The sequence below is a fragment of the Dendrobates tinctorius genome, unplaced genomic scaffold, assembly GCF_039654945.1.
Source record: "Dendrobates tinctorius isolate UK_male_01 unplaced genomic scaffold, ASM3965494v1 ptg000230l, whole genome shotgun sequence".
In the NCBI taxonomy this organism is placed as follows: domain Eukaryota; kingdom Metazoa; phylum Chordata; class Amphibia; order Anura; family Dendrobatidae; genus Dendrobates; species Dendrobates tinctorius.
The window spans coordinates 4,915,469-5,059,647 of NW_027361897.1; the positions used below are offsets into that span (position 1 = coordinate 4,915,469).

General features: G+C 42.4%; 1 protein-coding gene across 1 annotated transcript; it reads right to left on the reverse strand.

The window, feature by feature from the left end:
* Nucleotides 1-62,691: 62,691 nt before the first annotated feature.
* LBX1 (ladybird homeobox 1) lies at nucleotides 62,692-64,138 on the reverse strand. Its single transcript, XM_073555740.1, has 2 exons — nucleotides 63,637-64,138; nucleotides 62,692-63,307 (listed from the first exon to the last, which is right to left on the reverse strand). The coding sequence occupies exons 1-2, from the start codon at nucleotides 63,959-63,961 to the stop codon at nucleotides 62,844-62,846; spliced, it is 789 nt and encodes a 262-aa protein (XP_073411841.1). The 5' UTR covers nucleotides 63,962-64,138; the 3' UTR covers nucleotides 62,692-62,843.
* Between the last annotated feature and the right edge of the window lie 80,041 nt (nucleotides 64,139-144,179).

A 144,179-nucleotide genomic window follows, 5' to 3' on the forward strand; every position in this document is an offset into this window, starting at 1 on the left:
ACGTTTCACCCCTTTTGCATGGACGCCCAGGGCCACGAACCGAGTCACCGCCACCGTGACACGTCCCTCTGAGACACCGGCCCGCTACCGAGTAACCCCACTGCCCTGGCGGGCGATCCAATAGCACACAACAAATCCAAGGCCCAGCAGCAAGATCAGGAAATCAAACACAGAGCAAAGAACGCACATCACAAAGCAAAGCTCCAGATGACAATGGTCTGATCATAGGTAGCCAGCTAAATAGCTAGCAATTAATCAAAAATGGAAGGCACCTGGAGGAACGTGTACAGGCTAGAGCAGAGTTGTCAATCAAAATATTGACAACCCAGCCCACCCCAGCATCAGATTGGACGATTGGGCTGCCACTTACAACATCCCCAAGCCACAGTAAATGATGGAACTGTGACAATTTATTAATAATGCCTTAGACAGTTTACAATACCCTAGTCAAAACTTGTACTACATTCTGAGCTGTTTTCTAACTTAAGTATTAGAAGATTTGTTGGTTCCCTTGTAATTACCCCCTATTCTGCTTAATATTGAAGTATGGTAGAAGAGGAGTAAAGTCACAAATAGAGTAAAGTCAGAAATTATTGAACAAAATGAGAGGCATCAAATCTATTGGCCTTGTACTTCCAAAAAAGTGCTTTAGAACATTTTGTGAATTCTCGCATGGTATGAAACCCATCTGAAAAAAAAGTGTTCTATTTATGGTCCGACAAGGCAATTTATAGAGGTCTACAAATTTGACATCCGTATAGCAGAATTGGCAGAAAGTACAGTTTGGCAACATTCCTGGCTATATTCGTTCTAGAACCATTTCAGAACTATTCTGTTATATTTGTTTTTCCGTATGGACATGTGGCGTGATACCTAACATCAATACCATGCCCCACATTTCTTTGGCATTACAGCAAAAAAGAAAATTGTAGTATGGGTTTAATACAACCTGACATGACAGCTAGAGCACAACTATTAGTGCAAAGTTAAAGAGTAAAGCTGGCTCAGCTTTTGGCTGCCCTGACACAACCTTCCCCTTCCTGGCTGGTGGAAGACCCAGTGATATCAGCATATTCCTATTACAACTCTATATGCATAAATACAGTTGACACACTGGGAGCAAACTCTTATTATTAAATAATATGTATATTGTAGCCCAGTACCTAAATCTCCTAAGGACATTTTAACCTGTCTCTGATGGTCTTGAGCAAAGTACAAAAGTACCAATAGATTATAAGTATTGTGCTGTAAAATTGAAAGTCCTTTTCCCTGAAAAAATTTTTTTATCAGAAATAAAAGTCATATTAGCAAAATCTTTTAAATGTTTTTTCTATATTTATTGTGCTAATCTATTTATCTGTTCATTGTATATTTGCAGAGTGATAAATTGTTAATACTGTAATATGATTATGTTGTTCAATGTTGAGATAAGCAAATCGATTTGATGTGAATTGGATTCATGTCGAATCTATGAAATTAAAAAATCTGCAACACAATTTGCTCCGCCACCATTTTACACATTACAGAGCAAACATCAACCACCGAAGGTCGAAGGCTCACGAGGCTTTAGATGTGGCCACCCAGGCATCCCCGTAATGCCTACAAATCTAGAGGCTGTCTCAGATCATTTCCCACATTAATGCAACTGTCATCCAAGTCAAGGATGATGATGATGGTGGTGTGAAGGAAAGACCTAGGATCTTTATTGGGAATGACGAGGAGGTGATGTCCTCAGAGGAGGAGGATGTTGCCTTCAGCCATAAAGAGCAGACGTTCAGTCAAAAGATCTGCTTCTTTCACAGTCAGTTTTGGAGCAGATGATCCACAAGTACTAATAGTGGAGAAGAGGTTCAACAGTGCCTGAAATCTCTTGGTGTCATTACGGTGGTGGCGAGTTCTACGTACAGGCATCTTGGGTGTGAGAACTTTTTTCTGCTGCAGACCAAAAAAATTTTTGTAGTGTTTTGGCTCTGCAAGAGGGAAAAAAACAGTATATGAGCAGGCTCTAATAGACCTGGAACTATGCCTCTCTATCAGCACAGCAAGCAACATCACCTAATCAATTGGAAAAGCTAAGCTGGCCAGTAATGTAAGCATGGCTCAAGCTGTCCTCTTAGCCAATATTTCTGGTGAAAAAAGATCACATCCTAAAATAGTAACTCGTTGGTAACATCATCGTCATCCATGACTACTGTTTGTTTTACTCCTAATCTTCCTCGTCCTCCATTGTACCGCTAGATATCCATCCCTGATTGTGTATCGAGGAAACAGGCATGCACTCCCCAGTCATCCGCTTGTGAGTCAACTCAATTCCCACCTTGGAAAGTTGCATTCATGGGCGTTACACTAAGTGGACTCTGTTACATTTTGTGAAACCATGGCATGCACTTAGCCTCACTGGAAGATACCCATCTGCCATTATTTCATGCAAAAAGGGGTGCCTGCTCTGTGCTTGACTTGACTTGAAAGTGCCCTGTACTGTAGAAACATGGAGCAGCAACTTTGTCCATGAACAGTGCATGTCTTTCACAGCTCATTGGTTCAATGTTTTGAACATCAGTGATACATCACAGCACTCAAAACAGGTGGTCAAACCTCCACCACTAGATGATAGGACTGGTTCTGCTGCTAAACTGTAGTTATCCTCCAACTCATGCACATCCTTTGCCTCCATTCTCAACAGACATGATCCCATTCCCAACAGCAACATAACAAACCATTGCATCCACTCCCCTACCTCAGTGTTTTCATTCCTGTAAATTAAAGCTCTGTGAAGCAGTTTTATAGCTTGTAAGAATGGGCGACAAAAGACTTACAGTGGATTAGTTGCTCATCTGTATAAAGCAGCAAATGTCACACATGGATGTATCTCCATGCACTGCAATTACCTATCATGTAGCAGACAAGTGGAAACTTGAGTTATTTTGAAATTCGCCATTGGCAGCTGATGAGAGATATGTGTAGTACTGAAGCCTTTGAATAATAAATTTGTCGGTATACAGAGCTGCGGCAAGAATGATTTATAATGGAAAAAACACACACAAGTATGCATCAAAGGGATGAAGGAATAATTTCTACATGTTAATCGCCACATGAGGCTGTTGGAGGCCCTCAAGGTCAATATTATATGCAGCAGAAGAGAGAGGCAGGATAAGTAGCAGCAGTAGGTGGATGTGAAGGGAGACATTGAGTTATCCTGGCACAAATTGATTATGATGACACTTGCCAGGGCAATCAAACATCACAGTGGGGTACAGAAGGGAATCAATAGGGTCTTCAATTAATTAATTGATGGTGGGATAGCAGCTATATTGCTAACATCAACCAAAGGGATGCCTTTTAGACCCATATTATAAAAACAATTTATTTTTTAATCGTTTCCAGCTTCCAAAAGAGAGTCAAAATTGGTGAATTACCAGAATAACCATTGTTCCCTTCTCAGCAAAGCCTTTGCTGAGCAGATGCCTCATGGCTGGACATTTGATCAGTAGAGCCCTCTCTGTTCCTTTCAGAGCCAATGCTTCTCTGTTTGTGCAATACACTTGGTCAGGAACAAGCCAGAGAATCAGCAACGGTCGGAAGCGGATAAGCCAAAAGACAGAAGCATTTCAAGAAACAAGCCAAGTCAGAACCAGGAGGTCAATAAACTAAAGGGGAACACCAAGTCAAAATGGGAATGGGGGAATACAGAGACAAGGGTTCAGACAGCAAATGCAGGAGGACAAATCAGAGCAATCAGAGTCAGCTACAGCAGCCCTAGGCAAAACTATAACCGACATAGTCTGCAGGAAGCAGTGACGATAAATAGCAAACTTTAACTCAGACTGAGGCTGAGAAAGGTTAACCCCTTCATAACTAGACCGGGAAAAAGGGAAAACAGAACTCCAACCCCGGTCTGGATCATGACAGTACCCTCCTCTCAATGGGGGCCACTGGACACCCAGGTTTTCCAGGATATCGCGCATGAACCAATTGATCGGCATGAACTGATCACGCCGGGACCCAGGATCGGTCCTCAGGAACGTAGCCCCTCCAATGGACCAAATACTGCAGGGAACTGCGGACCATGCACGAATCCACAAGCTGTTCCACCTCATACTCCATCTGCCCATCTACCAAAACTGAGAAACCCATCAGAGGAAGGTACAAATTACTTCAGAAGAGACTTATGGAACACATTGGGGATCCGCAGTGACGGAGGCAGACGTAGGCGAAAGGCAACCGGATTAATAACCTCGATAACCTCATAAAGGACCTATAAACCTGCGACCCAGCTTAGCGGAAGGAACTTTCAGCCGAATCTTCTTGGTAGACAACCATACCTTATCTCCCACCAGGAACATGGGTGCTGTAGATCGTCGCTTATCCATAAACTGTTTATGTTTGCCCTGAGCTTCCCCAATATTCCTCTGGACCTCCCTCCATACCTCCCTCAGCCGCAGAATGGCTGAATCAGCCCCAGGACACCCTGATTCCATCCTGGCAAACTCATCAAAATGGGGATGAAAGCCATAATTACAAAAGAACGGAGAGGTACCCATGGACTGATTAATACTATTATTAAAGGCAAAGTCAGCCACTGGTAACAAAGAACACCAATCATTCTGCTGGGACATGGCAAGACACTGCAAAATTTGTTCATAATACTGATTGGTCCTCTCCATCTGACCATTGGTTTGGGATGATAGGCCGAGGAGAAAGCCAAAGTACTACCTATCCTTTTGCAAAAAGCCCTCCAGAATTTGGACACAAATTGTACCCCACTTATCAATGTCCCGAGATTCCCAATCTTTCACAGGATAATATAACTGTAACCAGGGGAACCCCAACACCAGTCCCGCAGGCAAACTGTCCAGAACAAAACATGAAATACATTCCTGGTGCAAGGAACCCACTTTAAGGAGAAACTCCTCTGAGTCAAATTTGATGACATTCTTAGCCAGTGGTGTTTTGTCAATGGCAACAACATGAATAGGAGTCTCCAGCCTAACTGTCCCTAACTTACACTTGGTCACTAAGTTAGAGTCAATGAAGTTAATGAACAATCCCCAGTCCACAAAAGCAGAAGTGGGCGTGCAGCAGCTCCCACAACTTAGGCCTCTTTCACACATCCGGTGTCAGGGGTCCGGCGGCGTGCGGTGAAAAGCCGGGCCGCCGGATCCGGTCTGCAGCGGTGACACCGGATGTATATGCGGCGCCTGATGCGGCTTGGAGGACATTTAAAGGAGCCGCAGCACCGGGGGTCGAGAGAGTCAGCCGGAGAGAGATCGGGAGGCGAGAGAGCAGCCAGAGAGACAGCGGGGGACGAGAGAGCAGCCAAAGAGAGAGCGGGGGACGAGAGAGCAGCCAGAGAGACAGCGGGGGACGAGAGAGCAGCCAGAGAGACAGCGGGGGACGAGAGAGCAGCCAAAGAGAGAGCGGGGGACGAGAGAGCAGCAGCCAGAGAGACAGCGGGGGATGAGAGAGCCAGCCAAAGAAAGGTATGAAGCGAATGGAGAGAGAGAGGGAGAGAGAGAAGGGGAGGGGGAGAGAGAGATGCGCGCCGGGCACTTGTGGGGTTAAAACCCACAGTGCCCGGGCATGCGCTGTTGAAAAAGCCGGTACGGCGCTGCAAAAAAACGTTGCAGCCAACGTTTTTTGCAGACGCCGGACGGCGAATGTTTGCCATATCCGGCAAAACCTGGAGGCGCCGCATGTCCATCCGGCACGATGCGGCGATCATTACATTCTATGTGAAAAACCGGATCCAATTCCGGATCCGGTTTTCACAATTTTCGCCGCATCGTGCCGGATTTTAAAAAACGGATGTGTGAAAGTAGCTTAAGTTCCACTTCCAACAATACTTTTGAAAATGAGGAAAAAGGTACCTGAGAGTCTGGGTGACCTCCACGACAAACACCCAGACAGCCACTTGTTAGTCGGTGGGCAGGAGGGGCAGTCCTTTTTCCAATGTCCGGGATCTCCGCAGTTAAAACACAGCTTTCCTTCACGTCGCCGTCTCCTCTCCTTCTCCTTGAGGTTGGTGGCCCCCACCTCTATAGGTTCAGATGGTGGCAAAACAACAGGATTAGCAGGGAGTAACAGAACCTCTCACTGTGTAACACCTCTCTCCCTTAGTCTCCGATCCATACGGATAGCCTCAGTCATAGTCTCCTCCAGTGAGCTGTGTGGTGGATGAATAGCCAGAGCGTCCTTCAGGTAATCCGACAGTCCTCTCTTGAACTGATATCTCAGCGCCGAGTTATCCCAGGACACCTCAGTGGACCATCGACGGAACTCAGAGCAATATCATTCAGCTGAGAGCTTCCCTTGAAAGAGACTAATGATTGCGTCCTCTGCAACTCTGATGTGGTCAGGCTCGTCAAAAATAAGTCCTAAGGCCTCAAAGAACCTATCCACAGACACATGTTCAGGGGCAGAAGCAGGTAAAGAGAAAGCCCACGATTGAGGTCCCTCCCACAGTAAGGAAATGTGTTGTGAGTTCTGTTGTGAGTTCATTTTCCCCTTCATTACTGAGGCCCGAGGATCTCCCTCTTCTGTTAAAGAAAGGTAGTGAGCCTGATTGTCAAACACCCCCCACGGCTACTGGTGTTGATAGGTTCAGGGGTCTGCAATCTGATAGTTGCCAACTTCTCTGGTTTTCTGGACTTAGCTTGTATTTCTGCTTTTGCCTTCTACGGTTACTCATTCATAACAGAATCACCTGCCATACCGCAGATTCTAGGGTACTCAATAGCAGGAAGGAATTGTAAAAAAAAAAAAAAAAAAGTGTGTATATTTTTTCCTCTATATCTCTGAGGCCGTAGGGGGAATTTTTTTTTTTTCTCTCAATGGAGATAAAGCAATTGTTTGATCGTGTGAAGCAGCTCGCTGCGGAAGTGCGGGGAATTTCCGCCTACCTTGCTCATTCACATGCTGCTGAACCAAAGATTCCTACACCTGATGTATTTTTTTGGGATCGGTCTAAATTTTTGAATTTCAAAAATAATTGTAAATTATTTTTTGCCTTGAAGCCTAACTCGTCAGGGAGCTCCGCGCAGCAGGTTAAAATTGTCATCTCTTTGCTGCGTGGCGATCCCCAGGATTGGGCGTTTTCTTTTAAACCAGATGATCCTATTCTGACTAATGTGAACGCATTCTTTCAAGCTTTGGGGTTGTTGTATGACGAACCTAATGCCATTGATCAGGCTGAAAAGACCCTGCTGGCATTGAGCCAGGGTCGTGATTCTGCAGAATTGTACTGTCAAAAATTCCGAAAGTGGGCAGTACTTACTACCTGGAAAGATAATGCCTTGGCTGCTCTCTTTCGGAAGGGGTTGTCAGAAGCCGTAAAAGATACTATGGTGGGATTTCCTGTTCCCTCTGGTCTTGATGATTCTATGTCATTAGCCATTCAGGTTGATCGGCGTTTGCGCGAACACAAAGCTGCACGAGAGGTGTTGCCACCTGTTGAACAAATGTCTGAACCTATGCAATGTGATAGAGTTTTTTCCAGAGAGCAGCGTCAGGAGTTCAGAAGGCGTAATAAGTTGTGTTTTTTCTGTGGAGATGCCTCGCATATTATTTCTGTCTGTCCCAAACGAGAGAAACGCTTTGCACACACGTTTTCTGTTGGGGGTGTTCAACCTAAGTTTCTTCTGGCTATTACTCTAATCTGCTCCCTGTCTACATTTTCCGCCAAGGCGTTTGTGGATTCGGGAGCAGCCCTGAACCTAATGGACTTGGATTTTGCTAAACGTTGTGGATTTCCGATGACACCTCTGCAGACGCCTATCCCTTTGAGGGGAATTGATGCTACTCCTTTGGCTAAAAATAAACCGCAGTTTTGGACCCAGGTGGTAATGCAGGTCGCCCCAGACCATCAAGAAAATTGCAGATTTCTGGTGTTGCATAATCTGCATGATACTGTTGTTCTGGGGTTTCCCTGGTTACAGATTCATAATCCAGTTTTGGATTGGAAATCTGTGTCTGTTGTGAGTTGGGGTTGTCGGTGTGCCTTTAGTGAGGCTCCGGTGTTTTCCACCTCTCCTCAGTCGCATGATGTTCCTGATTATTTGGCGGACTTTTATGATGTATTTAGTGAGAATGAGTCTGCGTCTCTGCCTCCTCATAGGAGTTATGAGTGCAATTGAACTGAGCCCAGGGTGTAAATTTCCCAAGGGTCGGCTCTTCAATTTATCTGTACCCGAGCACGAGGCTATGCGATCCTATATTAAGGAGGCGTTGGAGAAGGCTCATATTAGACCATCCTCGTCACCCTTGGGTGCCGGTTTTTTTTTGTAGCCAAAAAGGATGGATCATTAAGACCTTGTATTGATTATCGTGCCCTCAACAAAATTACTGTTAAATATCAGTATCCGTTACCCCTGATTTCTGATCTATTCTCCATAGTTAAAGGTGCTTGCTGGTTTACCAAGCTTGACCTCAGGGGGGCGTATAATCTTATTCGCATTTAGCATGGGGATGAATGGAAGACGGCGTTTAATACTCCGGAGGGACATTTTGAGTACCTGGTGATGCCTTTTGGGCTCACTAATGCCCCTTCTGTCTTCCAGTGCTTCATGAATGATATTTTCCGAGATTTTGTCGATACATTTTTGATTATCTATCTGGATGATATTTTGATCTTCTCCAAGGATTGGGATTCTCATGTGGAACATATTCGGACTGTGTTCCGGATCTTGAGGCAGAATTCCCTGTATGTCAAGGGATCTAAATGCCTTTTTGGAGTACAGAGGATTTCTTTTTTGGGATGTATTTTGTCTCCGTCAACTATTGAAATGGACCCGGCCAAGGTACAGGCCATTCACGATTGGGTTCAGCCCACTTCTTTGAAGGCCCTCCAGAAGTTTTTGGGTTTTGCTAATTTTTATCGGAAATTTATAGCAAAATTTTCTAGTATTGCCAAGCCATTGACTGATTTGACTAAAAAGGGTGCTGATGTGTTAAATTGGTCTCCGGAGGCTGTTTCTTCCTTTCAGGAGCTGAAGCGAAGATTCACTTCTGCCCCAGTTTTGCCGCAACCTGATATCTCACTCCCGTTCCAGGTAGAGGTGGACGCTTCTGAGATTGGTGCAGGAACTGTTTTGTCCCAAAAGGATCCTGTAACATCTAAAATGAATCCCTGTGCTTTCTTTTCCCGAAAGTTCTCTCCATCTGAACGTAACTATGATGTGGGGAATAGGGAACTGTTGGCCATGAAATGGGCATTTGAGGAGTGGAGACATTGGTTGGAAGGAGCTAAGCTTCAAGTCGTGGTCCTCACTGACCACAAGAATTTGATTTACCTAGAGTCGGCTAAGCGCTTGAACCCTAGACAGGCTAGGTGGGCCTTGTTTTTTACACGTTTTGATTTTGTGGTTTCTTTTCTTCCTGGAACAAAGAATGTCAAGGCAGACGCCCTCTCTAGGAGCTTCCTTGCTGATTCTCCTGTGGTGACCAAGCCTGCTACCATCTTAGGCGAAGGGGTAGTTCTTTCTGCCATCTCGCCCGATTTGAGACGTGCTCTGGAAGAGTTCCAGGAGGACAAACCTGAGCGTTGTCCCAGTGGAAAGTTGTATGTTCCTGACCAGTGGAAGAAGAGAGTGATGTCTGAAGTTCATTGCTCTGCATTGGCTAGTCATCCAGGTATCTTTGGTACTAGAGATCTGGTGAGTCGTTTTTTTTGGTGGTCCTCCTTGTCTCGTGATGTCAGGAATTTTGTGCAGTCCTGTGGGACGTGCTCCCGGTCTAAATCGTGTTCTCGCTTAAGTGGGTTGTTGATGCCTTTGCCTGTCCCCAAGAGGCCATGGACCCATATTTCAATGGATTTCATCTCTGATATGCCTGTCTCTCAGAGGATGACTGTTATTTGGGTGATTTGTGATAGGTTCTCTAAGATGGTTCATCTTGTACCACTCCCTAAGTTGCCATCTTCCTCTGAGTTGGTGCCCCTGTTTTTGCAACAGGTGGTTCGTTTGCACGGGATTCCTGAGAACATTGTATCTGACAGAGGAGTTCAGTTTGTGTCTAGATTTTGGAGGACTTTCTGTTCCAGGCTGGGAATTCAGTTGTCCTTCTCCTCTGCTTTTCACCCTCAGACCAATGGGCAGACAGAGAGAACAAACCAGACCTTGGAGTCATATTTGAGATGTTTTATTTCTGCTGATCAGGATGATTGGGTTTCATTTTTGCCCTTGGCCGAATTTGCTTTGAATAATAGAGCTAGTTCTGCCACTTTGATGTCACCTTTTTTTTGTAACTTTGGGTTTCATCCTCGATTTTCTTCAGGGCAGGTGGAGCCCTCTGCCTGCCCAGGTGTTGACACTGTGGTGGAGAGAATGCACCAGATCTGGGACCAAGTGGTGGATAAGTTATCTCTCTCCTAGGAGAAGGCCCAGCGGTTTTCCAACCGACATAGGACCATTGGTCCCCAGTTTAAGGTTGGTGATATGGTGTGGTTATCATCAAAAAATATTGCTATGAAGGTGGCTTCTCCTAAGTTTAAGCCTAGATTTATTGGACCTTACGAGATTTTGGAGATTTTTAATCCGGTCTCTTTTCATTTGGCTCTTCCTGTCACATTTAAAATCCATAATGTGTTCCATAAATCTTTGTTGAAGAGGTTTGTTGAACCTGTTGTTCCGGGGGTGGCACCTCCAGACCCTGTATTGGTTGAAGGTAACATGGAGTATGAGGTAGAGAAAGTACTGGATTCCCGTCTGGCTAGACGGAGACTCCAGTATTTGGTTAAGTGGAAGGGTTATGGTCAGGAGGATAATTCCTGGGTCTCTGCCTCTGATATTCATGCCAAAAGATTGGTGCGTGCCTTTCATCGGGCTCACCCTGATTGCCCTGGTGGCGTGGATGAGGGTTCGGTGACCCCTCCTCAAGGGGGAGGTACTGTTGTGAGTTCATTTTCCCCTTCACCATTGAGGTCTGATGAACTCCCTCTTCTGGTGAAGGAAGGTAGTGAGGCTGATTACCAAGCACCTGGGTATGATGATGATGACTGGGTGACGAGAATTGCTGACTGGATGTAAGGCAGCCGACGCCCTTCTGCCTTGCTGGTGATCTCTCTGAGGGATTCTAGGAGACCAGTCTGATTCCTGCTCCTCAAAAGCTAAGTTTTCTGCACTGCCTTTTGCATTTGTGTTTTGTTTTGTTTTTGCCTCCTACGGTGACTCATTCATAACAGAAGGCAAAAACAAAACAAAACACAAATGCAAAAGGCAGTGCAGAAAACTTAGCTTTTGAGGAGCAGGAATCAGACTGGTCTCCTAGAATCCCTCAGAGAGATCACCAGCAAGGCAGAAGGATGTCGGCTGCCTTATATCCAGTCAGCAATTCCCGTCACCCAGTCATCATCATCATACCCAGGTGCTTGGTAATCAGCCTCACTACCTTCCTTCACCAGAAGAGGGAGTTCATCAGACCTCAATGGTGAAGGGGAAAATGAACTCACAAAAGAAATGATTATCCCCACCCACTTACTCTCATCTCCAGAGGATCGGGGTCTAAGAGAAAAAAATAGCTTGCAACTCTCCTTAAATGTACGGAACCTCTCCTTTTACCCGGAGAAGGAATCTGGGAGCCTGACTGTAGGTTCAGGAAAATGCAATGAGACATCAACAGTGTGAGAGTTCTTACAGACAGACTGGGAAGAAAATCCCTGCAAAGATTTTACAGAGTCAGAAAGTTCCCTTTGCAGGTGGTTATGAGATGAGGCCAAGGCCCTATGTTCCACAGACAGATCCTGCATCATTTGTGTCAAACTATCCAAGGTATGTAGTGGAGCCATAGAAAGCAGAGCAGAGAAAAAAACTAGCTGTTTCTGGTCAGTTATAATGTCATGCCTGCTGTAGCGCAGTAGCACACAACCTCCACCAGGGTTGCGAGTGAAGGAAAAATGGGTACACTCACAGTGAAACCACAGAGAAGCAGGCAGGAGCCACTAGGTGGCAGAAGAGAAGTCAGAAAAGCTGGGTCAGCAACAGAAAGGGAATGAAGTACCAGAGGTCACAGCAGTACACTTGGTCAGAAACAAGCCAGAGAATCAGCAACGGTCGGAAGCGGATAAGCCAAAAGACAAAAGACAGAAGCAGGTCAGGATACAAACCAAGTCAGAACTGGGAGGTCAATACACTAAAGGGGAACACTGAGTAAAAACAGGAATGGAGGGAAACAGAGACAAGGGTTCAGACAGCAAACGCAGGAGGACAAAACAGAACAATCAGAGTGAGGAAAAGGGAAAGCAGGACTCCAACCCTGGTCTCAATCATGACAGTGGACCCCAAAAAAGATAATTTTTGAACAGCTTGATAATAAGCTATAATTTCTACATTTAAAAACTTCTTTGTACCCTCCAAATAGGGATAACCTTTGGACCACTGTTTGTCTAAAAGCTATGGCTTGTTCCCAGAAATCCCCAGAGTGCTACACATGAATTTCAAAAATTTCCTCATCTCTACTTTTAACCCCAAATGTCCAAGTTATATAAGAACCTACAAGAGGAAGCAAAAATGGGCAGCATGGTGGCTCAGTGGTTAGCTTTGCAGCACTGGGGTCCTGGGTTCAAATCCCACCAAGGATAACATCTGCAAGGAGTTTATATGTTCTCCCTGTGTTTGCGTAAGAAGATGAGCCGAAACAGAGTTAATGGTTTAAGGCCAGAACTTTCGGGACTGTCACCACTGTTGCCGTGGGAGGTCTCAACTGGGAGGGAAGGACCGTCACGTTGGACAGCAGGGGGCATGGGGAATATAAAAGGACTGAGTGCGGGAGCGGGTTAGATTTGGCTGGAAAACAACAGGAGAAGGTTGACTCCCTCTCCGCTGCTCCGGCTGACAACTCCACGCCACTCATCCCTCAGCGTGCTGACTATAAGATTGACTTTGACGCTATTAAGTTATCTTCTGACACTGTTCTTTTGGAAAGCCCTGTCCTGTCTGTGGTAACAGATAAGCTGCCTAGAGACTACTCCAAAGAACTGCTGCCGCAGTCTGTTAGCATTCCCATGGCTCATGTTCAGTGCCATTTCTGAGGAATCCTCATAATGGACTGTTTCCACGTTCCAGCGCACTCACACCATGCAAGACCGTCGGAAGACAGTGCTTCTCATTCCTCCGTAGCAGAGCCAGAGACTTTGTCCACGATTTGCGATGCCGCCGGGAGATTTTCCAGCCTTTCCCCTGCAAGAAGCGATAAGTTACCTTGTGTTTGCATATCTTATTATTGAGCATTGTGTTTGTATGCCATTCCCGTCGCTGTCATACTAATCTTGCCTCCCTGCATGGAGTATGACTTGTTAATTGCCTGTTCAGTAAATCCTGTTTACCCCTTCTCTGCCTCCGGCTTTTCACTGCATCCCACGAACCTCTCTTCTTTACATTTGCATGGGTTTCCTCTAGGTTCTCTAGTTTCCTCCCACACTCCAAAGACATACTGGTAGGAAATTTAGATTGTGAGCTCCATTGGGGACAGCGATGACAATCTGTGTAAAGCACTGCAGAATATGATGGCGCTATGTAAGCAAAGCATACTAATAATAATACGTATAGTGTGGCTAAAACCAGATGGAGTGACTTGAGAAGCTGTTTAGCTCAGGCCTCAGGAAGATAGTCAGAGCCTTGCAAGTATGCTTTGCAAGTATGCCATGCAACAGTGAGAGAAAGATACAGTGGGAAGTGGCATAAGTGGAGGAATTGCAAAAAAAAAAGCTGCTAAGTCGCGATACTGAGTGATAAGTCAGGACAGACATGCTAGATAAGGAAAGACAAGTTAGAGTAAAAGGACAACAGGTCACAAGTTGCTGATGATAAAGAGTGTTCTGAGGAATGACTACTGTATTGCTACAGGAGGTTACAGGAAATACCCACTGAGTGAATGCAGGTGTCATGATTCCACCTATCAGTTCTTCTGGATGGACGGTGAGTGACAGTTCAACCATCCAATCTAAGACTGATTGGATGATGATTATACTGAGCTGTCAGTATAATCATGAACAGCTAAGCTGTCCAATTAGAGGCTGGGTCTTGCTGAGCTGTCAATTTGTTGAGTGACAGTTCATCCATCCAATCAGTGCTGAGGATTTCTCCATGCATCTCCTATTCAAGTGATGACCTGGCTATTTAGCTCCAATTAGTGTCAGTTGTTGTGTAGCTCAAGTGGTCTGCACTTGCTCTGTACTCTGTGTTCCTGTGTTTGATTTTTGTTGCCCGACCTCGTACGTTGCCTTTGACCATCTGCTTTCCTTGCCTTTTTTTTCTTCATCCTCTACCTTCTCGGAATTCTGACCTCAGACTGTCACCTGAGTACGCCTTTGTCTTACCCCTTTGTTTATGACATGCCCTCTTCGTATCTGACCTTGAAACTCTAGACCAGTGGTCCCCAACCTTTTTGGCACCAGGAATCGGCTTCAAGCAAGACCATTCTTCTATGGCCCGGCAGGGCAGGGATGGAGGTGTGACAGGGGCGGGGCTCTGGTCATAGGGGGCAGGGCTATGGACACGGTTGTAGTTTAGCAGTGCATACTTATCATTTAATTATAACATTTATAATGTGACTCAACTCACCATAGGTTTTGAATGAGTGGGAGTACCTGACTTGTTTCACTGTTTCAGTGGGAGCACTGGGCTACTTCTACTGATGACCGTCACTGCTAATGATGATTGGAACCTACAAGGAAATGGAGCATTGAGCACTTAAGAAAAATTGTACTGGAGTACTGTACATGCTGATTATTTTCTAATCATCAGAAAATGTATGTGTGGTTCCCCCCGTCCTGTCCAGCTCTGTGTGGCTCCTCCTGTTGTATGCATGGCTCCCCTGTCCCATCCTTGTGTACATGGCTCTGCTCCCACTCTCTCTCCCTTGTATATATGGCTCCACTCCCACTCTCCCTCCCTTGTATATATGGCTCTGCTCCCATTCTCCCTCCCCTGTATATATGGCTCCACTCCCACCCTTCCTCCCTTGTATATATGGCTCCGCTCCCACTCTCCCTCCCTTGTATATATGGCTCTGCTCCCACCCTCCCTCCCTGGTATATATGGCTCCGCTTCCACTCTCCCTCCCTTGTATATATGGCTCTGCTTCCACTCTCCCTCCCTTGTATATATGGCTCCGCTCCCACTCTCCCTCCCCTGTATATATGGCTTCGCTCCCACTCTCCCTCCCTTATATATATGGCTCTGCTCCCACCCTCCCTCCCTGGTATATATGGCTCCACTCCCACCCTTCCTCCCTTGTATATATGGCTCCACTCCCACTCTCCCTCCCTTGTATATATGGCTCTGCTCCCACTCTCCCTCCCTTGTATATATGGCTCTGCTTCCACTCTCCCTCCCTTGTATATATGGCTCTGCTTCCACTCTCCCTCCCTTGTATATATGGCTCTGCTTCCACTCTCCCTACGTTGTATATATGGCTCCGCTCCCACTCTCCCTCCCTTGTATATATGGCTCTGCTTCCACTCTCCCTCCCCTGTATATATGGCTTCGCTCCCACTCTCCCTCCCTTGTATATATGGCTCTGCTCCCACCCTCCCTCCCCTGTATATATGGCTTTGCTCCCACTCTCCCTCCCCTGTATATATGGCTTCGCTCCCACTCTCCCTCCCTTGTATATATGGCTCTGCTCCCACCCTCCCTCCCCTGTATATATGGCTCCGCTCCCACTCTCCCTCCCCTGTATATATGGCTTCGCTCCCACTCTCCCTCCCTTGTATATATGGCTCTGCTCCCACCTTCCCTCCCTTGTATATATGGCTCCGCTCCCACCCTCCCTCCCTTGTATATATGGCTCTGCTTCCACTCTCCCTCCCTTGTATATATGGCTCTGCTTCCACTCTCCCTCCCTTGTATATATGGCTCTGCTTCCACTCTCCCTCCGTTGTATATATGGCTCCGCTCCCACTCTCCCTCCCTTGTATATATGGCTCTGCTTCCACTCTCCCTCCCCTGTATATATGGCTTCGCTCCCACTCTCCCTCCCTTGTATATATGGCTCCGCTCCCACTCTCCCTCCCCTGTATATATGGCTTCGCTCCCACTCTCCCTCCCTTGCATATCTGGCTCTGCTTCCACTCTCCCTCCCTTCTTTATATGGCTCCGCTCCCACCCTCCCTCCCTTGTATATATGGCTCCGCTCCCACTCTCCCTCCCTTGTATATATGGCTCTGCATATTGTATATATGGCTCCGCTCCCACTCTCCCTCCCTTGTATATATGGCTCTGCTTCCACTCTCCCTCCCTTGTAAATATGGCTCTGCTCCCACCCTCCCTCCCTTGTATATATGGCTCTGCTTCCACTCTCCCTCCCTTGTATATATGGCTCTGCTTCCACTCTCCCTCCCTTGTATATATGGCTCTGCTTCCACTCTCCCTCCCTTGTAAATATGGCTCTGCTCCCACCCTCCCTCCCTTGTATATATGGCTCCGCTTCCACTCTCCCTCCCTTGTATATATGGCTCTGCTTCCACTCTCCCTCCCTTGTATATATGGCTCTGCTTCCACTCTCCCTCCCTTGTAAATATGGCTCTGCTCCCACCCTCCCTCCCTTGTATATATGGCTCCGCTTCCACTCTCCCTCCCTTGTAAATATGGCTCTGCTCCCACCCTCCCTCCCTTGTATATATGGCTCCGCTCCCACTCTCCCTCCCTTGTATATATGGCTCCTCTCCCACACCCCCCTCCCTTGTATATATGGCTCCGCTCCCACCCTCCCTCCCTTGTATATATGGCTTCGCTCTCACTCTCCCTCCCTTTTATATATGGCTCTGCTTCCATTCTCCCTCCCTTGTATATATGGCTCTGCTTCCACTCTCCTTCCCTTGTATATATGGCTCTGCTCCCACCCTCCCTTCCTTGTATATATGGCTCTGCTTCCACTCTCCCTCCCTTGTATATATGTCTCTGCTTCCACTCTCCCTCCCCTGTATATATGGCTTCACTCCCACTCTCCCTCCCCTGTATATATGGCTCTGCTTCCACTCTCCCTCCCTTGTATATATGGCTTCGCTCCCACTCTCCCTCCCTTGTATATATGGCTCCGCTCCCACTCTCCCTCCCTTGTATATATGGCTCTGCTTCCACTCTCCCTCCCTTGTATATATGGCTTCGCTCCCACTCTCCCTCCCTTGTATATATGGCTCTGCTTCCACTCTCCCTCCCCTGTATATATGGCTCCGCTCCCACTCTCCCTCCCCTGTATATATGGCTTCGCTCCCACTCTCCCTCCCTTGTATATATGGCTCTGCTTCCACTCTCCCTCCCTTGTAAATATGGCTCTGCTCCCACCCTCCCTCCCTTGTATATATGGCTCCGCTTCCACTCTCCCTCCCTTGTATATATGGCTCTGCTTCCACTCTCCCTCCCTTGTAAATATGGCTCTGCTCCCACCCTCCCTCCCTTGTATATATGGCTCCGCTTCCACTCTCCCTCCCTTGTATATATGGCTTCGCTCCCACTCTCCCTCCCTTGTATATATGGCTCCTCTCCCACACCCCCCTCCCTTGTATATATGGCTCCGCTCCCACCCTCCCTCCCTTGTATATATGGCTTCGCTCTCACTCTCCCTCCCTTTTATATATGGCTCTGCTCCCACCCTCCCTTCCTTGTATATATGGCTCTGCTTCCACTCTCCCTCCCTTGTATATATGTCTCTGCTTCCACTCTCCCTCCCCTGTATATATGGCTTCACTCCCACTCTCCCTCCCCTGTATATATGGCTCTGCTTCCACTCTCCCTCCCTTGTATATATGGCTCTGCTTCCACTCTCCCTCCCTTGTATATATGGCTTCGCTCCCACTCTCCCTCCCTTGTATATATGGCTCTGCTTCCACTCTCCCTCCCTTGTATATATGGCTTCGCTCCCACTCTCCCTCCCTTGTATATATGGCTCTGCTTCCACTCTCCCTCCCCTGTATATATGGCTCCGCTCCCACTCTCCCTCCCCTGTATATATGGCTTCGCTCCCACTCTCCCTCCCTTGTATATATGGCTCTGCTTCCACTCTCCCTCCCTTGTAAATATGGCTCTGCTCCCACCCTCCCTCCCTTGTATATATGGCTCCGCTTCCACTCTCCCTCCCTTGTATATATGGCTCTGCTTCCACTCTCCCTCCCTTGTAAATATGGCTCTGCTCCCACCCTCCCTCCCTTGTATATATGGCTCCGCTTCCACTCTCCCTCCCTTGTATATATGGCTTCGCTCCCACTCTCCCTCCCTTGTATATATGGCTCCTCTCCCACACCCCCCTCCCTTGTATATATGGCTCCGCTCCCACCCTCCCTCCCTTGTATATATGGCTTCGCTCTCACTCTCCCTCCCTTTTATATATGGCTCTGCTTCCATTCTCCCTCCCTTGTATATATGGCTCTGCTTCCACTCTCCTTCCCTTGTATATATGGCTCTGCTCCCACCCTCCCTTCCTTGTATATATGGCTCTGCTTCCACTCTCCCTCCCTTGTATATATGTCTCTGCTTCCACTCTCCCTCCCCTGTATATATGGCTTCACTCCCACTCTCCCTCCCCTGTATATATGGCTCTGCTTCCACTCTCCCTCCCTTGTATATATGGCTCCGCTCCCACTCTCCCTCCCTTGTATATATGGCTCTGCTTCCACTCTCCCTCCCTTGTATATATGGCTTCGCTCCCACTCTCCCTCCCTTGTATATATGGCTCTGCTTCCACTCTCCCTCCCCTGTATATATGGCTCCGCTCCCACTCTCCCTCCCCTGTATATATGGCTTCGCTCCCACTCTCCCTCCCTTGTATATATGGCTCTGCTTCCACTCTCCCTCCCCTGTATATATGGCTCCGCTCCCACTCTCCCTCCCCTGTATATATGGCTTCGCTCCCACTCTCCCTCCCTTGTATATATGGCTCTGCTTCCACTCTCCCTCCCTTGTAAATATGGCTCTGCTCCCACCCTCCCTCCCTTGTATATATGGCTCCGCTTCCACTCTCCCTCCCTTGTATATATGGCTCTGCTTCCACTCTCCCTCCCTTGTAAATATGGCTCTGCTCCCACCCTCCCTCCCTTGTATATATGGCTCCGCTTCCACTCTCCCTCCCTTGTATATATGGCTTCGCTCCCACTCTCCCTCCCTTGTATATATGGCTCCTCTCCCACACCCCCCTCCCTTGTATATATGGCTCCGCTCCCACCCTCCCTCCCTTGTATATATGGCTTCGCTCTCACTCTCCCTCCCTTTTATATATGGCTCTGCTCCCACCCTCCCTTCCTTGTATATATGGCTCTGCTTCCACTCTCCCTCCCTTGTATATATGTCTCTGCTTCCACTCTCCCTCCCCTGTATATATGGCTTCACTCCCACTCTCCCTCCCCTGTATATATGGCTCTGCTTCCACTCTCCCTCCCTTGTATATATGGCTTCGCTCCCACTCTCCCTCCCTTGTATATATGGCTCCGCTCCCACTCTCCCTCCCTTGTATATATGGCTCTGCTTCCACTCTCCCTCCCTTGTATATATGGCTTCGCTCCCACTCTCCCTCCCTTGTATATATGGCTCTGCTTCCACTCTCCCTCCCCTGTATATATGGCTCCGCTCCCACTCTCCCTCCCCTGTATATATGGCTTCGCTCCCACTCTCCCTCCCTTGTATATATGGCTCTGCTTCCACTCTCCCTCCCTTGTAAATATGGCTCTGCTCCCACCCTCCCTCCCTTGTATATATGGCTCCGCTTCCACTCTCCCTCCCTTGTATATATGGCTCTGCTTCCACTCTCCCTCCCTTGTAAATATGGCTCTGCTCCCACCCTCCCTCCCTTGTATATATGGCTCCGCTTCCACTCTCCCTCCCTTGTATATATGGCTTCGCTCCCACTCTCCCTCCCTTGTATATATGGCTCCTCTCCCACACCCCCCTCCCTTGTATATATGGCTCCGCTCCCACCCTCCCTCCCTTGTATATATGGCTTCGCTCTCACTCTCCCTCCCTTTTATATATGGCTCTGCTTCCATTCTCCCTCCCTTGTATATATGGCTCTGCTTCCACTCTCCTTCCCTTGTATATATGGCTCTGCTCCCACCCTCCCTTCCTTGTATATATGGCTCTGCTTCCACTCTCCCTCCCTTGTATATATGTCTCTGCTTCCACTCTCCCTCCCCTGTATATATGGCTTCACTCCCACTCTCCCTCCCCTGTATATATGGCTCTGCTTCCACTCTCCCTCCCTTGTATATATGGCTCTGCTTCCACTCTCCCTCCCTTGTATATATGGCTTCGCTCCCACTCTCCCTCCCTTGTATATATGGCTCTGCTTCCACTCTCCCTCCCCTGTATATATGGCTCCGCTCCCACTCTCCCTCCCCTGTATATATGGCTTCGCTCCCACTCTCCCTCCCTTGTATATATGGCTCTGCTTCCACTCTCCCTCCCTTGTAAATATGGCTCTGCTCCCACCCTCCCTCCCTTGTATATATGGCTCTGCTTCCACTCTCCCTCCCTTGTATATATGGCTCTGCTTCCACTCTCCCTCCCTTGTATATATGGCTCTGCTTCCACTCTCCCTCCCTTGTAAATATGGCTCTGCTCCCACCCTCCCTCCCTTGTATATATGGCTCCGCTTCCACTCTCCCTCCCTTGTATATATGGCTCTGCTTCCACTCTCCCTCCCTTGTATATATGGCTTCGCTCCCACTCTCCCTCCCTTGTATATATGGCTCCTCTCCCACACCCCCCTCCCTTGTATATATGGCTCCGCTCCCACCCTCCCTCCCTTGTATATATGGCTTCGCTCTCACTCTCCCTCCCTTTTATATATGGCTCTGCTTCCATTCTCCCTCCCTTGTATATATGGCTCTGCTTCCACTCTCCTTCCCTTGTATATATGGCTCTGCTCCCACCCTCCCTTCCTTGTATATATGGCTCTGCTTCCACTCTCCCTCCCTTGTATATATGTCTCTGCTTCCACTCTCCCTCCCCTGTATATATGGCTTCACTCCCACTCTCCCTCCCCTGTATATATGGCTCCGCTCCCACTCTCCCTCCCTTGTATATATGGCTCTGCTTCCACTCTCCCTCCCTTGTATATATGGCTTCGCTCCCACTCTCCCTCCCTTGTATATATGGCTCTGCTTCCACTCTCCCTCCCTTGTATATATGGCTCCGCTCCCACTCTCCCTCCCCTGTATATATGGCTTCGCTCCCACTCTCCCTCCCTTGCATATCTGGCTCTGCTTCCACTCTCCCTCCCTTGTATATATGGCTTCGCTCCCACTCTCCCTCCCTTGCATATCTGGCTCTGCTTCCACTCTCCCTCCCCTGTATATATGGCTTCGCTCCCACTCTCCCTCCCTTGTATATATGGCTCTGCTTCCACTCTCCCGGCCTCCCTTGTATATATGGCTCCGCTCCCACTCTCCCTCCCTTATATATATGGCTCCGCTCATCTCCCCCATCCTCCCCCATCATACTTACCCTCACGTCGCTGACCTTCCTTCTCATTGCTGAACTTCCCTCCCTGCATCTCGCGGCGCTTCAGCTCCTGTGCGGAGCAGTCACGTGCTACCGCTCATTAAGGTCTATGAATATGGACGCCACGACTATGGGAGATGAGTAGCATCCATATTCATGACCTTAAATGAGCGGTACACTTGACCGCTCAGCGCTGGATGAAGCCGCCGCGCCGACAGGGACCGCTTGGTGAGTATCAGCTGCTGCACCGCCGCCGGCTCCCCTTGTGTACACAGACCGGCAAGGGCACTGCAACGGCCCGGTGCTGGGCCGCGGACCGGTGGTTGGGGACCCCTGCTCTAGACTATCCAGCTTCACGGTTTTTCCTTAAGTAGTATCACAACAGGCTTAAGAAAGACTGTATGGGAGAAATGTGACCTGCAAACTATCAGAGGGGCAGACATTTTATCAGTGAGAGACTTACATGCTGCAGGTGGATAAACCTTTCCCTCCACAATGTGACCAAGGCTTACGGTCGATTATATTACCATGCTATACAGAACTGTTCAGTTGACTAATTAATAATAATGAACAATCATTTTATTTATATAGCGCCAACATATTCCGCAGCACTTTACAATTAAGCAGGGACATGTACTGACAATAAAAACACAGCAGAGTAACACATAGTTTCAGGTGCGAACATACCGCCCGGAGGTGGAGGGGGGACCATGCAGGCAGGCAGGGCCGGTGTCACCACCCAGTGCACCCAGCAAGTGCCGAGGAAAACTCCACATCGGGACCATTGGCACGTTATGGGGCCTGTGAGTTGGTGGGGCCCAATGCCAGAGCGCTGCCCACCCCTCACCCCAGAGATTCTGAGAACAGAGGTCTGCAGACTCGTCCTGAATGGAGCAGAGTTGTGCATGCTCGGCCTCTGCTCTATTCATTATTTTTGGAGCTGTGCTTGGCTATTTTCATCAGTTCCATAGACCATGAACAGAGCAGAAGGGAAGCATGGATCCTACCATTTCATTTATGGCTGAGCTGCAGAGTCCTGTTCTCAGGATTGCTGGGGCTCCCAGCGGTCAGTCCCCCGAAAGTCGGTAAGTTATCCCTTATCATCGGGATTGGAGATAACTTGATTTATTTGTAGAATAACCCTTTATCAGATAACAGATAGTATACATATCAGACATATAATTTAATATAATTTATACTTAGTTGGGCTCAGCAAAACCAAATCCTAACGGAGATAAATATACTGTAGGTAAATACATATTTTTAAAGGTGTGGGGAGCCAAATAGAACTTTTCCTATAGTGCCCTGTGAACTCTATGTAAGCCCCTGCTTGCAGGGCGGTGATAATGAGTGCAATCTGGCCTGTTGCTCAGAGCCCAAGTCTCCTGGGGTCCCATGGCCAGATTGTCCTTTTCATAAGTAGCATGCCGGGCAGGGTCCAACTCTGCATAGTTCAAGCTTATGGGTCGCCCTCGCACACCCAGGGAAGCGGGGTACTCGGTACCGGGCCGGTGTCAAGGCGGGAATGTGTCACAGCAGCGGTGACACGGTCCGTGGCCCTGGGCGCCCAATATCAATGGTGGTGATGTTAATGGTGTTAAAGTTTATATGAATAGTTTGTGACGCCACCCGTGGTGTTTGGCAAGTAAGATGGTAAGCCAACGCTGTATACAGATCCGCTGGGACTGATGGTGTGGTGCAGCAGAGATGGTGTAGCTCCCCACAGGTGGAGCTGTAGTCTCAGGGCAGTGTAGGTGCAATGGATGAGGAGAGGCGCAAAATGGTATGGAGGCTGGTACCCAGGTGTAGTGGTGCTGGAATAACTGGAGGACACCAGAGTATGCGGTTCCAAAGCTTTACTCACTGTTTGCAGTTCACACAACTGCCTGCCTCCGTACCGTGTTTTCCAGGTCAGGGCTCCAGCCAACCACCAGGCAGGATAGGATTCTCCCTTCCACACTCCGCCAACATGTACCTTACTGAACGACTCCTCCAATGCGCCTTTAGGTGCTAAGCACTCCAGTACTTAGTTACCCTGGAATGCCTCTCTCTAGGTGTTCCTAGTCTTTACTTGTATGACAGACAGCTGTAGCCTGCTTCGGGGACTCCTCACTGCGTCCCTGCTCTCTATTCAGTTGCTGTTGTGTCCCAAGTCTATGATGGGAGCAAGGCGTTAGCGGCTCACTACTCCTCTGGTGTCTGTTGCCGGACATAAAGATCCAATCAACCTCGGGGACCGGGCGCCGGCCTTTGCGCTCTCTGGAGTGGAAGGGTTCTCTCTCTTTCTCAACCTGCTTCCCACCGTCCTTCTATTCTCCTTCGTTCCGATCTGTTCTATCTCTCTTATGGAATCTGTTGTCTTCAGTCTACGTCTCTTTCTCCTTCTCTTCCTCTCCTAGGGAGCTCGTTCCACTAAGACCAGTCCTCAGCCTCTCCTGACTGACTGCCTTCCTCCGCCTTGAGCTCCTCTCAGGCTGACCTGCTGTCAGCCTGCTCTCTCTCTGGGACTCACCCCAGACTGACCTGAAATCCTACACCTTCCCTCTCTTTTATATCTAACTCCACCCGCCTCCCCAGCACCTCTCGTGTTACGAAGCCAGGGACCACAAAAGGCACCCTATGACCTTTCCAGCATAAAGCATAATGGGTCCCTGCTGAACTATCCTGTGTGTGGGGTGCAGGTGTGGAGCGTGGTCAGGAGTTCCCACCTTACCTGGATGGTGGGGCACTACACCTTAGGAGAAGGTACAGTACCTCTGTGGCGACTGAAGCCTCAGGGGCGCCACACTTACAATCTATAAGACTGACTGTGTTAAAGATTGTGCCTTGCTGGTATTTGCAACCATAAAGCTTTATGCCCCACATTGCGCATTAATAATAAAGAGATGTGCCTCCTCATGAGTAAAAGCAAGTAAAGACTTTCTTGAGCATTTCAATACGTGCTTTTGACACTTCCTTACTAGGAGTCATTGCCAACTGGTATCACTGCATACTGGTTGCCTACTTCTCACATCATTATTATCAGCAACCTTACCACATTAGTAAGATACAGAGGGTGCCAAGTCCTATAAAGCAAAATATGGTATCCAGGGTAAGCAGCGGGTATCTAAGAGCCGCGCAGCTCTTAGTTACCCGCTGTTTATCCTGGATACCAGCGTGCTCGCTGGTCCTGATCGCTGGTGGGTCTGTCTATGTGACAGCTCACCAGCGATCAGTTAACTTTGTCCCAGCAATTCCATCCACGTCGGATCGTTGGTTGGATCGCTGGGACATTGAAGGGTGTAACGGGGCCCTTAGTGCTGCTGAAGTTGGCTCTTTTACTTAAAAACGCCCTGGGTGGGTGACAGGTTCCCTTTAATCCTGCAGGTAAGAGATGAGTGTGTCAGTGTGGGTTTGCAAGCAGCAGTGCAGGAGGTTTTGTGAATGTCTGTCTGTGTGAGATTGAACACAGACCAGAGCCAGAGATTAAAGCAAAGCCATTGCCGTGCCCACAAGTTATACGGTGATACAGTCGCCCATGGCAATAGACTCATATGGCCGGATATGAAGTAGAAAATCTGGAGAGCAAAAAAATCACAAATAGGGTCTTAACTGGTTAAAAACATGGGGTGGATGAGGAGAGGTATGCTTACCTTGTTTTGTTGCAACTCAGCAACGTAAAAAGCATGGATCAGCTGCTGCAGGACACGGGTCCAAACACCGAGGATAATGGTGAAACCGGGTGTATGTGTCCAAATCTGCATGGCTGATTAAGGTGGATGGCGGATGATATTCTTCAAAGCTTTATTTCAAACAGGTTAATAGTCAACGCTTTTGAAGTCATGCAGGACCTCTTCCTTCGGACAAAACCTTACTCTAAGAGGCCACCATGTAGTTTTAATGACCCCTTATCCAACGCCTATATCTAGGCTGCCCAGGTCCCCTTGTTGTATGGGTACTGGTAGAGTTTGTACCAACCGGTCGACTACTACCCTCTCTACCATCTGGGCTAGGCTCAAGGTCTCAGGCTGGAGCCATTTTTTTAATAGATAATAAGTCATATGCATAAGACTTGGTGGGTCAGGCCTCCACAAAGGACCACTGGTACACTCGATATGCCTGAACATATGTATTAACCTCCAGCCGGTCAAGGAAATCACCTTTGAGTTTCCCATAGTGCTGAACATCCACCCGGCTGAGGTCAAAATAAGCCTTCAGGCCACGTCCATCAGGAACGGGGCCACCCTTTAGCCCACTGTGAAAAAGTCTTCCATGTCATCCTCCGGATTCATCTTGCTCAGTGCCAGCCTGACTTTGTAACAAGCCATGGGAGTGTTTCTGGACAGTCCACAATCTTGTTCTAGTCTGCTGATGTTGCGCCATGGAGTGTACCAACTGCTGTAGGAGCTCCTCCATCTTGTCTGTGAGCCTGAGTTGTTGCATTGCAGGCTTAATCATGGACATTCAGTTTTCTTTGAGTTATTCCTTAGTTCACACTGCCTACATTCTCCGCCATATGTAAGGCAGCGACTTTCAGGTCATTGCAGTAATGAGACCGTAACCCAAGGAAATTTCAACTTACCGTATTTTTTGGACTATAAGACGCAGTTTTTTCCCCAAAATGTTTTGGAGAAAATGGGGGTGGTCTTATAGTCAGAATATACTTACAAGCAGTGTGGCGGCAGCAGAAGTCGGGAGATTCTGCGGTGGTCCGATGCTGCAGGACGATGATCACACTTCCTTCCCTGGCTGGCGCGGCAGTATTTGGAGGCATGCAGTGGTGCGGGGACTCCGCTGACATTTTATGAAAGCCTGGAGCCCCTACACTTCCGTTGCTGTGATGGGTGGCTGTTATGAATGAGTCACCGGAGGAGGAGAAAACAAAAATACAAGCTAAGTCCAGAAAACCGGAGAGGTTGGTAGCTAACGGATTGCAGACCCCTGATCCTATTCACCAAAACTAACAGTAGCCGTGGGGGGATCCTACGGTGCCCTAGACCCCTCGACACAGCCGGAGAACTACATAAGCCTAAAGAAAGAAAGGGGAAATCTAAACTGCCCCAGAGCAGACCCCAAAGCAATAGACAGCCCCCAACATGTATTGTCGGTGAAAAACAGATCAAAACACAAACACAGTCAGAAAGACAGGCTGAGCAAACGATGGGGCCCAACTAACTAGATAGGACAGGACAGAAAAGATGCTGGCTGCAATCCGCAAAAACCCCTACAAAAATGTCCCAACCGTCTGATAGGAAAAAGGCCCTGTAGTCGCTAGACTTCAAAATCACTATATCAGCACTCAGGTATATTCTGAAAACAGAGCAAAGAGATCAACTGATCAGAGACAAAAAAGGAATTCAGCCAGTCCCAACCAGGACTGGCTGAATACAAACACTAAGGAAACAAGACAAAATCTCATGGAATAATAGCAGGGCAAAAACTTAGCTTTTAGTAGACAGGAACTAAAACTGGATGCCAGAGCTCAGAGCAGAAAGGATCACCAGCAAACCCTGCAGGGTGTCGGCTGCCTTATATCCACTCAGAAATTTCAGATGTCCAATCACACTCCGCCTGTTCAGATGACAGATTCTTCCCTTCCTAATCAATTTCACTACCTCTCTTCACCAGCAGAGGGAGTTCATCAGACATCAAAGGTGAAGGGGAAAATGAACTCACAACAGTACCTCCCCCTTGAGGAGGGGTCACCGAACCCTCATCCACGCCACCAGGGCGATCAGGATGGGCCCGATGAAAAGCAAGAACCAATCTTTCGGCATGAATATCGGATGCAGGGACCCAAGAATTTTCCTCCTGGCCACAACCCTTCCATTTAACCAAATACTGGAGTCTCCGTCTAACCAGACGAGAATCCAGTATCTTCTCAACCTCATATTCCACATTACCTTCAACCAATACAGGGTCAGGAGGTGCCACCACAGGAACTACTGGCTCAACAAACCTCTTTAACAGAGACTTATCAAACACGTTATGGATCTTGAATGTAACAGGAAGAGCCAATCGAAAAGAGACCGGATTAAGAATCTCCAAAATTGTAAGGTCCAATTAATCTAGGTTTAAACTTTGGAGAAGCCACCTTCATAGAGATATTCTTTGATGACAACCAAACCATATCACCCACCTTAAACCGGGGACCAATGGTCCTATGCCAGTTGGAAAACCACTGGGCCTTTTCCTGGAAGAGAGACAACTTATCCACCACTTGGTCCCAGATCTGGTGCATTCTCTCCACCACAGTGTCTTCAGGGACTCCACATGCCCTGAAGAGAATCGAGGATGAAACCCAAAGTTACAAAAAAAAAGGTGACATCAAAGTGGCAGAACCAGCTCTATTATTTAAAGCAAATTCGGCCAAGGGCAAAAATGAAACCCAATCATCCTGATCAGCAGAAATAAAACATCTCAAATACGACTCCAAAGTCTGGTTTGTTCTCTCCGTCTGCCCATTGGTCTGAGGGTGAAACGCAGAGGAGAAGGACAACTGAATTCCCAGCTTGGAACAGAAAGTCCTCCAAAATCTGGAAACAAACTGAACTCCTCTGTCAGATACAATGTTCTCAGGAATCCCGTGCAAGCGAACCACCTGTTGCAAAAACAAGGGCACCAACTCTGAGGAAGATGGCAACTTAGGGAGTGGTACAAGATGGACCATCTTAGAGAATCTATCACAAATCACCCAAATAACAGTCAGTCTCTGAGAGACAGGCATATCAGAGATAAAATCCATTGAAATATGGGTCCATGGCCTCCTGGGCACCGACAAAGGCATCAACAACCCACTAGAGCGAGAACAAGGTTTAGACCGGGAGCAAGTCCCACAGGACTGCACAAAATTCCTGACATCACGAGACAAGGCGGGCCACCAAAAAGACCGACTCACCAAATCTCTAGTACCAAAAATACCTGGATGACCAGCCAATGCGGAGCAATGAACCTCAGACATCACTCTCTTCCTCCACTGGTCAGGAACATACAATTTTCCAAAGGGGCAACGCTCAGGTTTGTCCTCCTGAAACTCTTCAAGAGCACGTTTCAAATCGGGCGAGATGGCAGAAAGAACTACCCCCTCACCTAAGATGGTAGCAGGCTTGGTCACAGTAGGAGAATCAGCAAACAAACTCCTAGAGAGGGCGTCTGCCTTGACATTCTTAGTGCCCGGAAGAAAAGAGACCACAAAATTAAAACGTGTGAAAAACAAGGCCCACCTAGCCTGTCTAGGATTCAAGCGTTTGGCCGACTCCAGGTAAATCAAATTCTTGTGGTCAGTAAGGACCACGACTTGATGTTTAGCTCCCTCCAACCAATGTCTCCACTCCTCAAATGCCCATTTCATGGCTAACAGTTCCCGATTCCCCACATCATAGTTACGTTCGGCTGGAAAGAACTTTCGGGAAAAGAAAGCATCGGGATTCATTTTAGATGTTAAAGGATCTTTTTGAGACAAAACAGCTCCTGCACCAATCTCAGAAGTGTCCACCTCTACCTGAAACAGGAGTGAGACATCAGGTTGCCGCAAAACTGGGGCAGAAGTGAACCTTCGCTTCAGCTCCTGAAAGGAAGAAACAGCCACCGGAGACCAATTCAGCACATCAGCACCCTTCTTAGTCAAATCAGTCAATGGTTTGGCAATACCAGAAAAATTAGCTATAAATTTACGATAAAAATTAGCAAAACCCAAAAACTTCTAGAGGGCCTTCAAAGAAGTGGGCTGAACCCAATTATAAATGGCCTGTACCTTGGCCAGGTCCATTTCAATAGTTGACGGAGACAAAATAAATCCAAAAAATGAAATCCTCTGTACACCAAAAAGGCATTTTGATCCCTTGACATACAGGGAATTCTCCCTCAAAATCCGGAACACAGTCCGAACATGTTCCACATGAGAGTCCCAATCCATGGAAAAGATCAAAATATCATCCAGATAGATGATCAAAAATTTATCCACAAAATCTCGGAAAAATATCATTCATGAAGCACTGGAAGACAGAAGGGGCATTAGTGAGCCCAAAAGGCATCAGCAGGTACTCAAAATGTCCCTCCGGAGTATTAAATGCCGTCTTCCATTCATCCCCCTGGTTAATGCGAATAAGATTATGCGCCCCCCTGAGGTCAAGCTTGGTAAACCAGCAAGCACCTATATCTCTGGAGAATAGATCAGAAATCAGGGGTAACGGATACTGATATTTAACAGTAATTTTGTTGAGGGAACGATAGTCAATACAAGGCCTTAATGAACCATCTTTCTTGGCCACAAAAAAAAACCCAGCACCTAAGGGTGAAGAGGATGGTCTAATATGACCCTTCTCCAATGACTCCTTAATATAGGATCGCATAGCCTCGTGCTCGGGTACAGATAAATTGAAAAGTCGACCCTTAGGAAATTTACACCCAGGGCTCAGCTCAATTGCACAGTCATAACTCCTATGAGGAGGCAAAGACGCAGACTCATTCTCACTAAATACATCATAAAAATCAGCCAAATAGTGAGGAACATCATGCGACTGGGGAGAGGTGGAGAAAACAGGAGCGTCACTAAGGGCACAACGACAACCCCAACTCACCACAGACACAGATTTCCAATCCAAAACTGGATTATGGATTTGCAACCAGGGAAACCCCAGAACGATGGTATCATGCAAATTATGCAACACCAAAAATCTGCAATTTTCTTGATGGTCTGGGGCGACCCGCATTACCACCTGGGTCCAAAACTGAGGTTTATTCTTCGCCAAAGGAGTAGCATCAATACCCCTCAAAGGGATAGGCGTCTGCAGAGGTGTCATAGGAAACCCACAACGTTTAGCAAAATCCAAGTCCATCAGGTTCAGAGCTGCTCCCGAATCCACAAAAGCCTTAGCGGAAAATGTGGACAGGGAGCAGATCAGAGTAATTGCCAGAAGAAACTTAGGTTGAACACCTCCCACAGCAAATGTGTGTGCAAAACGTTTCTCTCGTTTAGGGCAGACAGAAATCATATGAGAGGCATCTCCACAGAAAAAACACAGCTTATTACGCCTTCTGAACTCCTGACGTTGCGCCCTAGACAAAACTCTATCACATTGCATAGGTTCAGACATTTGTTCAACAGGTGGCAACACCTCTCGTACAGTTTTGCGTTCACGCCAACGCCGATCAAGCTGAATGGCTAATGACATAGAATCGTCAAGGCCAGAGGGAACAGGAAATCCCACCATAGTATCTTTTACGGTTTCTGACAAACCCTTCCGAAAGAGAGATGCCAAGGCACCATCATTCCAGGTAGTAAGGACCGCCCACTTTCAGAATTTTTGACAGTACAACTCTGCAGAATCCTGACCCTGGCTCAATGCCAACAGGGCCTTTTCAGCCTGATCAATAGCATTAGGTTCATCACACACCAACCCCAAGGCCTGAAAAAATGCGTTCACATCAGTCAGAATAGTATCATCAGGTTTCAAAGAAAACGCCCAATCCTAGGGATCGCCGCGCAGCAAAGAGATGCCAATTTTAACCTGCTGCACGGAGCTCCCCGATGACTTAAGCTTCAAGGCAAAAAATAATTTACAATTATTCTTAAAATTCAGAAATTTAGACCGATCCCCAAAAAACACATCAGGAGTAGGGAGCTTTGGTTCAGCAGCATGTGAATGAGCAAGATAGGCGGAAATTCCCCGCACTTCAGCAGTAAGCTGCTCCACACGATCAGACAATTGCTTAATTTCCATTGAGAACAAATTCCTCCTACGGCCTCAGAGAAATAGAGGAAAAAATATACACAAAAAAAAAATTCTGACACTTTTTTTTTTTTACAATTCTTTCCTGCTGTTGAGTACCCTAGAATCTGCGGTACGGCTCGTCATTCTGTTATGAATGAGTCCCCGGAGGAGGAGAAAACAAAAATACAAGCTAAGTCCAGAAAACCGGAGAGCTTGGTAGCTAACGGATTGCAGACCCCTGATCCTATTCACCACAACTAACAGTAGCCGTGGGGGGATCCTACGGTGCCCTAGACCCCTCGACACAGCCGGAGAACTACATAAGCCTAAAGAAAGAAAGGGGAAATCTAAACTGCCCCAGAGCAGACCCCAAAGCAATAGACAGCCCCCAACATGTATTGTCAGTGAAAAACAGATGAAAACACAAACACAGACAGAAAGACAGGCTGAGCAAACGATGGGGCCCAACTAACTAGATAAGACAGGACAGAAAAGATGCTGGCTGCAATCCGCAAAAAACCCTACAAAAATGTCCCAACCGTCTGATAGGAAAAAAGGCCCTGAAGTCGCTAGACTTCAAAATCACTATATCAGCACTCAGGTATATTCTGAAAACAGAGCAAAGAGATCAACTGATCAGAGACAAAAAAGGAATTCAGCCAGTCCCAACCAGGACTGGCTGAATACAAACACTAAGGAAACAAGACAAAATCTCATGGAATAATAGCAGGGCAAAAACTTAGCTTTTAGTAGACAGGAACTAAAACTGGATGCCAGAGCTCAGAGCAGAAAGGATCACCAGCAAACCCTGCAGGGCGTCGGCTGCCTTATATCCACTCAGAAATACCAGTTGTCCAATCACACTCCGCCTGTCCAGATGACAGGTTCTTCCCATCCCAATCAATTTCACTACCTCTCTTCACCAGCAGAGGGAGTTCATCAGACATCAAAGGTGAAGGGGTAAATGAACTCACAACAGGTGGCCTCCGGGAAAATGGCTGCCGGAAGCGGCGCATGCGCAGATTGAGATCTCAGCAACAATATCTCGGCCCGAGCCATTTTCCCGGAGGCCATTTTCCCGGACACCACTGCATAGCAGCAGTGGGGATGTGCGGGGCTCCAGGCTTTCACAAAATGTCAGCATAGCCCCCACACCACTGAACACTGACGAACCTGCCGCACCAGCCTGGGATGGGATTTCCCGGAGGCCACCACTTCATAGCAATGGATCTGCGGGGGGGCTTTGGGCTTTCAGAAAATGTCGGCGGAGCCCCACGCACAATGAGCACTGTAGAACCTGATGCACCAGTCTGGGATGAGAGTCATATCATCGCCGGACCATCGAACTCCCCCTGTGACCCCGCTCCACAACTGATTTCCCCCGGTAAGCTGAATTCGGATGCATTTTTTTCCCTATTTTTCTTCTGAAAATTTGGGGTGCATCTTATAGTCCGAAAAATACGGTAAATGTCTTTATTTGCCAACTTACAAAATAAATTCAAACTTTATCATCCAGATTGCAGCTGGAACATCTCTACCAGTCCATTGCCATGGGCGACTGCACCACCATACAAGTCGTGGGTGCATTAAGGCTTTGCCATAGTCTCTGGCTCTGGTCTGTGTTCAATCTCACACAGACCGACATACACAGAAAAACTCCTGCTCTACTGCTTGCTATCCCAACCCTTAGGCTGGTTTCACATTTGCTTATCTGTGCGCAGCGTTGGATCCGCATAGATCCGCATGTGTCATGCATACATATCTTTAATGTGGTGTATGCAGGGACATGCATTTGCATTTGTTCGCTTATGAATCTGTACGCATGCGCCGTTTCACGGTGTGCGGCGAACGCAGCATGTTGCATTTTTTAAGGCCTGTTTCACACATCCGTATTTTACCATCAGTCAAAATCCGCCGTTTTGCAAAAAAACGGATCCGCCATTTCGCTTGGTGGATCCGTTTTTTTTTCCCATTGAATCGCATTACCGGCGGATCTTGATGGATGACCATCCTTTGGATCCATTTTTTTGCGGATCCGCCAAAATTTTGACGTTCGCCGACATGCCTGGACGGACCATGCAACATTTTTTCGTGCGGCCGGATCCGCATTTCTCACTGCGCATGCCCGAAAGACTTCACTCAGCCGAAAATTAAACTCTGTTCTGGCGGCTAAAAAATTCTCTCTCTTTCTCTCTCTCTCTTTTTCTCTCTCTCCTCTTCCCCAGGCAGTGGTTCCTTTAAAATTCTTCCTTCGACGGATCCGTTTAAATAACGGTCCGGTACCAAACGTTGTGGTAAGTACAGGAACGGATCCGCTATCCGCCATTTTAGCGGATTTTAACTGACCAAAAAAACTGATGTGTGAAACAAGCCTGAGGCGTTAAATATTCGCAGCCATACGCATGCGGATGAGTGCGGATTAAGTGCGTCAAAACAACGCATTATTGTCTATATGAACGCATTGGTACACAAGGACATGCATACGCATGCGTTCAATATGCATGAGCACTTCAGAATGAGCAGGTTCAGGAACTGGTTCAGCCACCCCCAAAACAAAGCTGTATAAAAAGAGGGTGTGGACACTGGAAGTCCAGTACTCTCAAGCCTCTGGATGCTATTACAAGCCAGTGGATCTGCTGCCAAGACTCTGGATTTCACTCTGGATGTGAGAATAGAAGCTGTGAAAATGTCTGTCTCTCTCACTGCAGTCTGTACTCACTTCTGTCTCACTTGCAGCTTTTTTCAAATATGTCCTCAAGTGGAGACCAGAATTCCTCCCAGAGTGAACAGGAGACTGATGAAGTGAGGACATTTGCTATACTGATAGGTATGTATTGACTGTCAATATGACACATGTAGTAAAATCATGTATTTTCTTTACAGAACAGTTCAAGTGCGGAACAGCAGGAGCAATTGACTCGGGCCCAAGTTCCTCAGGTGGAAAGATGGCGTGTAAGTATTCTTGAATGTCTTTGGTTTCAGTGTTTTATCTTAACAAGTATATGACTAATGTGTTTCTTTGATTTATAGGTTCCACAACGTGAGGAAGCCACCACTGACAATGACCTCTTGATTACGCTGGTGCAAGAGCAAGTCGCATTGTGGGACACCCATGATTTGCAGCACTCGGACACCGTGGTGATTAGACAACTCTGGGAGGAAGTAGTCAGATCGCTGATGGATGATTGGGACCATGCAAGGCCACAAGTCAGAAAGGATTTTCGTATGTATTGCAATGTGGTCTGACGCGGCAGTGAACCTGTAAAAGGTGCATTGTTTTACAATTTTTTTTCACCCTTCACATTGAAGAGAGTAAACGTCCATTGGCATTTGATGAAGGACCGCTTCTTTAAGGACATGAGCGAGGAGAGCCTAGTTCGAAGTGGTGCTGCTCCAAAGATTGCAAAATACAAGTACCATCGTAATCTCTCCTTCCTGAGGCCTGCGGCTGCTCATCGAACGTAAGTATTTTTGTGTTATATTCCATGGTATAACATCTGAATTTTTCTATTCCACAGGATATGTTGTCTCTATTTTTATTTTTTTAATAGTAATGTTTTGATTTCTTTTCCACACAGAACCTGGAGCAGCACCACCGAACCTACATCTTCCTCTGTTGGAGCAGCCCTTCATCGACCAGCCACCAAACAGTCCCAGTCATCCACCAGTGATACAGCAAGTGGGCATGCTTCACAGGCTGGGGAACAGGAAGCCAGTCCAAGAGGTTTTCCCCTCTCCCAGTCCTCTGCCACTGTTTTTTTTGGGTCTTCTCGCCAGCGGCAGAGGGCCTGGGACAGGCCAGTCATGCCCGAGTTTCTTCACTTAGGCTCGTTCTTCCAGAATGGGCAGAAGGCGATTGTAGATAGACTGGAAAGTGGGTTCACCCATGTGAACACACTTTTCCAGGAAGTCAATAGATGCCTTAACCGCCTGGAAGCCGATCTTCAGAGACCGGCACAACATTTTTTTTCTGCTATAGAGCAGGGCATGTCAGAAAACCTTACGCCGGATCTTCAGCTGAATGTGATGCAGGCATGCCAGGCTGCTTACAGCCAGGCAATGCAGCAGTCCCTGTACTATCTGCAGCCACACATGGCATTTTCGGCACAGCAACAAGGGCAGTGGCAGAAGACGGCGACCTATCCTCCACCACCACCTCTGGACACCAGTGCTATTCCACCACTACCCTGCTACACCACTATGACGAGTCCAGCAGCACGTCAGTCTGAAGTCACCACGATGCCCATTACAGCAGCACGTCATTCTGAAGCCACTATGATGCAGAGTCTTGCAGCACGCCAGTCTGAAGCCGCCACCATGCCAAGTCCTGCAGCACGCCAGCCTCATGCCACCACCATGCTGAGTCCTGCCACACGCCAGCCTCATGGCACCACCATGCCGAGTCCTGCCGCACACCAGCCTGAATCCACCACTCCCACACACCCAAGAAAAAAAAACAGAAAACAGATGCCCAGTACTGTCTCTCCTCAGCACCGCCAGAAGAGGAAGACTACGGGCACCAAACATCGCCCCAAATCTGTCCAACCACCTCCACTCTCACCTACCGGTGTGTCTATGTTTTCTAATTTGTCGCTCCCTTCCAATGTGTCTCTCCCTTATAATGTGTCTCTCCATTCCCACGATTCCACTCCTAATGTGTCTGCTCCCATCCATGACCTCCCAGACCCCATGCATTTTATAAGCCCTTCCCCTGGAACCCCTTTGTCATCCATGGTAGCCACTCTTCCCAGCTCCACACCCCCCACGTCCACAATATATCACCTTCCGACATAACCCAATGCTAATTAGTCATTTTATTGTTACATAAAAATTTGCTTTTGTTTGCACAATCACTGTGTTTTCTTTGTCTCTTTATGAGCCGCAAACACACAAATGTGTATTTTATTGTTGAGGTAGCTTGCAATGGATGTTTCACTAGAGGTGTTTTATTATTAAAGTCAGCAAACATTACAGGTACATAACATTACAGGTACATAACATTAGAGGTAAATAAAATTAGAAGTTCATAATATTACAAATTACAGATACATTTTAGCGGCTTAAACCATGTCGTCTTACCATGCCACATGTCCAATATCAAAAAACAAAGTAGGCAGCAAATTTATCCCTCATTTGGGCAACGTTCACTGTAGTTCTCAGAGGGTGATCTTGGTAATCTTGCAATGTGGTAGCAACAGGTTAATCAAGTTCTAAGTTGGGTCGCTCTTTTGCCAGGATATAGAATCATAGAATCGTAGAGTTGGAAGGGACCTCCTGGGCCATCTGGTCCAACCCCCTGCTCAAAGCAGGATTCGCTAAATCATCCCAGACAGATGTCTGTCCAATCTCTGCTTGAAGACTTCTATTGAAGGAGAACTCACCACTTCTCGTGGCAGCCTGTTCCACTCATTGATCACTCTGTCAATGTTTTTTCTAATATCTAATCTGTGTCTCCTCCCATTCAGTTTCATCCCATTGCTTCTAGTCTTTCCTTGTGCAAATGAGAATAAAGATAATCCTTCTACAATGTGACAGCCCTTGAGATATTTGTAGACAACTATTAAGTCTCCTCTCAGTCTTCTCTTCTGCAAGCTAAACATACTCAAATCCTGCAACCTTTCCTCATAGGACAGGGTTTGCTGACCGGTCACCATTCTAGTCGCTCTTTTCTGAACTTGCTCCAGTTTGTTGATGTCTTTTTTAAAATGTGGCGCCCAAAACTGGACACAGTATTCCAGATGAGGTCTGACCAAAGAGGAGTACAGGGCAATAATGACTTCACGTGATCTAGACTGTATGCTTCTGTTAATACATCCTAGAATTGCATTTGCCTTTTTTGCTGCTGCATCACACTGTTGACTCATATTCAGTCTGTGATCTATAAGTATACCCAAGTCTTTTTCACATGTGCTGTTGCTTAGCCCTATTCCTCCCATTCTGTATATGCTTTTTCATTTTTATTGCCCAGATGTAGTACTTTGCATTTTTACCTGTTAAAAACCATTCTGTTAGTTGCTGCCCACTGCTCCAGTTTATTTATATCTTTTTGAATCCTCTCTCTCTTCTCTAGTATTAGCTATCCCTCCTAGCTTTGTGTCATCAGCAAATTTAATCAGTTTAACCTCAATTCCTTCATCTAAATTGTTGATAAAGATGTTGAACAATACAGGGCCCAGGACAGAGCCCTGTGGTACCCACTTGAGACATTCTTCCAACTGGATGTGCAGCCATTTACAACCACTCTTTGGGTCCGATCACAAAGCCAGTTATGAATCCACCCAACACATTCTTATCCAGGTACTTACATATGTGTTGTTTAATAATTTGTTCAAAGATCTTTCCTGGTATAGAAGTCAGACGCAACGGCCTATAGTTGCCTGGGTCCACCTTCTTCCCCTATTTGAAGATAGGAATAACATTTGCTCTTCGCTAGTCTTCTGGGACTTCACCTGTTCTCTAAGAATTTTCAAAGATTATGGAGAGGGGTTCAAAAATTTCTTCTGCTATCTCCTTCAGTACTCTGGGGTGTAATTCATCTGGACCTGGAGACTTGAATTCATTTAGGTTAGCTAAGTGTTTCCTCACTATCTTTCTGTTTATAGATATCCTGGATTTTTCTATTTCCTTAATAGGACAGTGAAGAACAGCTGATGTTACATTTCCTTCCTGAGAGAAAACAGATGCAAAATAGGAATTTAAAAGTTCGGCCTTCTCAACATCTTGTCTTACCATTTCATAATTTTCATCCTGTAAAAATCCTATAGCATCTTTGACTTTTCTTTTACTTTTGACATATCCAAAAAATCCTTTATTATTGCTTTAGACGTCTCTTGCAAGCCTCAATTCATTGTCAGCTTTAGATAATTGGATTTGTGCCCTACAAGTTCTGCAAACAGCATTATATTCTTCTTTAGATATGCCTCCCTCTTTCCATTTTATAAACATTTCTTTGTTCCTTTTTAGCATGTGCTTAAGTTCTGTATTCATACATCTTGGTTTTCTTAAATGCTTCCTATTCTTCCCTCTTTTCGGAATTGTTAACAATTGTGCTTTGAGAATTTCATTTAATTGTGCATAACAACACACGCTTTCACAAACTCAATTGTCTCAGTTTTTAGATTTATGGCTGTTCCCAAAATGCGCCATTTAGATGCCAGCAAACCAAAGGCACACTCCACAGTTTTGTGCCCTTGTCAGTCGGTAGTTATAAATCCGTTTGGTGTGATTCAAGTCCCGACTTGAGTACGGTTTTATGAGGTTGGCACACATTTGAAGCACCTCATCCCCAACCACAACAAATGGCATAGGCACAGTGTTCGGAAGAGGTCGTGGCTTTGGAAAATTGAAATTATTGCCATACAAACGTTGGCCCATGTGAGAGTTTTTGAAAGTCTGTGAGTCATTTCCTCGTCCAAATGAGCCAACGTCCACGCGACAAATCAACAGTCAGCATCTACAATCGCGAAGAGAACAATAGAAAAATAATTTTTGGAATTGAAATACTCGGATCCACTTCCAGCAGGTTTCCTAATCCAAATGTGTTTGCCATTCACAACCGCCAAACAGTTTGGAAAATTACAAATGTCCTGGAATTTTGCAGCATTTTCAAGCCAGAGTTCAGTTGTGGGTTGGGGGAGGAATTCCTCATGCAGAATGTCACATAAAGCATGGCAGATGTCTCCAACAATCCCAGAAAGGGTGGACACTCCAATGCGGAATTGAAAATGTAGAGATAAGGTGCCCCTCGTAGCAAGGAATCTGCGGAACAGAAAATGGGATAAAATCAGTACATGGCTTTTATAACAATAATATTAATTTCAGGTGTTTCTTTTTCAATATTACGTACCTTAGGGTCACCAAGAGACGTTCCTCAGCAGGAATTGCTCGACATAGTTGTGTGTCCTGCCTGGTGATGGATCCTCGGTCACGTAGAAGCAAGTCATCACAGCTCTGTTACGACATCATAGTATAGTCGAAAAACTTCTGAGGGTTTGCATGCAGCTTGGTGCACAACGAGTGGTAGGCTCCATGGCTCTCTCAGACTTCAACGATGGGGTGTTGCCAGTAGCGACGACGACGTCTTCTCCGTCTTTGTCTTCTTCGTTCTTCTTCACAAGCCACAGCAAAGGTAACAGCCAATTGCAAGTCCAAATCCAGATTAATCATGAAGCTCTCCACGCTAAGATCCATCTTGCAGCTGGATACAGCAGCAAAAGTTGAGGAGTTCATCTGCACAAGGGTTTATATACAGAATTTCCATGAGACACCCCCACTGGACGTGGCTTGTGTCAAGGAAATTCTCCTGGAAAAGCATTGTCCTATCGAACACATGCGGATAAATAACGTAAGCACATGCAAACGCAGCATTTTTTGGCGTCATGCGTAAGATGATGCGGATAAAAAACGCTGCATTTGCATGCGTTTTGGCATGCATTTGCTCATGCAGATGATACTCAGCGCACATATACGCAAATGTGAACATAGCCTTACCTGCAGAATTATATGTGAATCATGGCCATGGGCCACTTCCAAGACCCAAGCTGGAAAATACCCACAAGCTTCCTATCAGATCTCTCCAAAAATAAAAGCTTGTGTATGATTTTCATAAATCTGACTTCGTCAAATAACTTGACCCAGTCCATACTTACTTTTATTTTGCGTTGTGATTACAATCCTCTCCACTGGGTTCAGTATGTTTTCATATACATCCCGGGGGACCCGTAGCAACCCTCGTATATGAATCCCATCACTGTCTCACAGTTGTTACACATACATGCGAGCATAATAGGTGAACAATGCTACTATATGAAGGACACACACTATATGGAGCATCATTACACTCACTGTATTGTATTTTATTTTTGAGGATACTGTTATTGCCAAACAAAAATGGAGGTACTGTTACTGTAGAATTGGGGAAAAGTGGAAAGGGTAATCTAGAAATGATCATCATATATATCTGTGTGTTACATTTTGCAGAGGTGAGTCCTGGTGGTAAGAGATCATATTGGTCTTTGTCGGATGAAGAAGAGAGAAAATGAATTACTCCAATTGGAGACATCACTGGGGAGAATCTGGAGTTACCTATACTGAATTAGCTTATACCTTCCATTATACCCTCATTTTATGTGGGTAATATTAGTGTTAGGACAGTGATTTTTATCAGTGTGGTGGTATTATTTGGTCACAATACAATTTGGTGGTAGTATATGGTCATGATGTGGTGGTATTTGTTTCTTGTATGCTTTATTATATGTAATATTTGTCTCTCTAAAGTGGAATTTGCTTAGCAATATTAACCCCTTTACCCCCAAGGGTGGTTTGCACGTTAATGACCAGACAATTTTTACAAGTCTGACCACTGTCCCTTTATGCGGTAATAACCACTAACATGAAGTACAATATGTCGCGAGATAACATTGTCAGAATCATGGATCCAGAAGACTACAGTATAGGCACATGTCAGGGCTCGGAAGGAAAGTAGTGACGTTTTGGAACGCAGACTTAGATGGAATGGTCTGCGGGTATCATGTCGCATTTGGAGAGCCCCTGATGTGCCTAAACAGTGGAAACCCCCCACAATTGGCCTTATTTTGGAAACTAGACCCCTCAAGGAACTTATCTAGATGTGCGGTGAGCACTTTGAACCCTCAAGTGCTTCACAGAAGTTTATAACGTAGAGTCATAAAAATAAAAAAATCATATTTTTTTCTACAAAAATGATATTTTTACCCCCAACTTTTTATTTTTCCAATGGTGACAGGAGAAATTGGACCCCAAAAGTTGTTGTGCAATTTGTCCTGAGTATGCTGATACCCCATATGTGGGGGTAAACCACTATTTGGGCGCATGGTAGAGCTTGGAAGGGCAATATCACTATTTGACTTTTTCAACGCAGAATTGGCTGGAATTGAGATCAGATGCCATGTCACGTTTAGAGAGCCCCTGATGTCCCTGAACAGTGGAAACCCCACAATTCTAACTCCAACCCTAACCCCAACACACCCCTAACCCTAATATCAACCGTAACCCTAGCCCTAGCCCTAACCCTAATGGGAAAATGGAAATAAATACTTTTTTTTATTTTATTACTTTTTCCTAACTAAGGGGGTGATATAGGGGGGTTTGATTTACTATTTATGGCGGTTTTTATGTTTGGCTGCTGTCACACGCTAAAAGACACTTTTTATTGCAAAAAATAGTTTTTGCATCACCACATTTTGAGAGCTATAATTTTTCCATATTTTGACCCACAGAGTCATGTGAGGTCTTATTTTTTGCGGGACGAGTTGACGATTTTATTGGTGACCTCTTTGAGGCACGTGACATTTTTTTATCGCCTTTTATTCCGATTTTTGGGACGCAGAATGAACAAAAACCAGCATTTCATGATATTCTTTTGGGGGGCAGCGTTTACACCGTTCCTCATGTGGTAAAATTTATATAGTGGTTTTATTCTTTGGGTCAGTACGATTACAGCGATACCTCATTTATATTTTTTTTATGTTTTGGCGCTTTTATACAATAAAAACAATTTTATATAAAATTAATTATTTATGCATCACTTTACTCTGTGAGCTATAACTTTTTTATTTTTTTGCTGATGACAATGTATAGGGGCTCGTTTTTTGCGGGACAAGATGACGTTTTCAGCGGTACAATGTTTATTTATATCCGTCTTTTTGATTGTGTGTTATGTCACTTTTTGATCGGCGGTATGATGATAAAGCATTGTTTTTTGCCTTGTTTTTTTTTTAAGGGATTCACTAAAAGGGTTAACTAGTGGGACAGTTTTATTGGGCGGGTCGTTACGGATTCGGTGATACAAACTGTGTACTTTTATTGTTTTTTTGTTTACAAAAAAAAGAATTTATTAGGGAATATTTTTTTTATTTATTTATTTAGGAATTTTTAAAAAATTATTTTTACACTTTTTTTTTTACTTTATTACTTTGTCCCAGGTGGGGACAATACTATATTGTGTCAGATCGCTGATCTGATACTTTGCATAGCAATGTGTCAGATCAGCGATCTGACAGGCAGTGCAGGCGGCTTTCTCAGCGCCTGCTCTCAGCAGGCACTGAGAAAGCCGCCTCCCTGCAAGACCCGGAAGGCCCCCGCTTCCATCTTGGATCCGGGGGCCAGCAGGAAGGTGGCCCTCAGAACAACGCGAGCACATTGCGTTGTTCGGTGGGGCTCAGGGAAGCACGCAGTGAGCCCCCTCCCTGCGCGATTCTTCCCTATGCCCCCGGTACACTTCAATCATGTTTGCTCACAGTGTGCCAGGGTTTAATGTGCCGGGAGCAGTTCGTGACCCCTCCTGGTACATAGTGCCAGGTGTCAGCTGTGATAATCAGCTGACACCCGGCCGGGATGAGCTGCACTCCCCCCGTGAGCTATGACGTACTATTCCGTCCATGGGCATACGGGCTCAGGGCACATGGATGGGATAGTACATCAAATGTCAGAAAGGGGTTAAGAGGACAATATTTGTTATTTGGCAAGTATATAACTGTGTTTAGAAGTATTACTTAGAAAATGTATTTATTGCTGTGTTTTTCTGTCAGAAGTATATTATATTTGTATCTTTTTTTTATAGGGTATTTACACCAAAATAGAATTAAAAAAAGCATCAGCTCGCCATGCAGTGCACAGGCCTTCAACTAGCTCCATCGACGTAAACATGAATATGTTACAGGTCTTGGAAAATGGCGACATGAGAGAAAATCATTTTTCTGTGAAAAGTGGCATGTAAAAGTTTGGGCACCCCTGGTCAAAATTATTGTTATTGTAAACAGTTAAAACAAGTTGAAGATTAAATTATCTCTAAAAGGCCTAAAGTTAAAGATAACACATGTCCTTTGTATTTTAGGCAAAAAAATGTTTGTTTGTTTTTCATTTTTACAAATTACAAAAACAAAAATGGATGTATGCAAAAGTTTGGGCACCCTTTGAGATTTGTGTGCTCTGACTTATCCTGTTATGGTTATGGCTTATTCACTATCATCATTAGGAAAGGCCAGGTGATGCAAATTTCCCAGCTTTAGAAATCCCAGCCTCCGCTTACCTTGTGTCAAAAATCAGCAGCCATGGATTCTTCTAAGCAGCGGCCTAGCATTCTGAAAATAAAAATGGTGGAGGCCCACAAAGCAGGAGAAGGCTGTAAGAAGATAGCAAATCATTTTCAAGTTGCCCTTTCCTCAGTTCGAAATGTTATTAAGAAATGGCAGTTAACAGGAACTGTGGAAGTCAAAATAAAGTCTGAAAAATCAAGCAAAACTATTGAGAGCTTGTCATAGGATTGCTGGAGAGGCAAATAAAAAACCCTGCTTGACTGCAAAAGACCTTCAGTAGAATTTAGCAGACTGGAATTGTGGTACATTGTTCTACTGTTCAGAGACACCTGCATAAATATGGCCGTCATGGAAGATTCATCAGAAGAAAACCTCTCCTATGTCCTCACCATAAAATTCAGTGTCAGAAGTATGCAAAAGAACATCTAAATAAGCCTGATGCGTTTTGGAAACAAGTCCAGTGGACCGATGAGGTTAAAATAGTACACTTTGGTCACAATGATCAAAGGTATGTGTGGAGAAAAAAGTGCACAGAATTTCAGGAAACCATTAAGCATGAGGGTGGATCAATCATACTTTGGGGTTTTGTTGCAGCCAATGGCACGGGGAACAATTCACAGGTGCAATTCACAAGTTCTTGATGCAAAAATAACAACATCTATAAAAAAGCTGAAGATGAAAAGAGGAAGGCTTCTAAAAATGAATAATGCTCCTAAACACACGTCAAAATCCACCTCAAAAGGCCCTCACAGTCCCCTGATCTGAACATCATTGAAAATCTGTGGCTAGACCACAAAATAGCAGAGCATGCAAGACGATCAAAGAATCTCAAAGAACTGGGAGAATTCTCCAAGGAAGAATGGATTAAAATCCCTCTAACCAAAATCGAGAGACTCTTGTATGGCTACAAAAAGCGTTTACAAACTGTGATACTTTCAAAAGGGGGTACTGCTAGGTGCTAACCATGTAAGGTGCCCAAACTTTTGCATTGGCTCATTTTCCTTTTTGTAATTTTTAAAATGTAAAAGATGACTATTAATGCCCTATTAATGTTAACCTTTTTTCTTCATAACAATTTTGGTTTTTGCAACAGCTATTTCAGTTTCATATATCTAATAACTGATGGACTCAGTTATATTTCTGGATTCGAATGAGGTTTATTGTACTAACAGAAAATGTGCAATCTGCATTTAAACAAAATTTGACCGGTGCAAAAGTATGGGCACCTCAACATAAAAGTGACATTAATATTTCGTAGATCCTCCTTTTGCAAAAATAACAGCCTCTAGTCACTTCCTGTAGCTATTAATGAGTTCCTGGATGAAGGTATTTGTGACCATTCCTGTTTACAAAACAATTCCAGTTCAGTTAAGTTTGATGGTCGCCGAGCATGGACAGCCCGCTTCAAGCGTAACTTCAACTTCGTCACTGATTCTTGCACATTATTGTCAAGAATCTGCTGATACTGAGTTGAATCCATGCGACCCTCAACTTTAACAAGATTCCTGGTGCCGGCATTGGCCACACAGCCCCAAATCATGATGGAACCTCCACCAAATTTTACTGTGGGTAGCAAGTGTTTTTCTTGGAATGCTGTGTTTTTTAGCCTCCATGCATAACGCCTTTTTGTATGACCAAACAACTCAATCTTTGTTTCATCAGTCCACAGGACCTTCTTCCAAAATGTAACTGGCTTGTCCAAATGTGCTTTTGCATACCTCAGGCGACTCTGTTTGCGTCGTGCTTGCAGAAACGGCTTCTTTCGCATCACTCTCCCATACAGCTTCTCCTTGTGCAAAGTGCGCTGTATTGTTGACCGATGCACAGTGACACCATCTGCAGCAAGATGATGCTGCAGGTCTTTGGAGGTGGTCTGTGGATTGTCCTTGACTGTTCTCACCATTCTTCTTCTCTGCCTTTCTGATATTTTTCTTGGCCTGCCACTTCTGGGCTTAACAAGAACTGTACCTGTGTTCTTCCATTTCCTTACTATGTTCCTCACAGTGGAAACTGACAGGTTAAATCTCTGAGACAACTTTTTGGATCCTTCCCCTGAAAAGCTATGTTGAATAATCTTTGTTTTCAGATCATTTGAGAGTTGTTTTGAGGAGCCCATGATGCCACTCTTCATAGAAGAATCAGGAGAACTACTTGCAAGTGGCCACCTTAAATACCTTTTCTCATGATTTGATACACCTGGCTATGAAGCTCAAAGCTCAATGAGGTTACAAAACCAATTTAGTGCTTCAGGAAGTCAGTAAAAAGTAGTTAGGAGTGTTCAAATCAAGAAAATGATAAGGGTGCCCATACTTTTGCACCGGTCAAACTTGTTTAAATGCAGATTGCAGATTTTCTGTTAGTACAATAAACCTCATTTGAATCCAGAAATATAACTGAGTCCATCAATTATTAGATATATGAAACTGAAATAGCTGTTGCAAAAACCAAAATTGTTATAAAGAAAAAAGGTTAACATTAATAGGGGTGTCCAAACTTTAACATATGACTGTATATACATTTTTTGCCTAAAATACAAAATAAATGTGTCATCTTTACCTTTAGACCTTTTAGAGTTCATTTCATCTTCAACTTGCTTAACTGTTCAGAACAGTCTTTTTGACCATGGGTGTCCTAACTTTTACATGCACTGTATAATTTTTTTTCACAATTTAAATAAAAACTACTAAACAAGTTTAGTATCGCCAGAATTGTACTGAAGTAGATTTGCCCTGCATTTGGCGGTAACAGACTCCCTATAAATTCACATTTTTAGACTTAAAATTTTGAATGAAGGGGGCACTCAAACTCTTGCAGGCTTTATATAGTGCGAAGTAAACATGATAAATCATAGACTAAATACAGTGCTCCCAGACTTTTAGATGCATTTAAGCTATGTAAAGGTGGACAAGTGTTTGATTGACAGCTATCTCTCCAGATTCTCCCACCTTAGACAATCATGTTGATTTCAGCTGGGACAGGCAGACATTTCTAGAAATGGTTTATCTCCTGTGGGAACGTCTTCATTTCTTCTATACACTGTTGTGCTGCCTTCATATATGCAGGATCCCCAGACCATCCTGTTAAAATGTTTGCTCAGCTTTTATCTAACAGGTATGGCCAGTGTAAAGGCCCCCTTTTACTCTAGGCTAAAGTTGACCGAACCTGCCAATATTGGCAGAATTGTCCAGCAGTGTAATGTGTCTGTGGTCCAGACCACTCACCTCTCTCCAACGGCCAATCTTCTTGTTCAGCCTTGATATAAACCTCTGCCAGAAGAGTCTGGCAGAGTCTCTCTCATAGAGAAAACAGGAGAGCTTGTCTGAGCCAAGCATTCCCGTGTATGAAAGTCAATGGAGTATCTAATGTGTATAGGGGTCTTGACTTAAAGTCAACTTCAGCAATTTAATAAGTTGATACTTTTGATCACAGTTGTGCCTTGATGGTACAGATCTAAGAGCCAATAACTATCTTCCCCAACATCCCCACATATAGGAGCGCTCGACTCGGCCAAGTGCTCCTGTGTTCTCTATGGCTGAGCCGCTCTCGGATTGTTCTCCAGGGATTGGCCTTTGGAAGTCCAGCAGGCTGGATTCTACTTTCCCCCTACATTATCCGTCGGTCGAGAGTGAGGAGGCCCCCATACACATTCATCTGAGGGATGATCCCGGATATCGACAGGTTTGGCTGAATTTAGGGTAATGTGTATGGCAGCCTTTGCAATATGGTAAGCATTCAAAATAGAGAGAAATAATGGCTGACAAACTTTACCCAAATGAGAAGATTGAACATTGGGTGGGTTGCAAAGCTTTTGGATATTTATGTAAAGAAAGAAAAATTATTGTGTAATGTAAAGTGCATCGACTTTAATTTCACTTTCACATCCATAGAATAAAATATGTATCAACATGATACTTGTCACAGCTGAGGGTTTGCTGCAACTCTATCCAATCCAGGCAATCCTCTGTAATCTCATAACTCAATGTTCTTGCTTCCATACATACTGATTTCAGGACCATTTGTCTCCAGGTTTTTTTATTTGTTTTTACTGCAAAATCACAGATCAAAAAATGCAGCAAAGAACATTATGGATCTAGCTCCTTGAAGGGTCCGCTTCAACAACTAATGTGCAAGATGAATGGGAACAATCTCTTAAAAAAAAAACTATTGAATCAGCCCCCAAAGTTTTTCACTTCAGCATTTTTGTGGTACACAGAGAAAAGGAGGGAAAAAAAACAGATGGCAGGATAAATAGATCTCTTTATTTGGTATCAGCCTCCGCAAATTTTCTTATTCAATGGCTCCAGAGATTTTGGAAAGGCTAGAACAACTGAAAGCTAACCTATAACTGATGGATAAGGTAGGGATGCCAGAGTGAAGACTTGTATTCCATTATCATAAAATGTAAGTTTGTTACATTTGTAACTTGCTTTATTGACACCGCGTTATGGCTAAATTCACACTTCCATAATCACTTAGAAGAAGTGGATCCTGCAGAAGTTTTTCTTCCATTCTAATAAAGACCCAAGGCGGATACCACAATAACCAAAGGGGTTTCCCACTTTTGTTTGTATCAGTTATGCAACAGATCCACTTTTTATATTAGCCTGTTTCGGTTATATGAATCAGAAGTTTTAGAAAGATGTGGAAAAATGCTGCAGATAAAGAATACTTTCAAAACCAAAAATGTTAAAAGTTTGTTTTTATCAACTAGCTGAAGAGCCCGGCGTTGCCCGGGCGTAGTAACCAACTGTGGTTAGTTATAACAAATTTAAATGATCATATTGCACATAAAAACATTTCACATCATATATTCAACACTACAGATTTGCAACACAAATTAACTAAACGATTACCCAAGTATTGATAGTATTTTATTTTCAACTCATTCAAGAGCACATGCTTGTTTTTTCCTTTCGGTGCAAAGATTAACAGATTTTTGGCAGTTCCAACTCTTGAACAGATCACGTAAAGTTGACCATGAGAAAAGCATGGAGATTGCAAATCGATCCCTACTACTTTCAAGGACTGTCCCTGAGCATTGTTAATGGACATTGCAAATAGCAGTTGAACTGGAAACTGGAGGCGTTTAAAATCAAAAGGCAAATCAGATGAAATGAGTGGAATTCTTGGAATAAAAATGAATTCTCCTTGGGTACATCCTGTTTCTGAGCTGTGTATCTAACCCTATCCTGTGTGATAATGTCTGCTGAGCTGTGTACCTTATCCACTCCTTTGTGATACTTTCTGCTGAGCTGTGAATCTAATCCTATCGTGTGTGATACCGTCTGCTGAGCCATGTATCTAACCCTATCCTGTGTGATACTGTGTGCTGAGCTATGTATCTAATCCTATCCTGTGTGATACCATCTGCTGAGCCATGTATCTAACCCTATCCTGTGTGATACTGTGTGCTGAGCTGTGTATCTAATCCTATCCTGTGTGATACTGACTGCTGTGCCGTTTATCTAATCCTATCCTGTGTGATACTGACTGCTGAGCCGTGTATCTAATCCTATCCTGTGTGATACTGACTGCTGAGCTGTGTATCTAATCCTATCCAGCGTGATACTGACTGCTGTGCCGTTTATCTAATTCTATCCTGTGTGATACTGACTGCTGAGCCGTGTATCTAATCCTATCCTGTGTGATACTGTGTGCTGAGCTGTGTATCTAATCCTATCCTGTGTGATACTGACTGCTGTGCCGTTTATCTAATCCTATCATGTGTGATACTGGCTGCTGAGCCGTTTATCTAATCCTATCCTGTGTGATACTGACTGCTGAGCCGTGTATCTAATCCTATTCTGTGTGATGCTGTCTGCTGAGCCGTGTATCTAATATTATTCTGTGTGATACTGTGTGCTGAGGTGTGTATCTATTCCTATCCTGTGTGATACTGTCTGCTGAGCCGTGTATCTAACCCTATCCTGTGTGATACTGACTGCTGAGCCATGTATCTAATCCTCTCCTGTGTGATACTGACTGCTGAGCTGTGTATCTATTCCTATCCTGTGTGGTACTAACTGCTGAGCCATGTATCTAATCCTATCCTGTGTGATACTGACTGCTGAGCCATGTATCTAATCCTATCCTGTGTGATACTGGGCTCCCCCTGTAGTCTGTGTCAGAGGGTGGTCTGTGTTGGCACGGTAATAAATTGTGCTATTTCCAGCTTTACAGAAGGACGATAACACCATAGAAATGATAAGAATAATAGGCCTCAGTTACCACAGCTGTCTACAAAGAAAACTGTTGCTGATAGCAGCCAATCACAGCTCATTTTTCATCTTTTAAACAGCTCTGGGACAGCGTGGCGAGTTTTGAGTGGCGACTTTTGTGTTTCGACTTTTATGTGGCGAGGTTGGTGTATGTGTGGTGAAATGTGTGCTGAGGGTTGCACAGTACATTTTGGTGCCTGGATTATGTCTATTTGTATTTGCAGCATATGGTTTTCTTGTTTGCTGTCACCTTATATGTAGGGATGTTTACCTTGTGCTACACTGGGATTATTCCTTCTATATTTACCTCTTATATGTATTTACAAATGTCTGATATCTTTTTAAACATGTGAAAATAAAGATTTATTTTTTATCTTTTCTACATTATATTGTGGTTTATGGTTACTCTATTTTTTTCCTCTAATTGCATGATATTGGGAGTACTCCACTATTATTCAACTAGTCCTCATTTTTGGTGGGGGAACTATTATTGTTGTTTAACCCCTTCACCCCCAAGGATGGTTTGCACGTTCATGACCGGGCCAATTTTTACAATTCTGACCACTGTACCTTTATGAGGTCATAACTCTGGAACGCTTCCATGGATCCCGGTGATTCTGACATTGTTTTCTCATGACATATTGTACTTCATGTTAGTGGTAAAATTTCATTCAAATAACTTGCGTTTATTTGTGAAAAAAACGGAAATTTGGCAAAAATTTTGAAAATTTCGCAATTTTCCAACTTTGAATTTTTATGCCCTTAAATCACAGAGATACGGCACACAAAAAACTTGATAACTAACATTTCCCACATGTTTACTTTACATCAGCACAATTTTGGAACCAAAATTTTTTTTGTTAGGAAGTTATAAGGGTTAAAAGTTGACCAGCGATTTCTCATTTTTACAACACCATTTTATTTTTAGGACCACATCACATTTGAAGCCACTTTGAGGGGTCTATATGATAGAAAATACCCAAAAGTGACACCATTCTAAAAACTGCACCCCTTAAGGTGCTCAAAACCACATTCAAGAAGTTTATTAACCCATTAGGTGCGTCACAGGAATTTTTTTGAATATTTAAAAAGAAATGAACATCTAACTTTTTTTCACAAAAAAAATACTTCAGGTTCAATTTTTTTTATTTTACCAAGGGTAACAGGAGAAATTGGACTGCAAAAGTTATTGTGCAATTTGTCCTGAGTACGCTGATACCTGATTTGTGGGGGGGGAACGACTGTTTCGGCGCATGGCAGAGCTCAGAATGGAAGGAGCGCCGTTTGACTTTTTCAGTGCAAAATTGGCTGGAATTCAGATCGGACGCCATGTCACGTTTGGAGAGTCCCTGATGTACCTAAACAGTGGAAACCCCCTACAAATGACCCCATTTTGGAAACTAGACCCCCCAAGGAACTTATCTAGATATGTGGTGAGAACTTTGAACCCACAAGGGCTTTACAGAAGTTTATAACGTACAGCGGTACAATTAAAAAATCATATTTTTTCCACAAAAATGATCTTTTCACCCCAATTTTTATTTTCCCAAGGGTAACAGGACCCTAAAAGTTATTGTGCAATTTGTCCTGAGTATGCTGATACCCCACATGTGGGGGTAAACCACTATTTGGGCGCATGGCAGAGCTCGGAAGGGAAGCAGCGCCATTTGACGTTTTTGGCTGGAATTGAGATCGGACATCATGTCGCGATTGGAAAACCCCTGATGCACCAAAACAGTGGAAACCCCCCACAAATGACACCATTTTGGAAACTAGACCCCCTAAGGAACTTATCTAGATGTGTGGTGAGAACTTTGAACCCCCAAGGGCTTCACAGAAGTTTATAACATAAAGCCGTACAATTAAAAAATCATACTTTTTCCACAAAAATGATCTTTTCACCCTCAATTCTTATTTTTCCAAGGGTAAGAGCACCCTAAAAGTTATTGTGCAATTTGTCCTGAGTACGCTGATACCCCACATGTGGGGGTAAACCACTATTTGGGCGCATGGCAGAGCTCGGAAGGGAAGCAGCGCCATTTGACGTTTTTGGCTTTAATTGAGATCGGACACCATGTCGCGATTGGAAAACCCCTGATGTACCTAAACAGTGGAAACCCCCCACAAATGACACCATTTTGTAAACTAGACCCCCCAAGGAACTTATCTAGATGTGTGGTGAGCACTTTGAACCCCCCAGTGCTTCACAGAAGTTTATAACGCCCGGGCGTGAAAATAAAAAATTCGTATTTTTTCCATAAACATGATCTTTTAGTCACCATTTTTTTTATTTTCCCAAGGGTAACAGGAGAAATTGGACCCCAAAAGTTGTTGTCCAATTTATCCTGAGTATGCTGATACCCCATATGTGGGAGAAAACTACTGTATGGGCACACATCGGGGCTCGGAAGGGAAGTAGTGACGTTTTGGAATGCAGACATTGATGGAATGGTCTGCGGGTGTCATGTTGCCTTTGCAGAGCCCCTAATGTACCTAAACAGTGGAAACCCCCCACAAATGACCCCATTTTGAAAACTAGACCCCCTAAGGAACTTATCTAGATGTGAGGTGAGCACTCTGAACCCCCAAGGGCTTCACAGAAGTTTATAATGCCAGGGCATGAAAATAAAAAAATCGTATTTTTTCCACAAACATGATCAATTAGTCCCCAATTTTTTTATTTTCCCAAGGGTAACAGGAGAAATTGAACCCCAAAAGTTGTTGTCCAATTTGTCCTGAGTACGCTGACACCCCATATGTGGGAGAAAGCTACTGTATGGACACACGTCAGGGCTCGGAAGGGAAGTAGTGACGTTTTGGAATGCAGACATTGATGGAATGGTCTGCGGGTGTCATGTTGCCTTTGGAGAGCCCCTAATGTACCTAAACAGTGGAAACCCCCCACAAATGACCCCATTTTGAAAACTAGACCCCCTAAGGAACTTATCTAGATGTGAGGTGAGCACTTTGAACCCCCAAGGGCTTCACAGAAGTTTATAATGCCAGGGCATGAAAATAAAAAAATCGTATTTTTTCCACAAACATGATCAATTAGTCCCCAATTTTTTTATTTTCCCAAGGATAACAGGAGAAATTGAACCCCAAAAGTTGTTGTCCAATTTGTCCTGAGTACGCTGACACCCCATATGTGGGAGAAAACTACTGTATGGACACACGTCAGGGCTCGGAAGGGAAATAGTGACGTTTTGGAATGCAGACTTTGATGGAATGGTCTGCGGGTGTCATGTTGCCTTTGGAGAGCCCCTAATGTACCTAAACAGTGGAAACACCCACAAATGACCCCATTTTGGAAACGAGAACCCCTAAGGAACTTATCTAGATGTGTGGTGAGCACTTTGAACCCCAAGGGCTTCACAGAAGTTTATAATGCCAGGGCATGAAAATAAAAAAATCGTATTTTTTCCACAAACATGATCAATTAGTCCCCAATTTTTTCATTTTCCCAAGGGTAACAGGAGAAATTGGACCCCAAAAGTTGTTGTCCAATTTGTCATGAGTATGCTGACACACCATATGTGGGAGAAAACTACTGTATGGACACACGTCGGGGCTCGGAAGGGAAGCAGTGACGTTTTGGAATGCAGACTTTGATGGAATGGTCTGCGGGTGTCATGTGCGTTTGGAGAGCCCCTGATGTACCTAAACTATTGAAACTCCCCACAAGTGACCCCATTTTGGACACTAGACCCCCCCACGGAACTTATCTAGATGTGTGGTGAGCACTTTGAACCCCCAAGTGCTTCACAGAAGTTTATAACGCTCGGACGTGAAAATAAAAAAATCATTTTTTTCCACAGAAATGATATTTTTGCCCCCAATTTTTTATTTTCCTAAGGGTAACAGGAGAAATTGGACCCCAAAAATTGTTTTGCAATTTGTCCTGAGTAGGCTGATACCCTACATGTGGGAGTAAAACACTGTTTGGGCGCATGGCAGAGCTTGGAAGAGAAGGAGCACCATATGACTTTTTCAACTCAGAATTGGCTGGAATTGAGATCAGACGCAATGTTGCATTTGGAGAGCCCCTGATGTGCCCATGCAGTGGAAACCCCCAATTCTAACTCCAACCCGAACCCCAACACACCCCTAACCATAATCTCAGCCCTAACCCTAGCCCTAACCCAAGCCCTAACCCTAGCCCTAACCCTAACCCTAACCCTAGCCCTAACCCTAACCCTAATGGAAAAATGGAAATAAATACATTTTTTTTATTTTATTATTTTTCCCTAACTAAGGGGGTGATAACGGGGGGTTTGATTTACTATTTATGGCGGTTTTTATGTTTGGCGGCTATCGCACGCTAAAAGACGCTTTTTATTGTAAAAATAGTTTTTGCATCACCACATATTGAGAGCTATAATTTTTTCGTATTTTGATCCACCGAGTCATGTGAGGTTTTATTTTTTGCGGGACGAGTTGACGTTTTTATTGGTACCATTTTCGGGCATGTGACATTTTTTGATCGCTTTTTATTCAGATTTTTGGGACGCAGAATGAGCAAAAACCAGCATTTCATGAATTTCTTTTGGGGGAGTGCATTTACACCGTTCCGCGTGCGGTAAAATTGATAAAGCGGTTTTATTCTTCGGGTCAGTACGGTTACAGCGATACCTCATTTAGGTCGTTTTTTTATGTTTTGTCGGTTTTATGCAATGAAAACTATTTTATATAAAAAATAATTATTTTTGCATCGCTTTATTCTGCGAGCTATAACTTTTTTATTTTTTCGCTGATGATGCTGTGTGGCGGCTCGTTTTTTGCGGGACAAGATGACGTTTTCAGCGGTACCATGGATATTTATATACGTCTTTTTGATCGCGCGTTATTATACTTTTTGTTTGGCGGTATGATAATAAATCATTATTTTTTGCTTCGTTTTTTATTTTTATTTTTTAAGGGGTTCGCTAAAGGGGTTAACTAATGGGACAGTTTTATAGGGCGGGTCTTTACGGACGCGGCGATACCTAATATGTGTACTTTTATTGTTTGTTTGTTTTTTATTTTCAAAAAATGAATTTATTGGGGAATATTTTTTTTTTTTTTACTAATTTATTTGGCTATTTTTTTTAAATTATTTTTACACTTTTTTTTTATTTTTTTTTTACTTTATTACATAGTCCCAGGTGGGACATCACTGTCCTGTGACAGATTGCTGATCTGTCACATCACAGATCACTGTGACAGATCAGCAATCTGTCACAGGCACTGCAGCAGACTTCCTCATGCCTGCGCTTTGCAGGCACTGAGGAAGCCAGCTTCCTGCAGGCCCCCGAAGGCCCCCGTCGCCATCTTGGATTCGGGGGCCTGGAGGAAAGGAGCCCCCCGCAGCAGCGCTGCACATTGCGCTGCCGTGGGGGGCTCAGGGAAGCACGGAGGGAGCCCCCTCCCTGCCGATGCTTCCCTTTAACTCCCGGTACACCGCGATCATGTTTGATCGCGGTGTGCAAGGGGTTAACGTGTCGGGGGCGGTCCGTGACCGCCCCTGACACATTGTACCGGGTGTCAGCTGTGATAATCAGCTGACACCCGGCCGCGATCAGCGGAGCTCACCACGTGGAGACGTACTAGACGTACTATCCCGTCCATGGGCATAGGGGCCCAGGTCCCATGGACGGGATAGTACGTCGGATGGCAGGAAGGGGTTAACTGGTTCCTGACCACGTCTGACAGTTATGAAGGTTTTGAACTTTTTTTCAAAACTGTTGAACTATGTATTATTTTGTGATGTCTTTATTGTCTGTACATGTTATATAATATGCTATAGAATAAAATTATTATTATCAATAATAATAATAATAATACCTGTACGCAACCTCCGATCCTCACAAGATCGCCTTCTCTACTCCCCTCTTATCTCCTCTTCCCACAATCGCATACAAAACTTCTCCCGCGCATCCCCTCTACTCTGGAACTTTTTACCACAACATATCAGACTTTCGCCTACCATGGAAACCTTCAAAAGGAAGCTGAAGACCTACCTCTTCCAACAAGCCTACAACCTGCAGTATCCACCGATCCACCAAACCGCAGCACGGCACCCTCGCCTACTATATCCTTACCCATCCCTTGTAGATTGTGAGCCCTCGCGCCAGGGAATAAATGGTGCTATAATAATAAATAAAGATAGTAATGCTGAGAAATACAATAAGATACTTATCCAATATGCAATACTATAAGGGCGGCATCTGATTGGATCCAAACGTATTCTGTAGCAGGACAATGACCTGAAACATATAGCCAACATTATTAAGAACTATATTCCGCATCAAGAAAAACAAGCGATGTGTGGAAGGGATGATATAGCCCCACAAAGCCCTGATCTTAACATCATCGAATCTATCTAGGATTACATTCAGAGATAGAAGGATTTGTGCAAGTGACAGCCACAGAAGATCTAGGGTTAGTTCTCCAAGATATTTGGTACAAAATCCCTGCTAAGTTCCTTCAGAAACTGCGTGTAAGTGTATCCACACAAAAAAAAATTAACTATTAATACACTTAATCTATGAAGCATTCTACCTCTGCGGCTTTATTTTTGCATACCACTGACATGTAAATATAAATATGTGGTATTTTGGTAACATTTTTTTAATCTGAAAATGTACAAGCCCATCTACAAGTTCATGATATGTATATATATATATATATATATATATATATATATATACACTTTATACGCATTACGCATTATATATATGGTATATATAATTATAATTGTGTTCACAGTTTTTGTATTTGTCTTGTTTCTTTAGAAAGTCTTTTTCAGATTCCTCCCCTTTACAGGATATTTTTCACTAGGATGGAATCCAGATCGATCACTAATACATCAGTTTGCATCTCTTCCATCCGAATCCTGAAAATAAAGCCAAGTTCCAAAAATGAAATCATACACTGACTGATAAATGAGTTTGAATAATAAGAAAATACAAATAAGATACAGCATAATATACAAGAGACACTCTATCATGACTTGTGTTGAGCTGAATTTTGTGAGATATGATGGGTCCTACTGAAATATAGATGGGTGCATAATATATATATATATATATATATATATATCTCGCTTGCACAGGACTGGTTACTTTCCTCTGACCTATACATATGTGTCTGCATAGGTTGAGCACGAATGTGTTCAGTTCAATACAATATTCTAATATTATTTATATTTTCTACTTCTCTGTTGTAAACAATGTAACAAGAAAGCATAAAAGAAAACCAGTGCAAACCAATGCAGTTATTGACATGGGACCCTGATGTGTGACTTTGGATGTTGATTATGTTGTTGTTTCTGCTGCTTTCATTTTGCATACTATGAACCACAGTCTTCCCAGAATTTTGCTGAAAGAATCTAAAAAATACTATTGATCTATACAAAACAATGTAAGAATAAGCTTTCTTTATTTGAGATATAAGACAGAAGAATCAAGGGACTTTGGGTTCCATCTATTATGCTGTTGTGCACTTTCAATATAAAGTAGCACAGGAGAGAGACCTTTAATATGAAGCAATGCTAACTGATTTCAATTATGCCTTGAATTAAAAAATACACTACAAAGCCCATAAGTGTGCAATAGCCGGGGGCAAAGTACATATTACACATGCAACACATTCTGTAGTCAGAAGAAGGTCAACTGCATCATACTAAAGTATCAATATAAAGATGGATATAAATCCTGGTGAATCTATATTATACAACTGCAACCAGGAACATGTTATAAATAATCCCATTAGCATGTAGTGTTACTGTGTGCTGACCTATGCCTGTGGTCTGGGTGGGATATGAATGCTTCCTGTATGTGTGCAGCTTTTCCCATTCTCCTGATATGAATGTGACCTGAATTCTTAAGGCATTGTGTGCAATATGGAGATTACAAGTCTGATGATGATGATGATAATAATAAGATGACTACTCCTACTGTGACAAATCTGTCTAATTTCGATGAATCAGCAACTTGCAGCATGTCTGGGGGGAGACATATTTTTTAAGCAATTAGTCCCCCCCCCCCAGTGCCTTGTTACACAATACAGATAGTACCACCTCACAGTGTAAATATTTACATCTAAAGGGGAGGCCTGGTGATTTATTCCAGCAGATGCATCAGTGACATCACCTAACCCTAACATCTGCTGTACTACCCCAACCATATCGGTCCATGATGTCACCAATAAGAGAGTGTGGTATAAGGGGGCCCTGAATATGCAGCAGGACCGAGTGATTGGAGGTGTGGGGAAAGGGATATACAGATGTGATGTGATGTGATCATTTCCAGGATTCAGAACAGAGAAGAGAACTCCCCTTCCAGCAGGGACTCATGCATCAAACTTCAATTTTCCGGACGATTGAATTAGTGATTTTTTTTTTCCTCCTGAACTAAAATACACTTAAGTCTTTGGGATTAATTACTACGTTCTGGTCCCTCAGACTGTAGTATTACTTATCGTTGCCACGTCTGACATCCTCTCTGACACCTCATAAAATAAGGAACTGAATTCCAGTGACTCAACCTGCAGCTGGATCACTCAGGGGACCCTACTTTTGTTTTGGGATGGTTTGAAAGGCCACCCCCTCCCAACCAGAGGGTCTATAGGGCCCTTTACTGTAGAGCAATGAAGCAGCAGTATTTCAGAAATCATGCCTACTGAATATTATTTGGATATTTAGTTTATATTACTATATATTATATTTTCACTGCCCCCCAAGGAAAGATACCTGGAGTGGTCCCTGGAATCGGCTCTAGGCTGGATCACAAGGACATAAGTGTTTGAGGTTAATATGGTGCCAACAGCAAAGAAGAGACTTGGCAGCTCTCCTCCAGACAGGATCCAGGAGAAATCATCTCTACATTTATGAGCCTCAAATCCCAATGCAAATGCTGAACATGCCACGCACCAGGGATGAGCTAGAGCGCTGTTCACATCACTGAGCTAAGCACCTGCTTGTTACATACTCTGGGCTCTAAAACTTGGAGTCCCAGCCCCCCAGACTGCAGCCCCTGCACCAGACAGGCAGAGATGCCATTACAAGTGCACTCTGGGGTCCTAGACATTGCGATCCCCGAGAACAGACGCATTCACGGTACTGACATGGCAATGGGATCGATCCCAGGAAATCTTCGGATGTCTGGACATTCCGCTTTCCTTTCTTCCATCGTGCTTCATTCCACACCGATCGATGGTGGATCAAGTGGAGAAGCTTTCACCTGGAACATTGTGTGCGGGCAGCGATGGTCTCCTGTCCAGATATTGGGCTCCATTCAGACCTCTAGATGTGGCTGGATAGATAACGCTGCGGTTATGTGTGAAATGTATGGAAAGAGTCACTGCCATGCTGAAGGCTTAACATCCAGTGTAAAAAAAAGGAATATGAGGAGCTCAATGCTGCAAATATTACTGGCAGATTATTGTCGCTAATGTATGCAATTAAATCAGATCGCTGTAAAGGCAGAGAAGCAAACACACAGCATAAAGACAGCAAAAGAAAGGGACATAGGATGTGCTGAACGTGTGCAGGCCCAAACGGACTTATTTTTTTACCATATCTACTAATTATTGCCTATCTGTCCATCTACAATATATATATATATATATATATATATATATATATATATATATATACACACACATATATACACACATATACTGCTCAAAAAAAATAATAAAGGGAACACATCCTATATATATATATATATATATATATATATATATATGTAATGGATTAAATGGCATACATTAACATTGATTTAATTGCATACTTTAGCAGCACCTATACCTTTTTGTTGATGCATATGTTCATTTTTTATTTTCACTTTTTGGTCACTCTAATGTGTTAGCATTATTCTGCAAGGTATGCGTATCTATCCAACCCTCTATCTAATTATTGTCTATGTATAGACAGAGATATTAGACAGAGGGATGGATATATACGCATACCTTGCAGAATAATGCTAACACATTAGAGTGACCAAAAAGTGAATATACAAAAATGAACATATGCATCAACAACACATAGATAGATAGATAGATAGATAGATAGATAGATAGATAGATAGATAGATAGACAGATATAAGATACATGGATGGATGGATATATACATATACCCTGCACAAAAATGCTAAAAGATATATGTATACACACATATTTTATAAACACACACACATATATATATATATATATATATATACAGATATACACACAAATATTGTGTATAATACACACATATTTATGACATACACACATATATTATATATAATACATGCTATATATTAAACACACACATTGTATATGACACACACATATATATATATTTATGTATATACACACATATTATACATGTAATATATTATACACACACACATATATATTACATATATATATATATATATTGCACACACACACATATATAAACACACATATATATTACATATATATATATAAATTGCACACACACACATATATAAACACACATATATATATGTATTATGCATGTTATATATCATACACACATGTATATTACTTATACATATATATATATATATATATATATTGCACACACACATATATATTATACATGTTATATATCATACACACAGTGTTGTTAGTAGGCTTTTGCCACGTGTGGTAAAACTTCCCTGCCCTTCGTGTATATCATTCACTCCGCCATTCATCTCCCAGTACATTTCAGACAAAAGCTGTAACCCAAATTAACTCTCCTCCTTTTCTCTCTTTCTACTCTTTCACACTATTGAATTGTAGTGTTTTCAGCCTCATTAAACCCCTCTAAAACAAAGGGATAAAAGCTAAAAAGAAGGGGAGAAAATAAAAGAAAACAAATAAAAAGCCTTTAACTAGATCCTGGCATAAATGTCACAGGAGCATTTACCATTTGCCTACTTAGCATAAAACACTCAAGTTGAAGACTGAAGGCAGCAAAGGAGGAGAAAATAACAGTGATATCTGGACAAAAGTCAAACCTATCATTCCCAGCCCCAGAAAGAAGGGGAGAACAGAACAGAGAAAGGGGGTTTCATTGTAATTCATGGGCTTGCTCAGAATGCCAGAAAACACATGGAATTGCACAGATGCCCCTCATGAAGAGAGCCATGTATTCATGATTGCCTTTTGTAGAGTGGAGTTAAACAGTCTCAAGGAGGGTTAACCCAATCCATCAAATTGTCTAAAAATTGTGAAGAAAATTCAGAAACCATATGGCCTCCAAACGCTTCTTCTCTTTTCCTCTGAAGGGCCACGCTTGTCTCAGCATTGAGAGCTGCAGGAGGCTCCACACGGGCCATTGTCACTTGTCACATCAGGGAAGGCGGCTCATTTGTCCCCAGTTTTCATGCTTTACGCTAAAATTATAGCCCCATCCATTTTCAAAGAGAGAGAGAGATTTATATAGCCCCGGAGAAACTGGCCCAAAACTCCACCAGATTGGAGCTTCTCACATAAATTTTGGAAAAGAAAAGCAAAACATTGCATTGCTGGGTCAAAAAGGCAAGAAGGCAGAAAGACAGGGAGGCAGGGAGGCAGGGAGGCAGGGAGGCAGGAAGGCAGGGAGGCAGGGAGGCAGGGAGGCAGGAAGGCAGGGAGGCAGGGAGGCAGGGAGGCAGGGAGGCAGGAAGGCAGGGAGGCAGGGAGGCAGGGAGGCAGGGAGGCAGGAAGGCAGGGAGGCAGGGAGGCAGGAAGGCACACTTTACAAATCAAGACCCCATTATACTGCAGAGAGCTAGAAAACTTATATACAGAGACAGACTCACCTCTGCTGGAGAATGGACTGAGGAATGTGGTCATGACATGTGGACCAGACAGGAGATGCTGTCCATCCATCTATCTATCCATCCATCCATCCACCTATTATCTATCTATCTATCCATCCATCCAACCACCCATCCATCTATTATCTATCTATCTATCCATCCACCCATCCATCTATTATCTATCTATCTATCCATCCACCCATCCATCCATCTATTATCTATCTATCTATCTATCTATTCATCCATCCACCCATCTATTATCTATCTATCTATCTATCTATCTATCTATCTATCTATCTATCTATCTATCCATCCATTATGTATCTACCTATCTATTATCTTTCTCTATCTATCTATCATCTTTCTATATCTATCTATCTATCCATCATCTATCTATCTATCTATCTATCTATCTAACGATCATATATATATTCTTCTATCCATCCACCTATCTATCTATCTATCTATCTATCTATCTATCTATCTATCTATCTATCTGTCTGTCTATCTATCCACCTAGCTGTCTATTATCTTTCTATATCTATCTATCTATCTATCTATCTATCACCTATCTAAACACAGAATACATATGTGTGTATATTGGTTAGAATATATTTCAATTAGTATTAAAATGTAATTTATTTTATTTCATTTGAAAAAAAAAATTCTGTACAATTGTAAAATAATGTAACAAAACCAGAATTGCTTTTTCAGCCATTGAAACTTAAATATCAGGCCTTTACAATGTTTTTTTTTATCTTTTCTTTGTACAATCCTACCAAATCTTTTTAGCCTGTACATTTAATAAGTATAGAACTTTTTTTTATGTAGTATTTAATGTATTGTATTTCATCGTATCATGCAAATTTCTAGAAACAAGTTAAAAATAAGTGTTTACTTTTTAATAACTTTATGAAAGGTAGGATTATTATTATTATTTTTTTTTTACTTTCCAAGAGACATACAGTTGCATAAAAATGAATAAAATATATATTGCCATGGAAGAACCGTGTAGAAATAATTATTCGTGTGGGCTGGACAATAGAAAATTAGATATAGCGGCATGGCTGTAACCATGTAAAAAAAAAATGAAAGAAATAATAAAATATATAAAGCAAGCCAGAAAGAAAAGCAAATAAAAAAATGCAAATCAAAAATTCGTGCATTCTTTAATTTTCATTTTCATTTTTTTTTTTACATGCAAGAGAATAATGTGGGATATAAGAGAATCAATTTAAAATATCTCTGTTGCAAAATAGTGATTGTGATTTTTTTCCCCCATAGCTAAGAGATATGTAAATTATAATTTGGATTAAAAATCAAAGCTTAAAAAAATAGGCATAAATATATATTTTACAGACGCCATACACAAATTGCACCATTCCAAAAAAATAATAATAATTATAGTAATAATTAACAAAACAAAAATAAAAAAAAATGAAACTACCTGATTGGATAGCCGTTGTGATTTCAGTCTTTTTTTAAATATTACTTATTGCTTTAATTGAAAAAAAAAAAATTAAAAAAAAAAATCTGTCTTGGGTGTAAGTTATGATTTGGAGTTTGGAAACAAGTGCAGCATAAATACTGTCCATTCTTGCTTTTCTGTTCAGTTTTTGAGTCTTTTAATAATAATTAAAAAAAAAATCAAAAATAAAGTCAGTCATCGACATCTATTTCCACGTCCTCATCTTCTGAGCACTCTTTGCTGGTGTGCTGGTCTGTGAGGGGGGATGAAGGGGACATATGAAGGTGGCTGCCCAAGACATTTTTGGGGGACCTGGGCTCAGACATGGTCATAGACTCTGTCTCCTCGAGTTCTGAGATTGTGAGCACAGCTTCCACCGTGGAGGGACTGAGTTTTTTGGCTGACTCCACATCTTGTTTCATCTCCTCCAGGTCTCTTTTGAGCTTTGCTCTTCGGTTTTGGAACCAGGTGATGACCTGGGCATTGGTCAGTCCCAATTGCTGTGCGATTTGGTCTCTGTCCGCAGGAGATAAATATTTCTGGTATAAAAATCGTTTTTCCAGCTCGTAGATCTGATGGTTTGTAAAAGCTGTTCTGGATTTTCTCCTTTTTTTTGGAGTCTGTCTCTGTCCAAATATTGTCATCCCGTCTCGTCCTAAAAAAAAGGAGAACATTAATCATCAGGGTTTCACCAATATCTCGATTTTTAAAGCACCTTTTTTTTTATTGCGTTCGTTACAAATGAACGGTGTTTTGTAAATATTTACAAATAGATCGCGACGGTTAGAATTCCAAAATCTATTCTGTGACAATATAAACAATGGGATCGGCTATTCAAGGAGATTATTAAAGAATGATTCATGCAAACTTTACCAGAAACATCTATCTATCCTACATACTGAATATTTATCTACATATTTCTATAACCATCCCCATCTTTCCATCCATCTACCTACAACATTACAATAATCATTCCCTTCTTACCTTCAGCAGCTTGCAGGACACTGACTTCCAGACCCTTGAAGGTCTTGCTGGCCAGTTCCTCCAGGGCACACAGAGGTGAGGTCTGGGACAGAAGAGCCCTGCTGGACAGAGGTAACCCTGCAGGAGGGGGCTTCTCAGAAGTGGACAGTAAATGAGCTGTCCCACAGATGGTGTAACTTCTCCTGACTGAGGGCTTGTTCAGGATGTCCTCAATGCTGAAGGGAGTCAGGGGTTTGTTAGAATTTGCAGGAGGTGGTAAGTGGTCCAAGGCATTTCTCCTTCTCTCTTCCACAGAAGACGATTTGGCTTCTTCCTTGGATGACATTATTTTTGGAGAACTTCACCAACCTCTACAAAAAAAAAAAGTTCTCTCCCCAGCCAGTAGTCCAATGTCTTTCTCCTTGCTTGTCTTCTTTAAAGGCTTTTGCAAGGCAAGGTTAAAATGAATTTAAAAAGGAAGAGGAGGAGGAGGGGGGAGAGAGGGAAAGAGGGAGGTGTGAATGAGCAGATAAGGATTCCACAATCCTGATGATGACTTTTTTTTCCCCCCCACTATTGTCCAAGAACCTCAGTTGGTTGCTTCTTATAATCTTGCTGCTTCCCCTCAGAGTGAATTCAGACTACTTCCAACTAAATGCATCCTTCAACCAGAGAGAGGAAAAAAAACAACAGAGAGACTGATACATTGACTATGGCTAACAAGTTATTGTTGATTGGGATGTAATCAATTATCTCCAATGGCATGTCTCTCGCTCTCTCGTTGCCTCTCCCTACCTAATGCAGGAGTCTTCAGGCTGGGAGCTCCATTAATTACCAGGCAAGGCTGGGAGGTGGAGCCCAGCTGAATTAGAATGCCGAATGCACTTGTCACTTTCTCCCCCCATCTTCACCCCCCACCCCTATCATTTTGTTTGGCCATATATATTTTTTTTTAAATTACATTACACACACTACACCCAGACCTTATTGAATCAGGATAATACTATCCCAAAGAAAAACGGAAAAACAAAAACAACAAAAAAACAAACAAACAAATTTTTTTTTTTTACCTATTTCTCTCTTCTTTAGTTAAGGGGGGGGGGGGGATTATTTTATTCCTCAAAACAACGAAAATGATAACGGATGACAGGTAAGATGAAGATTTATTCCATGTGTGTTGTGTGTTATATGCATCCTGTGTTATTAACAGTATTTTATTATACTGCATTATTGTCTTTATAGTCGACCTTGCAGTCTAGATTTCTGCTGATGAGCTGCTCTGATGGCTAAAGATGTTGAATACATTTCTAATTCTAGATAAGAAAACACCTAGTATATGTGTACATATTGCCTGATTACATTTTTATTTTTTTATTTTTCATTTATTTAACACACACACACACACACACACACACACACACACACACACACACACACACACACACACACACACACACACACACACACACACATGTTTATATGTCTCCCCTGTTCATAGTACATTCACAGTTGACAATTTTTTTGCTTCCTATGTAATAATTTTGTTCCTGTATTTTATTAATTTTCTTTTGTAAGGCCATGTATGATTTTTCTTTCTATATTGAAATACACAGCAGCAGCAAAACATGAAATACTAGTTATTGTCAGAGGGATTTCTGCTAAATCCAGCTAAATTATTAGAGGTTTTTGGTGACTTGTGAGATAGAAATAGACTTGGCCCAGATAAACAGTCTGACCAGCTCTGTATCGGGGGTATATACAGTGATGGAGATCTGTTTCATCTAAACACCGAAAGACTCATCATAATTCCATTCTACATTCAGGGTCGGCAAAATAAACTCGATCTGAAAATATGGGATTGTATGGAGACCCTCATATATCTCATAGAGGAAAGAAGCCGGATATTATGTAAGTACTGATGGCCTGGGAATTGGAACAGCATTTATTACCACATGATAGGTTTGGTGGGATTTCCTATATTTCCTAAACACACAAACATATAAACACATACACTATATACACAATATACAGACACATACATATTTACAGAAAATACATACATATAATATATATATAGGTAGAAAAAAAATGTGCTTTGTATAAACATATTGTATTCTATACCTACATATTGCATTATATATATATATATATATATATATATATATATGGAACCCTGTAGAATCAAACCATAGCGTTGACAATGTCTGTGTAACAATGAAGAAAATCATAATGTGGGTGGGGATTTATTTAATGTGGTGTCAATGGAGAACGTGGTGTTAACGAAATTATCGAAATATTCTAGTATCATATCAAACGACAGCTGCATATAATCTGTCCATTCAATATGTATCTATTTATCAATACATGCTGCTTGAAAATATATATTTATACGTATCTAGCTATAGATAAAATATAGGTGGCACAGATATATATATATATATATATATATATATATATGTATATATATATGATTAACTTTTCCTGGTGTAGTGTGGATGATAAATGACTGACTAGTGTCTGGCTCCATCTCTTAAAGGGCCCTGTCCCCTGTTTCCTCCTGGCTGTAGTGTGTGATGTTTTCTTTATCTCTCTGATATGGTCTTTTGCTGCTGAGAATCTGATGCAGCTGATGATGGGGAGAGCTGATGAGTTTTACCCATTCTAGCAGAGGTGCTGTGTGATGTATACAGGGCTTGCTACATACTGCCCATGTGTTTGATGTAAAGTCTGTAATAAATTACTTATTTATCCCCAATCATCACAGGAGATAAACATTATTATTTGGCTTACACAAACATTTGTCTCGTTGGTATTCCAGGCTAAAAGTTGATTAATCTTTGACATTTCATAGAGATTGTGTAATCTATCTATTATATCTATATCTATCTATCTATCTATCTATCTATCTCTTATCTGTCTATCCTTTGTGTGCATTCCAGATGTAATTGTAGTCTGATGCTGCACAGTTTACACTTTAATAAGGGATCATTATTGCTCCATCACCACTGAGAATTCATTTATGCTAAGGCTCCTGGTCATGTGGGATGTTCTGACCAATGAGCTGCTTGTATTTACTCCTCAGCATTAATATTGGGATGAACAAACTTTGTAACTAAATTAATCAATGCATGAAATCTTAGAGGGATATTTATTATTATTATTATTATTATTATTATTACTATTATTATTATTATTATCATCAGTAATATATGTATGTTCTTACCACACAGGTATAAAGTCACAAACAGAAGATGACACTAGGAGAGATGAGGAGGAGAATGCGAGGTAATCATATCAGTATAGATATACTTTTTACTCCAGGAGGGATCAACTGTAAAAATAAATGCCCCTATATAATATCACAATCTGTCTGTATTGTACATGGAGGTCTCTTTCTTTGATGTCACCAGCTATAAAGTAACAGGCGTAAACTATTTAATATTGTTGTGTGACTTTTACTTTATTTACAAATATATAACCATAAAAAAGATCAATTTACATTTGGAAAGCAACAAATGTCCATAATGACCAATCAAAATCCACATGCTATATTTCATGTTTGCTTTTAAAAAAATATAAAGTATCAAAGATATCTTTCTTATGAGACAATTTTAAACAAGAATATAGCTACATCTATCTATCTATCTATCTATCTATCTATCTATCTATCTATCTATCTATCTATCTATCTAATCTATCTATCTATCTATCTATCTATCTATCTATCTATCCATCCATCCATCCATCCATCTATCTATCCAAAAAGGTGCTAAATGACATATATTCCAAGCCCATGTACCTGTAAAAGGTTTATTACCAGAGCTCGGAATAAATACAGTTTTTCACCTATTAGAAAAGGGAGTGCAGACATTTTTAAATTTAATTGATCTAATTATCTATCAATAGAAAACAAAGCAAAAAATTTAGGCAGGTGAAACGGAAAATAAAGCAGGAGGTGCCAGCTCACAGGTTGTAACCCAACAACCATTCTAAATAGAGGATTAAAAAAAATGTAGGCAGCATTCTGGGACATATTCAATACAAAAGGAGCAAAAATGTATTGCTCCATGTGAAAAATGGAAAACTTTCAGCTCAAACACAAAAGGGCCTTTGTCAAGGGAATATAAAGTGTAACAGACGTGTTTTATGTCAATATAACATATTAGCATAATGATATCAATCAATGAAGAGTAAATTAATATTGTATTCAATAAACAATATTACTGTCTCTTAACTGATTAATGTATGCATTGAATATCTCCTGGAATGCTGCCTACATTTTTGGATTATCTATCTATCTATCTATCTATCTGTCTGTCTGTCTGTCTGTCTGTCTGTCTTTCTATCTATCCATCTATTTATCTATCTATTATCTCTATCAATTATCTATCTATCTATCTATCTATCTATCTATCTATCTATCTATCCATCTATCTGTTCATCTATCTATTATATCTATTTATCTATCTATCTATTCATCTATCTATCCATCTATTTATCCATCCATCTATCTATCTATCTATCTATCTATCTATCTATCTATCTATCTATCTATCTATCTATCTATCTATCTGTCTGTCTGTCTGTCTGTCTGTCCATCTATCTGTGTATTTATATATCTGTCTATCCATCTGTTTATCTATCCATCTGTCTATCTGTCTGTCTATTTATCTACAGTGTCAGTCATGTCTATCTATCTATCTATCTATCTATCTATCTATCTATCTTACAGTATCTATCTATCTATCTATCTAATATCTATCTATAATCTATCTATCTATCTATCTATCTATCTATCTATCTATCTATCTATCTATCTATCTATCTATTTACAGTATCTATCCATCCATCCATCTTTCTGTCTATCCATCTATCTATCTATATTTCTGAAGCTGCACAGCTTTTTTTTTGTTATCAGCAGTCCCTTAGTCTGTTTTAAGGTTGCTTTTCTTTATCTCCCCTAATTGAAATTTTGGATATAGGGTAGAATTGTAAGGGTCATCAAGGAACAGCCGACGCGGAGCTGGGGCGCCAGTAAAATTTAGGGTGAAAAAGCTCCGCTGTCAGGTAGGGACAAACTATTTAGGGACTGCTAGTATCCCTCTATCTTTGCTATACCCCATTAAGTAATTTGACTTTTCAGCTACTGGTCGTACCCCCGGTTTTTCTGGTTCGTATTGTTGGTGATTTGTGGTGCCGGGTGTCTTATTGGGATTGACTTATTGATGATTTAGGCAACCTGGCTATTGCTTTTGTCCTCTCCTTTCTTGATCATCCGTTTGATAGGATTTGAACAGGGCAAGAAGGGAGAGCTGCCGTGGAGCGGGGACGCCATTTGCGTTCCAAGAGGGTGCCAACCTCCGCTGATAGGTAGGGGCTGGTCATAGGGCCCTATAGGGACAATTGGACTATTACCCACTACCTAGTGTTGTGATAAACAATTTTTTTATAGGCTGGATTATAATGGAGTGTGTATAGCATCTAAGGTGCCTTTGGTTCCAAAAAATTTTTTCAAGGAATTTTTTAATAAATTGAGAATAAAATAATTTTTTAAACTAGTATTTTTTCTTTATCAGCTGTTACATAACTAATTTACATTTATCATAATTTTTTCTATACAGCTTACATTATAATAAGGGATCATTATTGCTCCATCACCTTTGAGATTTGTTTGACAATCTAATGTTTATGGGGACCTCGAGCCTTTTAATGTCATGGGAGATAAGGATCCAGTCTGTCCGATTTTGGGCTGATGATCCATTTATTTTCTATGAGATAAGTCGCTGCCGGAGAAGTCTGACCTAGAGGAGCGCTCAGCAGAACTACATGTGATGCGGCCAAAGTTGCCATGTAGCCTTAGACAATAGTAGTCGTAAGACCAAAACCATTTCCTTAATTTGTCTGTAACTTGTTTTCACACCTCTGTACATTAGCAAATGTAGATTAGTCATCATCATTAGATTTGAGGCCCCCATACACCTTGGACTAAAGTTGGCTGAACCTGCTGATAGCAGCGGGACCGTCCAGCAGTCTAATGTATATGGGGGCCTCCCATCTCTACCCTGCCCGAAGTTGTTGGGGGTGACAGAATAGTCAGGCAGGTGGATTTCCAGCAGCCAGTACTTTTCACCACCAGAGATGTCTGACACCGGCTCATCAAAGGAAAGTCAGGAGCCCTTGGCCGATCTCTCCTGTGTATGGGAGAGTCAGATAAAAGATAGCCTGAATGATCAGGCTACAGGCTGTCAGGAGGACATGCTGGGAGTTGTAGTTTCACAATAGCTGGATAACAACTGATTGGAGAGCACAAGTACAGCTCTGGCAAAAATTAAGAGACCACCACATCAAAACCCTGTCATGGGCAGCCCATTCTCCAGACCTGAACCCCATTGAAAACCTCTGGAATGTAATCAACAGGATGATGGATAGTCACAAGCCATCAAAGAAGAACTGCTTATATTTTTGTACCAGAAGCAGTGTGAGAGACTGGTGGAAAGCATGCCAAGACGCATGAGAGCTGTGATTAACAATCATGGTTATTCCACAAAATATTGATTTCTGAACTCTTCCTGATTGTAAATGATTATGAACTTGTTTTCTTTCCATTATTGGAGGTCTGAAAGCACTGTTTTGTTTTGTTTGTTTGTTTTTTATTTTGACCATTGCTCCTTTTCAGAAAAAAAAACAAACAAAATTTAGTGCTTGGAAATTCGGAGCCATGTTGTCAGAAGTTTGTAGACTAAAAAAACAATTTACATTTTACTCAAAAATATATCTAGAAAGAGAAAAATCAGACAAGCTGAACATTTGGAAGTGGTCTCTTAATTATTGCCAGAGCTGTATTTAGCACAAAGATAAAAGATCTACAATCAATAAAAGGACATGGATTCAACCTTACATAATTTAGCAACCTCTCATTTAAAGGCCCCAAAGGGATCTGCATGTTCTAAACGTGTACGCCACCATTCCTGTCCATGGGCTGTGCTCAGTATTGCAGCTCAGGCCCGTTCACTTAAATAAGAATGTACTGCAATAAAAGAGACATCATGTGGAAAACAGCCGTTTTAGGGGAAAAGCAGACTCTCTATAATCTTAAAAAATCTCTTCTTCTGCATCAAAATGTATTAAGATGTAACCTCTAAATGGTAGTGAGTCCTATTACAGCCCCATGGACCTCCTCATGGCCTTCTTTACCTCCGTATGCCTCTAATTTCATAGAGAAACATGCAGAAGCGCAAAGAATATCAGTGTTCTTAATTCCAAATGAGTTGAGGTAAACAGACAGTAAAATGCAATGTGAGAGAATGGACCCTCCAAACTCCAAAAAAAAAGGAGCACTTCCAACTAGTGAGAACGTACCCTACGTTCTCGCTAGCTGGAAGTGCTCCTTTTTTTTTTTTTTGCTTGAGTTTTTGGATCACCAGTCTAGACAGAATAAAGTAGCAGCAAAGTGCATCTGAATTAACCCTTTAAAGACCAGGCCTATTTGGGCCTTAAAGGGAATCTGTTACCCAGATTTCACACCCCAATCTAGTTATATATGCCTGTAACTCTTTCAAAGTGAAAAGAAGCACAGCACTTCTGGACATAAGGTGCACAAGTAGGGTCCCAATCCGTCAGATGATTGATTTGCAATAACGCTTTGCACTCGTGCAGTTTGTTCAACAGGAATATTTTATTAGATATGGAATATCCTGAAAAAAGAATAAAGACGTTTGCTATCTAAACGGCGGATGCCGCAGATGCTCACATAGCACTGCAGCGCGCCGACTCCCGTCATCCAGATGACTGATGAAGGACTTGTGTTGACCGAAACGTCTTTATTCTTTTTCTGGATATTCCACATCTAATAAAATATTCCAGTTGAACATACTGAATGAGTGCCAAGTGTTATTGCAAATCAATGTAGCTCTTTCAAAGACAAGTCCATCAATACCTTTACATGGCCAGTCCGTTCCTCCGTTACTGAGAAATCAGTGTTTGACTCGATATGCAAATGAGGCTAAAGAGCTATGGTAGATCTGAAGCCTCCGTCACTCCAACTCTATTTCCTGCTTGACTGATGGCTCCTTTGTCTGAGGTCACACAGCGTAGAAGCTTTGAGTAAAACAAGAAGATGCGGCGCTGGACAGGGAAAGGAGCTGGAGTGAGAGAGGCTTCAGATCTACAACCTCATTTACATATGAATTCAAATGCTGATTTTTCAATAATGGAAGAAAGGACTGGCCGTGTAAAGGTATTGCTGGACTTGTCTTTGAAAGAGGTACCTGTGCATATAAATAACTTGGGGGGTGAAATCCTGCTGACAGATCCTCTGTAAACATTTTACTCCGCTTCCTTTTATTCCATTGCAAGAACCACCATTTTTCTTTAACTTATCTGTCAGTGTAAGCCTCGGGTCACACCAGCTGTGATCAGAGAGTGATCAGAGTGTGATCATAGTGGGAGAAGATGGAAAAAATGTTTTCTCTATTTTCTCCATTGCATCAGTCAGATGTTTTCCACGTACTTATTGACTTTCATGGACGAGTGGGATCTGATAATCAGATAATACTTGGGCATGCTGCAAATCCAAGTCTGACATGAGCACGGCTGTCCAAGGGCGAACCGATGTTTTGTTCCGATAACATGGTCATGTGCACGAGCCCTGACTGCATGAAAGTTTTTTTGTTTTCAAGAAGAACTGTATTTTTCAATGGGACTTTTTTGGTATCTATATCTTATTCTCTGACTTTTATTAACTCGTTAAGGGATTAGAAAACAGCAGTTCCGTCATTGTATGTTGTATTCTAAATTTGTGGCGTTCACTATAAGCAGCAAGTCATTATGATTACAGTTATCCCAAACTTTTACCATGTAATGAAGCCATCATTTTAGTGCTTTAAATACTTTTGCAAAAAAAAAACCAGTTTTGGTAAAATAAATATTTTGTTTTGTGTTACCATATTGTTTTTTTTATGAGGCCTTATTTTTTGCAGGGTGAGCTGATGCTTTAATTCCTACTTTTTGGAGTACATTCAGTTTTTTGCAAGAGAGGATGTAAAGGCGCTGTTTTAGGCATTGTTTTTTGCATTTACCATTTACCTATAGCCTACCATGTTGATCCAGGTGGAATGCAAAAAAGCCATGAGATAGATGCTAATTGCCCCATGTTAGGCTAGGGTCATGCACCGTGGTGCAGGGCAGTAGCCATGGATGAGGTACTCGTACTTTCACGCCCTGGCACGATACATAAAAATGGAGGTCCTAACTGGGTGTGTGGACTTTAGCTCTGGAGACGTTACACTTTTGCAAGCCGCATGCTGCCGGTGACTTGCAAAGCTCAATGAGGGACATCACCATTTAAGAATGAACTGTCTTTTACTGAACAAAAACTTGGTGGAAATGATAAACGACAGATAGCGGGTGCAGAGCTTCATGAACGTTTCTCTTAGTACATGCAACATCTTTATACAGATTCTCAAGTTCTGCCTTGTTTAGTCCAATACTTTATCCCACGGTTCTACATCCTTTTCACCTTAGGTAAACCACTTTGCCACTATGGCCGTTAAGTCAGATCACACATGCGAGAAACACGGCCAAGTCTCGCATGTTAATACTCGGCACTGCCGCCGGCACTCGGATCGGAGCGTATGGCCGCATAGCAATACATGGAGCCGCACGCTCCACTCCCCACTGCCGGCGGCAGTGCCGGATATTAACATGCGAGACTTGGCCGTGTTTCTCGCATGTGTGATCCCGGCCTTACTCAACTTCTCTGCTTGTTGATGCCTTTTTAATTGCCGCCCGGGGCACTCTCTTCATGTCAAGTTCTCTGCTCTGATCCTTCCTGTTACCTTCTGGACTTGCAAGCTCGGTATTGCGTTAGTAGGTTTCCTGCCCCCAAATCTCATCTCTGGAGAATCACTCACACCTTTTGTCCCTTTCTCTTGCCTCTTTCCTAGATTTTGCAATCCATTCTCTTGGTCTCCATTCACCCCAGGGACTGTCACATCATACGGCTCTGCCTACTTCCTACTTATCAGACCATAGGTCTGATTCTGCTGCAGGCTGGGCCCTATCTCACTTCCTGACAGGAAACTCCCTCTGTCTCTTCTCTTTATCCCCTCCCACTCTGTGCTAGTCCCAACTATTAATTCTAACCGTCTCTGTTAACCCCCTCTGCTGGGCAGAACACAATCTATCACTAATTATATCCTGTACATTACTAAACACATTACTTGGCAAAATACACTGCCACAGTACACATATCTTCAAGGGGAACTTCCATCTTCTTACAGTCACACAGCATAAATTCTCTACTCCAAGAGAATCGGGATGATTTTTAATCACCTTTTATTCATTGCTTACATTGGGAACCAGCTCCCAGCATCGCTGATCGTCTGTCTCCCGCTGCCACACGCAGCGATGCGCGCTGGCTAGCGGGAGACCAACGATCAAAAAGCGGCCCAGGACGTTCGAGCGCGATCAGCGATACCCAACAGGGGGGCCGGTCGCTGATCCCCGTCACACACAGCGATATCGCTGGTGAGATCTCTGTGACGTCACGAAATCAGCAATCTCGCTGGCGATATCGCTGTGTGTGACGGGGCCTTTATTCTTTTTCGTAGTTTGTTTTCTCACCGTGACGGTGAAATAATAAGGTAAATGAATAGGTCAAGGTCTTATGGATGCAGCGAGACCAATTATGTGCTTATCTTTTTTCTTTTTATATTGTCACATTATAAAGAATTTTTAAGAGAACAAAATTTTTTTTACATTTTTTATTGTTATTATTATTATTATTATTTATTATGGCGCTTTACATGTGAGGAGGGGTATACATAATACATACAAGTACAGTAATCTTAAACAAAGTCACAACTGGTACAGGATGAGAGAGGACCCTGCCCGCGAGGGCTCACAATCTACAAGGGATGGGTGAGGATACAGTACATGGGGGTAGAGCTGGTCGTGGCAGCGGTTTGGTGGATCGGTAGTTACTGCAGGTTGTAGGTTTGTCGGAAGAGGAAGGTCTTCAGGTTCTTTTTGAAGGTTTCCATGGTAGGCGAGAGTCTGATGTGTTGTGGTAGAGAGTTCCAAAGTAGGGGGATGCATGGGAGAAATCTTTTATGCGATTGTGGGAGGAGATAAGAGGGGAGTACAGAAGGAGATCTTGTGACGATCTGAGGTTTCGTGCAGGTAAGTACCGGGAGACGAGGTCACAGATGTATGGAGGACTCAGATTGTGGATGGCTTTGTATGTCATGGTTAGGGTTTTGAACTGGAGTCTTTGGGTAATAGGGAGCCAGTGCAGGGATTGACAGAGGGGAGAGGCCGGGGAATAGCGGGGGGATAGGTGGATTAGTCGGGCAGCAGAGTTTAGAATAGATTGGAGGGTAGAGTGTTAGAGGGGAGGCCACAGAGCAGGAGGTTGCAGTAGTCAAGGTGGGAGATGATGAGGGCATGGACTAGGATTTTTGCAGATTCTTTGTTGAGGAATGTACGGATCTGTGAAATATTTTTTGAGTTGAAGTCGGCAGGAAGTGGAAAGGGCTTGGATATGTGGTTTGAAAGAGAGATCAGTGTCAAGGATAACCCAGAGGCAGCGAGCTTGTGAGACTGGAGAAAGTGGGCAGCCGTTTGCTTTAACCCCTTAACCCCCAAGGGTGGTTTGCACGTTCATGACCGGGCCAATTTTTGCAATTCTGACCACTGTCCCTTTATGAGGTAATAACTCTGGAACGCTTCCATGGATCTTGGTGATTCTGACATTGTTTTCTCGTGACATGTTGTACTTCATGGTAGTGGTAAAATTTCATTCATATAACTTGCGTTTATTTGTGAAAAAAATGGAAATTTGGTGAAAATTTTGAAAATTTAGCAATTTTCAAACTGAATTTTTATGCCCTTAAATCACAGAGATACGGCACACAAAAAACTTAATAAGTAACATTCCCCACAGGTTTACTTTACATCAGCACAATTTTGGAACCAAACTTTTTTTTCTTAGGAAGTTATAAGGGTTAAAAGTTGACCAGCGATTTCTCATTTTTGCAACACCATTTTATTTTTACGAACCACATCACATTTGAAGCCACTTTGAGGGGTCTATATGATAGAAAATACCCAAAAGTGACACCATTCTAAAAACTGCACCCCTTAAGGTGCTCAAAACCACATTCAAGAAGTTTATTAACCCTTCAGGTGCTTCACAGGAATTTTTTGAATATTTAAAAAAAAATGAACATTTAACTTTTTTTCACAAAAAAAATACTTCAGGTTCAATTTTTTTTATTTTACCAAGGGTAACAGGAGAAATTGGACTGCAAAAGTTATTGTGCAGTTTGTCCTGAGTACGCTGATACCTGATATGTGGGGGGGAACCTAGACCCCCCAAGGAACTTATCTAGATATGTGGTGAGAACTTTGAACCAACAAGGGCTTCACAGAAGTTTATAACGTACAGCGGTACAATAAAAAAATCATATTTTTTCCACAAAAATGATCTTTTCACCCCCAATTTTTATTTTCCCAAGGGTAACAGATGGCTTCAGATTTATATAAATCCCATCCACTTTGCTGGAACTGTAAGACACTGCGATTTTAATGCAGAGAAATTACGCAGTGTCAAAATCTCACCAAAAACTCATCTTGGGAACTCAACCTTAGACTTCTGTGCTGATTTTCCATTTTTTAGTTAGCTCCCTTACTGGAAAGAGTGTGCAACTTTTTTTGCAGCTTTTTAGGCAGGGTCTACATTTATGCCCCAAATCCTTAAGACTGGCATTGGCCACTGGAGTAAGAGGTGAATGACATTAATTAATCAAGCGCATCTTATAATTGGAGTGTGATTAGACAGGTTTAGGGAATCCTGCATTGAGCTGGATTGGGTTGGACATGATGACCCTGGAGGTCCCTTCCCACTCTACCATTTTGTGATTCTATGAATGCTCCTCTAGTCAGGGACTAGAGTAATATCTCTGGTTTAAGTTATACCACTTCTACAGTAGTCATGAATTTGATGGACGGGTATTGCCATGTCCCACCTTGCCAATGTTCTACCCACTTTGGCAGAGCTTTCTGGGTTTGGTGTGACAACACCAAATTCACAAAACATTTGGGACTTTACAAAGTGTTTACTCCAGTTTTCTAATGTAAACATAGTTTTATGTTTTGGTTTCTTTGTTTTTTATTTAACCTGATTCAATCACAACTGATGAAAATCACAACTGGTGAAAAATGCATCAGTTGTCATCAGTGTTTTTCACCATTTTCTCCTAGGTACTGGATCCCAGCTTAGCATCAAGGAATCGGTTCATCCATCAGATTACATCTAATGCTTTAATTAAATGCCAACAGAAACTACAATGCAGTGCCTGATATATGTGAAGAGGGTGTTAAAGGGGTTGCCAACTCCTCAGACACAATCCTTCTCAGCCCCCATGGTTCCCCCTTGTAAAATAATAGCACCTACTCATATCCGGTACTGGCATAGTTCCAGTGGTTGTGGCACTGGCTGTCCCAAAGATTGTGTGACATTATCTTGTCACGTGATCCCTGTGGCCAATTACTGCTTGCTTCACTCTCCCCGCCTTTGGACATATCACATACGTTCGGAGGAAGTGAGAGCAGATGTATGTGAACCATAGAAGAGCCAGTGCCAACACAGCTGGAAAAATTTTATTACAATAAGTGAAGATTTTTTAAAACATGATATTGCCCTTTGCGCTCCTTTGGACTGGGATTTTGAATTTTAATCCAGTACATCCTCACTTGGGGCACCCGGCTGGAGCAGCATTGGTCTTCCACCTAGTATTTGGAAAATGTGCAGCTGGCGCTCCCTTTGAAAGTCTCTTCCCCAGTTTGAACACAGCTGGTATGGCACTGACACCGCATTTGAGTATAAGTATCAGGCCGGGGTCACACTTTCAAGTGCAATGCGAGAAACTCGCGCGAGTCTCCCACCTCAATACCCTGCACTGCCGACGGCGGTTCGGACCGGAGAGTTCAGCTGCATAGAAAGACATGCAGCTGCACACTCCGGTCCCGAGTGCCAGCGGCAGTGCCGGGCATTGATGTGAGAGACTCGCGCGAGTTTCTCGCTTTGCACTCGCAAGTGTGACTCCAGCCTAAATGTTATTATTTTACAAGGGGGAAACACAGGGATTGAGGAGTGGTTGTGCGAGTAGTGGACAACCCCTTTAAAAAGTTGCAATTCATGAATCTGTTATTTGCATAGCAAACCAAGCTCGGATTAGGTAAATTTTTAGTGTCAAGAATGACATAAAATAGCAAAAAGTTACAAATTTTCTTTCTGGCCAATGACATGTACATGGCATGGCGTACAACAAAATGTATTACTATTTTAAGGCAAAAACTGGACTAATACTAACAATACATTTTCTTCAAAGCATTCTGATGGAGCAGTGCACCAAGTGCGCAACTTTGTATCATTGTATGGAGTTCAGGTATAAAAATAACGACGAGATACAAATAATTTATGAGTACCACTACCCATCCTTAGCAGTAAAAGTCAAGGGTGTACTTACTTTATATAGACAAGATGATTGTGTGACTAGCTGATCACTTCATTTTTATGATGTGTTTTTATTTTCAAATATAAATGCTGATATATGAAAAAAAAAATATCGGAAAAATTAGTGACAATTAATCCGAGAATAAATGTATATTGATAGATGATGAGTTATCAATCTTATATAAAGTGCTGCTCCACCCAAATCAATGCTCACGGCCACATGCTTCCACTTCTGGTGATAATTGTGCACTTCAAAGACCATTCAGGGGTTGTCTGCCTTTAATTTACTTTGATTTATTGACTCGTACGTCACCTTGAGAACACAATTGTTTGCTTTCTTGGGATTTCGAGGCTTTTAGATTCCTTGTAATTGTAAGTCATCTGACTTTTCCTATTATTGTACTCTGCAATGATGAGTAATTTGCTTTAAAAATAAATCACAATTCTAATGCATTTAGTGATAGTCATTCCAATAATCACGCGTCTTCGGTTTGATGGAATTTTAGCACGTGAGGTCTTTTTGATTTATGTGATTGGCCATCTTTTTGTCGCACCACATTGGAGACAAGCTGATGCAGAGCTGATTCTTGGGCAGGATTATTCACAGCGTCAGTTGTTTCTCTGGGCCTTTCATTGAGCCAGATCAGAAAACTTTCCTAGTTTTTCACATTGGCCGCGTGAGACTTTGGGTTCCATGCTCTGTGGCAGTCCATGGCGGGTATAAGGGGCACAGAGAGCTTTGCATCTACGTTAATGGTTTCCCTTAAAATGAGCTTATGCTTTGTAAAATAAAGCTAAACATTTTCATTACGCTTTCCATATCAACTTCTTATACGCTCAAGATCACAGCTCACAGTTGTCATTTTACACAGGGGACGACAGCATTTAAGAAGGTGTCGTCCAAGTTCTGCCCAATCCCTTTAACTTACAAAAACAATCCTTGTCATATGACATAGACGAAATTGCTGACCAATTAATCATCTGACCGTGACATGAATTTTTATCATATCCCCGTGCACTGCGGCACAGTTTAAAAAAAGAAAGTCAGAATGTTAAAGGGGTTGACCAGTCAAAACCGATAAGTCTGCAGTCGCTCTGTGTGACCGCAGACTTATGAGACCCCCAGTGCACGCAGTTTCAGACCCAGACCTGGAGAGTATGTATGAGTTATACATACCCCCGGCCAATGGGTGGAGGCTTGATCCATACAGTTGGATTGAGCCAAAGCTGCGCCTCGTCCAGACGCATCCGGCCCGTGGGCGTGTCCGACTACAGGGCGCGGCCTCGCTCCATACAAATTTATGGAGAGCAAGGTTGCGCCCAGTGGCCGGGGGTATGTATAACATATCGGGTCTGAAACCACTAATCCCCGCAGTGCACTGTGCGTGCGCCGGAGGGATTCACAATTCTGTAGTCACACAGTATGAGTGCAGACTTATCGATTTTCATCGAACAACCCAAGTGGTGTACTTTTGCACAATAAAACTGATTTATAGAAGCATTAATGTAAGGGGAGAACACGAGTGATGTGAGACGCTCCTTTCAATGTTATGGATGCAATATCCTTCTTGGACAATGTGGTGAAGGTAATGCTGATGTAAACCAGCAAGAGTGCAAGTGAAATTTACTCACAGGGAGGCAACAAACTTGATCGTTACTTATCTTTATACAAGGAATCTTAGAAGGATTAAATGAACAGTCAGTTCTCTTTCCTTGCACCCTGCTATGGAGCCAACCGAGCCTCTGTGTCCACATCATATGGTGTCACCCTCCCTCATCACTGCTCTGCCACTTCTCTTATACTTGAATGCCACTTATTTTGATTGGGTCTGCTACCGCCTCATGTTTTATACTGGCAGGATGTTTGGGCACTTCTTTAACTCTTAATTTGTCTGTCCGTCTATACATCTACCATCTGTCTGTGCATAAGGTCTTAGTAAATGCTCCTGTGAAACGTAACCTATCAGTATTGCAATCACTATTGTGAACCCTATTGATGGGGAGGAATGGATGAAGGTGACGCTATCAATTGTAAAATGTGACTAAGATATTCATCTATGATTCTCATTCACATACATAGACAAATTACCATGGAGCCTATAGAGATGGAGACTCATAAGAAACCTAACAAAAATAATGTCTGTGTGCCTCTGTGTAAGGCCCATAGACTTCTCTGGATGCCTGTTACAGGAGCTTTAATATGACACTATACAGATCCATAATCCATGCATCGGCTATGAGATCGATCTGTTTTCTACGGACAATTGGCCTCCATAGCCGGCTGTGAGCCCATGCCGAACATCCATGTGCCTCTGATTTTGTGGTTTTATGGAAGTGTATTCTTAAAGACCCATAATCTGTAATGGCACTACGTGTCTCTAATAAAGAGGTGTGCTGCCATAAAGTGTCCATGCTCTTTGACTCTTATACTTTGCAACTATCTATCGATCTACACACTTGGTCAAAATTGTTGGTACCCCTCGTTTAATGACAGAAAAACCCACAATGGGGACAGAAATAACTTGAATCTGACAAAAGTAATAATAAATAAAAAAAATCTATGAAAATGAACAAATGGAAGTCAGACATTGCTTTTCAACCATGCTTCCATAGAATTTAAAAAATAATAAAACTCATGAAATAAAATTGATGACAAATCAATGAGACAGATAACACGATGGGTGACAAAAGAGCCCGGAAAAACTTCTAACCAGATTAAAGGTGAACTTCAAGCTCAAGGAACATCAGTGTCAGATCGCACCATCCATCGTTGTATGAGCCAAAGTCGACTTCGTGGGAGATGATCAAGGAGGACACCATTGTTGAAAAAAAAATCATAAAAAAGCCAGACTGGAATTTGCCAGACTACATGTTGACAGGCCACAAAGCTTCTGGGAGAATGTCCTCTGGACAGATGAGACAAGAATGGGACTTTTTGGCAGGGCACATCAGTACTATGTTCACAGATGGAAAAATGAAGCATATCAAGAAAAGAAAACTGTCCCTACTGTGAAACATGGAGGAGGCTCTGTTATGTTCTGGGGTTGCTTTGCTGCACCTGGCACAGGGTGTCCAGAAACTGTGCAGGGTACAATGAAATCTCAAGACTATCAATGGATTCTAGAGAGAAATGTGCTGCCCAGTGTCAGAAAGCTTGGTCTCAGTTGCAGGCCATGGGGCTTGCAACAGGATAATGACCCAAAACACACAGCTAAAACCACCCAAGAATGGCTAAGAGGAAAACATTAGACTATTCTGAAGTGGACTTCTATGAGCCCTGACCTAAATCCTATTGAGCATCTTTGGAAAGAGCTGAAACATGCCGTCTGGAAAATGCATCCTTCAAACACGAGACAACTGGAGCAATTTGCTCTTGAGGAGTGGGCCAAAATACCTGTCGAGAGGTGCAGAAGTCTCATTGACAGTTACAGGAATCGTTTGATTGCAGTGATTGCCTCAAAATGTTGTGCAACAAAATATTAAGTTAAGGGTACCATCATTTCTGCCCAGGCCTATTTCATGAGTTTTATTTTTTTTAAAATTCTGTGGAAGCATGGTTGAAAAGCAATGTCTGACTTTCATTTGTTCATTTTCATAGATTTTTGATTTATTATTACTTTTGTCAGATTCAAGTTATTTCTGTCACCATTGTGGGTTTTTCTGTCATTAATCGAGGGGTACCAACAATTTTGGCCACGTGTGTATCTATCCATCCATCTATCAATCTATCATCTATCTATCTCTTTTCTTTCTTTTTTCCTTCCTTCTTTCTTCGTTTCTTTCTCTCTCTTTCTTTTTTCTCCTTTCTTTCTTTCTTTCTTTTCTTTCTTCCTTTTTTCTTTTTGTTGTTGTGTAATATGCTGCAGGTGCTGAGGATGTCGCCACAGATCAGAGACAGACCAAGAGTTAAAGGGTTTATTTACAGGGAATATACTCTTCAAGCAGGGAGAAGCAGTGGGGGATTAAATGTGACAGAGTAAACAATATAAACAGCAAAATAGATTAAAGAAAGCTATTAAACAGTTATGCAGCATTGAAACGGTTAAACTGGAATTATTATAACTTATCAGTCCGGGGAAAGCTTGATTGAAGGGTCTCTTTCGCCCATGTTGGCACTTGCAGTCTCTGTAGTCTCTCCTCTGGATGAAGCTGGGACCTCAGGGGTTAAAGGAAAGAGCAGGGAGACACTGCGAACCTGAGTCTCCCCTGCTCTGAGTCTCTGTAAAACACACCGTCTGTCTTTCTGCAGGGACGAAGCTGGGCACAATGGGAAGTCTCTCTGCCACACTCAGGGGCTTCGGCTTGTCACTGCAGGCAACGGGGCTGTGCGCTCGGGTCACTGTCTCTGCACTGTCAGGGGGGAAGTCTCCTCTGGTCACTGAGGCTACCGAGTCCACGTACTAACATACAGCGTTCACTATGTCTCCTACTGTAGTCCCAGTCCTCTGACAGGGAGTTCTCTCTCTCTGTGAGCGCGGTGCTGCAGCCTGCTTTCTTTCTGGCGTGCCCTCCCCTGTCTCTGGTGTGCTCTGCTCTGTGCCTGGCACGCTCTGCTTTCACGCCCTCTGCCTGCACAGCTTCCGGTCCATCTCTCCTTCTCTTCTCTCACTGCCCCTTACAGTCACATGGTCCAGTTGGTCCAGGGCAGAAAGTCTTCCCCCCCGGCAACCCTGTTGCCCTGCTAGGTGGTTCTGGACACAGAGCAGGGAAGGTAACCTCCTTTGGGCTCTTCTTCCTCTTCACCCCCTTACAGTTGCAAACATTGAATATATGAAATATAACCTGAATTACAGCTATATAGAATATAATGATAAAATTAAGCTATTGCACAAATTTACCAATCCGTGTGTTCCCATCAGCCACAACAAAGTGACCTCTCTGATGGGGCCCTAGTCCTAAGAGAGGTATATTTGAGAAATATTAGGTCTGACGTCCTATCAGAGAAAGGTCGCCTTGTCGTGCTTGGTGAGCACACATAATTTGGCCAATATGTGCGCTAAGTACCTTCATTTAATAAGTATAATCTGTATAGCAATAATGCAGTTTGCATTTCATATACGTAATCAATTCTTGCATACATCTTAGCGCATACAGTGTGCTGCAGCACTTTTCGGCTACTATCTATCGATCTATCTATCTATCTATCTATCTATCTATTTTTCTATATCTACTATTAAATAATGGATGGAGGCGTTCGGGTCCAGAAATCAAATATTCAGTTTTTCATATTATTCTTTGATTGCTATACAGAAGACACAAACACACAATTAACTGTTCAGAAAATCGACAGAATGTTTTTCCAGGGTAAAGATGGATATTTGCACCGCACTTCTATACCTGGAATAACAATCTTCACTCACACAGGGCATTTCTATGGGCTCATACCCATCACTGGAAAAAACGGTTTGATTTTATTCCAGAAAGGTATGACAAGTGTCATGCAAGTGGTTATGCGATTTTCATGTAAGTACAATATGATTTTAACACCTAGGAACCGATTTACATCCGATTTCCATGTAAATGCGATCCAATTGCAATGCAACTTTAACATGATCTTTTACATAGAGCAATTCTCTATGTAATTTACACATATTTTTCCAAGGAAATATTCTTCAAGATATATACTGACCAAAAAAATAAATGGAACACATCCTAGATATCACTGAATGACAAATTCCAGTTTCAAATCTTTATTCATTGCACATGTAACGCATTGAGAGCAGTAAAACATAAAAATGATTATTATAAATTAAAATTAATATCCCATAAAGTGTGATTGACTTCGAGTTACATTGTGTTGTTTAAGTGTTCCCTTTATTTTTTTGAGCAGTGTATATATAGAGAGATTAGATAGGTATACAGATTCATAACGAGATAGATACAAAAAGAAATATATAAATATGTGAGTGAGATATATAATCAGTGCTTTGTGTGTGTAGTTTACTGTACATGTTTTGTTTAGTAAAAAAAATTCCTTTTGGAAAAAAAGGCGTGGAATTCCCCATTTCCACTGAAAAGTTGGCTGTTCATTTGCAGCATACAGTAAAATCACAGCGTTAGGGCGGTTTCACACGTCCAGATAATTCCGGTACCGGAGCTATCTGTGTCCGTGTGTCCATGTGCATACGTAGGCCATCCGGGTGACATCCGTGTGCTATCCGTATGTCCGTGTGTACCATCCGTGTGCTGTCTGTGTGCTGCCCGTATGCTGTCCGTGTGTCCGTGTATTGGAAAAATTAGTTTCAATGTTAACCCTTTGACTTTTAAAAATGCACACGGATCGCACATGGACAGCACACGGACGCCATTCGTGTGCGGTACGTGTTTACACGGACCCATTGACTTGTATGGGTCCGTGTGATCCGTGCTGTTGCACAAAAATGGACATGTCAGCGTATTTTGCACACGGACACACGGTCCGTGAAAACACGCTGACATCTGCATAGACACATTCATTAGAATGTGTCTACGTGTGTCAGTGTCTCCGGTACGTGAGAAAACTGTCACTACACGTACTGGAGCCACTGACGTGTGAAACTGGCCTTAGGCTGGTTTCACACTTGCGTTTTTTTTGCGCTGCGTTTTTGTGCATACATGCGCATGCGTTTTTTCCCCTATATTTAACATGGGTGCGCATTGTCATGCGTTTGTACGCGTTTGTATGCGCGTGCGTTTTTTTGTAGTGTGCGCCCAGGTGCACAAAATGCAACCTGTTGCATTTTTGGTGCGTCCGACCTGTCTCAAAGAAACGCACGCGCACGCAATGTGCACGGAATTCACCCAAAAACACATTAAACTCTATGGGAGCGCTGACGTGCGCATGTCATTGTAAAAACCATGCGCAAAAAAACAAGAAAATACATTAAAAACGTATGATGCGTTTTTTATGTGCGTTTGCAGCGCAAAAAAGGCAAGTGTGAAAGTAGCCTTACCAGAATAGAATAGAGTGAACAGAATGGATTAAATAGATAAAGATGTCACTGACATATATAATTAGTAGAGTGCTTGTGTAGCTTATGGTACATGTATTGTTGTACATACTAAATTATTTTAATTATTTTCTAAAAAAAAATGACGTGGGATCCCCCCGACATTTTATTAACCAGCAGAGGGAGAGCAGACAGGTGGGGGTAGATCTTTATAGCCAGGGAAGGATGTTAATATCCATGGAACTTCCCAGGTCATTAGTATCAGCTCACAGCTGTGTACTTAGCCTTTCCTGGTTATTAAAATGGGGGACCCACCCAAGAAGAATGATGTAGGATCTCCCTATAATTAATAACCATCAAAGGCTAAGCAGACATCTGTGGGCTGATGTTAATAGCCTAGGAAGGGGCCATGCATCTTAGCCCCATCCCAGAACAAAAACATCAGCTTTCAGCCACCCCAAAAAAGGGGCAACCATAAGATGCACCAATTCTGGCACTTAGGCCGGGGTCACACTTACAACTGCAATGTGAGAAACCCGCATGAGTATCTCGCATCAATACCCGGCACTGCCGCCGGCACTCGGGACCGGAGCGCTCAGCTGCATAGAAATACATGCAGTCGCACACTCCAGTCCCGAGTGCCAGCAGCAGTGCTGGGTATTGAGGCAAGTTTCTCGCATTGCAGTTGCAAGTGTGACCCCGGTCTTACCCTCACTCTTCTCACTTGTGCAAGTGGGGTGATAGATGGGGAGTTGAAGTTTGTATTGTCAGGTGACATCAAGCCCAGAGGTTAGTAATGGAGAGATTTCTATAAGACGCCCCAATTACTAACCCCATAGAGATATTGTATAAAAGACACACACCCTGAATAAAGTCCTTTAATTGAAAGAATGACAGAGACTTCTTTAATGAATCTAAATTAAACCATACTCACATCATCACCCAGTCCACCGAAGCCAATGTCTCCTGTAACAGAATTAAATGTAATAAACAACAATATTCCTCACCTCTCCGCCAAGAAGATAATAATCCATTTGTCCTCCAGCACCATTTTTAAAAAAAAATAATTTAGTATGTAAAAAAATACATGTGCAGAAGGCTAAACAAGCAATGTACTAATTATATATGTGACTGACATCTTTATATTTATCTATTCTATGTGTATATACAGTATCTATTCTATCTTGTCGGGTTATGCTGTAATATTCTGTACAAGGCAGATGAATTGTCACATTTTCAAAGGACATAAGTGTGTAAAAATCGGACAGCACTCGCATGGTCCGAGTGCGGTGCAATTTTCTTCTTCCACCCAATGACTTGCATTGGCGAGTCTCGTCTGAGATTCGAGGACAATCGCAGCTGAGCTGTGACTCATAGCTTAACATTGATCAGAGTGCAATCTGATTTTTCATTGTATTGCACTCGTCCGTTTTCCTTACAGATGAGTATGAGCCTTTAGGGAACGTATCAGGACCTCCTTCGCCCTGTATCCTGACCTACTCAGTCCTGTAGTTTGCCTGGTATAACATTGGATAACCAAATTCATTCGGGCCAATATTATTTGTATATTCCAGAAACTAGTGTGATATTTTATTTTAATTATGATAAATAAAACTTATCTTTTATTAGGAGGGGTGGGAGCTTTTTATATTCCTCACCTTATTATTATACATTTGTTAGTCTATTTTCATATTATTCCCCTAATTGATTGCTATACAGAAGGCGCAAACACACGATTAACTGTTCAGAAAATGGACAGAATGTTATTCCAAGGGTAAGGATGGATAATTGCACCGCACTTCTATACCTGGAATAACAATGTTCACTCATTTAGAAAATCGACTCACTTAAAACAATGTTTTCCTCTTTCACCATTGTGTAGCACAAAAGGGAAGTCACAAAAATGCTCGGTGATTTATGGCCGTGTTTTATGTACTGTGCTGTATGACGCCTTCCCTGCCAAATGCAGGGCACTTAGATCTAGCAGCTGTTTAATTGCCTCTGATTCTGTCTTTGAGCTCATTGACTAAAATGTCAGTTTTCATACGGTTTTGCTACACCACTTTACAGCTTTTTTTTAACCTACTGTTTGCTGATAAGTAATGTGTTTCATCTCTATATGCCAGAATTTGATATCCATCCTGCGGACAAACAAGATAGATATGCTTATAAACCATGAGTAGTAGATTATCGGGGTTTTACACCTCTGGCAATGTGGTAATATTTCAAGGGGTTATCCTGTCATTTTCTCATTACAGTTTTTAGGGATCGTGCATGGGGGCTTGCACAGCACTGGCAAATTGGGGGGGGGGGGCAACATCTGCACCACCAGGTTCTTCATTCACTCCAAAAATATACTTATAGCTTAAATGGCCCCTATATGTGTATGATATGGCAATTAAATTGTGAGCCCCATTAGGGGAGCAGGGGCTGTATACCAGCAGTGTACCCATCATTATAAAAAAAACTCTTTTTTATGTATTATATTGCTGCATAGTGCTGTCAATCAGTGGGGGTCCAGGTCTTAAGACCCTAACGATCATTCAAAACAATGCTGTAAAGTCTACAGCTCCTGCATGATCTGGGTGCACCCAGCGGTGTATAGACACATGAAAAGGAGGCCACCATCAGAAAGATACCTGTTGTTTAAAGGGGTTTTCCCCACGAGCAAAGTTGATTTTAAAGCTGCTTTTAATCAATAGATCTTGGAATAATAATAATTTCCACAATTGGATGTGATTAAAAAAAATGTTCCTGTGCTGAGATAATCTTATACATGTGCCCCCGCTGTGTACTGTGTAATGGTGGTGTCTCACCATACAGGAACATAGTCTGATCATACCACACGGGAACACAGCTGATTCTTTTTGTGAGATAAAGCATTTCCCTGCCTGATTTTAAAAAATATTTTACGTCAAAGAAATAGTTATTTTTGATCCCTGTGCTGTAATGTCTGTATACTCTTTTGCTTCCTCCCCTGCCCAGGAGCTGTGTTGTGATCAGATCATGTTCCTGTATGGTCAGACACAGCCATTACACAGTACACAGCAGGAGCACATGTATAAGATTATCTCAGATCAGGGACATTTTATTTAAACACATCCAATTGTGGAAATTATTATTATTCCAAGATCTATTGATTAAAATTAATAGATTAATTTTTTTGAGGAGATCATTTGCATATTCCCAGTGCCTTCTGGGATAAGTGAAGAGTCTCCGCGAGCTCAACCATCACTGGGTTTTGGCCGTTGCAGCTGAAAAGAGGAAATCGGAAAACCAGGGGAAGAGTCTTGAGGAGATCATTTGCATATTCCCAGTGCCTTCTGGGATAAGTGAAGAGTCTCCGCGAGCTCAACCATCACTGGGTTTTGGCCGTTGCAGCTGAAAAGAGGAAATCGGAAAACCAGGGGAAGAGTCTTGAGGAGATCATTTGCATATTCCCAGTGCCTTCTGGGATAAGTGAAGAGTCTCCGCGAGCTCAACCATCACTGGGTTTTGGCCGTTGCAGCTGAAAAGAGGAAATCGGAAAACCAGGGGAAGAGTCTTGAGGAGATCATTTGCATATTCCCAGTGCTTTCTGGGATAAGTGAAGAGTCTCCGCGAGCTCAACCATCACTGGGTTTTGGCCGTTGCAGCTGAAAAGAGGAAATCGTAAAACCGCACGCCGAATTTTGGCTCATCTTTCATCGTTTTTAAGAAATCTCAAGATGGAAGAGGCCAGGCCATTTGGTGAGTTGCATTTCTTGCTACATGTTCACAGATTTACCAGTGGAAAAGCCAAACTTCACATGCCACAAATGCAAGCTTGTGTCCCTGTTGGAGGAAAAGTTGCAAAATCTCGAAGAGAGGTTAGCTACGTTGAAGATCATTAAGGAAGGTGAAGAGTTCTTGGACAGAGCAGAATTATCTCTTCATGATACAGAAAGAGAAGAAATTCGAAGTGCACCTGAAGAAACAGAGGAATGGAGACATGTGACCCAGAGAAGCAGGAGGATCAGGAGGCAGTCAGCACCCATACTGCTCAGAAACCAGTACCAGGCTCTCACGCAGAAAAACGATGAAGAAATACATCAGGATAAGACTTTGCCAACAAACAGCAACCTTGTACGCCTTCAGAGTCCTCCTGGATGGAGAAAGAAAAATGTGAAGAAGAAACGGAGAGTGGTGGTCATGGGGGATTCCCTGTTGAGAGGAACAGAGGCCGCTATCTGCAGACCGGATATAACTTCAAGAGAAATGTGCTGTCTTCCAGGTGCAAAAATTAAAGATGTGTCTGACAGGATATCAGGACTCTTCAGACCTACAGATGACTACCCATTCCTGCTACTACATGTGGGGACAAATGACACCGCAAGAAACAACCTGGAAACCATCTGCAGAGACTTTGAAGACTTAGGCAAGAAAGTGAAAGAACTGGGAGCGCAGGTGGTCTTCTCTTCCATCCTCCCAGTGGATGGCCATGGAACAAGGAGGTGGAATAAGATTCTGCAGGTGAACAACTGGCTACGTCGATGGTGCCGTAAGCAACGATTTGGATTTCTGGATCACGGAGTGAACTACTTATACGATGGACTACGTGCTAGAGATGGGGTGCACCTTACGAAGACTGGAAAGCAGGTATTTGGAAGTCGCCTTGCTACACTTGTAAGGAGAGCTTTAAACTAGAATAACATGGGAAGGGAAGCAAAAGACCAGAAAAAGCCATACACCTGACAAATGCTATTGAGAACTCTGCTATTAGAAGTGGAAAGGAAGAACAAAGACGAAAGAATCTAATTAATAAAAATATTGGAGAAAGAGAAACCAATCACAAACTAAAATGTTTCTATACTAATGCACAAAGCATGGGTAACAAACAAGGAGAATTGGAACTACTAACACAGGAACAGAAATATGATGTCATTGGAATCACTGAAACTTGGTGGGACAATACACATGATTGGAATACAAGACTAGAAGGATACAACTTATTTGCAAGAAACAGACTTGATAAACGAGGAGGGGGTGTCGCATTGTATGTTAGAAACGCGTATATCTGCACAGAGATTGAAGCTTCAGAGACTGGGAGTTCTGTGGAAACTTTTTGGGTAAGAATACAAGGACAGAACAATGGAAAGGACACCATTGTAGGCATTTACTACAGGCCGCCAGTGCAAGCTGAAGATATGGATGAACTCTTTATGCATCAAATGGCCAAGTTCTCCAAAAAATATGACATAGTTGTCATGGGAGATTTCAACTATCCAGACATTTGTTGGGAATCTCTCTCAGGCAAAACTAACAGGTCAAGGAAATTCTTATCCTCTCTTGCTGACAACTTTATCTTCCAAAAGGTAAGGGAGAAAACAAGGGGAACTGCTACCTTGGATCTAATCCTTATAAACAGGGAGGAAATGGTTGAGGAGGTAAAAGTGGCTGGGACCCTAGGAGGTAGCGACCATGCTATTTTAGAATTTTGGATAACTAGAGGCGGAAGACCTGTGAAGACTCAGACGTCAAGGTTAGATTTCAGAAAGGCAGATTTTAAGGGATTCAGAAAGAGAATTGGAGGGATCCAATGGCTGGATATCCTTAAAGACAAAAATGTCCAGGAAGGATGGGAAATCTTGAAAAATGAAATTCTCAAAGCACAGTTGTTAACAATTCCGAAAAGAGGGAAGAATAGGAAGAATTTAAGGAAACCAGGATGGATGAACACAGAACTTAAGCACATGCTAAAAAGGAAGAAAAAAATGTTTATAAAATGGAAAGAGGGAGGCATATCTAAAGAAGAATATAATGCTGTCTGCAGAACCTGCAGGGCACAAATCAGATTAGCTAAAGCTGAAAATGAATTGAGGCTTGCAAGAGATGTCAAAAGCAATAATAAAGGATTTTGGGGATATGTCAAAAGTAAAAGAAAAGTCAAAGATGCTATAGGATTTTTACAGGATGAAAATGATGAAATGGTAAGACAGGATGTTGAGAAGGCTGAACTTTTAAATTCCTATTTTGCATCTGTTTTCTCTCAGAAAGGAAATGTAACATCAACTGTTCTTCACTGTCCTATTAAGGGAATAGAAGAATCCAGGATATCTATAAACAGAAAGATAGTGAGGAAACACTTAGCTAACCTAAATGAATTCAAGTCTCCAGGTCCAGATGAATTACACCCCAGAGTACTGAAGGAGATAGCAGAAGAAATTTTTGAACCCCGCTCCATAATCTTTGAAAATTCTTGGAGAACAGGAGAAGTCCCAGAAGACTGGAGAAGAGCAAATGTTGTTCCTATCTTCAAAAAGGGGAAGAAGGTGGACCCAGGCAACTATAGGCCGGTGAGTCTGACTTCTATACCAGGAAAGATCTTTGAACAAATTATTAAACAACATGTATGTCAATACCTGGATAAGAATGAAGTGATTAAACAGAGTCAGCATGGGTTTGTAACTAATAAGTCATGTCAGACTAACTTAATTTCCTTCTATGATGGTATCACTGATTGGGTGGATCAAGGAAATGCTGTAGATATAGTATATCTTGACTTCAGCAAAGCATTTGACAAAGTCTCTCATACAATCCTTATTGAAAAAATGACTAAGTATGGAATGGACAAGGCAACTGTTAGGTGGATTCATAACTGGCTTAGTGATCGGACCCAAAGAGTGGTCGTAAATGGCTGCACATCCAGTTGGAAGAATGTCTCAAGTGGGGTACCACAGGGCTCTGTCCTGGGCCCTGTATTGTTCAACATCTTTATCAACGATTTAGATGAAGGAATTGAGGGTAAACTGATTAAATTTGCTGATGACACAAAGCTAGGAGGGATAGCTAATACTAGAGAAGAGAGAGAGAGGATTCAAAAAGATTTAAATAAACTGGAGAAGTGGGCAGCAACTAACAGAATGGTTTTTAACAGGGAGAAATGCAAAGTACTACATCTGGGCAATAAAAATGAAAAAAGCATATATAGAATGGGAGGAATAGGGCTAAGTGACAGCACATGTGAAAAAGACTTGGGTATACTAATAGATCACAGACTGAATATGAGTCAACAGTGTGATGCAGCAGCAAAAAAGGCAAATGCAATTCTAGGATGTATTAACAGAAGCATACAGTCTAGATCACGTGAAGTCATTATTTCCCTCTACTCCTCTTTGGTCAGACCTCATCTGGAATATTGTGTCCAGTTTTGGGCACCACATTTTAAAAAAGACATCAACAAACTGGAGCAAGTTCAGAAAAGAGCGACCAGAATGGTGACCGTTTTGCAAACCCTGTCTTATGTGGAAAGGTTGCAGGATTTGGGAATGTTTAGTTTGCAAAAGAGAAGACTGAGAGGAGACTTAATAGCTGTCTACAAATATCTAAAGGGCTGTCACATTGTAGAAGGATCAACTTTATTCTCATTTGCACAAGGAAAGACTAGAAGCAATGGGATGAAACTGAATGGGAGGAGACACAGATTAGATATTAGAAAAAACTTTCTGACAGTTAGAGTGATCAATGAGTGGAACAGGCTGCCACGAGAAGTGGTGAGTTCTCCTTCAATGGAAGTCTTCAAACAGAGGCTGGACAGACATCTGACTGGGATGATTTAGCGAATCCTGCTTTGAGCAGGGGGTTGGACCAGATGGCCCAGGAGGTCCCTTCCAACTCTATGATTCTATGATTCTATGATTCTAAACAGGTTTTGCTGAGTGCTTGCTGCATTTTTTGCAGGGTTTTTTCTTGTCCTTTTGTCAGGGTACATTTGTCTCTTGTGCACCCTGATAAAATTGAGTGGATAAAAAAATTGTCTGATTCAATGTCATCAGGTTTTGGCACCAAAAACGCAGCAAAAACCTGATACCTGCATTTTTTGCAGCATTTTTTGCACCACCTTCAATGGGTGGCAAACGCTGAATGAAGTGACATGCTGCATTTTGAAAAGACGCATCTCTTTGACAAAACAGTCAGGAAAAAAAAACAAGCTGTGTGCATGAGATTTCTGAAATCTCATAGACTTTGCTGGTACTATGAAACAGTTGAAAATTTGCATTAAAAAATGCATAAAAAAAGACTGCAAAAACGCAGCGTGTGAACATAGCCTTATTCAGATTTTTGTGTTGCGTGTATTTTTTTCTTACATTTTGGCAATGTTTTTTTTCTTCATCTTAAGTTTTTTATTAAAAAAAAGCAAAATTAATAGTCTTGCAAATTTCACACAAACTACTGGGGCGTTTTTAGACTTATATTTCCAGTCCTTTCAGCTGACTCATTATCATCAAAGGCAGGATTACTATGACAGATGATACCTCTATACACAGTAGATAACATGGGATCCACCAATCACAATAAACAATGTCACAGCTGACCCTGCTCCCCTCCTTTTACAATGACCTTTGCACACGCTCATTAGATGCTTTAATACAAATGATAGGTCAGGATCTGTTCATTGCGGCTAATGTACATTGAATTTCTTGAAAAAACAGGAAAGTTGAATTTAAAAACAGCCACAGTGATCAGTGTGAAAACTGCAAGATTAATAATTTTTATATTTCAATATAGATTGTGATATTTATAAAAAAATGTAAAAAAAAATTAAAAATACAGTTAATACAAAAAATAGATTTAAACAATATTTAATTTTTCTGTTGCTAGATTTTCTTTAAATCCATATACTACTCATTCTGATGCATTTCTGACCTTAGCCCTTAGTCATAGAATTTGCCAACTTATCTAGTTGGACTTGCTTGGTTTATACAGATAAGAGGGACCAAGAAACAAATAAATAATTCCAGATTTTGTCCGCCATGTGTGCCCAGTCTATAAAGTAATGTAATTCTTGACTAATTTGCTTGAATGCACTTAGTAATTGAGAAGGGCTCATTTCCCTATTATGATGATATCATTTTGTATCAGTTTTTAATACATCACTCACTGACCTTAATAAAACTGATAAAGACTGATTCAAATTGGTCTGAGGACCAGAGGAATTGTTAGGAAATTTGTCTAATCTAATAACCCCTTTCCAACCTTAGACCCATAGTTATGTCTAATGTGGCCTGTCCCTGTTTGCTGCGGGCTCAGGTGATGAGCCCGCAACTTTTCTGATTTCATCAGCTGACATGTGCCCCTAACAGCTGCAGGTGGAATCGAGATTCACCCGCGGCTGTTAACGTGACAGTGGCATTTAACACAATTGCGTCGGAAGCGTGATACATGATATAGCAAGTGAGCATTTCTGCTACATAGAGCAGGGCTTCAGCCCTGTTTTCTATAGCATAAGCGATGAGATGATTGCAGCTTCTAGTCTCCCATGGAGACTATTGAAGCAAATGTAAAGTAGAAAAAAAAATATTTTTAAAAATATTAAAAAAAAATAAAAAAAAAAAAAATTCAAGTCACTTCCCCTTTCACCCTATTCAAAAATTAAACAATATGAGAAAAAAAATACACATATTTGATATTTCAGAATCGCTCGATCTATCAATCTATAAAAATAATTAATCTGATCTGTAAATGGCGTAATGAGAAAAAAAGTGTCAGAATTACCTTTTTTTGGTCACCGCAACATTGCATTAAAATGCAATTACGAGTACACAAAAGATCTTATCTACACAAAAACGGTATTAATAAAAACGTCAGCTCGGCGCACAATAAAACAAGCCCATACCCAGCCCAAGACCATGAGAAACAGAGACGCTATGTGTCTCGGAAAATGGAGACTTTTTTTTAAGAAACTATGGATTTTTTTTTCACCATTAAAAAAAAAAAAAAGAACCTAGACATGTTTGATGTCTATGAACTCGTAATGACCTGGAGAATCATGATGGCAGGTCAGTTTTAGCATTCAGTGAACATGGTACAAAGCAAAACAAAAAATAATTGTGGAATTGCACTTTTTTCTGCAATTTCACTGCTCTTTGAATTTTTTTCCTGTTTTCCAGTACGATATATGGCAAAACCAATGGTGTCATTCAAAAGTACAACTCGTCCTGCTAAAAACAAGCCCTCACATGGCCATAGTGATGGAAAAATAAGAAAGTTATGGCTCTGGAAAGAAGGGGAGCGAAAAATGGAAACTCAAAAACTGCAAAACTCAAGGTGGTGATGGGGGTTAAAGCATTTAAAACACTGATAAAAAAAATTGGTCCTAAAATGGGGTACAAAAATGGTGGGAGATCTGAAGTCAGATTTCACAATACAAAGTGTATACATTAATAAATTAATCTCCTAGACCGGATGAGACTGGTATATTTACTTTAGAATGGCTGTATAATCCTTCATGAAAGTTTCATTGCCAGTTCCAGCTGGGCTCATAAAGTTTTCATCTTCATACACTGTGCGCACAATTACTAGGCAATTTAAATTTTTGATTATTAATTTTAATATTGAACAACTATAATCCAAAAGGCTAATAAACCTGAATCCTGAATATTTAAGAAAATAACAGTGAGATTTTGTCTTTCTTGGGAGAATATCTATGTGTTTAGAATTATTGGGAAACTAGTAATATGCAGAATTATTTCCTGGCAGCCGAGTATTGGAAACTCCGATGCTGTGATGGAGTGTTGTCCTATCTAAAAATCATAGTTTTCTTGAAAGATGCAGAATTTCCTGTATGACTGCTTGAAGAAAGTGTCTTCTAAAAACTGGTAGTAGGTTTGGGAGTTGATTTTGAGCCCATCTCCAACCAACTCATAATACCAGTTAGGGTCGGACTGGCCATCTGGAAATTCTGGCAAATCTAAGATATCTATTTATTAACCCCTTCACACTCCACTACATATATATATCCATCATGTCCATCAGCGGCGTTGACTTTTTACACCAGTTCACACATGGAGGATTTGGCCATGCTTTTTTTTTTCTGTTACCTATAGGCGAATGAGCAACTATTCTATGTGCAATTTTTTGACATGTGAAATATTTTCTTAAATCATCAGAAAATTACCTATTATTTAATTTAGGTTTTTGTGTTACATTTATTAAAAAAAAAAAAAATTGTCAATGTTTGTTTAATGCCAAGCTCTGTATCATCAGTATAGGCAGTGTTATAACGACAGGTAACGCCTCTATACACAGCTGATAACACAGGATCCACCAATCACAATAAATGATGTCACAGCTGACCCTGCTCCCCCTCCGTTCACAATGAGGTTTGCACTCGCTCATTAGACACTTCTATACAGAATATGGAGTCAGGAGCCAACCATTGCTGCTAATGTACATGTGAACTTCCTGAACCAACAGGAGGTTTATTCTGACTCCATAACTAGGCTGCGAGTGTGAGGCAGTATTTCTATTTATGTCCCTATTGAGCCAGTACTCACACTAAGAACTTCATCCGATAGCTTCAACTCACTGCAGAGGCACGTAAGAAGAAGTTTATTCTCAGGCTGAATTATGTATTATGCACAATAGTAACAGCAGTAGGTGCAACCACTGCAGTAGGTAAAAAGACAATTCTGAGACCTAGATGAATCTAGAGAGAATGCTGACAAACACTAACTGGGCAAGAAGGTACTACGGGGAGAGAGACAGTACAAACTTATAAAAGGCAAACTGATTCTATAGAGGTGTAACAGCATCAATACAATGACAATACAAAACTGTAGTATCCCCAAGTCGTGAGAGATGACGAGGATAAAGTCTAAAAAGCCCTAATAGCCTGTATGAAAATAGCAAGATTTCTATTTTTTTTAATTTTTAATACAGATTTTGCAATGTATTAAAAAAACACATAAAAAATGTAAAAAAATACATTTAATACAAAAACCTGATTTAAACAATAAGTCATTTTCTGATTCGAGTCGTATGAACTTTTCTTCTTTCTCACATTGAAACCCTACCTTAAAAGACAAGGAATGCATCAATCCTGGGAATCCTCCTCTGTATTAAAGTGATTACTGGCAGCTTCAGAATAGAGAATCTAATATGTGCATCTACCAAACTGGGTGCACACGGCTGAGCAGGAGATGAATTGGACAGTGCTAGGACAACCTGTTGCCATTCGGAGGATTAGTACGTGGAGGACGGCACATAATATTTTGGTTCACAGATTTTCTGCATATCCATGTACAGGCAAGTGTGAAGTGGCTGGGGCTGGGCCTACAGCCAACCCCATCATCTAAATGTTAACAAGAGGACAGAGTGGTGTTGTGACGCCTTTGACAAACCGATGCAAAGAGATTGCAGAGTCAAACTGAGTTCACCCCTGTCACTAATTTATCCTGACAGGGGATAATAAATACATGGGATATTATGATGGACGAGGGGCAGGATAAGAGTAATTCGGCTTCTGGAGATTGTATAGTTTTATGGTGCAAAGGTTTTAGAATCACAAGGAGCTTATCCTACTGAACATTATATTAAAATTGTATGAACCTAATGCAAGCCAGTGTGGATATGGGAATAGTGCTCTTATATGAACCATTTGCAGCCATAGTTGTATATAGCCGTGTGGATCCGATTTATGGTAAACTATCTGGCCTACTAAAAGAGTTGCAGAAAATTGCAGTGAAGCATAAGTGACATAGGCAGCATGGACTGAGGGACAGAGAAGAATGGGGAATATAGAATAAAGGAAGTCGCATAACAAGGTTCAAACTGAACCCCATTACGGTGCCAAGTTTTTGTCCGAGGACAGATTTACTTACATGTATTTCCAATCCACCTCCCCTTCCCTTGTAACTTTGAGCCAGTAACCCATCCACTTATTTGCAGTACCTTTGTAGGAAAGTCCTGCACAGTTTCTTGCCCACCCAAAGGGGATGGCACCAATTGTAGTTCGGATCCTTGTCTCAAATAACTTTATGGTTGCAGTATGGACTTCCCTAAGGTCCTAAGGTGTGCTTTCATTTCAAGTATGTAGAAATGTAGATGAGAACTCAGCTTTAAAAGTACCACCAATAATCCACAGCCAGTTTCTCCAGCATCGGATACATACATATGGTCGAATTACCTCCACGTTGTACCAAGTTGTAAATTAGGGCTTTTACAAGTATATGAGTTCTTACGTCAACTCTGTCTGTCTCCAACCTCAATTGTACAAATCCAAATTAATAACAGCATACTCCATTTGATGCAATATATATATAGAGGTGCTAAGGGAGATCATCAAGTTCAGTATTGGAGTCCATACAGCTCGCTACTGTGAAGCCATATGGCCTCTGTCATATGCGCTTCTTGCATGAGCTCTAAAGCCTCCCATACATTTTAGATAGTGATTGGCCAAACAATGGTTCAACCAAAACATTCAGCCGTCAACTATTTTGCCTGACTCTCCCGTGTTCAGGATCAGCTGTGTACAGAAGCCGCTGTCAGACTTCTCTGTTGGTGGCTTAACTCTTAGAGGACAAATTTATCAGGAGGCCATAATCAGATATGTCAGTTTCTTATTTCTCCCTGCACATTAGACTGTTGGCCAAACCTATTGATAATAAACATGAGGGTTTCAAGCCTCTGTTTTCCATAGTCAGTTCTGTCTGGGCTGTGTTTGCTATGTAGTCTTAGGACAACTGTCCTACACTACAATTAGTCCAGCTCACTTATATAGGTGAAAACTGTACAAACATTTACAATGGACAAGTGTATGTCACTAGCTGCCGGTCTTATTAGTAAAGAGGATCAAAGAACTCCAAGATCTTTCCTTGGACACTCTGCAGATTTGTTTCACTATACTTAGATTACCTACTGGAAAATTCTGGGAAAATTGGATCTCCATATAAGTAGGAATCCAGAAACTCCGGAGTCATAATGGCCATACTTAAAGGGGTTTTCCTCTACTTTGGTGTTGATGAATTACCCTAGGTAGAAGTCATCGATATTGGATAGATGGGGAGCAAAACATTTTGAATGTTTTTTATTGTATTTTTTTTAGGTACATGACACCTGACACCCCAACTGATCAGATGTTATTAGCTTCAGTGGCTGTCGGTTGTAAACATTGTATTGAAAATTGAGGCTCCTGTAAAGTCAAAGCAGTTAGTCAAGTAAGACGGGGTGGAGATAGATGGAAAAAAGTAAGTGGGAAGGTGCACTGAACTGATCGGCCACACCAAGGGTGCGCCATGCACCTCATTAGCATATTCATCCCAGTGATCTGTATAAACAAGTTGTCTGAAAACTCTAATCTTTTCAGTTTTGTTAAGATATAGCCCCCCAGAATGCCCTAATAAAGAGTAGAGTTGAGCGACTTTGGTCGGATCGGGTTTCGTGAAACCCGAATGAAACAAAATTTGAGTCGGAAGAAACTGGTCCGACTAGGGCAAAAAAAGTCGGAGTTTCATCCACTCAATGCCGACTTTTTTTCCCCATTGACTTGCATTGGGGTTGGGTTTCGGACGAAACTCCGACTTTTTTTGCTCTAGTCGGACCAGTTTCATCCCACTCAAATTTTGTTTCATTCGGGTTTCATGAAACCCGCTCAACTCTAGTCTCCACCCTTTGGAACCCACCTGCTGTGAGACCACAGGTCTTAATACTCTTTATTAGAGTTGAGCGAAACAGGTCGGCGAGATTCATAAGTCGCTGACTTATGGCAAAGTCGGGTTTCGCCGACCGAAACCCGACCACAGCGTGAAGTCAGCCATGCGGTCGGCAAAACGAGCACCAAAGTCGGATTTCCCAGAATGCTTGCACGTGACTTTTTTCAGCCACTGAGCAAGGACGTACACTGTGGGCAACGAGATGACATGTGCAGCGTCCGGGGAGAGAGAGAGAAAGAGAGAGAGAGAGTTTTCTCGCACTTTAAAAAAGCGGTCCGGCATGTAGGTGTGTGAACGTAGCCTTAGACTTCAGTGTTAAAAATAAAAGGATCCAGTTGCAATCCATTCTTTCAGCCATACACAACAGCTGTGTCTGCTCAACTTTTTGCTCTCCGGCTAAAATAACTGATTGCTGCTCGATCCATTTGAAATGGATGCATGCTCGACATGTGAACTCGGCCTAATAATGTTGTGCTTTGTTTCCATGTTTGCCGCCACTCCGTTTTTGTTTTCCCCCTTCAGGCGTCACAATGAAACACTGGGGGGAAACTGATGCAAAAACAGATTCAATTGTTTTCTATTGGATAATTCACATTCATCATGTACAACAATTGTTGATCCAAACCCTCTACAGAGCCGGATCAGAAAACAAGACATGGTACATTATTGGATCTGGCTCGCCAGTTTTACAATAGTAACTTACGGAAAAAAAGTATTTTCAGCTGAGGCAGGAGAAAAAAAGATCCAGATGGCCTTAAAGAATTCAGTTTTGTCATGACTTTTTTTTTGTTATGGGATTAAAAAAAAAGCTTTGGAAAAAAGAACAAAAAAAACAGAAACAAAAAAGTTTTCAAAACTTTTCTGTATCATTAATTTATAGTCTACCCTACATTTTCCTTACTGGGAGATACGGTGTCACCAAGAACAGTTTCCATGACCCGTCTTACTAATTTTACAGCTGTTACCTGAAGGAACGAAGCTGCCATACTATAGAGTCTAAATTAGTTATGGAAGGCAAAAAACCCAAATAACCCAAAAATGATCAATTTGTCATAATAATCAGCGGGAAGTCAGAATGTTGCTCAGACATAATTGTTATCTCCAGTAACTTCTGCAGAGGTCAATCAGAACAGTGGTACTGCTGGATATGTACTCTGGTAAAAAAAAATAAAATAAAAAAATATATATCTATCTATCTATCCCATAGGAAAGCACATAATATGACATGTTTCATGTGTAAAGAGGCAACTGTGAAAAACAGTAAAAGTTTAACTAATATCTATTTATCTATCTATCTATCTATCTATCTATCTATTATCTATTTCCACCAGGAGAACTTTAGCCATTTTCCATAGCAAAAAAAAAAAGGTAGTGTACGTCCTTTACATTTTGGTTGCAATACTACAACACTCATATATTATGTTACATGTAACTGATATTATCATAATTATTATTTTATGATTTCCATATTCTTATTTTTTATTCAATATTGTTATTATTGTTGTTGTTGTTATTTTGATATTCCTTTTAATGACTTCGTTATGTTTCATATTATTAGTATAATAAATATTATAATTTATTTAATATGATATGATGCACTTAATATTATTGTAAATGAACTCCTGCAAGTCATTTTAATTCACAAAATCCATATTTACTTCTGGCAGTGTATGATCTAATGACAGGGCTCCTTGTTATAAAATCACTGTATATTTGAGTGTATACTTACTGTAATGTGTGTGTGTTTGTATATATATATATATACACATATACATACGTATCTATATGTGTATATACTCTGATATATTATTATACACACACATGTATTTGTACCTATGTATATACATCAATAAAATTTGTGAATTAAATAAAAATGAAAAAAAATCAACATTTTTCAAGTAGTTTGAAAAGCTATGTGAGAATATATATATATATATATATATATACATATATATATATGCATACACATCTGTGTATATATACTATAAAATATTATATCGATATACATATATTCTGATATATATATATATATACACACACATACACACAAATATGTAGATATGTAGATACACTTATTTCTATATAAATACATCTATATTTATATATAGATGTACACATGGAAATCAACAAAATTTGTGAATTAAAAAATAAACATTGATATAGATATGAAAAAGTTAATTGTATATATTCTTGCATATGTTTTCAAACTATATATAAATATACCTGCTGAATTGCCTGAAAGATGATCAAGATGCTTCCTCTCCTCCTACTGTCACACGGTCCACCTTGCTGCAGACTGTATATATATATATATATATATATATCTATCTATCTATCTATCTATCTATGGAATAGATATAATATATATAGTCAAGGGCTCTGCTTAGACTCCTCAGTGCTTCTCATCATCTCCGCTTACCTCTTACTGTTTTCTAGAGTTTTACCTCTTTGTTTTTTCTTTCTATTCTTTTTTTTGTTGTTTATTCGTTAGAACTTTAACCTAAGAATCAAAGTAAAAGAAACTTCCAGAAAAAAAAGGAAAGAAAAAACTTTTGAAACAGCCCGAAAAACAAAAAAAAAGAAAGAAAAGCACAAAGCCCTGATAGTGTGATTCACTGGATGTTCAGTGTAATTTGGGGTGATGGAATCGAGTTAATGTAAAATTTCCGTCTGAAAGCTGTCATATTGCTGGAGGATAATAATGGACCTGGTATTAGTGACATCACACATCACATCACACATCACATCACACATCACATCACATCACACAGCACATCACACATCACATCACATCACACAGCACATCACACATCACATCACATCACACAGCACATCACACATCATATCACACAGCACATCACACATCACATCACACATCACATCACACAGCACATCACACATCACATCACATCACACAGCACATCACACATCATATCACACATCATATCACACAGCACATCACACATCACATCACACAGCACATCACACATCACATCACATCACACAGCACATCACACATCACATCACATCACACAGCACATCACACATCACATCACACATCATATCACACAGCACATGACACAGCACATCACACCACACATCACACAGCACATCACATCACACAGCACATCACACATCACATCACACAGCACATCACATCACACAGCACACATCACACAGCACACAGCACATCACCTCACACAGCACACAGCACATCACACATCACATCACACATCATATCACACAGCACATCACATATCACATCACATCACACAGCACATCACACATCACATCACACATCACATCACACATCATATCACACAGAACATCACACAGCACATGACACAGCACATGACACAGCACATCACACATCACACAGCACAGCACATGACACATCACACATCACATCACACATCACATCACACAGCACATCACACAGCACATCACACAGCACATCACACATCACACAGCACAGCACACATCACACATCACACAGCACATCACACATCACACAGCACAGCACATGACACATCACACATCACACAGCACATCACATCACACAGCACATGACACAGCACATGACATAGCACATCACACATCACACAGCACACATCACACAGCACACAGCACATAACCTCACACAGCACACAGCACATCACACAGCACATCACACATCACACAGCACATCACACATGACACAGCACATCACATGACACAGCACAGCACATGACACGGCACATCACACATCACACAGCACAGCACACAGCACATCACACAGCACACATCACACAGCACATCACATCACATCACAAAGCACATCACATCACATCACACAGCACATCACACAGCACACATCACACAGCACATCACACATCATATCACACAGCACATCACACAGCACACATCACACAGCACATCACACATCACACAGCACCGCACATGACACACCACATCACACAGCACATCACATCACACATCACACAGCACATCACATCACACAGCACATCACACAGCACATCACATCACACAGCACATCACACAGCACATCGCATCACAGCACACAGCACATCACCTCACACAGCACACAGCACATCACATCACACATCACACATCACACATCACATCACACATCACACAGAACATCACACATCACACATCTCACACAGCACATCACACATCACACAGCACATCACACATCACATCACACATCATATCACACAGCACATCACACAGCACACATCACACAGCACATCACACCACACATCACATCACATCACACCACACATCACATCACATCACACAGCACATCACACATCACATCACATCACACAGCACACAGCACATCACACAGCACACATCACACAGCACATCACATCACATCACACAGCACATCACACAGCACACATCACACAGCACATCACACAGCACATCACACATCACACATCACACAGCACAGCACATGACACACCACACATCACACATCACATCACACAGCACACATCACACAGCACATCACATCACACAGCACATCACACAGCACACATCACACAGCACATCACACATGACACAGCACATCACACATCACATGACACAGCACAGCATATGACACAGCACATCACACATCACACAGCACATCACACAGCACATCACACAGCACACATCACACAGCACATCACATCACATCACACAGCACATCACATCACATCACACAGCACATCACACAGCACACATCACACAGCACATCACACAGCACATCACACATCACACATCACAGCACATGACACACCACACATCACACAGCACACATCACACAGCACATCACATCACACAGCACATCACATCACACAGCACATCAAACAGCACATCACATCACAGCACACAGCACATCACCTCACACAGCACATCACATCACACATCACCCAGAACATCACACATCACACATCTCACACAGCACATCACACATCACACAGCACATCACACATCATATCACACAGCACATCACGCAGCACACATCACACAGCACATCACACCACACAGCACATCACACATCACACCACACATCACATCACACAGCACATCACACAGCACACATCACACAGCAGATCACACCACACAGCACATCACACATCACACAGCACATCACACATCACACATCACACAGCACATCACACCACACAGCACATCACACAGCACATCACACATCACATCACACAGCACATCACACATCACATCACACAGCACATCACACAGCACACAGCACATCACACAGCACATCACACATCACACAGCACATCACACAGCACATCACACATCACATCACACAGCACATCACACAGCACACATCACACAGCACATCACACCACACAGCACATCACACAGCACACATCACACAGCACATCACACCACACAGCACATCACACCACACAGCACATCACACAGCACAGCACATATCACACAGCACAGCACATATCACACATCACACAGCACATCACACAGCACATCACACATCACATCACACAGCACATCACACAGCACATCACACAGCACACATCACATCACACAGCACACATCACACAGCACATCACACCACACAGCACATCACACATCACACATCACACAGCACATCACATCACACAGCACACATCACATCACACAGCACATCACACATCACATCACATCACACAGCACATCACACATCACATCACATCACACAGCACATCACACATCACACAGCACACATCACATCACACAGCACATCACACCACACAGCACATCACACATCACACAACACATCACACAGCACATCACATCACACAGCACACATCACATCACACAGCACATCACACATCACATCACATCACACAGCACATCACACATCACATCACATCACACAGCACATCACACATCACACAGCACACATCACACATCACACAGCACATCACACAGCACATCACATCACACAGCACACATCACATCACACAGCACACATCACACAGCACATCACACATCACACAGCACAGCACACATCACATCACACAGCACACATCACATCACACAGCACACATCACACAGCACATCACACCACACAGCACATCACACATCACACAGCACAGCACACATCACACAGCACATCACACATCACACATCACATCACACAGCACATCACACATCACACATCACATCACACAGCACATCACACATCACACAGCACATCACACATCACACAGCACACATCACACAGCACATCACACCACACAGCACATCACACATCACACATCACACAGCACATCACACAGCACATCACATCACACAGCACACATCACATCACACAGCACATCACACATCACATCACATCACACAGCACATCACACATCACATCACATCACACAGCACATCACACATCACACAGCACACATCACACATCACACAGCACATCACACAGCACATCACATCACACAGCACACATCACATCACACAGCACACATCACACAGCACAGCACACATCACATCACACAGCACACATCACATCACACAGCACACATCACACAGCACATCACACCACACAGCACATCACACATCACACATCACACAGCACACATCACACAGCACATCACACCACACAGCACATCACACATCACACAGCACATCACACAGCACATCACATCACACAGCACACATCACACAGCACATCACACATCACATCACATCACACAGCACATCACACATCACATCACATCACACAGCACATCACACATCACACAGCACACATCACACATCACACAGCACATCACACAGCACATCACATCACACAGCACACATCACATCACACAACACACATCACACAGCACAGCACACATCACATCACACAGCACACATCACACAGCACATCACACCACACAGCACATCACACATCACACAGCACAGCACACATCACACAGCACATCACACAGCACATCACACATCACACATCACATCACACAGCACATCACACATCACACAGCACATCACACATCACACAGCACATCACACAGCACACATCACATCACACATCACACAGCACATCACACATCACACATCACACAGCACAGCACACATCACACATCACACAGCACACATCATATCACACAGCACACATCACACAGCACATCACACCACACAGCACATCACACAGCACACATCACACAGCACATCACACATCACACATCACATCACACAGCACATCACACATCACACATCACATCACACAGCACATCACACAGCACATCACACAGCACATCACACATCATACAGCACATCACACAGCACATCACACAGCACATCACACATCACACATCACATCACACATCACATCACACAGCACATCACACAGCACATCACACAGCACATCACACATCACACAGCACAGCACACATCACACATCACACAGCACATCACACATCACACATCACACAGCACATCACACAGCACATCACACAGCACATCACACATCACACAGCACAGCACACATCACACATCACACAGCACATCACACATCACACATCACATCACACATCACATCACACAGCACATCACACAGCACATCACACAGCACAGCACACATCACACAGCACAGCACACATCACACATCACACATCACATCACACATCACATCACACAGCACATCACACAGCACATCACACAGCACATCACACATCACAGCACACATCACACATCACATCACACATCACATCACACAGCACATCACATCACACATCACATCACACAGCACATCACACATCACACAGCACACAGCACATCACCACCGAGGGCTCATTTTGAAGTGTTAATGAGATCGATGGAAAGTTAATAAAGCTGGAGGGGGGACCCGGAGAAGTAAAGCAGGACTGTGGTGATTATGAGCCGAGCCTGTTAATAATTCACACTGCAGGGATGGGATCATTGCATTACACGGGGAACTCACAATTGATGCATTTCGATGGGAATCAAGACAGACAAGCAAATAATACATTTTCCTCAAACACATTACAGAAGCAAAACTTCTTTCCGAGCTGAAAAATTTCAGCGCAAAAGATTTCCTTTTCTGATTTAATTTGTGCAGAAGCAGCAGAACAATAATTAAACTTTAATATTTGTATTTTTTTTTCCAATAAGGCTTTCAGCGAGGAAAAGTGCAAATGAAAAGCTGTCAGGATGTTGTGCGATGTAATAATCGGATTTGTCCTGCTGAAGGACAGGTAAAGCGACTGGAAAGTGAGCGGAAGATCGGGGAGATCAGCTCTGCCAATGGGGAGATCAGCTCTGCCGATGGGGAGATCTGCTCTGCCGATGGGGAGATCTGCTCTGCCGATGGGGAGATCTGCTCTGCCGATGGGGAGATCTGCTCTGCCGATGGGGAGATCTGCTCTGCCGATGGGGAGATCAGCTCTGCCGATGGGGAGATCTGCTCTGCCGATGGGGAGATCTGCTCTGCCGATGGGGAGATCAGCTCTGCCGATGGGGAGATCTGCTCTGCCGATGGGGAGATCTGCTCTGCCGATGGGGAGATCTGCTCTGCCGATGGGGAGAGCGGTCACTGTGCACACAGCAAGTGGAAGGTGCGGTGGTGAGCAGAAATACCGGCAGCATTATGTATCATCCCAAACATAGGCGACTCATGGAAAAAACTATAACTCTGTGTGCAATACACATATATATATATCTGTGTATTCATATAAATATATACAATTACATACAAAGCTATGTAAGTTCTGTGTATATACTGTATACACATACACCCACACAGAACTATACCTGCTGTGTTACCCGTGAGATGATGAAAATGCTTCTTTTCCTACTGTCACACTGTTACTACTAATAATATGGCTTTCTTACAATTATTACTTTTATTACATTGCTCTACACCCATTTTTTCTTTATCAAGCTATAAATGGCAAAAATAGGACATGTATGTGTATATATATATATATATATATATATATATATATATACAGTATATGCATACACTTATACATACATGTCCTATTTTGCCATTTATAGCTTGATAAAGAAAAAATGGGTGTAGAGCAATGTAATAAAAGTAATAATTGTAAGAAAGCCATATTCTTGTTAGTAGCAGTCCTGATAGCATTAGTAACATCATGCAATGTCAGCAGAGAGGGGCTGCGGCTGGTTGTATTTCTAATTGTAATGATAATTATTTTATAAGTGAAATTGTGCCAAGTATTAAATTACAGAATACTGATAAAATGACTTAATAGTAATACACAAAAATGTGAATCATGAGGATGGGAAAAAAGTTTTGTAAAAAGCATCAACTCAGCACCCTAGCACCTTTTTTTTCTTGGATCTATATTGTATTTTTCCGGGTGTGTAACGAAAGGCAACCTTGACATGGATGTGGGTGTAAGAGACAAGTCAGGGAAAAAATACAAGAAACTAACAATTCTGACCAGCTGGACCCCAACCCCCAGCTCCATCCAATCAGGATGGCAAAGTATGCTCTCTAATTATTACATATGATAAGCAAGTATGCTTCTATCTATCTATCTATCTATCTATTTGTAGACACACAAACACAGACATATATATATATATATATATATATATATATACACACACACACACATATAATGCATGTAGTGGTTATATATAAAAAAAACACAGAAAATCCCCCAAAATAGAATTATACAATTATGCAACAATAAACTGACAACTAGATTTTCTTTCAATATAATTTTTTTTTTAAATAAGCAAGACACATCATCATCACCAATGCATCAAGAAATCCTGCACCTATATAGCACAAAGTGATATAATTTGGCGCAAAATTTATAACAGTTTTTGTTTTCTTTTTAAGATATATTCTAAAAGTTATAAAAAAAAAGCTGCAAAATGCGTCACATTCCTATGATTTGTTTTTCTCTGTTTATTTTGTAGACGGGTTTATTTTGACTTTGACACCGAAGTGTTTCCCTTCTTTCACTTATTTACTCTCCATTCACCTATTTTTTTTAGCTGCACTCTACACTAAAAACGCAGCAAAAAAAAAAAAAAATAATCTTTGGGACTTTTTTGAAACCGAGGCTATAATCACACATTGCGTTTTTGCAGTGTTATTTATTTTTTAATCCCAAATTTGAGCTGCTTTTAAGCTGCTTGCAAAAAGTATGTTTTGCCTGTTTTTTTGTTGCTTTTTTATTTTACTGTATTTTGTTTTTTTTTTGCCAGAGTATATTTGTCTCTTGCGCATGCTAATAAAGTATAGTGCATGAAAAAATTAATCTGATTCGACTTCATCAGGTTTTGGCACCAAAAACGCAGCAAAACCTGATACCTGTGTTTTTTGCAGCGTTTTTGCGCTACCCATTGCTTTCAGTGGGTGAAAAACGCTAAAACAAGGGACATGGTGCATTTTCCGAAAACGCAGCTCTTTGACAAAACAGTCAGGAAAATAACCCAGGCTGAGTTCTGAAATCTCATAGACTTTGCTGGTACTGTGAAACACCGCTGAAAATTTACTATGGGAAAAAGGCCAGGAAATAATGTCTATCTATCTATCTATCTATCTATCCATCTATCTATCTATCTTTTTGTGGTGCTTTTGGTTCAGTTTTGTGCCTTCCTTGATATGATGGCAGCCTGCTGGTGGCATGCACACACAACTTTTCCACAACCGTGTGCAACAAACATCTGCACAAAGCATATTTTATGCCACTAAAAAATGCCACATGCGTTGGGTCATGTATCACTAGCGCTCCATGCCAACTTTGTAATCAAACAGTATAAAGCTATGCAGCCAAAATGTAATAAAGGCGTTTACGACAGCTATTAGGTGGGGACTGAATCTCAACAAGTTGAAGATTTCTAAAAGCTTTTTATTTTATCATTGCACTGAACAAAAGGTGAAAAAAAATTGGGTACAGCGTACCAGGAGGGAAGCGCGGACACCAAATTCTTAACATTAATAAAGTTTAAATTTATAAAATATTTCATATTTTGATGCAAATATGTAAATGTTCATGGAAGGAAGTTTTTCATTTTTAACTTATTCAAATTATTATTTTTTTATTTTATTTTATTTTTTTATTTCTTTAGACTGACATACAAACAACCAGTGTTAATAAAGCATCATTTGTTGCAACCGACATTTGAGGAAATTTTTATAAAAGAACTCCAGATTGTGTTTGTAGGAAAAAAAAACACATCAATGAACAGATCTGTTGCAATATCTGTTTAGAACAAGATCCGTTCATGTTTCAGGATCCATAAGGCTGCGTTCACATGTTGCATTTTTGCTGCATTTTTATGCTGCCTTTTACAGTACCAGCAAAACCTATGGGATTTCAGAACTCTCCTGCACACGCGAAGGTTTTAGTTTTCTGACTGATATGGAAAACTTCAGCATGTCGCTTCTTTCAGCGCATTTGCAGCATTTTTTCACCCATAGAAAATAATAGGCAAGTGCAAAAACTGCAGGAATCAGGTTTTGCTCTGTTTTTGGTGCAAAAACCTAAGGAAGTTACATCATGATTTATTACTTTTTCAGCATGCACAAGAGACAACAAAAACACAGCAAAACCTGTGGTTTTTTTTGTAGCAGCTTCAAGCAGGTTTTGCCTGCAGAAAAACAAAAACAAAAACTTGACATGTGAATATAGCCTAAAACTTAGGGTTCAATCTACACTGAAGCTTTTGTATCTAATTTTATAAAGCCAGTTTTTTAACATAATTCATCACTGAATCTCAAATGTCTTTTGATGTTTTCAGACTATTCTCTTATTTTGCAGAAATGTTTTTCCTTTTGTTTTTTTTTTTGCTTTGTTTTGCTTTTTTGCACAGAACGGACCGGTGCACAAAATGATATCACATGTTCTTCTGGCTACGGTTCTACTTAGAAGATAATAATTTATCATTGGCGTTAATCACATTGGTGGAAGCCTATTTTTTTTTTATTTTTGCTATCAGATGCTTCCATCAATACTTAGCTCCCATCTATAGAATATAAATTAATCCCATGCAAAATGCAAAGAAAAAAAAAAGGTAAAAACAAAAGCAGTGCTTTGAGATTCTATAAAAACATCTTTCCTGACTGCACTTGGACTATTTTATCTGTCCTAGGTCAAATCATTTTATTTTTTTTTTTTTTTTACAAAAATAATCTAGAATGGATAAAACCTCTTATTTTTTATTGGTTTAAAGAAAAAAGGAAAACAAAACACAAGTTTCAGTTGTTTCTCACCATATATTAATGAGCATTTTGGGTGGCAATATATTCTACATTCTACATATTTTATTATCTGAAGACCAGACGAATAACTTGAAAAACGCTGAAATACTTACACTTTATTACATTTTGAAAAAAACTAAAACAAGCAAATAAACAGTCAAAAAAATGCTAGAAATCACATGTTTCCTATGGGGTTCTTATATTTTCCCTATACTTGCATATATATACTTTTTTTTTTTACACTTGGTGACAATTTATTACATGAACAGATCTCTCTAATTTCAGATATGTTTGATCAATGTTTGTGTTCTATGTTTGTTGTGAGCCCCAATTTGGGAAAAATTTTTGTTCTTCCATTGACCAACATATGATTTCTGAATGCAAACCATGCATAAAAATAAATACAAAAACCATTAAAAAATACAATTACTTAGATTTAATATTGTATCACATGAATGCATATAACATAAGGGGTGATTGTTAGATGTGAAATGAAAAAGACAGGATCAAAATGATCTCGGCAATGTGTGGAGAAGAAAGGAGGACACAACTAGTGCAGACAATAGTAACTTACCAAACCACTGACAGATGGGACGACTGGTCATAGAAATTTGGGTATTTATTTTCTTCCCACTTCCTTTTTATAGGTAAGAAGAATGCTGTCAATTTAATGACTCCTATTTATGGACAGACGTTACATGGCTGATGGGAAGAGCGAGAAAAATGAAGCGGATAAATGATAGCAATAGCTGAAGTGCTAGAGTAAATAAAAGATGAAGTGAAATAAAAGGGTGGTAGAAGACAATGAAATGTATTATTTATTATGTGATACTTGCAAGGTGTTCATATTATACTAAAAAAACATTTAGAATTAATTTCTTGGATGTGTGTGAAAAAATCCCAAAGTTTTTGTGGGTAAAATAGAGTATAAGTGTAAGGCCGGGGTCACACTTGCGAGTGGGATGCGAGAAACTCGCGCATCAATACCCGGCACTGCCGCTGGCACTTGGGACCGGAGCGTTCATCTGCATAGAAATACATGCAGCCGCACGCTCCGGTCCCGAGTGCTGGCGGCAGTGCCGGTATTCAGGAGAGAGACTCGCGCGAGTTTCTCGCATTGCACTTGCATGTGTGACCCCCGGCTTAGTGAGATATTGTTAGTGAATTCAAGGAAGGGAGGAAGGAAAAAAGATGAAGGAAGGAAGGAAGAAAAAATTCTAAAAGTGGAAAAAAGGAGAGAGAGAAGAATGGATGGAGTAAGAAGGAAAGAAAGGAAGATGGAAAGAAGGAAGGGGGAAGGAAAGAAGAAGGTGAAGGGGAGAGAGGGATGTATGGAAGGAAGGAAGTAAAAAACAAAAGGAGAAAAGGAAAAAGAGAAAGGAGAGGTAGGAAGTAAGGAGAGAAGCAAGGATAGATGGAAGGAAGAAAAATGAAGGAAGTAACAAAGAAGCAAACAAGGAAGAAAGAAAAAAGGAAGGAGAAAGAAAAAAAAGAGGAAGGAAGGAAGAATGAAGAAAAAAAACAGAGGAAGAATCTTCCCCATAACTGAAACACACTAATCTTCACTTCGCAATGTTTGTTTTTTACACCACATCAACATCTTCAGTTCTTGTTGTCCTCTGCCTTATCCCATTATGCTACTATAATCATGTATGACCAAAACAGAGTTGCTTGTTACCCCTTTTTCTCCGACACCCTGAAACTGAAATTTCTTGCCAATTCATCAACTTCTCATAGCTATCCCCTGGTACATTAAAATGTATTTATGTTTTCCAATCTCAACAATAGCCAAGTCCAAGTCTCTGCTTCTTGTCATATGTTTTGGTCATTGTATTTTACCCTCAAAAGCTAAAAGGTTATTTTCAAGTGGTGTCCTGAGCAGCACAATGCTCTACTGTCTCTTTTACTTCCTTGTTTCTGGAGGAAGGGAATTACTCCATGAATTGCATTTCTGACTCGATAGCTCCATCTTGTTGCTGAGCTTCGTTCTGCTACTGTTACACATTTTTGTCACTGCTTATCTGAAAGTCTACACTGTCACTATTTGCATATGGAGATGTCAGTGCATTTGAACAAGCAGATGGCACAAGTGAGCAGTAAATAGAACTGTTCTGGAAACTTCTGATGATTGGGCCGGGTAATTGTGATTTTGCAGGACTGAAAACAGCAGCTTTTGCTCAGGAGCTGACATTGAGTGGGAGGTGAGAAGCTGTGTAGAAATTAATAGGTTGGAGAATGCTAACTGGTATCTCAGGAGTTAACTCCTCAGCCTTGAATGCAGCTACTACACATACTGGGCAAGGCTCTGGTGGTCAACCCCATACATACACTCTGTAAGAAAAAACTCTCAAAGAAGGAGAATAATAGCAGATAGAAAAAGCAAGTCAATTGCATACTTGCTCATTTTCATGTTGTCTAACTATAACAATTTCATAACATGAGAATACTGTAGCCCTTTTGGGCAAATTCACACTGTCAGTATTTGCTCAGTATTTTACATCAGTATTGTAAGCCAAAATGAGGAATGGAACAATCAGAGGAAATGTCTAAGGCCGGGATCACACACAGCGCGATACGGCCGAGTCTTGCAGGTTAAAACCAAGCTCTGGCGCCGGCACTCCAGGGCGGAGCGTGCAGCCACACAGCAATACATGGAGCTGCACGCTGTGCTCCGGAGTGCCGGTGCCAGAGCTTAGTTTTAACCTGCGAGACTCGGCCGTATCTCGCTGTAGTGTGACTCCGGCCTAAGGGCTCATACTCACACGCAAGAAACTCGGATGAATCTCACATGTAAATACCCGGCACTGCCACCAGCACTCGGATCGGAGCATTCAGCTGCATAGAAATACATGAGCCCTAATAGAAACAGGTCACCTCTTCAGCATTTTCCACCCATTCCTAGTTTTGGCTTTCAAATACTGACGTAAAATACTGACCAAATTCTGAAGTGTGGATTGTGGTTTGCTGGCTGTGGGTACTTAATGGTCGGGCTATCCCATTTGCTTAGTGCACATGCTGCTGGACAGTTATGCGGATCTGATGCAGGAATTGGAGTATAAGCATATGATGGGAACAGAGAAATATGTTAACAAGCGGGCATGCCAAGGCCCCTATTTTCTCTCTTAGAAGGCTGCCATCCTGCAAGGTCAGTGTGATGAAAGGCTAAGATAAATTTGGGAAGATGGGTTATAATTAAGCCATGTGGTGTAGATGGTTGTAAGTCGTGATTAATGAGCTCCTGCCATATGATCCAGACACACAAGCTGAGCTGTTTAAGCTTTACCTCGGAGCACAGTAAAGGTAACGCTCTGTTCTTATTAAGGCAGAACAAACATTTTGCTCAGAGATGAACAATACTTTTATACATTTATCCTGATATAACTTAAAAAAAAGAAAGAAAACTGCATACAATAATTCTAGGCGGATCACAGAGTGACTGCCAGGTACGTCTCGATATATAAGGACTTTTTTAATCACTTTAAGAACAAAAAGTTAATATTGGTGAAATGTTATATTTTTTTAAATACAGTGTATTTTAATTTACTATATTATATGTTGTCTTCAAATTATTTACTAATACTGGCATATTGCCAAGTAGGACATGTCGGCACTATTGTAAATGAATGCTGCACCGTGGGAACTTTTAAAAGGGTTGGAATCGGACTATGGAGCACTAGTGGTGCTCAGCGAGAAGGTGGCAAACCAGATAGCGTTTACTCCATAAGGGGCATAGACTTTACAGTTACAGAAGAAAATATACAACGTGGCAGTGTCAGCATGAACTCATAACAACTTTAACAACTTTGGATCAGGCTCCACCCAAGAGTTGGTAAAGGGTGCACTGTAAGCTCCAGTAGTCTGCATGGCAAAATGGAGGAACTGAACCAAAAATTAGGCATATAATGAAATGCTTGTCAGTGAATGTGCCAAAATTTGGTCATTGCTCAATGCCTTAAAGTGGTTGTCTTATCAAGTAAGTTGAGATCATAGTTGGTGGTCTATTCCTCAAATATATTACTTGGTTGGTCATTCTCCTAGTGATAACAGCTGATAATCCAGGGTCTTGGTAAGATAATTGCTTTAACATAATGGTTTATACATAAAGTTGGGTTACGGTTTCTGTCAATTTCCAAGTTATACACAACTTTAGTTCTAAGTTTATAGGGTGAAATTTAACACTCGTATGCCTCAAATTTCATATGACTCATCAGATGTTTTATTATGTGCCTAAAAGCCATGTTTCTAGGAGAAGTAAATTTACAAAGCCACTGTATGTAGTTCTTATGAAAAAAATATGCAGGTTTTTTTAACGGGGTTTTTCAAGGTTTCTTTATGGCCAGAAATTTGTTAAAAGCAAATAGTGAAATAAGAAGTGCACTTCAACAATGCTGTGTGTTTTCTTTTTTTTTTGTACAATTTTTGAGTCCACTGCATTCTTTTTTAAAGCAGAAAGTTTCATCTGCAATTTTTGTAATGCTTTTTCTATGGGAAATGAAAAAATCTAGAGAAAATTTAATTTGAAATAAGTCAGGCTAAAAAGTAAAACATCAGAGAATTTGCTTGAAATAAATTCATAAACTTGAAAAAAAAAATCTGTGTAATGAAACATTGAAGACAAATTATTTCTCACATAGGCACAAAGTAAGAAAGTAAACATGGATGAAGAGAATCAGTCCATGGCTGGATAATAACTCTCGCTACACAACAGTTGCATGTAGTTGGATCTTTGGAATCTTACAATTATTGCAAAAAAAGCTCTATTGTTGGGAATATAGTAAAGATGTTGTCTAGGGTGGCTGCTTTGTTCTAGGAACAGTGTCCTCCAGAAACATGGGTTGTGTCTCATTTTCTTAAAGCCTCCTAGTCATACAAAAGTTATAGTATAATTACTTAGCATGCCAATTTACAGGGTTTCGCTGTTCCAGCTTCTTCTGGGGCAAAATAATTTAAAATCACATTATTTCTGCCACTCATTGTGATTCTGATACTAAGCTAAAGTTGCCACACCAGTATCGTAAATGGAATAAGTTAGGTTGGGGATGCTGCTATATATCTTCGCCAGAACTATTTTTTAGGACCCATTTTTCAATAGTGTAAGAAACAAGCCAATATTTTTTTAATATATATTTTAAAAGCCTGATAGCTGCCGGCCCTACTAGTTAGACTTGAGACCCACATCTATCACGCATTTATGGCATTTCCTGTGGATACGTCATAAATGTATGACATGGGAATGCACCGTTAAGACTGTTCTCATGGATTGTTGTGATTCAGGGTCGCTCAATAGTCACTAGATTATCCTGGTTTCGTGCTACTAACAGCATTCTTCTTTGTGATTAGTGCTTATCTAGAGGATTGCCACCTATCCTACATAAAAATCACTAGTGAGACTGACACGTCTGGGTGCCCTGCGGGTTCGGATCGAGCCATCTCCTTACTCAAGATTACATGGAACAGCTGTAGCTGGCTGGGTTTTGATTTCCCAACATCCTGCGCTGTAACATTCAGAGGTCTGCTTTTCTCAATAGGTAATGCGGGAAGTGTAAAGCGAACCCAGACTGATTTGTGCTCTGAAGCTGTAACCATGGATATGTTTCATGGAAAGAAGTGAGATTGATGGCTGCAGATGGGAACCGGAAGGCTGAGTTATAGATGTTGGCTCGCACATGGTAAATCTGAACAGAAAGAAAAGCCATCGAGGAGCCGAGGAGGTGGCTGTATTGTGTATGCACTATATTACGCAGGGAATATAATACAGTATTACAGGACATAGACTTCTAATGGAATCCATTACTGGAGGACACAGACAGAAGAGGGTCCCTGTGCAAGAACAATATAAGGGGCCCTTTTCAGTCCAAGAGCTGCTCATAATGCAAACTTCCAACTGATTTTGGGCCCCCTTTTCTCTTCGACCCCTGAGCGGCTATACAGGTTGCACCAATGATATGTCCGCCTTTGTAAATCATATATTGACAGACTTAACATGGGCACGATATCTCATGAAAATCCTCTAATTTACCATCATGCCGCTCAATTTAATATTTTACCCATCTTCATTCCATGGACTATTATTAAATGACTATTTGATTCTTTCAAGTTTAGGTTTTACTTCTCACACTTATTCCATGTTCAAGCATTCAGAATTTAGTCAAGTTTTTACATCAGTATTAATCAACTTAAGGTCGCGTTCACACGTTCAGTATTTGGTCAGTATTTTATATCAGTATTTGTAAGCCAAATCCAGGAGTGGGTGATAAGTGCAGAAGTGGCGATGTGTTCCTTTTAGGCTACGGCCACACGATCAGTATTTGTTCAGTATTTTTTCTCAGCATTTGTAAGCCAAAACCAGGTGAGGAACAATCAGACGACAAGGTATAGTAGAAACAAGTGCACCAATTCTGCATGTTTGACCCACTCCAGGTTTTGGCTTACAAATACTGACGGGAAATACTGACTAAATACTGATAGTGTGGCCGTGGCCTTATACTTTTCCTCTGATTGTTCGTCTCCTGGTTTTGGCTTACAAATACTGATGTAAAATACTGACCAAATACTGAACGTGTGCATTCGGCCTTAAGTTGCTTAATACAGTAAAATCCCTTTAGGCTGCCTTTATAAACTTACAAAACCAACAAAAGACAAAATGAAAAAAAAAACCCTGCTATACTTAAGTAAAAAGCAAAAGTGAATTTAAATCATACAGAGTTCTTAGTAATACTGTATTTGATCAAACATAGCATAAAAGCCGTCCCACCTTTATAAACTGCAGATTTTGCATTTTTAGTGACTTTTTTGGGACTTTTTTTAATAAGTAATTTTCAGCTGCCAAATATTTTTATTGAGTAATTTTATTAGAATGTAATATATATTAGACTTTTTGGGCAATTGTTTTTCTCTTGCATTCTTTAGGTTGGTGAATTTTCATTTTCTTCAAAATGCTATGCTCTAAGTATGGCACTTTTCACCCAAATTGTGATGTTTTCTCCCTCCTGTAAAAAAAATACATGTGGTAATGTGACTTATGGTTTTAGTTGTGTTTTTTTTTACATTAGAACTCACATGAGCTATTAAAGAGTTAAAAAAAGTCCAAAAATGCAGATACTAAAAACACACTAAAGAAAAAAAATGAACCAATTGACTCAGGACATTGTGATGGGAGCTGTGGCCTCATAGATGGGGCCGTTAGTTCACATCAGACTGGGACTTACTGTAATTTGGATAATAAAATAATAATAATTTTATTTCTATAGCGCCAACATATTCCGCTGCACTTTACATTATAGAGGGGACTTCTACAGACAAAAGACATTACAGCATAACATAGCAATAATGAGAAAATATTGTCGCTAAATATTGTGTGAATTAACCGTAAATCCAATATCAATGGGACCTGATCATGCCCAATTTTCAAATCCCTGCAATGAAGTCATGAATCCTTTTACACAATGACTTGTAAGATCGAAAACCTATAGGAAGAAAGGACAAACTATAATGATGGCAAAAAAGTGATAAAAATCAATTCAATCGTTGCGGTAAAATACCACAAATAATTAATTATACCTTAGGCTGGGTTCACATGGGCGCATTTTACGCTTTTTATACAGACCACAAAGCCGATCCGAACTTATAGACAGAAATGAAGCTGTAAGTTCATGTCAGAAGACCTGCAGCTAGTCTGGGCATTGCACTCCGTGAAATACGTCCATTTGACCCCGACCTTCGAGGTATACATATACTGTATTGTCTGTGTAAAAGCAATAAATAATCAAACTTTATTCGATGCACAATTACTTGCAGTGTGTGTGTTTAGATTTTGTTTAGTATTGTATTTATTTTTAACTTTACACTTTAAAGGGTCATAACTTACACCATACTTGTCTGATAGCTGCAGACACCTCTCTGGAATCCACACCTAAGTGCACCAAATAATAATAATAATGAAAATAATCTATTCATAAAGTGCCAACATATTCCACAGCACTTTACTGTTTTTGCACACATTATCATCGCTGTCCCCGATGGGGTTCACAATCTAGATTCCCTATGGAATGTGGGAGGAAACCGGAGAACCCGGAGGAAACCCACGCAAACACCGGGAGAAAATACAAACTCCTTGCAGATGTTGTCCTTGGTGGGATTTGAACCCAGGACCCAGCATTGCAATGCTAACCACTGAGCCACTGTACTGCCAATAACAGCAAACATGCTAAGGTGTTAGAGGGGAATGAAGAAAGCTTGATCATGTATGGCCACCTGTCCTTTCATGCTCCACATGAATATCTTGGTCTCCTTAAAAGTTTGTTCTAAATCTGGGGACCCATGTTCTATACATCGTTGTGGGTCTTGAATGTTTGGTAGTCAATATGAACTTCAGTAGATTTCCTTAAAGGAAACTAAAGTTATAATTGGTCTATGTTCATCTATATAGTTAAGGAGCTCTGTACTTCCAATGAGTAGTGGTAAAAGGGGTATCTCTTTGGCATATGGTTTAACCCCTTACCTACAATGGACGTAATATTCCGTCCATGTGACCCTGGACCTAATTACCATGGACGGAATATTACGTCCCAGCGATCAGCGGTGCCCACATGGTGAGGGCCGCTGATCGCGGCCGGGTGTCAGCTGATTATCACAGCTGACACCCGGCACAATGTGTCAGGGGTGGTCACGGACCGCCCCCCGACACGTTAACCCCTTGTACACCGCGATCAAACGCGATCGCGGTGTACCGGGGGTTAAAGGGAAGCATCGGCAGGGAGGGGGCTCCCTCCTTGCTTCCCTGAGCCCCCCACAGCAGCGCAATGTGCAGCGCTGCTGCGGGGGTCTCTTTCCCTACAGGCCCCCAGATCCAAGATGGCGACAGGGGCCCTCGGGGGCCTGTAGGGAGCTGACTTCCTCACTGCCTGCAAAGCGCAGGCATGAGGAAGTCTGCAGAACTGCCTGTGACAGATTGCTGATCTGTCACAGTGATCTGTGATGTGACAGATCAGCGATCTGTCACAGGACAGTGATGTCCCACCTGGGACAAGGTAATAAAGTAAAAAAAAAAAAAAAAAGTGTTAAAAATAATTTTAAAAAAATCGCTAAATAAATTAGTAAAAAAAAAAAAAATATTCCCCAATAAATCCATTTTTTCAAAATAGTAAAAAAAAATAAAAGTACACATATTTGGTATCGCCGCGTCCGTAGCGACCCGCCCTATAAAACTGTCTCATTAGTTAACACCTTTAGCGAACCCCTTAAAAAATAAAAATAAAAAACGAAGCAAAAAATGATTTATTATCATACCACCGAACAAAAAGTACAATAACGCGCGATCAAAAAGAGGCATATAAATATCCATGATACCGCTGAAAACGTCATCTTGTCCCGCAAAAAACAAGCCACCATATAGCATCATCCGCAAAAAAATAAAAAAGTTATAGCTCACAGAATAAAGCGATGCAAAAATAATTATTTTTTATATAAAATTGTTCTCATTGCAAAAAACCGACAAAACATAAAAAAAGACCTAAATGAGGTATCGCTGTAATCATACTGACCTGAAGAATAAAACTGCTTTATCAATTTTACCGCACGCGGAACGGTGTAAACGCACCCCCCCAAAAGAAATTCATGAAACGCTGGTTTTTGATCTTTCTGTGTCCCAAAAATGAGAATAAAAAGCGATCAAAAAATGTCACGTGCCCGAAAATGGTACCAATGAAAACGTCAACTTGTCCCGCAAAAAATAAGACCTCACATGACTCGGTGGGTCAAAATACGGAAAAATTATAGCTCTCAATATGTGGTGATGCAAAAACTATTTTTACAATAAAAAGCGTCTTTTAGCGTCTGACAGCCGCCAAACATAAAAACCGCCATAAATAGTAAATCAAACCCCCCGTTATCACCCCCTTAGCTAGGGAAAAATAATAAAACTAAAAGAAAATGTATTTATTTCCATTTTCCCATTAGGGTCAGGGTTAGGGCTAGGGTTAGGGTTAGGGTTAGGGCTAGGGCTCAGATTAGGGTTAGGGGTGTGTTGGGGTTAGGGTTGGAGTTATAATTGGGGGATTTCCACTGTTTGGGCACATCAGGTGCTCTCCAAAGGCAACATGGTGTCTGATCTCAATTCCAGCCAATTCTGCGTTGAAAAAGTCAAATGGTGCTCCTTCCCTTCCAAGCTCTGCCATGCGCCCAAACAGTGTTTTACCCCCACATATGGGGTATCAGCCTACTCAGGACAAATTACAAAACAACTTTTGGGTTCCAATTTCTCCTGTTACCCTTAGGAAAATAAAAAATTGGGGGCAAAAATATAATTTTTGGGGAAAAAAATGATTTTTTTATTTTCACGCCCAGGCGTTATAAACTTCTGTGAAGCACTTGGGGGTTCAAAGTGCTCACCACACATCTAGATAAGTTCCGTGGGGGGTCTAGTTTCCAAAATGGGGTCACTTGTGGGGAGTTTCAATAGTTTAGGTACATCAGGGGCTCTCCAAACGCACATGACACCCGCAGACCAATCCATCAAAGTCTGCATTCCAAAACATCACTACTTCCCTTCCGAGCCCCGACGTGTGCCCATACAGTAGTTTTCTCCCACATATCAGGTATCAGCGTACTCAGGACAAATTGGACAACAACTTTTGGGGTCCAATTTCTCCTGTTACCCTTGGGAAAATAAAAAAATGGGGACTAAAAGATGATGTTTGTTGAAAAAATACGATATTTTTATTTTCACGCCCGGTCGTTATAAACTTCTGTGAAGCACTGGGGGGGTTCAAAGTGCTCACTACACATCTAGATAAGTTCATTAGGGGGTCTAGTTTCCAAAATGGGGTCACTTGTGGGGGGGTTTCCACTGTTTAGGTACATCAGGGGCTCTCCAAAAGCAACATGACACCCGCAGACCATGCTATCAAAGTCTGCATTCCAAGACGTCACTACTTCCCTTCCGAGCCCCGACGTGTGCCCATACAGTAGTTTCCTCCCACATATGAGGTATCAGCATACTCAGAACAAATTGGACAACAACTTTTGGGGTCCAATTTCTCCTGTTACCCTTGGGAAAATAAAAAAATGGGGACTAAAAGATGATGTTTGTTGAAAAAATACGATATTTTTATTTTCACGCCCGGACGTTATAAACTTCTGTGAAGCACTGGGGGGTTCAAAGTGCTCACTACACATCTAGATAAGTTCATTAGGGGGTCTAGTTTCCAAAATGGTGTCATTTGTGGGGGGTTTCTACTGTTTTGGTACATCAGGGGCTATCCAAACGTGACATGGTGGCCGATCTCAATTCTAGCCAAAAACGTCAAATGGCGCTGCTTCCCTTCCGAGCTCTGCTATGCGCACAAATAGTCATTTACACCCACATATGGGGTATCAGCTTACTCAGGACAAATTGCACAATAACCTTTATGGTCCTGTTACCCTTGGAAAAATAAAAATTGGGGGTGAAAAGATCATTTTTGTGGAAAAAATATGATTTTTTAATTGTACCGCTGTACCTTTTAAACTTCTTTGTAGCTCTTGTGGGTTCAAAGTTCTCACCACATATCTAGATAAGTTCCTTGGGGGGTCTAGTTTCCAAAATGGGGTCACTTGGGGGGGTTTCCACTGTTTAGGTACATCAGGGGCTCTCCAAACGCGACATGGCGTCCGATCTGAATTCCAGCCAATTTTGCATTGAAAAAGTCAAACGGCGCTCCTTCCCTTCTGAGCTCTGCCATGCGCCGAAACAGTGGTTCCCCCCACATATCAGGTATCAGCGTACTCAGGACAAATTGCACAATAACTTTTGCAGTCCAATTTCTCCTGTTACCCTTGGTAAAATAAAGAAAATTGAACCTGAAGTATTTTTTTTGTGAAAAAAAGTTAAATGTTCATTTTTTTTTTAAATATTCAAAAAATTCCTGTGACGCACCTAAAGGGTTAATAAACTTCTTGAATGTGGTTTTAAGCACCTTAAGGGGTGCAGTTTTTAGAATGGTGTCACTTTTGGGTATTTTCTATCATATAAACCCCTCAAAGTGGCTTCAAATGTGATGTGGTCCTTAAAAATAAAATGGTATTGCAAAAATGAGAAATCGCTGGTCAATTTTTAACCCTTATTACTTCCTAACAAAAAAAAAATTTGGTTCCAAAATTGTGCTGATGTAAACTAAACATGTGGGAAATGTTATTTATTAAGTTTTTTGTGTGCCGTATCGCTGTGATTTAAGGGCATAAAAATTCAAAGTTGGAAAATTGTGAAATTTTCAAAATTTTTGCCAAATTTCTGTTTTTTTCACAAATAAACGCAAGCTATTTGAATGCAATTTTACCACTAACATGAAGTACAATATGTCATGAGAAAACAGTGTCAGAATCACCAAGATCCATGGAAGCGTTTCAGAGTTATGACCTCATAAAGGGACAGTGGTCAGAATTGTAAAAATTGGCCCGGGAGTTAACGTGCAAACCACCCTTGGTAGGGAAGGGGTTAAAGAAGCACTCCTCCTCCCATCAAACTTTTTCTCCATATTGCAATCAGACTATTATATAGCACTGTGTACTTACAATTACTCATTTTGCCTTTCTACTCAGATAAGTCTTCTCTTTTCTATTAAGTCTATGACATCACATGATTAAAGACTGACTGGCTGAATCCTTGTAAGCTCTATGCAGAAACAGGAAGTCTATTTCCCTGCATGAGTCTGTATTAGAACTACAATTCTACATCTTTGCAAAGTCCATGGCAGCCCAGCTCCACCCCCTCTTAAACAGCTGACCCATCTGCTATAGAATTGTGTTTCTAATGATGACTCAGGCAGGGAAAAAGAGACCTCCTGTTTCTACATAGAGCTTAGAAGGATTCAGCAAGTCAGACTGTAAGGATAAGGTAAAATATGATGCAAGGTTCCCCTGATTATCACATGGGAGAATCTCCTATTCGCTTACTGAGCTCTGCTATGTCAGTGTGAGGGCTTGACCCCCTTCCTTTCCTTAGCCTGTCACACATTACAGCTTTGTATTTTCTCCCTCTGCTTGACTATAATGTGAAACTCCAGTGTGGGATTCACGCACTCCTTTCTGTCCCCCCCTCCTTCCTCAGGATGTCTTAATTGGTAGAAAGAATTTTCTTAGTCTCTTCCAACATGTGCTAGCTACTCTCATAGACAATAATGAGAATCTAATCATTTGGTCATAAAAAGCTGCCAGATTATGACAGAAATATGAAAATAACATATTGGGACGTGCTCCAATCAGGCTCCACCACAGTTGTTCTTGCTAATTTCTACCACCCACGGAACCAGAGAAATGGATTTCTCCTGAACTGTGTGGAATAACTAGTTCGAGTTTGGTTTTGGATGAATGCCAGTGACAAGCTGGAAAAGATGATACTATGTGCGTTTCTATACGAGGTACCCTCTGCGAGATATAGTTATTATAAGTTTTGTAGTCAGATTTTAACTGTGAGAGCAGGGGGAAGGACCATCACAAGACAGCCCCTTTAGTGATATCACCAGTCCAAAGGTATAAGGTATTTTCCCCTATCCCCTCCTTGATTCTAGTGTGGGATGCCGTGCCAATAAGATCTCAAATGAATGGTGACGTTTGGCTCCTCCCAGCATGGTTCTGCCTGAAATAATCTAAGCAATATGTAAGTTTTATTTTCTGCTTTTTAAATCCCTTTTATTTGTAGTTGCATTGTACATACTGTTTATTGTCTCATATTGTAAAACCTTTTTATCTTCTGTAAACACTGCCCATCTTTGGGAATAAACTATAAAATTTATTAGTTCAGTCTCTGCTCTGTGGCAAATTCACGTGCCTATAAGCTAATTACACTACTGATTTGGGTTTGCTTCGTACCCCTCTATTAAGTTCACATGTTAATAAGAGATATCTGAAGCTGGTGGCAGCAAATTGTGTTCTGGCTAGGTGGGTAGCGCTGGCAGTGACTGAGCAGGGTTTATAAGCTTATTTGTCTGGCTGCGGCCAGGACTAGTTATAACTCCCTAGCTGCAAGTGGGCCTAATAGCCATTGCACAACAAGTAGCCCATCCGGTGACCAATTATCCTAGGTGTAGTTCCCTGACTGACCTGAGGGTAAGGGGGCACCGGAGAGCTGCGAGTTCCAAAGTGGAACTGAAAAGTGGGATATACTGTGCATAAAATCCCAGCAGCTTGTAACCTATTGTGACAGAGGTGGGATAACCAAAATAACCCCCCTGTGGTAAATTGTGAGGGCAAGACTAGCTTGCTGTTTTTATCACATGTGCCAGTGGTGGGATAACTAAGATAAGCCCCCCTGTGCCTGTGATAGCCGTGTGCGGCCAAAGGTCACGTACCCCTGTCCGTGACATATTGGTGGCAGAGCGGTGAGATCATAGAGCATTAGTGATCTGGTTTGAGCAATCATTCCTCTCACTAAAAACCTGCACGGTTCCTGCGGTGATCCTGCATCACAGGTTTTGGAGACTGAAACTCAGTGTTTATTAGTCCTGAGACAATTGTGTATACTTGTGATTACTTCCGCCCTTCTCTTTGTTTTTCTATCCTATCTTTTATTTGGCAATCATGGCTGCAAAAGGAGAATGCTGGTACACACAGCAGAAAAAGGAAATTCTTGCTGGAATATGCACGTACTGAGGCATTGATGCCACGAACAAAAACAGAGACCAACTGTTCGCGGCTCTGGTGCAGCTGGACAACGCTCAGAGCCCAGCAGGCGCAGATCCTGGCTCAAGCAGATATGGCACTGCAGCCGAGGTCCAACCACCGAATGCTGGCCCCGCATGCAACCAGGGCGGGTTGGACCCCTACCTACAAGCGGCCTTGGGCGAACTCTCCGCCGATGACCATGATGGACATCTGAGGCTGATCCAGCAATACCAGCAGGAGGCCTGGGCTGAGCAGGAGGCTGAGAGAGCCCATGAACTGGAGATGGTCCAGCGAGGGGGGATACCCCCCACAGCCCTGAGCCACGAGCCCAACAGTGCTCCGATTCTGAAGCCCCGGCCAGAACACTTTCCTGTGATGGAAAAAGATGGGGACGTGGACATTTTTCTTCGGGCCTTTGAGAAAGCTTGCAGACAGTACAAGCTGCGTAGGGAACAATGGAAAAACCGAAAGAACAATGGAAGCTCAAATACCATAAAAAATGGATTTTTATTTAGTACATGCAACAATGCAAATTTTACATATTTTCATAATAAAAGACAAATTTTATTTAATAAATGCAACAATGCCGATTAAAAGCGGGTAACACCAATACAACAAAATTGCTGCACAAATGAATGTGCCCTGCATAAATGTATGCCCAGAAAAAGTTGTGCTTAATGAAGAATACAAAAAAGGTTATTTTACCAAAAAATGTCCAAAAGACTAGCCTACATGACCAAATCCTTATAAAATATGTATATATATATATATATATATATATATATATATATATATACAAAGGCTAGTACCAAGTATTAGAGAGAAGTCTCTATTGATAGAGCAATGCAAGCATAACAATAATAAAGTGAATAAAGTGACTGTGCAAACAGAAGAACCAATTCCAGACAAACAAGTCTACAAAAGGGACAAGTCCATGGTCCTTAAGGTATATAATTAAATTGCTCTACTAGCATTGCCCAAGATGGGACAAATAACCGAGCCAAACAAGTCTCATTACCATAAGAAAGTGCTACAATAAAACACTGGTTATGCAAAAGGTACCCATGTAAGGAATCTGTGTCTATACCTGTTAGCAGCAATGACCCCAATGCGTGTTTCGCACTTGGCTTTGTCCAGGGGAGATGGGTAAGGTACTTGACCCCAGGGCTAAAAGGCAAAGCTCTGGAGGTGTTTGCTTCTCTCCCACCAGGAGAAGATGACAACTATGACGCCATCAAACAGGCCCTGATCACCAAATACCAGCTGACCCCTGAGGTATACCGAAAGAAGTTCTGGAACCTCCAACGTGTGGCCCACACGACAGTTATAGTGATGTGATGCAAGGACTCAGGACTCACTTCAGACAGTGGACCCGAAGACTGTCAGTGACCTCTTTTGAGTGGCTGGAGGACCTGATGATCAAAGACCAGTTCCTACACCTTTGCCCAGCCGAGGTCCGCCAGTTCATACTGGACCGAGAACCAGAGGACACGAACAAAGCAGCGCAGATCGCTGACAACTATGAAGCCAACCGGAAACCAGAGCCACGGAGCCAGTCACCGCCAGCTGGAGAAGGGGGTAAGCCTGCAATCAACCCCAGCACCCCTCCCAGCCATCCCTCCGGAGGCCCTGTCCCATTTGTTAATGCCAGGCTTACATCAGACCCTCGCACGTGTTTTTCCTGCAATTGGACTGGTCATCTCACTGCCTCCTGTCCAGAGAGGCAGATGAACCCCCCCAGCCAAGTCCTCCGGGCCCAATGCCTCTGTTCTTTTAGTGGGTGGTGTGGTTGGGAGGATTGGTGACAACGTGCAGCACATCCGGGTGGGGGCCTGTCTTGCTACAGGCCTCAAGGACACCGAGGTTGAACGAACCCTAATCCGACTCAGACTGGCGACCCGTGAAGAGATGATTGAGGGGAAAACCCTAACTGTCACCAGGATTGGGGGTACCCGCTGTCCCTTGCCAATGGCCCGGGTTTTTCTTCATTGGGGTGCCAGCAGCGGGGTGAGGGAAGTGGGGGTGTCCAAAAACCTGCCCACTGATGTTTTATTGGGGACTGATTTGGGGACGATGGTTGCATACTACGTCCCTGACACCCTTCCCCAACCTGATAATAAGGGTAACGTTAACCCTGATGATGACGATGATGGGAAACTGAATGTGTTACCTGCCAATGCTTTGATGAGTAATGATGCAACTAATAACCATTCTTTAAAAGGAGAAAACGGAGTAACGGATACAAAATATATGCAAAAGTATAAATTTTGTTAGTACTCACATCAAGTGCTGACAAGTATACAAGTTGACTAAAATAGGGGGGATAAGCCCCAATGATACAACAATCAGGACAGACAAGGACAGGGTAAATAAAATGATACCAGTGCTCGAAATCTACATGGCACAACGTTCAGTCAGCCCATGGGCATTGCACATAACAGACATGTGTCTAATGGTAAAAGATAGTCAAATATGGCATACTCAATTAAATGTGTATTGTACATAGTTGTACATGTCTAGAGCGCCAAAAAAAAAAAAAAAAAAACCATCCAGAGGGGTCAATGTGCAAGTCCAATGGACACTGAACATAAATGAATCAATGACATGTGGAAGGATTCTTACATAGTAAATAACATATGTATCAGCATATCAAAACTGCGCAATTGTGCCAGAGAGAACCCGGGAGACGACCCGCCCAGCGGTCCAAATGACCGAAGTGTGGAAACAAGTAAAGGCAGGCTGCTTACCGGGGAGCAGAGGAGGTGAAGGCCCATGCAACGACACCCGACGTACGTTTCGCGCCCGCCACAGGCGCTTTATCAAGGGAGTGTTGACTGAGGTGAACCACCATGTTTTTATGCAGAAAGACCTCCCACTTGAAAGCGGTCACATGGGGCAGGTCTACCAACCAAAGACAGCGGACAGAGCATGCGCAGTGCAGCTCACTCAAACCAGGAAGTGATCAATAGTATGGTATTGCGTTGACAAAAAGTGTCAGAGCTCAATGAATGATAAAGATGTAATCAGACCATAATAGCGGCGCATACTCAGTGCAACACCTCAGTCCTCCAGGAGATGGGGCAGGCGTCACGCGTCAGGGAAAACAGAGGGAATTTAACCCCGTGTATAACCTGAGGCGGGCAGACGCCCAAACCCATATCGGAGCAACGGGTGAGCGCAGGTATGCGCACTAAGGTCACAGCATAAAGAATCAGGAGAAGAAAATTAAAAATTAAAAAAAAAAAAAAAAAACAAGTAAAAAATAAAAAATAAAAAATAAATAATAAACCAAGACAGACCATGGAGGAAATACAGTAAAGATAGTGACATCAATCATAATTGGGGCAAACAATATAAACACATTATATGATAGTGTATGCTACCAAAAATCCAGAGCACCAGTAAGGATTGTAAAGGCACACAATAAGATTGATGCAACAGTCCAGAGAAACTTGTTCGAGCTTTGGAGGGGGGTATTATAACCAAAACGGTCTTTGAGGGGCTGATGGTCCGAACCCCAAAGACACCCACCTTCTATCTCTTGCCTAAGATCCACAAGGACGCCGTCGAGCCGCCTGGCCGTCCGATTGTGTCTGGTATTGAAGGGCTCTGTGACCCAGTATGTAAATTTCTTGACTTCTACCTCAAACCACTGGTTGAATTATTACCATCTTACATTAAAGACACAACGGACGTCCTCACGCGGGTTGACGGCGTCCTTGTGGACGGTCATACCTTTCTGGTGACCGCGGACGTAGAGTCCCTTTATACATGTATTGACCATACCCTCGGTTTGGATGCGGTCCGCCTCTTCCTGGGGATGTCCGACCTGGACGGCCCGATGTGTGGACTACTCCTTGAGCTGCTGCAGTTTGTCCTTACCCACAATTTTTTTGTATTCAAAGATCAATTCTATCGTCAGCGGTGCGGCACGGCGATGGGCGCGGCCTGTGCGCCCTCGTACACTAATCTCTTCTTGGGTGCCTGGGAGAGATCCATCTTTGGCGACGAGGGCGCGCCGGCCGCTTCCCATGTGCTGTGCTGGCACCGCTATATCGATGATGTTTTATTTTTTTGGGACGGGACACTGCAGCAGCTCGGGGACTTCATGGCATGGCTCAATGCTAATACTTTTAACATTAGATTGACATTTAAATATGATCTTAAAACTATTGACTTCCTGGACGTCACACTGGAGATCGACGATACACGCCGGATCCAGACTGACGTGTACAGGAAGCCCACTTCTGTCAACTCTTTACTCCATGCCGAGTCCGCACATAACACCTCTACCATCAGGGCCGTTCCTGTCGGTCAGTTCCTCAGGATGAGGCGGATCTGCTCCACCGAGGATGGTTTTGAAAGGCAAGCTAGGGACCTACAGACTCGTTTTCGCAACCGGGGATATAGTAACAGGAGCATACGAAAGGGTTACAGTAGAGCCAGGGCTACTGCCCGTAGGGACTTGCTTTATCCGAGGCGTGATAATACTGGGAGATCTGCTAAGTCAGGTGGATCTGCCCCAATACGTTTCATCTCTACCTTCAATCATGAATGGGAACACATGAGGAGCATTTTGGCCAAACACTGGGCAATTCTTGGCTCGGAGCCATCTCTGGGCCAGGTTATCGGTGATCGTCCTCTGATGACTTCAAGAAGATGTAGAAACTTGAGGGATTTTTTGGTCAAGAGCCATTACATCGCGACGACAACGAACCCCTTTGGATCTACTGGTCCAACTCGGGGGTGTTTTCCTTGCGGCCACTGTGTTGCCTGCCCGAATGTCCTTCGCTGCTCCTCCTTTCAGTCCTCCGATGGTGAAAAAGATTTTCACATCAAACAACACATTTCCTGCAGTAGTACTAATGTCATATACTACGCGACATGTGGGTGCCCACTGATATATGTGGGCCTCACATCAAGAGAATTACGTGTGAGAGTTCGTGAGCATGTTAGGGACATTCGGGCGGCCAAGACAGTGGTCGATCCTACTACCCTTAAGACCATCCCACGTCACTTCAGATCCTCCCATGATTGTGACCCGGGGTCCTTCATGGTAAGAGGTATTGAATGTGTACACTTGGGAATCCGAGCTGGAAATTACAAAAAGGCGTTGGCCCAGAGAGAGGCTAAGTGGATCGTCGCCCTGGATACTATGACCCCCAAAGGACTTAACGAATCTCTGAGTTTCTCCTCATTTTTATAGCTTCTGCTGTCTCCGCTGCACTCACCATTGTTTCATTTTTTTAGGCCCTATCAACATTCGGTTTGTATGATTTTAACTTTTTGTCTTTTTATATATTTTTTTAGTTTCCCTGTGTTTTCTGTGTTGGCTACATGTGGACTCACTGGTACCATTGTGTGGTGTGGACCCCTCTATTCTGGATGTCCGTACCCACGCCTGCGTTTATTATCTGTTGGATCTGGAAAGAATATCTACCTTCATCATCGTTTCACGGCATATTGATATTATGGAGAATGCGGACACTCCATCGTGTTCGGGTCACTCGTCTATTACTATATAAGAAGAAGAGAAGGGAGGAAGGAAGAGAGAGGAAAAGAGAAAGAGGGAAGGAGAAAGGAAGAAAAAAAAAAAAAAAAAAAAAGTTTCTCTGGACTGTTGCATCAATCTTATTGTGTGCCTTTACAATCCTTACTGGTGCTCTGGATTTTTGGTAGCATACACTATCATATAATGTGTTTATATTGTTTGCCCCAATTATGATTGATGTCACTATCTTTACTGTATTTCCTCCATGGTCTGTCTTGGTTTATTATTTATTTTTTATTTTTTATTTTTTACTTGTTTTTTTTTTTTTTTTTTTTTTTAATTTTTAATTTTCTTCTCCTGATTCTTTATGCTGTGACCTTAGTGCGCATACCTGCGCTCACCCGTTGCTCCGATATGGGTTTGGGCGTCTGCCCGCCTCAGGTTATACACGGGGTTAAATTCCCTCTGTTTTCCCTGACGCGTGACGCCTGCCCCATCTCCTGGAGGACTGAGGTGTTGCACTGAGTATGCGCCGCTATTATGGTCTGATTACATCTTTATCATTCATTGAGCTCTGACACTTTTTGTCAACGCAATACCATACTATTGATCACTTCCTGGTTTGAGTGAGCTGCACTGCGCATGCTCTGTCCGCTGCCTTTGGTTGGTAGTCCTGCCCCATGTGACCGCTTTCAAGTGGGAGGTCTTTCTGCATAAAAACATGGTGGTTCACCTCAGTCAACACTCCCTTGATAAAGCGCCTGTGGCGGGCGCGAAACGTACGTCGGGTGTCGTTGCATGGGCCTTCACCTCCTCTGCTCCCCGGTAAGCAGCCTGCCTTTACTTGTTTCCACACTTCGGTCATTTGGACCGCTGGGCGGGTCGTCTCCCGGGTTCTCTCTGGCACAATTGCGCAGTTTTGATATGCTGATACATATGTTATTTACTATGTAAGAATCCTTCCACATGTCATTGATTCATTTATGTTCAGTGTCCATTGGACTTGCACATTGACCCCTCTGGATGTTTTTTTTTTTTTTTTTTGGCGCTCTAGACATGTACAACTATGTACAATACACATTTAATTGAGTATGCCATATTTGACTATCTTTTACCATTAGACACATGTCTGTTATGTGCAATGCCCATGGGCTGACTGAACGTTGTGCCATGTAGATTTCGAGCACTGGTATCATTTTATTTACCCTGTCCTTGTCTGTCCTGATTGTTGTATCATTGGGGCTTATCCCCCCTATTTTAGTCAACTTGTGTACTTGTCAGCACTTGATGTGAGTACTAATAAAATTTATACTTTTGCATATATTTTGTATCCGTTACTCCGTTTTCTCCTTTTTAAGATTAGCATATGGAGTGGTAATCCATGCACAAGGCGTTTTTGGACCATGGTCACCGCCTTGTCTCGTTCTCTGATACTGGGCATTATCATATATGTATTAATAACCATTCTTTCCCTAGGAATGATGCTGATGATGATGTAAATGTGCCAACTGAAATTAATAACCATTCTTTCCCTAGGAAGGATGCTGATGATGATGTAAATGTGCCAACTGAACCTGATAACCATTTTTTTGCAAAGGTTGGTGTGTCCACAGGTTCAGGAGTACTCAGCCCTGTCACTCTGCGGAGGGAGATGGCTGAGGAACCCCTAGCAGGAGCAAGCGTCGGTGCTACAGGAAATGGGGAGGTGCATGGGAACAGTGAGGAAGGTGATGCCATGCAAGTGACCAGTGCCACTGAGGAAGGTAACTGGCCCATAAGTAGCACTGCTCCTGAAGTGTTGGAGGTGGATGGGGAGGTAGCGCCCATGGCAGCGCCGGCTGATGGGTCTGTAGAAATCCCCGGGGAGACAGCTTACCTAGCCGCTGTCACCCGCAGTCAGAGTGCCTGGATCGCAGGTAGCACCCTGCCTTCTGGACCCTCCTCCGCTACAGGAGTGACTGAACCAGAGGTGAACCCAGAGCAGGTTCCAGAGGGTCCCAGTGAGGAAGGGACCCTGACGTCACTTCAAGCTGCCTCCAGCCAGGAGTTCCATCCGCTCAGCACTCAGATGCGAGCCTGCAGAAATTGAGAGACCTCGCCAAGACACCCACCTCCATGACTGATAAGGAGAGGGTGTTCTGGGAACGAGGAAGGTTGTATCGGGAGTCAGTACCTGTAGAATCCCAAAAGGAGTGGTCGAGGGAAAGACAGCAGGCAGTCCCCTATCAATTTAGGGCTGAGTTGTTAAGGATTGCCCATGACATTCCACTCCCTGGACACTTGGGGATCAGCAAAACTAAGGCCCGGCTGTCTCAACACTTCTATTGGCCCAAGATGGGGACAGATGTGACCAACTACTGCCACTCCTGTATCACCTGTCAAAGAGTGGGGAAGGCGGAGCCTGCTCTTAAGGCTCCCCTGATCCCTTTGCCAGTGATAGAGGAGCCTTTCCATAGAATCGCGGTAGACATTGTGGGCCTGCTGGCCATCCCCAGCAGCTCTGGAAAGCGATATATTTTCACAGTGGTAGACTACACTACCTGGTACCCAGAGGCAATAGCTCTGTCCTCAATCAGGGCAGATAAGGTGGCGGATGCACTGGTGACCATCTTTTCAAGGGTAGGATTTCCCAGGGAGATGCTTACCGATCGAGGAACCCAATTCATGTCTCGCCTAATGGAGGCTCTCTGTAAGAAAATGCAGGTGACGCAGCTGGTATCGAGTGCGTATCACCAACAGACCAATGGCTTGTGTTAACGCTTCAATGGTACCCTCAAGCAGAAGCTCCGCATGGTGGTTGAGAACCCAAGGGTGTGACAGGGAGTGGTACCTCCCACACCTGCTATTCGTTTACAGAGAAGTTCCGTAGGCCTTGACGGGGTTCTCCCCCTTCGAGCTCCTGTATGGCAGGTGAGTCCGGGGACCCCTTGGGTTGGTAAGAGAATCCTGGGAAGATGAGCCAAACCCCACTGAAGTGTCCATCGTGGATTATGTCATGCGCCTCTGTGACAAGATGCAGACCTTGACGCAGTTGGTGCATGACAACATGGTGCAGGCTCAGGCTGACCTGAAGCACTGGTACGACCAGAACGCCAGGAAGCGGACCTTCCAGATGGGTCAAAAGGTGTGGGTGCTGGTCCCTGTACCAAAGGATAAGCTTCAGGCAGCCTGGGAAGGCCCATATGTCGTCCACCAACAGCTCAACCCTGTCACCTACGTGGTCACGCTTGACCACGCTCGGGGTAGGCGCAAGGCCTTTCACATCAACATGATGAAGGCTCATCATGAACGTGAACCCTGCGTCCTACCGGTCTGCAACCTGCCTGAGGACGGGGAGGAAGACCCCCTCCTGGACATGCTGGCCCAAACCAAGGCCAATGGGTCCATTGAGGACACGGAGGTAAGTGCCTCACTAACCAAATCCCAGTGGTCGCAGTTGTTGACCACCCTGGAACTCTTCTGGGCCGTGTTCTCCAACCGACCCGGACGGACTGAGTTAGCGGTACATGAGGTGGACCCCGTTAATCACGCCCTGCTATGGCGAACACCTTATCGGATCTCTGAGGAGGTGCAGCAAGTTATGCGCCAAGAGATCGATGAGATGTTACAGCTGGGGGTGATTCAATGGTCCAAGAGTGCTTGGGTCTCACCTGTAGTCCTTGTGTCCAAAAAGGATCGGACCACCCGGTTCTGCGTGGACTACAGGGGGCTCAACGCCATCACATCATCTGATGCATACCTGATGCCGTGCATCGAGGATCTGCTTGAGCAGTTGGCAAATGCAAAATACATATCCATTATTGATTTGAGTTGGGGATACTGGCAGATTCCCCTGAGCCCCGCGGTGCAGGAGAGATCCACCTTAATCACCCCTTTTGGACAGAAGAACCCCAAGATCACTGTGGTTGAGCTCCACAGATGCAATAGGGAGATGTGAGAAAGTTCCACAAAGTCAACTATCACTGGAGCTCTCCACCAGTCGGGTGTTTATGGCAGAGTGGCCCGACGGAAGCCTCTCCTCAGTGTAAGACATATGAAAGCACGCACAGAGTTTAACCCCTTAACCCCCAAGGGTGGTTTGCACGTTCATGACCGGGCCAATTTTTACAATTCTGACCACTGTCCCTTTATGAGGTAATAACTCTGGAACGCTTCCATGGATCCTGGTGATTCTGACATTCTTTTCTCGTGACATATTGTACTTCATGCTAGTGGTAAAATTTCATTCATATAACTTGCGTTTATTTGTGAAAAAAACTGAAATTTGGGAAAATTTTGAAAATTTTGCAATTTTCCAACTTTGAATTTTTATGCCCTTAAATCATAAAGATACGGCACACAAAAAACTTAATAAGTAACATTTCCCACATGTTTACTTTACATTAGCACAATTTTGGAGCCCAAATTTTTTTTCTTAGGAAGTTGTAAGGGTTAAAAGTTGACCAGCGATTTCTCATTTTTGCAACACCATTTTATTTTTACGGACCACATCACATTTGAAGCCACTTTGAGGGGTCTATACGATAGAAAATACCCAAAAGTGACACCATTCTAAAAACTGCACCCCTTAAGGTGCCCAAAACCATATTCAAGAAGTTTATTAACCCTTCAGGTGCTTCACAGGAATTTTTTGAATATTTAAAAAAAATGAACATTTAACTTTTTTCACAAAAAAAATACTTCAGGTTCAATTTTTTTTATTTTACCAAGGGTAACAGGAGAAGTTGGGCTGCAAAAGATATTGTGCAGTTTGTCCTGAGTACGCTGATACCTGATATGTGGGGGGGGGAACCACTGTTTCGGCGCATGGCAGAGCTCAGAAGGGAAGGAGTGCCGTTTGACTTTTTCAATGCAAAATTGGCTAGAATTCAGATCAGATGCCATACCACGTTTGGAGAGCCCCTGATGTACCTAAACAGTGGAAACCCCCCACAAGTGACCCCATTTTAGAAACTAGACCCCCCAAGGAACTTATCTAGATATGTGGTGAGAACTTTGAACCAACAGGGGCTTCACAGAAGTTTATAACGTACAGCAGTACAATTAAAAAATCATATTTTTCCACAAAAATGATCTTTTCACCCCCAATTTTTATTTTCCCAAGGGTAACAGGACCATAAAAGTTATTGTGCAATTTGTCCTGAGTACGCTGATACCCCATATGTGGGTGTAAACGACTATTATTGCGCATGGCAGAGCTCAGAAGGGAAGCAGCGCCATTTGACTTTTTTTGGCTGGAATTGAGATCGGACACCATGTCGCGATTGGAAAACCCCTGATGTATCAAAACAGTGAAAACCCCCCACAAATGACACCATTTTGGAAACTAGACCCCCCAAGGAACTTATCTAGATGTGTGGTGAGAACTTTGAACCTCCCAGTGCTTCACAGAAGTTTATAACGCCCGGGCGTGAAAATAAAAAAATCGTATTTTTTCCACAAACATGACCTTTTAGTCACCAATTTTTTTATTTTCCCAAGGGTACCAGGAGAAATTGGACCCCAAAAGTTGTTGTCCAATTTATCCTGAGTACGCTGATACCCCATATGTGGGAGAAAACTACTGTATGGGCACGTGTCGGGGCTCAGAAGGGAAGTAGTGATGTTTTGGAATGCAGACTTTGATGGAATAGTCTGCGGGTGTCATGTTGCTTTTGGAGAGCCCCGAATGTACCTAAACAGTGGAAACCCCCCATATGTGACAGCATTTTGGAAACTATACCCCCTAAGGAACTTATCTAGATGTGTGGAGCGCACTTTGAACCCCCAAGGGCTTCACAGAAGTTTATAATGCCCGGGCATGAAAATAAAAAAATCGTATTTTTTCCACAAACATGATCATTTAGTCCCCAATTTTTTTATTTTCCCAAGGGTAACAGGAGAAATTGGACCCCAAAAGTTGTTGTCCAATTTGTCCTGAGTACGCTGATACCTCATATGTGGGAGAAAACTACTGTATGGGCACAAGTTGGGGCTCGGAAGGGAAGTAGTGACGTTTTGGATTGCAGACTTTGATGGAATGTTCTGTGGGTGTCATGTGCGTTTGGAGAGCCTCTGATGTACCTAAACTATTGAAACGCCCCAAAAGTGACCCCATTTTGGAAACTAGACCCCCCACAGAACTTATCTAGATGTGTGGTGAGCACTATGAACCCCCAAGTGCTTCACAGAAGTTTATAACGCCCAGGCGTGAAAATAAAAAAATCATTTTTTTCCACAAAAATTATATTTTTGCCCCCAATTTTTTATTTTCCTAAGGGTAACAGGAGAAATTGGACCCCAAAAGCTGTTTTGCAATTTGTCCTGAGTACGCTGATACCCTATATGTGGGGATAAAACACTGTTTGGGCGCATGGCAGAGCTTGGAAGGGAAGGAGCACCATTTGACTTTTTCAACTCAGAATTGGCTGGAATTGAGATCAGACGCCATGTTGCATTTGGAGAGCACCTGATGTGCCCAAACAGTGGAAACCCCCCAATTATAACTCCAACCCTAACCCCAACACACCCCTAACCCTAACCTCAGCCATAGCCTTAGTCCTAACCCTAACCCTAATGGGAAAATGGAAATAAATACATTTTCATTTAGTTTTATTATTTTTCCCTAACTAAGGGGGTGATAACGGGGGGTTTGATTTACTATTTATGGTGGTTTTTATGTTTGGCTGCTGTTGCACGCTAAAAGACGCTTTTTATTGTAAAAATAGTTTTTGCATCACCACATATTGAGAGCTATAATTTTTCCGTATTTTGACCCACCAAGTCATGTGAGGTCTTATTTTTTGCGGGACGAGTTGACGCTTTTATTGGTATCATGATCGTGCACGTGACATCTTTTGATCACTTTTTATTCTGATTTTTGGGACGCAGAATGAACAGAAACCAGCGTTTCATGAATTTCTTTTGGGGGTGCGTTTACACCGTTCCACGTGTGGTAAAATTGATAAAGCGGTTTTATTCTTCGGGTCAGTACGGTTACAGCGATACCTCATTTAGGTCTTTTTTTATGTTTTGGCGCTTTTTTGCAATGAAAACAATTTTATTTAAAAACTAATTATTTTTGCATTGCTTTATTCTGCGCGCTATAACTTTTTTATTTTTTCACTGATGATGCTGTATGGCAGCTCATTTTTTGCGGGACAAAATGACGTTTTCAGCGGTGCCATGCATATTTATATGCGTCTTTTTGATTGTGCGTTATTGCACTTTTTGTTCGGCGGTATAATAATAAATCATTATTTTTTACTTCGTTTTTTATTTTTATTTTTTAAGGGGTTCTCTAAAGGGGTTAACTAATGGGACAGTTTTATAGGGCGGGTCGTTACGGACGTGGCAATACCAAATATGTGTACTTTTATTGTTTGTTTTTTTTATTTCCAAAAAATGAATTTATTAGGGAATATTTTTTTTTTTAATTTATTTAGCGATGTTTTAAAAATTATTTTTACACACACTTTTTTTTTTTTAACTTTATTACATTGTCCCAGGTGGGACATCACTGTCCTGTGACAGATCGCTGATCTGTCACATCACAGATCACTGACAGATCAGCGATCTGTCACAGGCACTGCACAAGGCTTCCTCCTTGCCTGCGCTTTGCAGGCATGAGGAAGCCAGCTCCCTGCAGGCCCCCGAAGGTCCCTGTCGCCATCTTGGATTCGGGGACCTGAAGGGATGGAGCCCCCTGCAGCAGCGCTGCACATTGCGCTGCTGTGGGGGGCTCAGGGATGCATGGAGGGTGCTCCCTCCCTGCCGATGCTTCCCTTTAACCCCTGGTACACCGCGATCACATTGTGCCGGGTGTCAGCTGTGATAATCAGCTGACACCCGGCCGCGATCAGCGGAGCTCACCACGTGGGCGCCGCTGATCGCTGTGACGTACTATCCCGTCCCTGGGAATTAAGTCTCAGGGCACATGGACGGGATAGTACATCACATGACAGAAATGGGGTAATAAAAAACACATGAAGGACTGAGAAATAAGATTCTCTGGTTTGATGAGATAAAGATAGAACTTTTTTGTGATAATTCTAAGCAGTATGTGTGGAGAAAACAAGGCACTGCTCAACATCTACCCAATACAATCCCAACAGTGAAACATGGTGGAGGCAGCATCATGCTATGGGGGTGTTTTTCAGCTGTAGGGACAGGACGACTGGTTGCAATTGCAGGAGACATGAATGCAGCCAAGTACAGAGATATCCTGGATGAAAACTTCTTGCAGAGTGCTCTGGACCTCAGACTTGGACAAAAGTTCACCTTCCAACAAGACAATGACCCTAAGCACACAGCAAAAATAACAAAGGAGTGGTTTCAGAACAACTCTGTGACCATTCTTGACTGGCCCAGCCAGAGCCCTGACCTAAACCCAATTGAGCATCTCTGGAGAGACCTGAAAATGGCTGTCCACCAATGTTCACCATCCAACCTGACAGAACTGGAGAGGATCTGTAAGGAAGAATGGCAGAGGATCCCTAAATCCAGGTGTGAAAAACTTGTTGCATCATTACCAAGAAGCCTCATGGCTGTAGTAGCTGAAAAGGCTGCTTCTACTCAACTGAGCAAAGGGTCTGAATACTTAGGACCATGTGATATTTCAGTTTTTCTTTTTTAATAAATTTGCAAAAATGTCTACATTTCTGTTTTGTTTTAGTCAATATGGGGTGCAGAGTGTACATTGATGAGAAAAAAAATGAACTTTTTTAAATTTACCAAATGGCTGCAATGAAACAAAGAGTGAAAAATTTAAAGGGGTCTGAATACTTTCCATACCCACTGTATTTATCAAGTATACTGCTTACAGGAAACAAAAACTTTTTTTGTGTGTAACCCCTTTAACAATCTAGAATGTACCATAAATGCAGAACTTTACAAAATGTATAAATACACTAAAAAAATCAAGTCTAAATTAGAAATGCCACACATTATTCCAGACAGTTTTTAATATTACAGACCAGTGGCGTCTCTTAAACTCACAATTCACTTTTTATAAGTAGACTTAGAAAATGAAAATAAAACCGAAAAATAACGTTTGCATCAGTATTCAACCTACTAGATTGCTACTAGGTTACATGACAAGCCTGCACAGGCAAGTTTTCACTAGTTCTGTACACTTGGGGTGACTTTAACCATATTTTCAGATCTGTTCAGTCTGGATACTTGTGGACACAATTTTCTACTACCACCACAGATTTTTTAGATTGGATTGGGCTAGGGTCTACGCTTATCCTTAACCAAGAAGAACTTTTGCCTTATTGCTGTTTGACATCTTTTCTGCTGCTTTAGCCTTCTACTTAGGTCCTGCTTAAAGATGAACTTTCTCCCAAGCTTTTGTATTGTAGTCTATTTTAGTGCTACCTGTTTTTGCATAATCCTTCCTTTCTTAAATTGTCCATTAAACCATTTTAATACTTCAGTCCTAGGGCTTTTAACTCGGAGTAAACTTGCAGCACCATCTCCCTCTTTCCTCTAAGGCTGGTTTCACATTAGCGTTTTTTAGCACTGCGCATCGTGTGCGTACATGCGCATGCGCCCCTATGTTTAACATGGCTGGCGCATGGTCTAGCGTTTGCACGCGTTCATATGTGTTTTCATGCGCATGCCTTTTTTGTAGTGTGCGCCTAGGCGCGCCCAATGCAACCTGTTGCATTTTTGGGTCCGTCCAACGGCGTAAAAAAACGCATGTGCACGCTTGCGCAAAAATAACACATTACAGTCTATGGGAGCGCAGGCATGCGCATGGACATGCGCTCGCCTGTGTTTTAAATCACATGCGTTTTAAGAGTTAACATGGCTAGAAACTGGTTAAAACGCATGCGCCTAAAAAACGCAGACGCATGCAAAACGCATGATGCGGTTTTTGCATGTGTTTCTACTGCGCATGAAGCGCAGCGCTAAAAAACGCTAATGTGAAACTAGCCTTATTTCTGCCTTTTACTTCGTTTTTAGTGAAGGAATGGAGAATCACCATAAGAACTTCGAACTGACTCTCCAAGAGCTTACTTCCAAGCCTGGCTGAGCTTTGCTCTCGATACATAGACTATACCAATGATGAGAGATTTCAAAGAGTGCAATAAACATAGTACATACTGTATACCGTCTACAATGATATATACTTTGTATGTATTGTAGTTACAGTCACCTTAGTCTTCTTATGTAAAATCATTATTTGAAATATTTTGCTCATCTAAGACAAAATATTAAATCTATAAATGAATTGTAAAAGAATACAGTTTGCCCTCACTGTGACTTTACAGAATTTTTTGCTTGTTCCTGAAATGGTAAGTAGAGTTGAGCGAAACAGGTCGGTCAATTTAAAAAATCGCCGACTTTCGCCAAAGTTGGGTTTTATGAAACAAAACCCGACCGTAGCGTGAGGTCGGCCTTGATGTTGGCGACCGGAGCGCCAAAGTCGCGTTTCAAATGATGCTTTCAGCGCCTTTTTTCAGCCAATGATGGAGGAAGCACACTGTGGGCAACGCAATGACATGTGCAGCGGCCACCACCATTTTAGAGAAGGGCATTGAAGTGATTGGCTGGCTTTGTGTAGCGTCACAGTGGGTATAAAAGGCTGTGAACGCCGACCTCCATCTTACTTCTTCCGATCTTACAATAGGGAGAGGTGCTGCTGCTGATTCTGAACAGGGAGAGCGTTAGGCAGTGAAGAAGAAAAAAAAACTGCTTCTGCTGATAGCGCTTTTCACTGTACAGTTAGTGTACAGTGAAAGGGGAGGATTTTTGTTGTGTGCAGCAGCGCTGGTGGTGATTAGGCTGCCTTTTAAGGCTACCTGCTAGCTGCATTGCTGTGTGCACACTGCTGTTCAAACTGCTTTTTTGAAAGGACTCCAAATTTTATTATTTTGTCCTGGTGAGTTACTGAGCATTCATTTTTTCACACATTGTCTAGCGGTGTACGCTCCTCACACACTACCGTGTATTCCGGCTGGTATCACGGACAAATAGAAGCTACCTGTGTGTGACTCTGGAAAAAAAAACCGAGGAGTTTGTCCATTTTTCCACACCTACACCTTAGAGTTGTGTTCATTTTTCAAACAGTTCCGTATATCTGCTTGTTGGATTACGGTCCAAAACATACTGTGAGAGCGTCTGTGACTACCATAATATATACGTTGATTTAATTTGTTTAATACACCTTACACAGCTGGATGCTCCTCATACAGTACCATCTCTCTGCTGGTATTTTGGTTACATTTTCCCAAACATGAGGAAGTATGGTGGAACAGGCCGCAGACGTGGGCAGGGGGGCGCGGCTGGTACTGATGGTGGTGGTGCATCGGCTGGTTCTGGCAAAAGCACAATAGAAGCTAAGGCAGGAGGAGTTGAGTCTGCGTCATCGTCTGGCCCAAGAAGGCCTGTATGGTTGCCTTTTCTTGGAGTAGGAAAACCGCTTTTAAAGCCGAAGCATCAGGAACAGGTTTTGGCGTACATTGCCGAAACAGCCACCAGCTCTATTGCCTCCTCTTCTGAATGGTCGAAACCTGCAAGCACGGAGTCATCAGTGCAGGGTTCTGGTCAGGAAAAACACCTTTCCTTGTGTCCTTCATCCCCACCAAAAGTTAAGGATGCGGCAGCCCACACTGCAGATTACTCTATGGAGCTCTTTTCACATACCATGCCTGGGTTATCCAGTCAAATCCTGAATTCCCCAGTCCAAGATGAATTTTACATGGACTGCACTGATGCACAGCCACTGCTAGATGATTCTGCTAGTACATTGACCCAGAGCACTACATTGCCCTCGCAGTCTATTGAGCCAGAATCTGACTCTGATGAAACCCAGGTCCCCCTTCCCGCATACCATACCACCTTACACGGTGACACAGAGGAAGGTAAAGAGGAAGGTGCAGATGACTTTGAAGAGGAGGTGATGGATGACCCATTTCTGGACCCGGATTGGCATCCGTTGGGGGAGGAGGGTGGCGCTGGCAATAGTTCAGATAAGGAGAAGGATCCGCAGCAAGCATTGACATCGCAGCAGCTGTTATCTAGCAGGCCCATAGCTGTCCTAAAACGTGGAACAAAAACTAAAAGAGTTGCAGGACAGCTTGACCAGACGGTCATCTTAGCAAAGCGTGCAAGGCCAGAAAATGTTTACCATAGTAGGAAGAGTGCAGTGTGGCACTTCTTTGTCCAAAATCCTACTGATGAGGCAAAGGTTACCTGTAAGAAGTGTGGAAGGACCTTTAGCCGAGGTAAACAACTCAGAAATTTGAATACCAGTTGCATGCTTAGACATTTAATCAACATGCACTTGCAAGCGTGGACGCACTACAAAACCTCAGGTAGCACATGT

Bases quoted from the DNA above. Each gene is read 5' to 3' on its own strand.
- LBX1 (XM_073555740.1), bottom strand. From the start codon at position 63,961: ATGTCATCCAAGGAAGAAGCCAAATCGTCTTCTGTGGAAGAGAGAAGG. The intron at 63,308-63,636 runs GTAAGAAGGGAA...CCTTTTTTTTAG, and splicing joins TGTCCTGCAAGCTGCTGAAG to GACGAGACGGGATGACAATA.